General features: G+C 46.2%; 1 protein-coding gene across 1 annotated transcript; it reads left to right on the top strand.

Moving 5' to 3' along the window:
• The first annotated feature begins 49,335 nt into the window (after positions 1 to 49,335).
• LOC126546871 (cytochrome P450 4V2-like) lies at positions 49,336 to 110,810 on the top strand. The gene is made up of 9 exons (XM_055062613.1): positions 49,336 to 49,563; positions 74,349 to 74,434; positions 86,691 to 86,878; positions 95,673 to 95,725; positions 96,481 to 96,633; positions 100,906 to 101,079; positions 102,827 to 102,893; positions 109,881 to 110,054; positions 110,541 to 110,810. The coding sequence occupies exons 1-9, from the start codon at positions 49,336 to 49,338 to the stop codon at positions 110,714 to 110,716; spliced, it is 1,299 nt and encodes a 432-aa protein (XP_054918588.1). The 3' UTR covers positions 110,717 to 110,810.
• The last annotated feature ends 33,369 nt before the right edge of the window (positions 110,811 to 144,179 follow it).

Raw genomic sequence — 144,179 nt, 5'->3', positions numbered from 1 at the left:
AGAATCATCGCTATAAGCATGTACAGTGCGCTGAAAACGTGGTCTGCGTGGTTCCTTTGGATTGCGGCGCGTCATACATAGGCCAAACGGGAAGATGCCTAAATGACAGGTTAACAGAACATAAGTACGATGCAACAAAAGTAATATCAGGGCATCTAGATATTCATTGTAGGGACTGCGGCTGCACACCGTTATTGAAAAAAACTAACATCATGTCCAAATCAATGGATAAGCTAACAAGGGAGATTGTTGAAGCCCTAGAGATAAAAAAGCTGGTCGATTCTTGTGTCAGCAAGTCGTCCGTCATGCTCTCAGAGAAATACGTCAGATTCCCTACAGGAACACTTCTTCACACATAGTAGGCTTGACCATGTGATGCTCTTTCGTGTCTCTTATATTTTCCTGTCTTCTGTTTATTCATGTTCCGCCAGTACTTATTTTGCGTATCCAGTAAAGACGAAGTGTGTCTCTAGTTGACCGATACATTCCCGTCTCCTGTTGATTATCGGTTTTTCCGATGTTTATCTGTGGGACATCGGTCCCCCGCCGGCAGTGGTGGAAGTGGACACTGCCCGGCTTGTTCCAGACCTGGCCTCGCGTTCCGCGGTGCCATCGCAGAAGCGCAGCAGTGACCTGAACGATACCGCCAGTGACAGCACGGAGCTCTACTTGGCCAGCGAAGAAGGCTCCGAAGACGGCTTCGAATCCTTGCGAAGCCGCAAGGCGAAGTGGAGGAGCCTCAGGACACCTTCGCCTTCAAGTACGTCCACAGTACAGAATACATGCCGTCCTCATGCCCCCGCCATACACTTCAAGCCGGTGGTTCCCTCTGAAAATCTGCGGCACCTGAATAAGCAAGCTGTCTCGACTTTCCTTGAAAGATTAGTACCAAATGAGATTAACCGATATAAGAAATAACACTCCAAGAACATAGTCGCCAACCCGCCGTGGTTGCTCAGTGGCTATGGTGTTGGGCTGCTGAGCACGAGGCCGCATGATCGAATCCCGGCCATGGCGGCCGCATTTCGATGGGGGCGAAATGCGAGAACACCCGTGTACTTAGATTTAGGTGCACGTTAAAGATCCCCAGGTGGTCAAAATTTCCGGAGTCCTCCACTACGGCGTGCCTCATAATCAGAAAGTGGTTTTGGCACGTAAAACCCCATAATTTTTTTTTCAATATAGTCGCCCTAGATGTCGTACATTCAACCGATTTTTATGATTTCCGTACAGTAACCCATTTGAAGGGAATCGGAGTGCGCTCCCACATTCCAGTCGACAAGGATACAGCAAAAGGCGTCATCTACGACGTAAATCAGTGGACTCGGCAACGCAACAGCAATGGGCTTCCCTCTAACTCATCGCCTTTTTGCCACGCAGGTAGTCAATCATGCCGTGGCCTGTTTTTCGTCTACCTACGCCTTAACCGGACCCGAGGTACCAAGAATTCACCGTTAATTTCCCTTGGACTTACACCCTCTCCCGTCTGATGCGTCGCCAGCACAACGTTTGCCCGCGCCCTTGCACAGCAGTTCTGTACTGTGTGCTCCAGAGCATCCAGTCTGCGCACCGGACGGGCCTCTTGGACCACAAGCCAACAGATCGCCAAGAGCATCAAGCGAAGATGATAAAAAAAGCGGCGCGCTCGTACTGCTGCTCTTAAGTGGGCTCGGCAACGTAACAGCGATGGGCTTCCCTCTAACTCATCGCCTTTTTGCCGAGCAGGTAACGAATTGCTTTTCTTTATACGCCCCCCGTACTCGCTACCCTGCGCTCTTAGCGTTGCCGAGCCCACGCTGTTGTTTAACCATTGCATATGAATGTGCCGAGGTTGTTCTATCGCTGTTAGTTCTGTCGGGCGATGTGAAATAAACACAGGGCCTAGTCTTGGTTCCGCATCCAGTCAAACAGTTGGTAATGAAACGGTGCAATAATGACCGCGCTCGAAGTACTGAAGTCAGGACAGTCATCGCTACTTAATGAAATAAAACATATCCACGCCAAGTTGTCGCAAAATGAGAAAGCGTTCGAACAAATTCTGAACCGCCTCCTAAAAATTGAGCAGGATTGTTCGTCCGTTCCCGCACTTAAAGAAAAGTTAGATGATGTTGAAGCTGTCGCAAACAAAAACGGAGGTAAGCTTTCTCAATTTTCGTCAAAAATGGATGCCTACGAAGATAATGCCCGCAGTCAAACCTTCTATTTTATGGCATAACCAACAACTCGGAAGAAACTTGGAACAAAGCCGAGGGTTTGGTGATTGAACTGTGCAAAATGAAGCTTAACGTTGATTTGCAGCCAGTTGACATTGAAGGCACACACAAGATTGGCTCTTTTGATGTAAACGAAACAAGACCTATAATTGTCAAGTTCGCGCACTTCAATGTTAAAGAGCACGTTGTGGCAAACTGTGGTAAATTTAAAGATACTAATTTCAGTGTATCACCAGACTATTCACCAAATACTCGGCTCGCCCGCAAAAAACTTGTTGCATTTGCAAAACCTCAAGGCAAACATCATAAGCTTCGTCACAACACGTTAATAATGGATAGCACCACCTATGTATATGATCATTTTACGGACAAAGTAATCCAACGACCATCATAGCTAAAAGATGATCCTGGTGAACAACGAAGAAAATGTCTTCTTTCGATTTTATAAACCAACATTAGAAGCATTTTGCCAAAGCTCGACTCAGTTTCTGACCTTATTTCCATCACAGATAGCAACGTGCTCATTCTAACGGAAACTTGGTTAAACACAACCATTGACAACACCGAAATTCAGAATGCCTTAACCGACTTCGATATCTGCCGTTGCGATCGTGATGTGAGGCGAGGTAGAGGAGTGTTAATAGCCATTAACCGCAACCTTCATTGTTTCAAAATTGATATATCTCCATTGGAAATACCATTTGTGTGCACTAAACATTCTCACCCACCCTTAATATTAGGACCTTGTTACAGTCCTCCTGATGCCGATTCGAGCTTTGTTGCATGCTTCCATGAGGCACTTTATACTCTGGCACATCCTTTTCCTAATACGCCAATCATTCTGTTCGGTGATTTAAACTTTCCAACAATAGTATGGTCTGACATACCACTAACGTTGTCGAAGCAAAACGCAGAAAGTGAATTTCTAGACACGTGTCTTACGTTTGGCTTATCTCAGCTCATCTTCAACCCAACAAGGCATATAAATCAATCGTCCAGCTTGCTCGACCTCTTGTTTACCACGCATCCTGACAACTTTTCTGAGCTAACATTTTTGCCCGGGCTTAGTGATCATGCTGAAATTCACGCTACTTATCAATTTCATATAGCGTATCCCCACAGAATAAGAAAGACCATAACGCTCTATGAAAGAGGTGATTATGTCGCGTTCAATGAAAAGTTAACTCAATTCAGTTACTCCTTTCTTGAAACGTTTACTTGTCGTTCCGTTGAAGATAACTGGTTAATCTTTAAATCCAAAATGCAGCAACTAACGAAAGCCCATATTCCTACCATCACTGTAACTGAACGGCCTCCATCCCCTTGGTTTAATAACGCATTAAAATGCCTGAACAGCAACAATAAAAGGCTCTATCGTATCACCAAGCTATCTAACATGCCACGTACATGGGGAAAAGTACCGCTGCATTGACAAAATGTTTGCAACAAGCTAACAAAACTAAGCGATCATTCTTTTTAACCTCACTTCCTGATATGCTACATAATAACCCTCGTCAATTCTGGGAGGTTGTCAATCTATACCCGAAGAAATCTATAAAAATATTTCACCAAAATGGCGTCCCTATCCCTGATACTGAACTTCCAGCAACACTTAATTCAACATATGCGTTATAAACGGCACAATGACCGGCCGTGGTGGCTTAGCAGCTATAGTGTCGCGCTCCTAAGCACGAGGTCGCATTTCGACGGGGGCGAAATGCAAAAACGCTCGGGTACTTAGATTTCGGTGCACGTTAAAGAACCCCAGGTAGTCAAAATTATTCCGGAGTCCCCTACTACGGCGTGCCTCATAATCAGATCGTGGTTCTGGCACGTAAGACCCTAGAACTTAATTTTAATTTTTAAACGGCGCAAATTGAGAAAGAGAAGCGGATTAGCAGTTGTTTTCTACTAGGGGCGTCATGCACGCCTACCCGTTTGAAGAGGAGAGGAAAAGAGGAAGCTAAGAATCACACCATGACCTTGTGCACAGAATCAAGCAGCAGTAGCTGCGGAGTCACGGCAAAGGGCATACTAGGAGTTGTGAGATGTTTTGCTGTATAGCGACTGGGGAAACGAACATCCAATTTTCAATGAACTACGGCAAACTTCTATTAATGCAGAAGTTGTGACACCAAAACCATAAGTAAACCAAGTAGGGACGAATGGTAGCGTGCGCAAGGATGTCAACGCCCTCTGTCCAAAATTTATCGAACTGGAAAAGTGGCCGGCTTCTGAAACTTCTAGGGAGGGCTCTCGCGTCCTTAGGCTAAATATATACCAATTTGCACCTGTTGTAGCGTTGCCAGGCTTTGTTCTCGAAAATAACCAATGAAATTTAGGGACGAAGTTTAGGGAAATTCAGGTGCACAATTTCAGATGCAAGAAGTTGAAAACACTGCTTTCTATCACGACGGCTAAAGCTTACCCTTCAGTTGATCCGCGCATCTTTGGATAAAAATAACGAGGACACTTGTTTCAATGAAAAGAGTGGTATGTTGAATTTTATCACGCTCGGAAAAACTTTACACGGATGGTGACACATGCCAAGTTGAGGTTGTATACGGTAAAAATGAGCGCTCGGATTTTGCATACAAATGCACAATTAAGGGAATATTTATTGAACGCCTACCCTTTCTCTGCGTTCAGGATTCTTTCAAAAGGAGGCGATAATCGCATGGAAACCACTTTGAAGCCAAGAACCTTCCTGCCATATCAGTAACGACTCGAAGATATCAGAGTTATATTGGTAATTCACGGATAATAATAAATAATTGTGTTTCACTAAGCAAAGGTAGGGCAAGACTATGCGAGGGATAACAGTGTGGAAAGCTCCGGACTAAATTTTAGCAATCAAAGCTCTTTAACTTGTACTGTTGCTGCATATAGGGATGCCTGCGTTCAGTCTAAGTGTGGCAGCTGCAGTCGGGAATCGCACCCATGACCTTGTGCACAGTATCAAATATCCGCAGCTTGTGAATCACTGAGGAGGACCTACTTGAAGTCCTGAGATGTGTTAACGTATAGCCATTGTTGCAACGTGTATTCTATTCACAGTAAAACCTCCGTGCAACACGTCGCCGCTGTCGAGTCGGTTACTTCCTACGTGAGGTTTCCTCAGGTTTGAGGAATGATTGTAGTCGGCGAGTCTCAAACTTTGAAAACAAAGATAAACATATTTATGATGTAATAAAACAAAACTTACAAGTAAAACGTTAGGAAGACGAGTTTAGCCAGTGCTGTCTCGCAGAGCTTTTGGGTTACCAAACTACAGGTAATCATATATTAAATAAATAATACCAAAAAGTAAACTGTATTTATTTGCTGAAATACATGCTTTTATGCTTGAAGTGCAGTTTTTTAGGACAACGTACGTAGCACAGTGATAAAAGATGCGGGTAGGAAATTATGCTTAGGACTTTCATATCTTGAAACATATGTAACACACGGGTGGCGACACTTACAAATAAAAGACGAAAAGTACATATGCCCTTTTTAAAGGCAGGAAGCGGGTGTAATCGGGGCAAAATGTATTTTGCGTCACCTCTGTATCTTGTGCTAAACAGCTTCGCTGGTCATCAATCTTGTGAGAGCGGAATGGCTCATGATTTTTGTTTCTTTATTACTAGTTACTAGGATCACAGAACAGAAATACCTAACAATATATCAAATGCTAAAAACGTTTTCTTGCCTTGAGAAACGTAATTCTAAATAACTCACATTCGAAAGCAATTCTACATGTGGCAACCAGTTTGACACCTGCAGGTATTTGTGACCTTTCTTCTTCAACATATCTGTGAATGCTTTCTTTGAAGTTTTGGCGCGCTGCTCCGGCGTCAACATCTGAATTTCGGACAGCCATACGACACCTCCAAACACTGTGCAGTGCAATGAGCATGATTAAATCATAAGGTTCATTGTCGATAGCCAAAAACTAGATATATATACTATATGTACTATATATATAAGGATCTATATATATAGCGGCACAAGTAACACCACATCACACAGATGTCTGTATAACTTTTTTTTCGAGTCATATCACTTAAATAGCTTAGACAAAAATAAGCGCGCGCGCACGCACGCACAAAGACACACACACACACACACACACACACACGATTAGCATTAGAAAGCAACACAGACTTTAAATGATGCTGTAGTGGGGAGCTCTATAATTAATTTTGACAATGAGGACTCTGTAACGTGCAGCCTACGCTTCAGCATTATTGTATTCCTCCCAAATAAAAGCGCGGCTGCTGGGCAACTTTCCACTTAGTATAAAGACGGCATAGAAGTGATAAGCTAGTCAGTAGAGTGGCAGGACGTGGTATATAGAGGCGCTTGATTCTATTTGAATTGAATTGACAATTGCCTTTATTTTTCACATAGAACAAAACTGGGGAAAGTACCGGAGACTAAACGCTACAAAAGTGTAGCTTGAGTGCGCCTGACATAAATAAATACATGGCAGAGAAACAAAAACGCAGTCAAAAATCAGAGTGACAACGTAATACACACATACAAGATTTCATTCAAACGAATAACAATGGCAAGAGGAAACTTTCATATATACGGCAATAAAATATTCCCCCCCCCCCCCCCCCCAATATCTGAAAACAGTATTACAATATCCAAAATTTGTGAATACAAGTTGTAGTAAAGTAAGTATTCTGGAAGTCCCTGGTGAACAAATTACAGAAAATAGAAGGGCCTATATACTGGCCATTACAAAATATCGCCTAATTTCTTCAAGTGGGAAGAACAATATAAGCGTTTCATAAAGTAGCTCATCAACGCTTATTATTAAAACTTTCTCGCTTGAACTTCCACCCCAATGTCCTAGCATGGATAAAAGAATTTCTTAGTAACCGATCACAGTCCGTCAGTGTTAACAATACTACCTCAGAATTTCTTCCCGTAACATCAGGCGTACCCCAAGGTTCAGTCGTAGGTCTCCTCCTGTTCCTAATATACATTAACGATCTTCCATTGCATGTTTGCTCTCAGATTCGTATGTTTGCTGATGATTGCGTTGTCTATCGAGCTATTACTAATAGTAATGACTGCATTTATCTTCAAAATGACCTGAACAACATTACAGCCTGGTGTGATCAATGGTTAATGGTACTAAACAATAATAAATGTAAATCTATGTCAATTTCCCGCAGCCGTAATCGGCATGACTCTATCTACACAATTAATGACACCCCAATCGACACTGTAAACTCTATTAAGTACCTAGGCATTACGATCACGCATGATTTAAACTGGTGCTCGCATATAACTAACATCATATCATCTGCTAACAAAACCTTGGAATTTCTGAAACGCAATCTCCGCAACGCTCCTCAACAAGTAAAACTACTAGCATATAAAACATTGGTTAGGCCAAAACTCGAATACGCATCACCCATATGGCATCCTCACCAGATTTACCTCAGCAACGCATTAGAATCCATACAGAACCGCGCCGTAAGGTACATTCACTCGACATACTCATATGATATCAGCGTATCACCATTAAAAGTAGAGTCTGGTTTGGACACATTAGCGCACCGTCGCCGTATCGCGAGCTTATCATTATTCCATAAATTCTTCACCAGCTCGCTTCGCCACGCACCTTACACTGTACCACCTTCACGCATATCGCTGCGCACAGGCCACCCACTAAATGTTGCTCGCCCTAGCGCGCGCACTGTCACCTGCTCGTCATCATTTTTTCATCGTACAGCTAAAGACTGGAACGGCCTTCCCCACCACGTCGCTGCCATCACCACCTCATCTGCCTTCGTGGATGAAGTAACGAGTATTCTGTCCTCAAAATAAGATAGTGGGCAACCTCCTGTATTTTTGTACCACCCACCCCTTATGTAATACCCCGCAAGGGGTCTTTAAGGTAATAAAATGAAAATGAAATGAAATATATCGCTTTCATTGGTTTTGTATGTATTTAGGATTTTTCACATCAGAAACTACAAAGTTTCATTATCATAGTTATGGTTCGAGGAACCATCCACTTTTCAGCCCATCTAGTACGAACAACTTTATCCTTTATGTGTCATGACATCAAAAGACTCCAGAAACTCAGTCACGGCAGGTGGTGAAAATAAAATGTAATAGAGGAGGTGATATTCAAAAATAGTGGTAATGCGAATAATATTATACTGAGCAAAACGTTCCCTAGCGTGTACTTACAGGGTGATACTTTCTAAGTTTTATGGAATTTTTAAAAATCATGTGAGTAATTTCCGCCTCTGAATAATCCAGCTCAAGGACTAGAATTACGTTATCTGCAACAGGCTAGTTTTAAAAATTCCACAAATCTTAAAAATGATCACCCTGTATCACTAATACTAGCAATATGTTTCACGGCTTTCTTCTGAAATATCAGTAATCTGTTAAGGTTAGTTTTTGATGTCGTGCCCCAGATCAAATGACGTAATTAGCATGATATTGAAAAACAACGTGATAAATTATTAGTTTTAGCCGCGTAGAGAAATCAAATCGACTTCAAGAAAGTAAACCAACTGACTAATACAACGTTCTTTCAATATGAGCTATATGATTTTTCCATCTCATTGAGAAATAAAAAACAACTCCAAGTGATTTAAAGCTTTCAGTTATGTCTATTCAATTATTGCAAAGCACAAGGTGATCCCTAAAGGTGACTACACAATTTACAGGTCGAAAGAAAACATGTTTTTTTTTATGTTCATGCACAATCCATTTGCTCTTGACCACTAACTCAGTAATTCAATATTGTTGCCTCTGCTTATAAGCGCGTGTGGGTGTAGCCGCTTAAAAATTTGCTCCTATCGTTGGCATCAAGGATGAACTATGCATCTCCAGAAACATTAATTATAAAATTAATGTAAACATTAAAAAGAAAAGGGCCGAGAAGGCTACCTTGGGGAACGCCACATTTCATTGATTGCAGAGCCGATAATTTACCATCAACAGAGACTGATTGGTTATGTTGACTCCATTACGAGGTAAAAATATCAGGGCAAGAGTCACGTAAGCCATTCCTTTCCAACCTATATATTAGAATCTCATGATTCGAAAGATCAAACGCTTTTGTGAAGTCCATAAATATTCCAAGCGTTAATTTTTTCATGTCAATGTTACGTAAAATAATTTCTTCTTGTAGCAGCAAGGCAGAATCAGTCGATTTCCCTATACGAAATTCTAATTGGGATTTGCTTATAAAAGAGTGTTTATCTGAAATCTTACTGCGCTCCTCAGCAAAATTTTGTTGCAGCTGCGCCACCACTGCAGCTTGTTATTCGCTTCGCGATCTTCTTCTTTGCTTTCTTACCTGAGCACCGATGAGGAATGGTGTTTAACGAGACGTGATGAGCTTCGAAATACAGTGCAAGATTGCGCTCTGAATCTACTTAAAGATGGGTGTGAGCTACTTGATTTTTATGATACCACGCGGGCCGTAAAATCTTTTGGGCATGGGTTTTGCTAAAAAGCTAATTGCCGCTTAATTTCGAAGTACAGCCTACAAGTCAGCACTGCGCAGTGTTTATGGTATGTATACTACTACAGGTGGGGGCGAGTTTGGTGTCCAGTGTTATGATCGATCTGTCAAGTGTGAGAAGCATACGAACGGGCTTCTCATGTCAGCATATTTGCCCTCTTCTCCGAATCGACGCCACCTCGTGAAGCAGAAACCGAACTCAAGACGACTTCACGCTTTTTCCCGAGCTGACACCAAGGATGGGCAAAAGGGACAGACAGGCTCCGCTTTTACCCGAGCTGACACAAGAGGATAGAAGAAGAAACCGGAGGTTAAGACAGCGTCACGCTTTTTCCCGAGCTGACACCAAAGATGGACAAAAGGGAAAAACAGTCTCCGGAGGAAGACTTCGATGACGACAGGACCACCAGTGGTTATTTAAGACCATGCTGGCCCACGTGTTAATAAAAAATTAAAATTAAATTATGAGGTTTTACGTGCCAACAGCACTTTCTGATTATGAGGCTCGCCGTAGTGGAGGACTCCGGAAATTTCGACCACCTGGGGTTCTTTAACATGCACCTAAATCTAAATACACGGGTGTTTTCGCACTTCGCCCCCATCGATATGCGGCCGCCGTGGCCGGGATTCGATTTCACGACCTCGTGCTCAGCAGCCTAACACCATAGCCACTGAGCAACCACGGTGGGTAAGGACGCTTAAGCTTCGCCTTCGCCTTCAACGATCCCTGAGTGATTCTCACACTTAGTGGCAACCTAACTCTCGTTCGTCCCAAGCTCGAGTATGCATCTCCCATTTGGTGCCCTCACCAGAAATACCTAATCGAAACGCTAGAACGGATCCAGAACAGAGCAAGCCGCTTCATCATAAACGATTACAGCTACCTGTCTAGTGTAACACAAATAAAACTTAAGCTTTCATTACAATCCTTGAACACTCGCCGAGACATTGCCCTTTTATCACTGTTCTACAAATTCCTTCACTCCACTCGAACACCCGCATGCTTGAAACGACCCTACTCCACGTCACATAGGCTTCATAATCATTTCAGCTATGCCCGCCTTTACGGGTCTACAAAAGCATTCCATTACTCTGCTCTTCCACGTGCTATCAGAATATGGAATTCATTCCCGTACAGCATTGCATGCCAGTCCAACTACGATTCATTCCGTGATGCCTTGACTGAATTCATGGCTAAAGAAATGTGAAGTTTTACGTTTGTCGCACAATGCTTTCTATACTTGCACTATCTTTTGCAGCTTATTGTCGCATTATTACCGTTATGTCGCTATGTTTACCGTTCCGTTAGAATGTCGCGTCCGTAACTTTTCTGTCATTTTTTTTTCATTATTACTGTTTAACACACTGATATTGTTAATTACACGACTTCACTGAAAACAATCTGTGTGATTTACTCCTTGTTATTATATTATGTTTTCTTCTTTTCCCTAGTGTGAATCGTGAACTAAATAATTCTTTTTTCATCTCAGTTGCACTTGCGGTTGTAGGTTGTAAACAGATACGGTTTATAGATGTTTTGTATTCTATGTATTTTCTATGTACTGCCCCCCTTACTCCATGCCTCACTTTGACGCCTGTAAGGTATTTTTAAATAAATAAATAAATAAATAAATAAATAAATAAATAAATAAATAAATAAATAAAGCTAAACGAACTAGACGTGCAGCGAGACCTGTCCATGCAATCGGCAAATAACACCACAATAAATGAAAGACGTTCAGGTGAAGCAGGAGTAAAAATAAGAGATCCCATGCCGTCGTACAAGGTAAACGATGACATGGGATTGTTTCTCGTTACTTTTGAACAAACCTGCGAGAAAAACGGGTTGACGCTAGAGACTTGGGCACGACAGATTCTTACCGTCCATTCTTGCGAAGCAACCGAAATAATTCCAAGGCTAACGAAAGACGACGCAGATGACTATCAGAAAGTCAAAGCTGCGTTGATAAGGAAATATCGGCTCTCAGCGGAGGCATTACGTCATAGTTTTCGTGAGGCAGCTAGAACACCGGGCGAATCTTTTAAAGTTTTCACTTACAAGCTCAAAGGCAATTTAATTGAGTGGCTAAATGGGGAAGAGGCGTTCGGTTGTCACCACAAGGTCGTTAAGTCAATGTGCTTAGATCGGTTTTATGGGTCCTTGAGCGAAGAGATGCGCCTGTGGATTCAAGATAGGTCGGGCGAAACGGGCTTAGAACGTGCTGCAGGGCTAGCAGATGAATTCGCGGCACGTCGCGAATCCAAGGACGCGTGTAAAGCCATTCACTAAATTCAATATAGAGGAAAATAGGCGCCCTTTTCACAAGGAGAAGGCTGGAGGTGAGATAAAAGACGTGATTCCCGATAATTGAGGATTTCAATAACACCGCAGTGGAAGGCGAAAGAAAAACAGAAAAAGCATTTGAGGCTAGAAAATCGGTCGTCTGTTTTCGTTGCCAGGAGTCTGGACACCTTGCGATCGGCTGTCGTAAGCCTAGAATTGTCTTTTTATTTTGTGAAAGATGGCGATGACCACTTAGACCTCTAAGAACCCTACCTTCGCGACTTAGTAGTAAATGGAATGCCGTGTAAAGTACTTAGGCATTCAGCTGCGACAACGGACGTTGTCCACCCTGCGTTTGTGAAACCTTGGGATATCATCAGGGAATATGCGTGGATCCGGCAGGTAGTCGAGAAGTATTTTTTTTTTTTATTGAAATGAATATTAGGAGAGGTTGGCGCCTTTATGGTGGCACCGGCTACTCCTTGTCACTTGGCAAAGGAAACAAATTTGCGTAAAAAGGGAGAATAGCGACACGAAATATGGCACTCAGTAGAACACTGGATGAATAAAAAATGTACAGTCCAACAGTACATGAGTCGCAAAGTTCTGTGCATTAGTTCAGTCCACGCACGCATACATAAAGTCAGATATTTCGAACAGCCAAAACACACAACACATGTAATGCACTGCAAGTACAGAACAGAAGTATACATATTGGGCAAAAGTTGTGATCACCACATAAACCAATTATGAACCACAAACAACGTTTGTGTTACTCATTTAGCGTATTCGGATCATCTGATACCTAATATTTTCCCAAAATGTTGGTCTCCTCTAAAAACTTTTTCAGAGAAAGAAGCGCTCTTTTTTGAAGGCCCGCAGTTGGCCATGGGCCAAGTATCTTTTTTAGAGTGAACGGTCTTCTGTCTAATATCAACAAATTCGCTTGCAGTACCCTTCTTTGTGGATCGTATTTTGTGCACTCGAGGAGAAGATGATGCACATCTTCGTCTGGATGGCCACAAGAACACTGTGGACTAGGGACACGTTTTATCCTGTACAAGAAGTGTTTAGTGAATGCAGTACCAAGACGCAGGCGGTGTACCAATGTTTCAAATTTTCTGTTGTCTCTTAGGTTTTCCGGCATTGATAAGTTTATACATGGGTCTATAAAGTATAACTCAGAGTTTTTAGTTTGCTGATCAAACCAGGTAGTTTCGCTGAGGCGACAAGAAATCTGTCTCAGGAGCAGACGGACTTCACTACGCAATAGAGGAAGATTGGTTGTCTCCGCGTTATTGTGCGCCCGATTCGCGGCTGCGTCCGAGAAGTATAGTGTTTGCTTGCTCATAGCCAGCGTAAAAATTGAAGGGCCGTTTGGGCTATTGCTGACTGAAGCAGCAGTATCGCCAAATCTGTCGAAACATTATCCCTACTTATTTTCAAATCACTCGGAGGTGCTGTTGAACAAGAAGGGTCTGAGTTTTGGCGACCATACGGTCCAAGCTCTCACGCGTTCCAAGGCTCAAGAGATCGCGGCAGAGATAAATCACGGCAATGAAGCCAAAATCATGCCTCATGACAGTGACATTCAGGAAGCACATCACATAGCTAATTAAATCAGTGAAAAAGGCGCTAGCGAGGAGGTATCACGTTCAGTGTGAATACCGCAGCAAGGGCTAGCAGAGGAATTAGATGTTAATTTGGCACTAAGCTCTTCAGACGTACTGAAGGTGCTTCAAGGGAACGCGACGGAAGAAGGGAACGATTACGTTTCGAGAGTAGAAACAAGGACTATCCCGGAAGACGTTCTTTGCGGAGGCGAGACCAGCTTAAACAGTCTGAAAAGGTTCAAGGAGGCGCTGAAAAACTCCCTCGTACCTCCGCACTTGGGCGACTTTCCAGAATCGTCAAAAGGAGAGGAGAATGCTAGGGCGGTCCAGCAGGGATGGAACTCACCGCTCGAGAGCTTCAAAGGTGCATTAGGCGACCGCCTGGCAAGGCAAAAATTGGTTAAACAGCACAAGATGAAGCGAACCAAGTATTCGGCTCAGCAAGGAATAGAGAAAGTCGCCACACCGCAGTTCGTAAGACAAGTGGACAGGCCACCACGCAGAACTTCAAAGGGCTCGTTGTGGCCGGTGAGAAAACGAAGGCGTCACCTAACAACAAATCAGAACGCATTTCCGTGAGTAGGGGTGCGGCTGAAAGGTTCAACCGGCTGGAGGTATCCGTGTGCAAACAGGACCAGTCAAACTGTCACTGCAGTAGAATGCGCCGCGAGAGTGAGGGAAAAAGGAGGCTGGCGATTCCTCCCGCGTTTACTGCCTCATTTTCGGGGACGAAATGCAAGCCACGGGCACACAAAGTGGCAGACGACGACAGAGGGCAGCGTATGCCTGGCGCCCTTTGATGCCTTCGGCGAGGCCCAAAAGCTTTCAGACAACGATCCAATCGAGTGCGCATTAAGCATTAATTGCCAAATTAGCCCCATCCATAACTTTCTCGTTTGTTGTAAAGGTCCGCTTCTGTTCTTTGCTTTCCTTCGAAGGCATTTTGTTTGTCCATTTTGAATTTATGATTAACGCTATTGCTGGGTTTCAATGCATTCTCAGTCTCAAACGCATCTTTCTCGGAAAAATGAAACACAAGAACGTTAGGCCTTAGGCTGGTTGAAATACGCCCTGAAGTCTGGTTTTCTCCTTTGTTAGTTTTCAGGAATCTCAAGCGAGGGCTGTAGGTACAATTCTGATAGAGTTACGTGAAGAACGTGTAAACTTGGCAGTTCATGTGGTTGATTGGGGGCTCTCTGTTTATTGCACCTTGGGCAGCGCGTGGTTTATTTCCACGAAGTGTCAACAGGAGGGCCTTGGAACGATCGGGGGAACGAAGCAACAAGCATGGGGTCTTCCGGTCTCTTCGAGGTACTTGTATACTGCAGCCCCTTCGAGACCTCCTGTGGCAGCGGACGGGCTGTTATGATCGACCTGTCAGGTGTGAGAAGCATTCAAACGGGCTTCCCCACTTCAACACATTTGCCCTCTTCTCTGAATCGACGCCACCTTGTTCTCCACGAACTGACACAAAAGGATAGAAGAAGAAACCGAACGTCAAGACGACGTCCCGCTTTTACCCGAGCTGACACAAAGGGATAGAAGCAGAAACCGAACGTCGAGACGACGTCCCGCTTTTATCCGAGCTTGCATTCCAGATACTATCCCAGATACTAATACAAAAGAATCTTTCTCGAGTTCCAAAGAAATAGTCACTCACCATTGCTCTGAGTACCTCAACTTCACATTAGATCCCCAATTAATTGAACGCGCACTTCGACTGGGCAGACACATTTAAGGTCGAAACCGTCGAATTATTGTTTTAAGTTCAATTCCTTCAAAACTAAAGAAGCGAGTTTATCTAATGGCCGTAAATTAAAGGGTACTCCTTAATGCATTAGCGAAGATTACTCCCGCCAGGTCCAAAATGTGCGGAGGCATCTTATCGCCTTTGCAAAAAACAAATCTATGCCTTATTCACTTCATTACAAAACATTGCACATCAACTCCAACCGATATGTCTTTGACGAGTCATCTCAAGGTGTCCAAGAAATAACATAGCTATCACGCAGTCAAAAACTGCCTCACTGTGCTACACCTGCCGCCAGTTCAATTCCGTCATTTTTAGTTATCTACACTAACATACGAAGCATCCTTGCAAAACGTGATACTATATATCAAATGTTGTCTCATCATCCGAAGGCAACCTGCTCATACTAATCGAAACATGGCTCTCAGATGACGTTCCTGATACTGAAATAGAAGGCCTGCTTAACTTTGAACTAATCCGCAAAGATCGGCAAGGACGCAGAGGAGGAGGCGTCCTTATAGCCAGTAAAAAAGAAATATCGTTTTCCACCATTGACAAGAGCTCGGACTTAGAAATTTTATGGATCCTCTGTCGTGCCAAACCTGAACTACTACTTGTAGGTGTATGCTACCGCCCCCCCCCCCCCCCCCCCCCAGCAGTTCTGCAGATTTTACCAGAAAACTGAATAACATCCTAAGCCAAGTAGGTAAAAGATACCCTAACGCGCACATTCTGCTATTCGGGGTTTGCAATTATGCAAACATTGATTGGTCTAACACTCAAATAACTACCGGTAGCACTGAATCCAAAGACTTCGTTAATGTCTGTCTGAATTATAACCTTTCACAATTGGTAACTGAGCCAACGCGTGTCACACATAATGACAACATTCTAGACCTAGTACTGTCTTCAAACCCTGAATACTATCATCTCTTACTTACTGTAACAAAATAAGTGACCACAAAGTAATTCATGCTACATTCACCTTATTTCCGACCCCGCGCCATACTCATAAGAAAACAATCCGCCTTTACGATAAAGGCAATTACCCGGCAATAAATAATGAATTAGAATAATTCTACGAGAAATTAAAAACGGCCTTTCAACACGAACCTGTTCAAGAAAATTAGTCTCTTTTTCAGGAAAATGTGGCACTCTTAACTAAAAAATACATACCAACATTATCGATTCAAGCTAATCGCCATAAACCATGGTACACAAAAAATCTGAAAACACTCGAGAATAATTGTTTCCCATTGTCGACTGGGCAGGAGGACATTTCCACCCCTCACCCTAAATTGAACAAACCTCAGGCTAGCACACTCAGAATTCTGCAAACCCGTTCGTATCCTTCTCCTCGGTCTCTTAACAGGATAGATCCTGCCCACTCACAGCCGTGCCCCAAATGTGGTCATGACTCATGCTCTTTTGAACACATGCTCTGGCTGTGCCCAGCCCTTAACGCCTCTCCACCCATCACGAAAGAACAATGGCAGGAATCGCTCAAGAGCAGCAATCTCCACATGCAACTCCAGGCTGTCCAGAGGGCCCACGACATTGCGGCGGAACTTCATCTCCCGGTCCCATCGTGGGTGGCGCCACCGACTTGATCTTCGGGAGCCTTCGGTTTTAGCTCCCCAAGATCTCAGTCCCTCAGGACTCAAATAAAGTTCTTGTCATGTCATGTCATGTCACTCGAGAATAAGAAAAAGCGCCTATTTCGACAAGCTAAGCAAAGCCCGAACGACCGCTCGTGGAACAAGTACTACGAAGCAGAACGCATTTATCTATCAGCAATCCGCTCAAGCAAATACACTTTCTTTCATTTCGATCTGGCTAACATGATAAGTGAAAATACAAAGAAATTCTGGCAAATCATTAACCCGCTGCCATCACGCACTATCTCCTTGCCGAATGAGCAGGGTGAAATCTTATCAGACTCGGACATTGCTAACACATTTAATACAGCCTTTTCTTCAGTGTTCACTAAAGAACAAGACACTTCCTTACCTACGTTTATTGCGCCGTCTCTACCTACAATGTCGGCTATCACTTTCTCGATACATGGAATTTCAAATATAATAGATAATATTATACTTTCGTCATCCGCAGGTCTCGACGAAATCACATCCAAATGTTTAAAAAACACTAAGTTCATCTCTGCAGCATGCTTAACATTGTTGTTTTCACAGTCATTGTCTTCTGGAAACCTCGCGAAAGAGTGGAACATGAGGAAGGTCGTTCCAGTCTACAAACCGGGCAATAAAAGTTTGCCTTTGAACTACCGCCCCATTTCCATCACGTCGGTGCCCTGTAATATTATGGAACATGTTATATACATTCGTATAATTAACTTTCTTGATACTGTTACGTTTCGCCTACGACGCGCGGTATAGCCGGCGCGGATGCAACGGACGCCGGGGCTTCGTTCAAAGCGGCGGACATTTTGGCCCGTTCGGAGCTGCCGCAAAGCCTCCCCGCCAAGCGCGTCCAGGCGTGTTTCAGTGCCACGTGTCTTCGTGTGTGCGTGTGTGTGTGTGTGCCCACGCTTGTCAAAGCGCGGCAGCCGGGGAGCGGAGCTCCCCAAGTGTGAAGCGAGGAGGTCTGACCGGCGCCGGCTTGGCGGATGCGTCACTACACTCGTCTCAACGTGTCTCTCAGCCTGTCCGTGCCCCGCCGTCACGTGGTCTCGTCACGAGGCCTTCCTCTTGCCCTCAACTCCGAGAGTATAAGAGCAGCTGCCCCCGGACGCCAAGAGAGGCTCCGATTTCTTCTGTTAAGTTACGTGGTCTCCCGTCTCTCCACTTCGGTCGACCTGACCGGCCGCTCTTTTGCGATGCTAGAATAAAGAAGTTGTTCTGTTAGCAGTCGACTCATGCTTTGCCGGGACCTTCGGATGCTTCCAGTTGTGCCCCAGGCCGCCAGGCCAACGCTACCCTTGGGGCTTGCGACCCATTTGCAATAAGGGGCGTCAGCACTGAGGTTCCAACAACTCGTGCCAGCGGTGCGATTACAACAACTGTCTGCCAGCGGTGAGATCGCGACAACGGAGGCCAGCAGCGAAGATATGCAGTTGACTGTATGCTGAGCAGCACAACGACCATCCGGGAGCAGTGCAACGAGCCCTGTGTGATGACTGGTTGCCTGCAGCGGAACGACTGCGCTGAATTCTTGGCTGCGAGGTTTGGTGAGTGCGGGACTTACTTCTTCTGAGTTTTGCCAGGCTTTTGTTAGTGTCAGAAACAGAGCTGGTAATTGTGGTTGTCGTTGCTGCCGGGTTAGTTTGCGGCAAGACAATAGAAGGCAGTAGAGAAAGCAGCATTCAAAGCAGCCATGGATTTGAAGTCGTTGCGCAAACCGAAATTGCTGGAGCTTGCAAGAGAGTTGGGTCTGGATGTCTCAGACAAACTCAGAAAACCAGAACTGCTAAGGGCTATTCTTGAGTTAGAAGCTGAGGATGACGAGCTGTCGGAATGCCTTGAGACCATTGAGGAGAGGGAGACGGCAAAAAGACAGGAGCGCGAACTTAAAGAGCACAAAGAGAAACAGGAGCGCGAACTTAAAGAACAGAAAGAGAAAGATGAGCGCGAACGAAAAGAACAGAAAGAAAAAGAAGAGCGTGAACGTAAAGAACAGATAGAACGAGAGCAACAAGAGGAAGAAAGAGAGCGCGACCGTCAACACGCTTTGGAAATGAAGCGTCGCGAGTTAGAGATGGAAAGCGCTCGTAATGGAAGTCAGGCACACGGTGCAGGAGAACGAGTATTGTTCAAAATGACTGACCTGATGCGGCTGTTTAAGCTTGGAGAGGACATTGGTTTGTTCCTGGTTAACTTTGAGCGAACGTGCGAGAAGCAGGGGTTCTCTCGGGAAACGTGGCCACAGCGCTTGCTCACTTTGTTACCCGGCGAGGCGGCCGACGTAGTCGCTCGCTTGAATAGAGAGGAGGCAGAGGATTTCAACAAAGTGAAATCGAGTCTGCTAAAAAAGTACAGGCTGTCAGCGGAGGCGTTCCGTCGGAAGTTCCGGGAAAATGAGAAAGGTAAAAGTGAGTCATATACAGAGTTTGCCTACAGGCTTATGTCAAACATGCAGGAGTGGCTCAAAGAAGAGAAAGCGTTGGGTGATCACGAGAAAGTTCTGCAGTGTTTCGGGCTGGAACAGTTTTATAGTCGGTTACCTGAGAACATGCGGTACTGGGTCTTGGATAGGCCAGACGTTAGTACGGTGGCTAGAGCCGCTGAGCTAGCCGAAGAGTTTGTGACGCGTCGGGCTCGTGGAGCTAAGGACGGTCAAAAGGCTGAATTTGGCTCCAAGTTCGAGAGGCCGAAGTTCACGCCTATGAGAGCAAAGGGGGACAGACGTAGTGCGGATGCGAGTGAAAGCAGTCCGACCGAACGTAAGGAGACGGCGGCAGCCGAAGCCGAACGCAGAAAGCGGTTCGAGACGAGGCAAGTGCGCGTGTGTTATACGTGTCAGAAGCCGGGTCACTTTTCGGCACAGTGTCCAGAAACAAAAACAAAAGTCGTGTTTTTGTCATTATGCAGCACTGACGAGAACATGAAGCTTCTCGAGCCTTACCTGCGAGACCTCCTCGTGAACGGGAAAGAGTGCCGAGTGCTTCGCGATTCCGCAGCTACGATGGATGTAGTTCACCCCTCTTACGTAGAACCCGATATGTTCACGGGCGAGTGCGCATGGATCAAGCAAGCCGTGGAATCTCATAGCGTGTGTCTGCCCGTAGCAAAAGTGCTTATTGAAGGACCTTTCGGAGCGCTTGAGACGGAGGCCGCAGTGTCATCTATGCTGCCCCCCCAGTACCCGTACCTATTTTCGAACAGGTCCGATCACCTCCTGCGCGAGAAGGGGCTTTTGTTTGGTGAGGCTAGCGTTCAGGCCTTAACCAGATCAAAGGTTCGGGAGCTCGCTGCAAAGGCGGTAGTTGCGGGGCCGACGTTGTCGAACGATGAGAAAGGGTCAGAGGCGCAGCAAGCTGATATTCAGAGCACGCCCGAACTGAATAAAATTGAACCTGTAGCGTTAAAGGCACCAGATACTGGAGAGGAAATTCCCGATGCGGGAAAGTTAGAAGAGCTATCTGCAGATTTGCTCATCGCGCCTACGTCAGACGGACCTAATAGGTTGCTAAAAGTCAGCCGGGCGGCTTTGATAGCCGAGCAAAAGAAGGATGGCAGCCTAGAAAACATACGCTGCATTGTCAAGGAAGGTATCACCAAGAAAAATGCTCGCTTTGTGGAAAGAGGTGGGGTCCTGTACCGGAAGTATCTAGACCGCAGGGGAATGGAGTTCGATCAGCTGATCGTGCCTCAATGCTATCGTCAGGATCTGTTGCGCTTGTCGCATGGGGGTTCGTGGTCCGGACACCTAGGAGTTAAGAAAACTAAGGACCGTCTCTTGCAAGAGTACTATTGGCCAGGGTGTTTTCGGGACGCAGACCACTTTGTGAAGACATGTGACACCTGTCAGCGGGTGGGCAAACCAGGGGACAAATCGAGGGCGCCGTTGAAGTTGGTACCTATCATTACGGAGCCTTTTAGACGGCTCGTTATTGATACAGTGGGACCTCTGCCGGTAACAGCCACGGGGTACAGACACATTTTGACTGTGATCTGCCCAGCGACAAAGTTCCCTGAAGCAGTGCCGCTTAAAGAACTCAGCTCAGTTGAGATAGTCAATGCACTACTGTCCATATTTGCGCGAGTTGGTTTTCTGCGGAAATCCAATCAGATCAGGGCACAGTGTTTACTAGCGCTTTGACGACAGCCTTTCTCGAAAGGTGCGGGGTAAAGCTGTTACACAGCTCAGTGCACCACCCCCAGTCGAATTCCGTTGAGAAGCTCCACTCCGTCATGAAGCGCGTGTTGAGAGCATTGTGTTTTGAACATCAAACTGACTGGGAGCTGTGTCTGCCTGGGGTGATGTTTGCATTACGGACCGCGCCGCATGCGGCTACGGGGTTTTCGCCAGCTGAGCTGGTGTACGGTCGCTCGCTGCGATCTCCGCTTCGCATGCTTCGAGAATCGTGGGAAGGCAGGGGCGACGACCCCGTCGTGGTGGAGTACGTGCTTCGGCTCCTCGAACGCTTAAGAAGGGCACAGGAGTTGTCAGGTGAAGGAATGGCAAAGGCCCAGCAGAGGGCCAAGGTTTATTATGATCGGACAGCCAGGGCCCGTCGTTTTGAGGTGGGCGATGAGGTCATGATATTGCGCACGTCGCTAAAGAACAAACTCGACGTGCAGTGGGAGGGCCCAGCACGGATTGTTCAAAAACTGTCAGACGTTAACTACGTGGTGAGTCTGCCAGGAAAGCGGAAAGCACAGCAAGTTTACCACTGTAATCTGCTCAAACCCTATAAACAACGGGAAGCAGTGGTGTGCATGATGGTAAACGTTCCCGAAGAGCTTCCGGTCGAGCTTCCGGGACTAGGCTCAGTGATGAACAGGAAAGACACCGATCAAGTCATTAGTGACTTAATCAGCAAAGCATCGCTGTCGCCTGAGCGACAGCGATGCGTCGCTCAGGCGTCGACTACCGCAGGCTTAATTCCATCACTAAGGATCAAATTTATCCGATCCCTAACATCGAGGAGCGCCTTGAGAGAGTGAGTAGCGCTCAGTTTATTTCCACCCTAGATCTTGTCAGGGGTTATTGGCAGGTTCCACTTACAGAAGAGGCTAGTAGGTATGCGGCGTTCATTTCACCAATGGGAACGTTCCGTCCTAAAGTTTTGAGTTTTGGTTTGAAGAACGCGCCATACTGCTTTTCAAGCCTCATGGATAAAGTGTTGCGGGGACAGCAAGAATTCGCTTTACCGTATCTAGACGACGTAGCGATATTCTCCGCATCCTGGCCTGAGCATATGGCCCACTTGCGGGCAGTGCTAACCCGCCTGCGCGATGCGGGCTTGACAGTCAAGGCTCCCAAGTGCCAGTTAGCACAGGCCGAGGTTGTCTACCTCGGTCACGTGATTGGACGGGGTCGTCGCCGCCCCTCTGAAATAAAGGTGGCCGCTGTGCGAGACTTCCCGCAACCGCGCACGAAGACCGATATTCGGTCGTTCTTAGGTGTCGCCGGCTACTATCAGAGGTACATCCCCAGGTACTCTGATATAGCGGCTCTCCTGACGGATGCTCTAAGAAAAACAGAGCCCCAAACAGTCGTATGGGACGAGACAAAGGAAAGAGCTTTTAGCGCCCTAAAGAGCGCCCTTACAAGCCAGCCTGTGCTACGATCGCCAGACTACACAAAAGAGTTCGTTATTCAGTGCGATGCTAGTGAGCGAGGCATGGGCGTTGTACTGTGCCAACGGGAAAATGGAGAAGTGGAACACCCCGTCCTGTATGCTAGTCGTAAGCTGACCAGTCGTGAGCAGGCGTACAGCGCCACCGAGAAAGAGTGTGCGTGTCTCGTGTGGGCCGTTCAGAAATTGTCATGCTACCTAGCCGGCTCGAGGTTTATCATTGAGACGGATCACTGCCCTCTCCAATGGCTGCAGACCATCTCTCCCAAAAATGGCCGCCTCCTGCGCTGGAGCCTCGCTTTGCAACAGTATTCCTTTGAGGTGCGTTACAAAAAGGGGAGTCTCAACGGTAACGCCGATGGCTTAAGTCGAAGCCCCTAACGTAAGAATCAGCCTCAAAGTTATTTGTTACTGATGTTTTTCTTCCTGAGGCAGGATTTTTAACATATTGTTTTTGTGTAGTGTTTCAAAGTGATGACGTGCTTTCTAGTGCAAGTTTCCGATTTGTGGACGCGTTCTGAGTGCTGCTAAACTACTGTAAGGAACTAGGCAGTAGTATAAAAGGGGAAAGAGCCTGGCAGGGCTTAGTGAGAGTTGTGCCGTGCTTGCTGACTGAGCGGTTGAGTTTCAGCGTAGTTCTAACGCTTGCCGGGAACGAGAACAAAAATGTCAACTCTCCCGAAGTCACTTTGCAGTGTCCTGTGTGAACCTGAACGAGAGAACGAGGCCTTCTCTGTGCGCTGCGCTCAAGAAACGCCGAAGGACGACCGACTTCGGTTATGAGCATCATCAAGCGACATCCCTCCGGACAGCGGATGCAGTCCCCTGACCATCGGGATCTCCTTCCCCCGGCGGGGTGGTCTGTTACGTTTCGCCTACAACGCGCGGTATAGCCGGCGCGGATGCAACGGACGCCGGGGCTTCGTTCAAAGCGGCGGACATTTTGGCCCGTTCGGAGCTGCCGCAAAGCCTCCCCGCCAAGCGCGTCCAGGCGTGTTTCAGTGCCACGTGTCTTCGTGTGTGCGTGTGTGTGTGTGGGCCCACGCTTGTCAAAGCGCGGCAGCCGGGGAGAGGAGCTCCCCAAGTGTGAAGCGAGGAGGTCTGACCGGCGCCGGCTTGGCGGATGCGTCACTACACTCGTCTCAACGTGTCTCTCAGCCTGTCCGTGCCCCGCCGTCACGTGGTCTCGTCACGAGGCCTTCCTCTTGCTTTCAACTCCGAGAGTATAAGAGCAGCTGCCCCCGGACGCCAAGAGAGAGGCTCCGATTTCTTCCGTTGAGTTACGTGCTCTCCCGTCTCTCCACTTCGGTCGACCTGACCGGCCGCTCTTTTGCGATGCTAGAATAAACAAGTTGTTCTGTTAGCAGTCGACTCATGCTTTGCCGGGACCTTCGGATGCTTCCAGTTGTGCCCCAGGCCGCCAGGCCAACGCTACCCTTGGGGCTTGCGACCCATTTGCAATAACGGGCGTCAGCACTGAGGTTCCAACAATACCAACAATTTCATTGACCAATCCCAGCACGGATTCCGCAAGGGACTAACTTGCGAAACACAACTGGCTATTTTTCTTCACGATCTACACTCAAATGTCGATATTAACATATAAACTGACGCAATTTTTCTTGACTTCGCAAGAGCATTCGACAATGTAGCTCACCAACAACTGCTCCTAAGACTTTCACGGCTAAACCTACATTCTGCAGTTTTAACATGAATAGAACAATTCCTCACTAATCGCATGCAGTCGGTGTACGTCAATAACAATACTTAGCTCCTACCCGTAACGTCAGGCGTCTTTCAGGGCTCGGTACTATAGGCCCCAACCTATTTTTTATTATACATTAATGATCTACCATTACACGTGTCGTGCGAAATCTGCATGTACGCTGATGACTGTGTCATTTACCGCTCAGTTACTAACGATAATGGTCAAATCGCCCTTCAGGAAGAATTAAGCAATATTCAAAATTGGTGTCAACGTTGGTTAATGGAAGCCCTATTAAATGTAAAGCAATGTCGTTCTCCCGCCGTTCTAACCCCTTGGTATTTCAATAAGAAATCGCTAACGAACAAATTCAGTGTTTAAACAATTATAAGTACCTGGGCGATACCGTCTCAAGTGGTCTGGACTGGTGTGTGCATGTGACTAACGTTACCTCTTCAGCTAACAGATCACTTGGGTTCCTACGACGTCACTTAAAAAACGCACCACAGTATGTGAAACTATTAGCTTATAAGACACTAATACGACCGAAACTAGAATACGCATCAGCCATTTGGAGCCCTCGCCAGACTTTCCTCATTACCACCCTTGAGGCATTTCAGAATCGGGCCATCCGGTTCATTCACTTCGCTTTTTCATACGATGTCAGCGTAACTTCATTAAAAGCAGAATCTGGCATACAAACCCTTTTCCACCGCCGTTTATTTGCGAGCTTATCATTATTTCACAAATTCTACCACAGCATACTCAATCGTGCACCATATATCTTGCCACCATCACGCATATACCATCGCACAGGACAGTCCTTAAAGGGACACTAAAGGTTATTATTAAGTCAAAGTGGACAGTTGAAATACAATCCCAGAAACCTTGAAACGCTTGTTTTGTGCGAAGAAGAGACTTATTTTAAGAGAAAATGCGTTCTGAAGCGTCCGCGTACCTCTAGCGCAGTTCAAATCACCCGCCCTCCGATCGAGGAGTATTGACGTCATGGTTTCATAGTGACGTTGCGCCGTCGGTGAGTAAAACGGCGAGCCCGCAGACGGCGCTACGGCTTTTCTGCACAAAACGCAAACGCGCGGCCAGAAACAGAGCCAAGACAAAACCAACAGCAGCGCGAAAGCGGAACTATGGTGGCTAGCGGAAGCGAAAGTGCACGACGATAAGCTGGTTCTTTATTTTATGACGCCAACTTCGACGCTCGTTGCAATGGATGACCCTGACAACGACACATTAGCTCGCAATGCTGGGCTAGAGTTCAGCGATTTAAGCACTGATGAACGTGACCTGCTGTTGAGGGCTCGCGCTGCCGTCGTCGTTGCGTACTACTACGACGACGGCCTGCTTTGAAAAGCACTTCACGCGACTTCAGTAAGTCGGCGTTGAACTCGTAATCCTCTGGACGAAATTGCAGCGAGCACACTACGTGATTTTTCGGCTCTTTGCCAGAGCACTGTGGCAGAGGTACGGCACTTAACCACTTCGAACGGAGAGGTTCACTCGATGGCACACAGTGGTAAGTAACGTTGGATTCGCCGCTGCAACTGCCCTTGGCCAAGTTTCGCGGACCGTTCGCGCAACCCACGACATCACATGGACGTGGCATTCTCGCTGCTTGTTCCAAATGCAAGTTTCGCGAGCCAGCAGGACCACCGCAGCACGACGCGATAACGAAACAACTGAAACTCCAAAGCGCGCGCGGCGCAAAGTCGAGCGCGCTGAGTCGAGCGAAAACGAAACCTTTCGATCACCCATACTACTTGTCTACTAGAAGTAGACAAGTAGCATTTTCTTCCGTCTTATAATCTAATGAAATTATCTTTTTAATACGAGTAGTTGAGTACTGGTGACAAAAATTATGATGAGGAGAGCCTTCGTCATCGGGCTAGTACCGGAATGTCGCTGGGGGGTCTCAAATCGTGTCGTGCATTTACCTTAATTTCTCAGTTACTAAAGCTCTGTTTGCGATTATATTGAAGCCTTAGACGTTCTAGAGCATTGCTTTATCACTTTAGCTTGACTTTCTGGTAGCCTTTAGTGTCCCTTTAAACGTAGCTCGTCCACACGCGCGCACTATCACTTTTGCATCTTCTTTTTTCCCTCGAACAGCCAAAGACTGGAATGGCCTTGCGCACAACATCGTTGCTATACCCAGCTCGTCTGCCTTCATAGAAGAAATTGTCTTGCATTATGCCTTGTAACATTTTGCTCTTCTTTGTTTCTCATATTCTTTGTAACCCACCCCTTATGTAATACCCCGAAGAGGGGTCTTTAAGGAAATAAAGTGAAAGTGAAAGTGAAAGGATGGGCAAACAGGAAAGACAGGCTCCGGAGGAAGACGGCGACGACGACCGCCAGTGGTTATTTAAGCCCGTGCTGGACCACGTGTTAATAAGAACCGCTCGAGAGCCAGATGACAGTCACATCCGTGTACCAATGAAGTGAATACAATGTTTTCTACTTGTTTTCATCCTGACTATTTCCGGCTTCGTCGTCGCTTCCTGATTCCCGCGGTGAAGACCCACGTCACCCGGTCGAGATTATATCACCAGGCAACGTCTCCCAAATTTCAGGAAATGTGCCATTATCGCAGAACCGCACCCAGTAATATTTGGTGGCTGGGCGTACACGTTTCCTGCGATCGAAGGCAATTGCGAAAAAATTTTACCTTCATTCAAGGGATGCTCACGGACGCTTATCCCTTGGAGATAAAAAAAAGTAAGTTCATTGCGTCTGCTTGTATGAACGTAAAGAATTTCATAATTTCTGAGACTATCAAACACATTCTGTTGGACGACTACGCACAGACAGTGCAGATGATGAAAAGGCGGAGAAAAAAACCCGACCACATCAACTCCGACTTATTTTGGCAAATAAAGATTAATGAATGAATTTCGCAATGCCTCGGGGTGGGGAGTCGCACCGAATAACTGAAGCCACTTAACAGAACATGTTAAAAGGCTATAATTGGTCTATACTTGCAGGTTTAAGCAAGCGCACACTACGAACGTGGATGAAAGATCTGTGTCTGTCTCTCTTCCGTCCTCGTCTACAGCATGTGCTTGTTTAAACTTGCAAAACTAAAGCCACCTGTGCGGCAAGATAGCGCAGTGATCCCTGCCTCAAGTCTGTGTAGGCTATATATGGCCTCTGTCCATGCTGGAGTACGCGCATTGACGCCGACTGTCACGAGAACGACGCGATATATCGCACAATATTGAAATTCTCGGCTTTATATGAGCCGGGCACAGTTGTCCGGGCCCGCAAGCGAGTATTGTGACTCGCCCTGACCGACATTTCTCTTTGTTATCGATGCCGCTGAATTCTTGCAATGAAACTTTATTGACTCCCGTTACAAACCTTTCTGCCCAACTCACTCCTGACCTTTCACTTCACATCCACGTCAAAAATAACTGTTCAGTGACCCCTCGCCGGTCGCAGGAAAGGGAAAGCGTTCTTGCTGTCGAGCTCCACGCGTCCTAAAATTACGATGTACACCTGCACAGTCTCAGATTGCTGCGTTCTTCGTGCAGACAGGATCATGCTTGTGTAATGCATGTAGAAGACAGAGAAGATGAGAAGGGGGAAGCACAAGAGAAGCCGAAGACGAGGATATAGGGGAGGTAGGCAAGCTAACAAACCAAGTGTTTCATCGAACTTTTTTCTGGATCCGGTGAGCGCTTGCGTGAACCTTGTGGCTTGAGCAACGGCTCATAATATAACGCGAAGGCCTGCTTGTTCTAAATGTGATATTATCACCGTATGCCCGTGCTCTTCGCAGTTGGAAAAAGTACAGGGCCGCGTTCTTCCGCGAGCCTTCCTGCCTTTTTCGCCTGCGTTCTTTAAAATTTTCTGTATAGTTACCAATCACGACATAGTCTTGGCGATGTGCACCGTATACAGACAAGACTAATACTCGTTACAAATTGAGCAGAACCTGCTATAAATTTATATATTCATGGCCACGAGTATTTCCGAGCGCAAAATAATATAAAAGCTTAAGCCTCCTTTGTCGACCATCGACAGTTGAAGGCAGGCTTTTTATTTATTACTTATGAAGTCAAAGCACTGCAGCAAGAAATGACGTGAGCGCTCTTAAAAAGGGGTCGTGGGTACAATCAGGACTTGGTGGCAGCCAAAGGTCAGTGGGACGCCTCGCATTGGGCGCTCACGGGAAGACTATAAATGAAGCTGTGCAGGGTGATATGGGCTGGACAAGTTTTGAAGTGGGGGAAGATCACAGTAAAATTGAATATGAAGAATGACTGAGGAACATGGAAAAAAGTCAATGGGCTAGTTGAGTGTTGAGGTATTTGTACAAGAAAAACATTGATTCACAGTGGAGAAAAATAACTGGGAAGCTTACCAGCAAGTATGCGGCCTGTATGGTGAGCAACACCGCAACAAAGAACGTCAAGTGGAAAGTCACAGAGGCTGAAATAATCTCATGGGTGGCGGCAATGGAAAAAAAAACCTGCCATGAGCAACTACTTAAGAGGAAAAAACGCGATCAGGAAAGAAATAATTTATCATAACTCAAAGGGAAGCTCTTTACTTTTCGAAACGAGATCAGGCTGCCTTAGAACACGCACCTATAAAGCGAGATATAAGACGGAAGAAGAAGCATGTGCTTGCTGCGGTAAAGCTAGGAAAACGATGGAGCATGTTTTATTAGAATGTGAAGATATCTGCCCAGCGGTCGACTTAAGCACCACTGGCCTGCTTGAAGCCCCTGGGTTCACCGATAGCAAGGGGAAAGTAAACATGTCCGCAATAAAGATTAGTGAGAGGCGATTGGATGTTTGGTGGAAGAAAAGGAAAAACAAAGTTCACAATAGGGGTCAGAAAATTTGGCTATGGAAATTAATCGTGGGTATTTTGTCTTTTTCTTTTTTTCTTTTTTAACCTCGGTAGGACATTAGGCAGTATAATAGCAGGAGCTTAGTGGCGCAAACCCCCGCCCCTTTCCAAAGGGGACGCTCATAGCATCCTTTCATGCCTGGGAGAGATCTTGCGACTGATGAACTTGAAATGCCGAGCTGACACCTGCGAGAACATGAAATCATTTTAGTCTAACATTTCGTCATTCTCTATGCCCCCTGACGGCAATTTCTTGGGCAGCAACATGGCTTGTACTGCATAGCCCGATATGAGCTGGAGTCAATTATGAACGCTTATTTTTCTTGTATACATAGCCTGCAATAAAATAGCAAGAAAATGTGCCTCCCACGTCGTTAGCACATGAACGACGAAAGCAGCGCCTGCAGCAGTTTCGGACATTTCTTTTGTTTATTCGCCCTAATAGGCTAGTGTTCTTTGTTCCATTAAAAAAAAAAAAACGTAAATACGTTCAGCTTAACTCAATAAAACAACTGCATATGCTTTTCAAGCCTGAATATCGCTTTTCGCGATCCACAAAACAATGCACAGTTCTCGGTAACGCCTTTTAGGCAGAATACTGCAGCCACGCAGTGGCTAGAAAGGTGCGCCAAAGAGAAACGCAACTCTTTATTTTTAATGAGAAACTGTCAAACGCAGTCCAGAAAAGCTACAGAAGGGCCGGTTCGTGGACACCAACATGATCTTTTTATGTGAAGGGCTTCTTTTGCGGGTTAGCAACACTTTTTCGTATCGGGTACCTATGTCTGCAACTTGTTTTTAGCCTTCTCCTCGGGCCGATCCCGAGGATAGTCCAGCCTAAATATAAGTGCCATTGAGGCCGCTGAGTACGTGCTACTGGGTACCTGTCGCTAGGGTTACGGTGTATGTGCCGCTGAGTGAATAAATATCTAGGACCAAGGTTCCATCGCCAGTTAGCGCGTTATATCGTTTTCCAGGCCTTGCTGTGCCAGTTTAAAATAATAATTGCTACTTAAATTGCGATCAGTATGCTCGATTCTGTTCCTATAAACCACGGTCTTTTCATTTCCATTAACATCTCATAGCACGTTCCGCGCGGTTGTTGTTCCCTTTAAAGGGCTTGGTTAGTTGCCTTTCTCACGTTTCACAGAGCAGTAGAACAGCCATGCAGTGACCGCGACCTCGGCTTCACACAGCACACGTCGAGGAGCACAGCACAACATATTACGATCTCAAAAAGATTGAAGGGGCGCTTTCAACCGCTGTGGCAACGTTAGCAGAAGCACCGCGACGTGACCAACAGTGTTCGTCACAAGGTGCGAAAAGCGTAAAGTCATACTTTCGACTCCCATCAAAGGTCGATGGCTCAACTTGGAGTTCGAGTGCCTTAAATTAGCTATATTTTAATTAACTATGGCTTAATTAACTTCACCTTGATTAAACCATAAGTCGTGTGTTCGACTCCCACCAAAGGCAGTGGGTTCGAGTGCCTTAATTAACTCCATGTTAATTAACTGTACCTTAGTACGTAATTATTAACACTAAATGCCGTGGGTTCTAGTTCCTTAATTAGTTATATCTTAATTAACTGCCTTAATTACCTTAACCTTAACACCAACGATCGTGGATTCGACTCACACCAAAGGTCGAGGGGTCGATTACTTTTTGGCCCATTGGTGGTCACGCCGACAACTACGCCAGATTCTCCGACTCATGAGCCATATAATGCTTTTGCATTGAAAGACGTGTTCCAGCGTCGGCATCCCTTCGCCTACTGCCAGACTACGAAAAGTGACGCGCGTGACGTCACGCGGCGAGTGAGCAGGCCTTCAGTTATATCTGGGAGGGGTTGACATAAAGGGCCTGCTGACCTCACTTGGAGAATAAACCCTGCAGTACGTCACGTACGCTCTCGAGGTGGTGGATAATAAATGTTTGGTTTAAATAGAGAAACTACATTACACGTACTGTGGTGTTATTTTGGATACTGTAGCTTCTAGTGTACCGGCAATGAAATCTAGTCTTATTCTCACTTCCCTCGCCATATGCAGAGAGAAAGAAAGCAGCCAAGCTTACGTATTTTTCAGAAAGGTATCTATCGCATGCGCACAGCCCGCTGGGTTCATCCTAGTACTTCCATATCTGCTTCTCTAGATCACCGTTAGAAAGTTCTCGCCCTTTGTATTCTATAACACTATTACAGACTGTTCTATTCACTCGATATGGGTGATCGCTGGTACCAGCTGACGACGTTAGTAGCCGGAATAATTAATCTTGACAAATTCCATTAAACAGCGATTTCCTTTCATATTGCTGCGGCACCAATAAGAAGACGACGATTCGACGTGTAGAGGTGGAATCGGTCTCGACACCTATCTTGTTTATGTATAATTGTCTGTTTTAAAGATATTATAAACAGATCTCTATATGTGACTTCCGCAACGTAACAAATTGGTGGAGGCACGGGGTACCCACGAGAGAAACAAACAAGCTCCCCTGTGGGCGTCACCTCGAATTGAACAACATGACGGACGAAACAGGATCCGAAATGGCACGGTCTACATCGGCTCCTGCAACCCCGATGGTTGTCGTGGCTCAGCCGCGGGATTCAGGATCGTTCTGCGGCACCGACCACCTCTACTTGGAAGACTGGATCGCCACGTACGACCGTGTAAGTGCCCGCAACAAATGAGATCCGACGATTACGTTGGCTAACTTGGTGTTCTACCTACGAGGCACGGCGAAAGTGTGGTAGGATAACCACAAGGAAGAGTTTAGCGACTGGGACACGTGCAAGCAGAAGCTAAGGGACTTGTTTGGGCGTCCAACCAGGCGGAAGAGCGCCTCAAAGAGAGAACTAGTGACCCGCGTCCAAACGTCCACGAAATCATACGTCTCTTACATCCAGGACGTGCCATAAGGTCGACAGTAATATGGCTGAGTCAGACAAGGTTTGGCATGTATTGAAGGGTATCGTTGACGATCTTTTAACCTTCTCGTGTGGAAAAATTTGTGAAACAGTACAGGACATCATAAAGAGTGTCGACGCTTTGAGCAGGCCAAGAGCCGCCACATTGCAATGCCGTTCGCACGTCTGCCGAACACAGCTGCGACAACCTATTGTGACGACAGGCTACGAATGCAACGACCATCACCATCACACGACCTGATGTGAATAGTGCAGCGAGAACTTGAAGGCATGGCTCCCGCAGTCCTTTTTCCCGCCCCAGTGAGCCGAACAACTTCCCTAAAGTGCCATTTATCCAGGCAACAGTCTGGTGAAGTACTCGCTAATCTCTGAGTTCATTCTGTATGCGCCGTTGCCGCTTCATAGCTGTCTAATGCTTCTTGTCCATCCACTGGTGAGCGGTATCATACACGCTACCGAAACCCAGCCGCGTAGCGAACTGCAAACGATGGGCCAATCTGTTTTGCCTGCCAGCGTATCGGTCACGTTGCTCGCCATTGTAATAACCGTACTGTCTCCTCCTCTCGACGACTGCCATTCGCCAGATCGCCCTGAACGGAGCCCGCGTCGATATCAGCTTCCATTTAAACCGCAACAGCCAAACAACCACGCTCTTGCCGCTTAGAACAGTCCCTTGTTGTCATTTCAACGTCACCAGTCCCGTTCGCCACCAGCTCGTCGACCATCATCCCTATCACCGCAGGCTAATCGTGCAGCGTCCCCGATGCATTCTCGACGCCCGTCTCCGGAAAACTAAGCGATGCAGCTTCCGGACGGGACGCTCCGTTGATGGCTCGACTGCAAAACGCTCTGATCACTTTGCCGACAAAAAAAAAGAAAAAAAAAAACTTGATGGACATTGTAGTCGATGGCGTCAGTGTCCCAGCACTCAGTGACACTGGCATGCACATATCCGTGATGAGTGCCCAATTGCGCCGACGCCTGAACAAAGTTCTCACACTCCTTGCATCATGCATCTTCCGCGTCACCGACGGAGGAATGCCTGCCGTGCTTGGTATATGCACTGCTTTCATTTGTTTCGCAGTGCGCCTAACCACTATTTTGTTTGACGTTTAGGAACAGTGTCCTAAGAACGTTATACTCGGCTTAAAATTTTTATCGTGCCATTCAGCCCTCTTTGGCTGCGCGTCTAGTGTCATTCAGCTTGAAGTGCCCCGCAGCTGCTATAGTCCACCAGTCACACAGCCACGGTTATGCTTTCCAGAGGACACCCGCCTGTCGCCATAAGCCACTATGTACCTCACTGTAACGTCATTTCCATCTGTTCCTGACGGCGTCTATGTGCTATGTCCCACCACTGACATACTGCTTGAAAAGAATTCGGCCGTTCTCCATACCATGCTCACTGTTACAGGCGATCAGACTTCGTTGCATCTCTTCAATCTGAACTACTCGACTCAAATTGTTCCCAGAGGCATGTCTTTGGGCGACGTCTTGCCTGTCAATGAATGCGAGATATCGGCTTTTGACGCCGAAATTCCGTCGCCCTCCACAGGAACCTCCGATTCACCTCCTCTACTCACAGACGAACTTAGCAAGATGATTGCACCTGACTTTCTTCCTACACAAGCTGCTGACCTCCGCCGTCTCTTGGAAACTGACCGCGACATTTTTGGCCTTGAAGGCCGCTCTCTAGCCCAGACATCAGGGGTCACTCGTCGTATTTACACCGGAGATGTCAATTCCATACTCTGCCGGCCGTACCGTGTTTTACATGTTGTACAACAAATGATCCAACGAGAAGTGGATAAGATGTTGAATAAAGGAGTTATCGAGCCATCTTGCAGTCCGTGGGCGTCCCCTGCTGTCATTATCAAGAAAGGCGGCAGTTGGTGCTAGTGTGGCGATTACTGACACCTGAACAATATCATGCGCAAGGATGTCTACCCCTTACCGCGCATTGATGAGGCCTTGGGCTGCTTACACGGAGCCGAGTATTTTTCATTCATGGCCCTCCGATCAGACTGTTGGCAAATCTCGGTAGATGACATGGACTTTGAGAAAACTACCTTTGTAGCACCTGACGTCCTCCACCAATTCAACGTTATGCCCTTCAGTCTTTATAATGCCTCGACAACTTTAGAGAGATTGATGGACTCCTTACTTCGCGGCTGTAAATGGTCTACATGTCTGTGTTAGCTAGACGATGTGTCAGTCTTTTCATCAACTTTCGCGAGTCATCTAAAGCGTCTGTCGGCCATTCTTGCTGCTTCACAACGCGCCGGCGTGCAATTTAACTCATCCAAGTGCCACTTTGGAAGTCGTCAAATTACCGTTCTTGGCCATCTCGTCAGTGACGATGGCGTTCAACCCGACCCTGACAAGATTCGCGCTGTCTAGAACTTTCCTGTTCCGTCTTCCGCCGTAGGCGTAAGAAGCTTTGTTGGACTGCGCTCGTATTTCCGTCGTTTCATCAATAATTTCGCCGACACCGCTTGACCGCTCACCGACTTACTTAAGAAGTACGTTGCTTTCACATGGGGCCTTGCTCGAATCAAAGCCTTCGCCCTCGTACGCTTGCTAACGGCTCCCCCATTAATGTGTAATTATGTTCCATCTGCCTCCATTCAACTTCACCCTGAACTTCACACTGAATATTATGTAGTACCTATCCTTGTACTTGGGCATACTTACCTCGTGCGTTCATTTTTTTTAAAACGAATAATCTTTGCCTCTGTCGCCCGTTTTCATGGGTAGCCGTCGGCAGCGGACGGCGGTCGGTTGTTGGTAGTAGCTGATAAGTGGTAGGTCAGTGATGGTCACTGCTGAGTCCACACAAGTTTATGCGAGTGTGTGTGCACGCGCGCGCGTGTGTGTGCGTGTTTCTGCTACCAAACTTGGCTCTCGAATTAGCGATTTCTTTTCAACTGATGTCTTCAACTAGCGAATTCAGATTCACACCTTAGAGTAGCCTACACCGTCACGGCCTTGCGCTGTAGTTCGAAACGCACCTAAATTAACCTCGCGCTGTACAAATATCGGAAAAGAGCGCACTGGCATATTTTGGTTGTGGCCCCGACTTTTTTTTTACCATTCCTGCACAAAATATAGGGGCCCAAGTTTCACCTGCGACTGTCTTCGATTACTCTCGCGTACAGGCACGTCGTAGAGAGACTAAAATTTCAGTGTCGAAAAAAAAGAAGGAAATAAATAAAACTGGGAAATCAGTCCAACAACTTCGTTCGAGTAATTGCCCGCATGAAGGTCCATGGAATAATGTCCACGTGGCACAAAAGAAATGCTATCGCAGCCCATCTTTCAAGTAATTTTCGCGGTAAGGTCGAAAGTGCAAGGGGCCGGAAGAATGGGGGCGGTGCCGTCCACCTATTGTTAGAGAGTGCTCTCGAAAAGGTGTGCCTACCACGACGTGAGTCGCGGAAGGAAGATTACTCTCCTTTGATCAGAGAAGATTGGGAAACGAACGTATGCTATACAAACATACACGTTACTCTCTCTTGGATGAGTGTAGAGCGCACACACACACACACACACACACACACACACACACACACACACACACACACACACACACACACACACACACACACACACACACACACACACACACACACACACACACACACACACACACAAACACACACGCACACGCACGCGCGCACGCACACACACACACACACACGCAGGCACGCACGCACAGACACACACACGCACGCACGTGCGCACGCACACGCGCACACGCACACACGCAGACACACGCGCGCGCGCGCACGCACGCACGCATGAACACGAACCAAGATTGTTAAACAAAAGCACAACCTCTGCATTATTATTCTCGTACGGGGAACAAATGTCTAGTTGCAAATGAAAGCCCCTGCCCACCGTTCTCTCACCCCCACCCTTTTTTTCTATTTTTCTCTTATGTGGCCTCAAGTTCTTCAGTGATGCATGGTGAGAGCTTTTCTCAGGATATCACTCCAGCGGACCTAGCTTTTGTCTTCGACCGAGCTAATAGCCGATTCCACAAGGAAACACCGCAATTGCATCAGTAATATCATTGCAAAAGTCCATATAAAAGCACTAATTCAATCTCACGAAACATCCCACGTATATACAGTCGTTATTGGGCCAGGCATGAGCGCGACTGTATATAGCCGACGACCCGTAACTTTGTGCCACATAAATCAGAACGCTAATCCAGTCTTCAGTGACAGTGTTTGTTGCCAATTATATAGGCTACAGCGCCCTCAAATATCGACCTACACCAGAGCACGCTCTGGGCGCTGTACACTTTCTTCTTCTCTTTGGCACGCCACTAACCTTCCTCTGCTCGGCGTGTGTGCCGAACAAGGACACAGTGTCACTAGAGCCGGTTGCGGGGCTTAATAAAGATGTTGAAAATCAAAGCACGCTCCTCGGCCGGGAAGTTGGTCACGACAATCGGGGGTGGAAGCGGTCAGTGTACAGATAAAACACACAGGATAAACAGTAAACAAACCATTAATAACAAAGAAAGCATAGTGATGGACGATAACTATCATCGAAACCATCACGCTACGCCAAACGAGTTTCGGTCAGTTGAGAAGAATTGTCGGTTGCGAGGTCACAGGAGACTTTTGCCGCGATATTGCGTCGCGCAAAGAGATCTCCAGTCATAGTTGCCGGAAATTTCAACTGCCGTAGTACTGACCACTTGGATTCCTTCAGTCATACAAGCGTATTCACGAATAGTTCGTGACTAGCGTGCTTCAACATATACGTCCAATTAAGCATACCCATGGATTTGGGACATCAGGTTTAGTTCATCCGTTACGTCACCGCGTGTCTTCTGTGAGGTCACTGCATTGTATACAGGGTGCTCGTTTTCTTTAGCAGCACCACATTTTCAAAAATTGCCTGTGGCAGATAGCACAATTATAATCCTTGATCTAAATTACGCGACCAAGTGTCCATTGCCTTTACGAGAAATCAAAATGCTTAATTGAATAATTAACATAATTATTTGAATTAACTTTCTGCTTGATTACTTGACGGCTCAGATTTCAATCTACGAATTATTGCCATTGAGTTCGCAAGGCGTATCTACTGGAAACAAATTCTCTGGACGGCACCATTTTGGAGATATTAATTTTCAATGTTTCCGATGAAATTCGTTGGTGCTCTAGTTAGTTTTGTGCTTCAATGCCTGAAACAGCGTTTTCTTTTAAAAAGAAACCGCAACGCATATTCATTTCGTGGATACTGTCTCGCAGTCGATAGATCTCGTAAGCACACCGGCCACAAATCGTAAATTACAATATGTGGCGCGAAATAAATAATTAGAACGCTAATTATTGCATTTTTGTTAATTAGTTGTATATGTGTTTCATTTTCTCGTTATAGTAATCTGCCCGTCTTCGACTAATTCAACTCAAGAACAAGAATTATGCTTGCTGTCACAGGGGATTTAAAAAGAACAAACAGGAAAACTTAAAAATGATCACCCCGTATATTCAGTGGCCGCCTGGCTAAATATGAGCAGAATCCGTTCGAAACTGCATCAAGGACTACTGTGGTCCCAAGAGGGGCTGCTGCGACGACACGATTCTCTGTCGCCACAAAAGAGGCGAACTCGTCGCCATGGCAGAACCCCAGGCCATAAAAGAGGGGCCCACACCCGTATTCAATAGAACTAGATTTCGCATGAGAGCAGGCCTTCAGTGCATACGATAGAAATTGTTGTTAGGGCAAGAAAAATCAAGAACCAACGAAGGAGTTGTAGCAGGACTATATGGTAAAAATACGTGGGAAATACTTTTGCTCATGGAAAAATACAAACATTTAAATATTTTGTTGTCCTTCTAAAATGGGTACACCTGCGTTATGGGCAAAGCCATAGTTACTCTGGGAAATTCCGTATCTGAAAAAAAAGAGAAAGAAGCGGCAGCCCGCACCAGAGTGGATTCACTGACTTCTTACCGCGCAAAACACAGCTCAGTCATGTTTGTTAGCGGCAAAATGCATTGCTAAAGCAAAAGAAAGAATGGACCGATGACGGGAGTGAACTGAATTAAATGAATAGAAGCACAGTCGCGCATTCATTTCAACGCCATCGTTTGACAATTTCTCAGGATCTGCCGAAAGCGAGGAAGCAAACTAAAGTTGAAATACATTTTGGCTCCGACAACAAGCTATTGTAGAAGCTTCTGTGACAAATGAAGTTAGCAGAAGTGCGCAGTGATTGGACTAACAAAACATTTTGCTATCCGAAGGAAAGCGTTCGAATGTATTGGTTTCGGCGAAGTGTCTGCCATAATTAGGCGCCTTGCTTAGCAGGCCGGTGAGCAAAGAGACGATCTTTGTGATTTAAATTAACTGGCTCAGACACCATCTGTGCCTGTACAGAGTGCGCACTGACCTCAGTTACTGCATGGAAAGAAGTGCGCACGGACTTGAGAATTGTAAATCGCTGCATGGTTAACAGCTGAATGGTACGGAGCAGCTGAAGCTTTGACTCCTGGCTGGTTTTTTTTTCTGGTTTATTTTTTTGTACGCGATGTTGTTCTTGTTACAGGCCACTTCTGGAAATCCCAGGAGGTAACTGTGTCTCTGAGTTCGCGCGTACCTCACTGCAACACAAATGACAAACATTTGACTCGTGCTTTTCTTGCGCGCGGTATGCCGTGCAAGAAGCATGCAAAACATTGCTCCACTGGCTGCCGCAAGACAACGCAACAAACGAAATACTCAAAGCTGGTCCTGTTATCTACAAATAAGAACGCATCACTTTATATATTGTAAGCACTATTAACGTACTTCGTCGTTTTCATTTGTACATAGCCATCATCATCTTCACTGTTCTTCGACTTCTTCGCGCGTGAGCTGGGGGCGTTGCCTTTGGTGGAATAAACAGCGCTGGACAACTTGATCGGTCTCGGTATTATAAAGTGGTGGAGGTACGTCAAGATCCCGACGTCCTCTCGCGTTCCCGTCCTCCCTGGAGCTCCGTTCCGGTCGCCGCCTGCACCCAGCTACCCCTACAACAATGGACACTTCCGACCCCGGCCCTTCCGGCGCCTCAAACCCTACCACACAGACGACCCCACCTGCGGCGCCCTCTTGGACTGTGACGAGCCCTCAGCGCGATCCCCCTGTCTTTGCGGGACTCCGCGGTGATGACGTAGACGATTGGATCGACCACTACGACCGCGTGAGTTCTTGTAACAAGTGGAACGACACCCAGAAATTGAGGCACGTCGCCTTCTACTTGACCGGTGTTGCAAAGACGTGGTATTTCAACCACGAATCCGACATCGCGGATTGGTCCACGTTTACCTCGAAGCTGCGGCAAATCTTCGCTTCCTCGTCTGGCCGTGTAGAAGTCGCCAAACAGAAGCTGGGAACGCGCCGCCAACTTCCCCAAGAGTCTTACACCTCATACATAGAGGATGTCTTGGCTCTGTGCCGCCGTGCGAATCCTAGCATGACGGAAGCCGAACGCGTTCGCCACATCTTAAAAGGCATTGGGCCTGTCGCGTTCAACGCCTTAATCGTGCAAAATCCGGCTTCTGTCCAAGACATCACTTCAACGTGTCAACGCCTCGACGAGCTGCAGTCTATTCGTCTTCCACATGACAGCAGCGATCCTCAGGTTGCTCATTCTCCAGATCTACGTGCTCTTATCCGCACCATCATCCGCGAGGAGCTTCAACTACAAGACCTAAAGCGTCCCCCTGCTGCCTGCGCACCAACCCCCACCTTCGACTTGCGCGAGGTCGTAAAGCAGGAGTTGACAGCGATGACTACACCCACGACGCATCTTGCTCCGGTAGCGCGCTCCACCCCTACCTACGCGGATGTTGTTTCGCTACCCACCCCTACCGTGACTTCCGTGCCTACTGGCGTTTCCTATGACCATTTGGCTTCGATGGGAACCAGAGCACTTGCTGCGCCATCGTACCCTCAGTGGCGTCCACCTCGTCCGGTTTGTTTTTACTGTGGCATACGCGGCCATATATCTCGCTTCTGCCGCCGGCGCCAGCAGGATGAAAGGCGAGGCTATGCTGAGCACGAAAGAGACCGCACTCGCCGATCAGACGACTACTATCCCGGACCGCACTCATTCCCTCAACAGCGTTCTCCGTCTCCACCAGCTGCTCCCAATCTGCCTCATAGTTCCCGTTCGGCCAGACGTCGTTCTCCATCCCCTTACCGGCGCTCTACATCACCACTTCGTCCCACTTCCCATTTTGTTGACCAGCACTCGGAAAACTAACTGTTGCAGTTTTTGGAGGGGAAACTGCTTCTTATCGGTCTTCAAAAATTCCTCCTGTTCGCCCGGCCAACATGCTTTCTGTGACTGTCGAAGGTGTTCCCGCATCAGCTCTCATCGATACCGGTGCCGCCGTTTCTGTTCTTCGGAGTGATCTGTGTTCCCGGCTCCGTAAAGTAAAAACGCCTTATCTTGGACCTATTTTGCGTGGCGCTAATAATGCATTCATTCACCCTGACGGACAGTGTACTGCTCGTGTTCTCATCGACGGCATACGCCACCACATCGAGTTTATCATCCTTCCAACGTGTATCCATGAACTTATACTTGGTTGGGACTTCCTACATTCTGCTTCAGCCGTCATTTCATGTAGAGAAGAAGTTGTCCACATCACAGATACAGAGCTTGAACCTGTTGCGGACTCTTCACTTTCATGCGTGAACTTGGTCCTCGCTTCAGACTACGTCCTGCGTCCTGGTCACGAAGACGTTGTAGCCGTAACGTCCAGTCAGATCGCCGACGGAGACGCCCTAGTCGCCCCTTCTTCCCGCTGTACTTCTCGCGGAATTCTCATTGCCACCTGTCTCGTCCGGTTTTCACGCAGCCGCGCCCTTCTGTCTGCTTGCAACACGACCCCAGATCCTGTGATGCTGCCCAAAGGGATGACTGTGGCAACCCTCGCCGACACTCAACCAATCTCTCTAGTCACGCTTTGCCCTTCTTCATCGCCAGCACCAACCTCAGGTTTGGATGATTCTTTCCCTCCTCCAGCCGTTCTTGGTTCTGACCTAACAGCCGCGCAGTCCGAAGCCCTAATGGTGGTCTTGGCAAAACACAAAGCCTGTTTCGATAGCTGTTCCTCTGTGTTGAGCCAAACTCCTGCGGCTACACACCGTATCGAAACCGAAGGTTCCGCTATAATACGACGACGCCCCTATCGTGTATCGCCGTCCGAACGAAAGGTCATTGAACAACAGGTCGCTGACATGCTTGCGCGGAAGATAATACGACCTTCATCTAGCCCATGGGCGTCTCCCGTGGTCCTGGTAAAGAAGAAAGATGGCTCAGTTCGCTTTTGCGTGGATTATCGAGCGCTCAATAAGATCACACGCAAGGACGTATATCCAATACCTCGAATTGACGACGCTTTGGACACACTACAAGGGGCGGAGTATTTCTCCAGCATTGATCTTCGATCAGGATATTGGCAAATTCCGATGAACGAGACTGACAAAGAAAAGACCGCATTCGCTACACCGGATGGCCTTTATGAATTTAACGTGATGCCTTTTGGCCTTTGCAATGCTCCTGCCACATTTGAGCGCATGATAGACAACGTACTTCGTGGTCTAAAATGGAAGACATGCCTCTGTTATCTGGACGATATTGTCATCTTTTCGTCTGACTTCAGCCAACATCTTCAACGATTAGACGAAGTTCTCAAGTGCCTTGCGAATGCTGGTCTCCAGATCAATACAAAAAAATGCAAATTTGCAACCAAAACAATAAAAGTATTGGGTCACGTCGTCTCAAAAGATGGCATCCAGCCTGACCCCGACAAGATTAGTGCCGTTCTTCAGTTTCCTCGCCCCCAGCAACAGAAAGATCTACGTAGTTTCCTCGGCTTGGCGTCATATTTTCGTAGGTTTATACGCAACTTCGCAGCAATAGCAGCTCCTCTACACAAGCTACTGGTTACCGGTGCCTCTTTCACGTGGACTAGCGACTGCGAGTCGGCTTTTCAAGCTCTTAAGCGGCATCTTACTTCCGGACCAGTGCTTCGCCACTTCGATAATCGTGCCCCCACCATACTCCATACTGACGCAAGCGCACAAGGTATTGGCGCAGTACTTCTGCAACGTAATACAGCATCTAAAGAGCAAGTCATAGCATATGCCAGCCGAACACTTTCTCCAGCTGAGCGGAACTACACCATTACAGAGCAAGAGTGCCTGGCTATCGTTTGGTCGATTCAGAAATTTCGCCCATACCTTTACGGCCGCCACTTCACCATCGTCACCGACCATCATGCTCTGTGTTGGCTGTCATCAATGAAAAACATGTCAGGACGCTTAGGACGATGGATACTCCGCTTGCAGGAATATGACTTCACTATAACGTACAAGTCTGGAAAACACCATCATGATGCAGACGCATTGTCTCGCTGCCCACTCTCACTCTCTCCAGGTAACGCGCCGTCGTCTTCCCAACCACGTCGTTCCGATGCTACGCCTGCCTCTCACCAACTCTCGATAACATCCCTGGACCAAGTTACGCTTTCATCACGCTCTGATTTCGTCTCGCTTCAGCGGGCCGACTCCTACTGTCGAGCTCTCATGGATCGCCTTAGTGGGTTCGCCGAACCGCCCAACAGCCGCTTGCGACGCCAACTTCGACAATTCCGCCTTCAAGGTGGCGTGCTACACCGCTACATTTACCACCCAACAGGTCACCGGTGGGTCCCAGTTCTACCTCGCTGCCTTCGTTTGCGGGTATTAGAGGCACTTCACGACGATGTATCGGCTGGCCACTTAGGCTTCCACAAGACTTACGACCGCATAAAGACCCGCTGCTTCTGGCCTGGCCTATCCACAACGGTGGCCAAATACATTGCCTCTTGTGCGTCATGTCAGCACCGCAAACGCTCGACATCCCCTCCTGCCGGTTTACTACAACCGCTCCCTTGCCCGGACGCACCTTTTGAATTTGTTGGCATTGATTTATATGGTCCCTTGCCGTTGACACCCTCCGGTCACCGTTGGATTGTCACTTCGGTCGACCATTTAACAAGATATGCCGAGACTGCCCCTCTGCGATCCGGCACCGCTTCTGAGGTCGCCGACTTTTTCTTGCGCGCCATCGTCTTGCGCCATGGGGCTCCTCGCGTTCTTCTCAGTGACCGTGGCAAGGCGTTCATTTCACAAGTCCTCGAGGAAGTTCTTCGAGCCACTAATACCGTCCACAAATCTACGTCCACTTATCATCCGCAAACCAATGGCCTTACTGAGCGCTTCCACCGTACGCTGTCTGACATGATTTCCATGTACATCCGTCCTGACCACACTGACTGGGATAAAATTCTTCCTTTTGTGACATTCGCATATAACACTGCTATTCAACGAACTACCGGCTACAGCCCTTTCTTCCTTGTGTATGGACGATCTCCTTCCACCATATTCGACAGAGAACTATTTTTCGCACCTTCTTCGCCTAACGCGTCGCTTCCGGAAGATTTCGCTGCCCGAGTTGCACATTGCCGTCAAATCGCCCGGCAAAGCACAGAAGCTACCCAAGCTGAGCGCAAGCGTTACTGCGACAACAAACGCCGTGACCTACGTTTTCACCCTGGAGACCAAGTCCTGCTTTGGACTCCAGTCCGCACCCCAGGCCTCTGTGAGAAGTTCCTTCCACGCTACATTGGCCCATACACCGTTGTGCAGCAAACATCTGCAGTGAACTATCTCGTTCGCCCAGTACACTCCGTCACTGACCGGCGCCGCCGGAATGCTGAAATTGTTCACGTCTCGCGGATGAAGCCCTTCACTCCCCGTTTAGATAATCTCTAATCTGCGGCCAGGCTGGCCGCTTCCATGACGGGGGGAAGTTAGTGTAAGCACTATTAACGTACTTCGTCGTTTTCATTTGTACATAGCCATCATCATCTTCACTGTTCTTCGACTTCTTCGCGCGTGAGCTGGGGGCGTTGCCTTTGGTGGAATAAACAGCGCTGGACAACTTGATCGGTCTCGGTATTATAATATACAGATATGCAACCATGAGGGCTACATGTTTTGGTGCACGTGGAGGTGCGTGAACGTACTCCACGCGCGGAGCACGTTTAGGCAGCATACTGCACATAGAGCGTACCTAAGAGTTAATGACAAAAAAAGAATTTGGCGAGTGAGTAGAATTTCATTAAAGCGGTGCTGATCAACAGGGTGCGTTGGCAATAACCGCTGCCTCCGAAGGTCATCCGCATTCGCGAAATCTCCAATTAAGGAACAGCAAACATTTCAAGGACGCTTAAAAAATAATTAAATTATGGGATTTTACGTGCCAAAACAACTTTGTGATTATGAGGCACGCCGTAGTGGAGGAATCCGGGAATTTCGACCACCTGGGGTTCTTTAACGTGCACTTTAATCGAAGTACACGGGTGTTTTCGCATTTAGCCCCCATCGATATGCGGCCGCCGTGGCCGGGATTCGATCCCGCGACCTCGTGCTCAGCAGCCCAACACCATAGCGACTGAGCAACCACGGTGGGTAAGGAAGCTTAAGCTTCGCCTTCGCCTTCAAAGATCCCTGAGTGACTCTCACACTTAGTGGCAACTGTAGCTTATGTAACCGTAATATTTACCGGGAAACGCTGGCGGCGAACGCTAAGCAGGAACGCGAGCTTTCTGGTAGAAACGCGGCCTCTTGCGTCGGCCGACCCCAGAGGTAGTGTACAGAAAAGTCTATAGCCGCGGCAAAAAAATTACATCATTAAAAAATTAAATTATGTGGTTTCACGTGCCAAAACCACGATTTGATTATGAGACACACCGTAGTGGGGGACTCCGAAAATTTGGGCCACTTGGGATTATTTAACGTGCACCTTAATCTAAGTGCACGGGTGTTTGCGCATTTCGCCCTCATCGAAATGCGGCTGCCGTGGTCGGGATTCGTTTCCGCGACCACGACTTTGGTGTTGGGCTGAGCAGCCCAACACCAAAGTCACTAAGCAACCACGGCGGGTGTTACATCATTTTCAGGTTTGTACTATTGTTTCGCACTTTTAATATTTAAGCCTGAGAAGACAACATAAAAGGCATGCGTTGTCGGTGTTTTGTTTCATTAAATTTCTTTATGGGCTGCCATTCTCGAAATTCCGAGGAATAACGTTGTCAAGAATGTAAGTCAGGGTATGAGCAACGTTAGTGATAGAATGGTGTGGCAATATAACCAGAATATACCGCATGTCATATAGCAGGGCGTGCCATATGCATATACTTAAATATATACGGAAATTTTCGCTCACGCACAACTCTGCCGGCGCCGGCACCGACACCGGATTTCCTACGACGCACGTCCTTTCACGCTATTACATTTAAAAAAGGAAACGAGACGGACACGCAGCAACAGTACAGGGCGATGCGAAGAACACGATATACCAAGAGCAAGTGGGAGAGAGAGAGAGAGAGAGCTAGATAGATAGATAGATAGATAGATAGAAAGAGAGAGAGAGAGATAGATAGAGCTAGATAGATAGATAGAGAGAGAGAGAGAGAGAGAGAGAGAGAGAGAGAGAGAGAGATGCAAAGGTGAGAAAGGCAGGGAGGTTAAAGCCTCCAGTTTGCCAAAAGCAAGAAGCAGTGTTTTAGCTGGCGGGAGCAAACGCCTTGGTTTCAAACAGCAAGAATGGAACAGAAATGAGCTCTGCCATGACGTAATGCTCTGGCACGCTGCTGCTACTCCGCGAATGTTTGCAGAGGCCACGCACGTGTCCTGGCAATGGCAATCGCTGAGCACGGGCTCAATAAAAGAAGAAAAAATCCGGTTAGCTCGCACGCATGTAAGAATAGCGAAAACGACCTTCATTGCATTTTTTTCGTAAACCAGATTCATTGCCCTGCAGTCGCGGCATAGCTAAAAAAACTTCATTACGTTTTTATCTACCTAAGCAGCCGACCAACCAAACTAAAGCATTAAAGGTCTATTGGTTAGCAAAAAAAGTCGTAAGGATATAAGTTGTTTGCGCTGGTTATTGCAGGTTGACGCATCGGCATTCAGGAAGGAGAAATTTTGTTAGAAAGTCGCAATTCTTAATGCCGCCAAATAACACCGACAAATTCCCAACTTTGCCACTTTGAAAGCATCGCCACGTTTACCCGTGGGCGTTAAAACTGTTTGCTGAAGAGTCACATAATATTTTCGGGTATTATACTGATTAATTAAATGTGCCAAAATTGTTACAATATGCGAGCACAAGTAAAAGGAACGGACAGGACAGGGCTTACAACTGAAGTTTATTGCGAACACACACACACACACACACACACACACACACACACACACACACACACACACACACACACACACACACACACACACACACACACACACACACACACACACACACACACACACACACACACACACACACACACACACACACACACACACACACACACACACACACACACACACACATACACACACGTTTAGAGCAAGTTCCCTCTTGTCCATGCAATCATTGATACAACGGCCTGTCTGGCCAACATAGGAGTCCCCTTGAGAGACGTATTTGATACACGACCGAAGATGCACCCTTTTTGTGAAAAAGAAAAGTGGTGTGCTTTTTCCCACAGCCAATACCAGCATCTTTCTTCTCTCCTGTGATGTTTGTGCACAACCGAACCAGTTTGCTCGGCGCCGGAAACACTAGCGTGACGCATTCTTAACTGCCACGCTCTTAAGATTGTGAGACTGGCCATGCAGATGCGGCATCACTGTGACCTTTTTCATTTTGAAGATTCCTTGTCATCCGCGGGGTTTCCACGGCTTTCTTTTTCGTCATCTTTCTAAACACGGATTCAGCCACAGCCATCAAGAGTGAGGTTGGGTATCCTGCCGACATTAACCTCGCCTTCTAGGCTTGAAAACTCTTATGCAAAGAGAGTACAGCTCTTGTCGAGAGTATTCGTGAAATATAAGGAAGCTATGCCTCCTTTTATTACATTGGAGTGGGACTGTTCGTACGGGAGCAGCGATTTTTTCAATCTAGGGCAATAACGCCAACACACATGGCTCTCACTTTGAAATTTAATTTCCAAATCAATAAATCTGATGAAGTTTTCATTGCAGAGTTAAACGTGAACCCGAGGACCCGGGAAGACTTCTCGAAACACGTTAAAATCCTTCTCGCCATCGATTCAAGGCTATCATCGGAATTTAACCTTAAAAGCAATAAACAATCATCCACATACCTAAAAATTTGCACAGTACGTTTGTCCTGCAGCCTGTGAATTACATTACTGTCAAACTTGGATAAAAAAATGTGACACAGTGCAGGAGGAACCTTAGATGCTCAGAACCTTAGAAGTGGAAAGAGAAATAAGCGAAGCGTTCCACATCATATAATTGGGTGCGCATATATGTGTGAGTGAACCTTCGGTCCATATCAATGACAAAGAAATTCAATTTTTAGATATATCAAGTTAATCCAAGTGTTGGTGCCTTTGTCCGGAAGGTGTGTGACTAGGCTTTTTGCGTGTCTGTGGGTGTTTTTGCTGATCTTTGACTATGAACCTGCTTATTGTTCTTGGTTTTCTACACATGCGTGGCGGAGATCTGTGGAATGTATTCGCGGTTAACTTCAGTTGTAAGTCCAGCGTTGTCTTGTCCGTTCCTTTTACTTATGCTCGCGTCCGTACTTGCTGGAACCCCTATACGTTCACGATGTGCCAACTGGCCCAGGAAACCACTCTACTAAAGTTACAATATGCGTGGACGCGCTGCTTTTGAATTTTATTTCTGCAATCTTAAAAATATTATAAATTTCTTAGTGAAAGCTAGTAAATGTAGACTGGAACTCTATATACCGCAGTTCAAGTGCAATTCATCAGTAAGCTTTAAAAAAAAACAAAAATACATAGAGGGGAATTATTTAAAAACGGCACATGCTTCAGAACAAGCGTGGGATCCTTGCGGTTTGACGAGACCTTACTAATTTCTAGTAGGAGTACGTGATCATGCATAAGTCATTTCCCTCGAACGCTGAAGCATTTTGTTGGGCAACCAACAAAACAAAAAGCGAATATATGTTAACAATTAAAGTGACTGGAGGCGAGAATACTCACTAGCCCCGCAACGGCCTCCCTTCCTAAATTTTTGCCCAAAGTGGCGAGCACTTCATAATCCAGAAGTGAATTTAGCTAACATCAAACCAACAAACGAAACCAGGTCCTGGAAGATCCACGCAAAATATATGGCGTCCACGTTAGTGAAAGAAGTGAATTATTTGAGGCTCTCTGTTCATTTTCTATCGCTGTTAATTGTATGCTCTTTGAAAAAAAAAGTAATTGTGAGAAAGAGAGCACTGCCAATCAGATTGAATCTCTCAAAAAGTTCCAGATGAAAAAAAAAAAGATGTGATACGAAGTTAATCTGCCGTCGAAAAGCTTTATATGAACTGAAAGGAAGCAGAAGAAAAGGGTACATGTTCTCAGTGGGAATCGAATTCGCATAGGTTTCCAAGCTGACAACATGAACCGAAGCTACGGGCTCTGCGTATTGAGCGAAGTGCCGGGCCAGTAGAGCTTGCACAGTGGTCGTTCTCCCCTATGTTTCTTTCTGAGTGACTTATGGGCTCTTATAGCCGTACGCGCGTCTCGGCGTATGCTCTCAGCAACAGTTGTCACACATTTCTGAAACAAGCATTGACATATGCTCGTCACCGGGCCACGTCCCTCCATGACAGGTAGGGGAAACGATATCTTGCGAATGTTCTGTCATCCATTAAAAAAAACATTAGTTCTCATCAAACTACAATTAGCAGTTGCATGTGCTCGCAAATGCCTTCCTTTTATCTCGTAAAACATACCGAGCATTCTCAGGCGGCACATAAATTGCCGAATAAACCGAAAGTGGCGGAATAGCGAATATCCGCATCGCCGCGCCTCCTGAGGCAGTTGGAGGCGGTCGCGTACCCATTCGTTCGCCGCAGGATCGCTACGCCGTGTCGGCATTCTGCAGCACGTCACAGTAAGCTCTCTCCACGAACCACAACTCCCTTGCCTTCGCCGGGGCTTGCTCACAATCACCGTACCCTCATACTCCACGGCACCCGTACAGTATCAGCTAATTGACATTCCATCCCGGCGCCGGTTTTGGGGCAAAGAGTACAAAAACGTCGGTACCCTACCACGCGCGCGTCAAACATGATTTCGGCACTGACAGCTATGGGGATGCTGGAGAAGGCGCCGAGTCTCTCCGTGTGGGCCCTAGGTACCATCGCCTGGGTGCTCGCCGCGGCGTTCCTCGTTCTCGTTGCGCGGGGCCTCGCCAATTGGCTGCGCTTGTGGTGGCGCCTGCGCGATGTGCCGAAGGCCAAGCCGCAGAAGTCGTCCCTGCTGCTTCTCGACTTCTACAAACAAATGTCGTCCATGGGACCTAACGTAGACGTGAAAGTCAGTGAGTACGCTTCTTCAATTCTCCCGGCCTGATCTGTGCGGTCACGAAACTATAGGTGTCTGTTGTCTGATAAAACTTGTCTGTTGTGTTGGCTGCCAACCAAATTCACTCTGCTGGCGAATGAATAAGAGGGATATCTCATTAAAACTGCAGTATCGCCCTTCCTAAGCTATGCCCATCATTAGATTCTCTAGTGGTCGTCATTGATTCTTTCTGTACCTGAATTACTGCTTCTGGTGAGTGGCAGGCTTTGCGAGTGCTTAAATTATTAGTATTTCGCTACTTATATCGGACTAATTTACTTTCCTGGGTATAACGGCATACTTTAAAACGCAACGGCAGGTGAATTAGCGCAGGCGTCCCCAGATAGCGCGGCTATCAAAATTCTCAATTCATCAGCTTTGATCATATTAAAGCGGCGGGAGCTTTGAGGTAAACGATGCTGCGAGAATTTTATATAGCAGCTACTACAAAGTACCCCTATTGTGCCCCCGGTAAACTAAACTTTGTGAAACAAGAAGGCTTTAAGTGGCTACCAGTAGGCTACGCTGTCGCATACCACATTAAAATCTTTATTTATATAGCGCAGGTCTGCACGTTCACCAGTTTGTTCTATTCGTAGGGAAAATGAGACTGTATATAGTGTTTCTTTCCATTTCTTCTAGACAATTCATCATCTTACGAAAAATAACATTACAAATACCGGTGCGTCTTCTAAGATTATATATAAGAGTTACTAATTTGCTGTCATTGGGTGCCTCGACTCTTGGGCACAGAGAGAGGAAGATTGGCCCGCTATTCTTGTAGGGTCAATGCAGTTTAAACTCTAAATCTTTATCTTACAGTTTTCTTTTATTTCTATCAAATCCAATGCAATTTGTTTCATCTTATTCCTCTTATTTTCATAAGTATTGATCTTCAATTTCTTTCTTTTTAATCTTACGTACATTTTCTCAATTTTCGTTTGACTTGCTTTCATTTCTTACGCATTCTTTATGGAACTACCTGGTTCAACTACCCGGTTCAGAGTGACGTCATAGCTTTTGGCAGCGTCTCCTCGGCTGTAATTAATTGTCCATGTATAAAAAAAAGACCACCACCATTATAAAAAAAGACCACCACCATTATCATTATTATCATCCTATTTTACTTTACCCCTGTCTTGCGCCAGCTGATTCCAACTTGCACCTGCAAATTTCCTAATTTCATCACCCCACCTAGTTTTCAGCCATCTTCGACTGGGCTTTCCTTCCCTTGGCATCCATTCTGTAACTCTAACGGTCCACTGGTTATCTACGCTACGCTTTAAATAGCCTGCCCAGTGCAATTTTTTCCCTTAATGTCAACTAGAATATCGGCTACCCCTGTTCGCTCTCTGATCCACGTTGCTCTCTTTCTGTCTCCTGACGTTATGCCAAACGTTTTTCCTTCCATTGCTGTTTGCGTGGTCCTCAGCTTCTTCACGAGCTTCTTTGTTAACCTGCGAGTTCCTGCCCCATATGCCCCCGGTAGAATGCAATGATTGTACACTTCTCTTTTAAACGACAGTGTTAATCCCCCAGTCACAATTTGATAATGCCTGCCATATGCACTCCAGCTCATTTTTATTCTTCTGTATATTTCATTATCATGATCAGGGTCCCCTGTGATTAATTGACCCAGGTAAACGTACTCCTTCACAGACTGTAGAGGCTGACTGGCGATCCTGAATACTGCTTCCCTTGCCAGGCTATTGGTCATTATCTTTGTTCACTGCATATTAATCTGGAACCCCACTTTTACACTCTCTCTCTTAAGGTCCTCAATCATTTGTTGTAATTCGTCCCCAGTCTTGCTGAATAGGACAATGTCATCTGCAAACCGAAGGTTGCCGAGATATTTACCGTTGATCCTCACTCCTAAGCCTTCCCAGTTTAATTGCTTGAATACTTCTTCCAAGCATGTAGCGAATAGCATTGGAGGGAGTGTCTCCTTGCCTGACCCCTTTTTGATAGGCAACTTTCTACTTTTCTTGTGGAGAACCAAGGTAGCTGTGGAATCTTGTTAGATATTTCCCAATATATTCACGTATGCCTTGATTACGTAATGCCTCTATGACCGCTGGTATCTCTGCTGAATAAAATGCCTTTTCCTAATCTATGAAAGCCATATAGAGGGCTTGATTGTACTCCACACATTTCTCGATTACCCGATTGAGGACATGGATGCGATCCATTGTAGAATATTTCTTATCCAGGCCAGTCTGTTCTCTTCTTTGATTGAAGCCAAGTGTTGCCCTGATTCTATTCAAATTATTTTGGTGAATATTTCATACAATACTGAAACCAACCTAATGGGCCTCTAATTATTCACTTTATTTAACGTCTTTCTTCTTAAGAATTAGTATAATGTTGGCTTTCTTCCAGCTCTCTGGTATACTTGAAATCGTGAGGTATTGCTTATAAAGGGCCGCAAGCTATTCAAGCATGATATCGCCTCCATCTTTGATTAAATCGACTGTTAGCATATCTTCTCCTGGCGCTGTTCCCTGGGTCATCTCTTGCAAGACCCCTCTAACTTCATCGCTAGTTATTGAAGGAACCTCGGTATCCTTTTGATCACTACGTCGTAGGGGTGTGCGAATATTCGAAACTTTCGAATAACGAATCGAATAGTCACTATTCGTAAATGCTAATATTTTTCGAATATGTCAAAACGTAAAGTACACCTAATTAAAGATAGAATTGAAGCAAAATTACGGTGAAATTTCACCCCTGGGGGCATAGTATAGACACAAAAAATGAGAACTTGCGTAGTGAAGCCGGCTACGCCGCTCAGGTAGCCATACTTTAAAGGCTTATACAGCGATCATCCGCAATCTCTGAAGTGTCCTGTGCATGTGAACTACTTGTTTGCTCCCAGTGCTTGATTTGAGCGTTTAAGAAACAACGCTTCTTAACCTACTATGTAATTACAAAAACTTCCCAACTTTAAGAATACTAGGATGTGAACATCGTTATATATTAATTGTGATAACGGCTGTTGGTTATTCGAAAGCTATTCGATATTTGATTCGATTCGATTCGCTTCCGGCACTATTCAATTCGCAATTGATTCAGTGTCAAAATCACTATTCTCACAGCCCTACTACGTGGAATGACGGTTCCGTGGCTGCTCAGGGTACTTAGTACCCTGAGCATAGGTAAGTATAGAAGCCTTAAGTTGCGTTTACTATATTGTTACGAAGAGGAAGCCCGATGCACAAATGTAGTTGCAACTATTTACATGGGGAAAAGGTAGTGGTAATGGCGCAGGCTGGTACAAAGGCGACAGCTCCAGGAGACAGTCTACCGCTGCTTCCTCTTCGTCTCCCTCTTGCAGGCACGGTCCTGTCCAAATGCACCATAATATAACCTCCGGGGGCTGGAGCGCCGGCCGTCCCGGCGTTTCTTAGAATGATAGCCAACTAGATGAACAATATGAAGCGGGACACGTGGACTACGTCAGTTCGTAGCTGGTATGACGATGGCGTGTCTTCAACAGGGGTGATTTCGTAGTTTATGTCACTTTATCTTCGCAATACCCGGTAGGACCCGGCATAGCGTGACAGTTCTTCGGACAGGCCGACATGGCGACTTGTAGTCCACAGCAGAACGAGATTTCCGGGAGAGAAGTGAAGGTTCCGGTGGCGACTGTCGTAGCGAGTCTTTTGTGACGCCTCAGCCGCTGTAAGTCGATCGCAGGCAATCGGCGAGCCATACGTGCCCGACCAACGGCGTCTGAGTGTATTACGTGGTTTGTCGCGACACCGAAGGTAGCAGGGTGTCAAAAGGCAGAGTGACATGGCGACCAAACAAGGTGTAGAAAGGCGAGAAACCCATTGGTATCATGACTTGACAAATTGTACGCATGTGTCACGTACGGCAAAGTGCTGTCCCAATCGCGATGGTTCTTCTGAAACGTACATAAACAACATCTATGTACGGGCGCGATTCAGTCGTTCAGCCAGTCCGTTCGTTTGTGGGTCATATGCGGTTGCGAGCTTGTGTTCGGTGGCGCAGGAACGAAATATGTCTTCGACAACTTGGGACAGAAAGTAGCTGCCATGCACGATCTGTCAGCAGCTGCCTTGACGCGCCATGGTGGAGAATCACGTCCTGAAGTAAAAAGCCTGCTGCATCTGTAGCAAAGCTGGTGGGCGGGGCACGTGTAATGGCATAGCGCGCCGTATAGTCTGTGGCAACGACTATTCATTTGTTTCAGTTTATGGATGTGGGGAGGGTGCCAAGAAGGTCGATGCCGACACTGAAGAAAGGCTCTGTTGGAACATCGATTGGATGAGGTTGGCCAGCAGGTTGCGCACATGGCCTCTTTCGACGCTGGCGAGGGTCGCAAGCCGCAACGTAACGTCGCACAGAGTGGTAAAAGCCTGGCCAGAAGAAGTGACGTCGAATTCTGTCGTAAGTGCGGGAGGTGCCGAGGCGTCCGGCGGTGGGTGCTTCGGGGAGTTCAGCAAGAATAGTAAAAAGGAAGTTACGAGGTACAACTAGCACTAACTCTGCTGGTCCACCAGAGCTGATGTTGCGTGGATAAAGAATGTCGTCATGGAGCACGAACCTTCTGATTCGGCGATCTAATTGGTCATATGTCAAGCGCTCGATGATCGGCAGTACAGAGTCGTCTTTTCGCTACTCAGTAACGATGTCGCGAAAGTCAGAAATGGCCAAGAAGGGAAGTGCTGGCATCCTGTTAATCTTTGTCAGGAGGATCGACGAAATTGACGAGAGAAGCAGTCAGCGTCCAGATGTAAGCGGCCGGATTTGTACATCACAAAGAAAGCATACTCCTGGAGTCTGAGTGTCCAGCGACAAGGCGGCCATTCGGGTCTTTTAGTGACGATAGCCAACACAGGCCATGGTGGTCCGTGATCACAGAAAATGGGCGACCGAACAAGTAAGCACGAAATTTAACCACTGCCCACATCATAGCGAGGCACTCGCGCTCAGTGATAGAAAAATTGCGCTCTGAAGGGGACAAGAGGCGAATGACGTAGGAAATGACGCGCTCGACTCCATTTGCTGTTGGGCGAGGGCAGCACCCATGCCATGGCCACTCGCGTCTGTGCGAACTTGAGTTGGGGCAGATGGATCAAAGCGGCCTAATATTGGAGGCGTTGTTAACAAGCGGATGAGGGTGTCGAGGCATCGGCTTGTTCGCAGCCCCAAAAGAACGCCGTGCCCTTCTTGACAACGTCAGTCATTTGCCGGGCGATATCCGCAAAATGTTTGACCATGATTTCTCTTTTATTTGTCTTTCCGAAACGTGCCTTTCTAGCGATGATAGTAACATGTATGGGTTTCATTCTTACAGTCCTGAATACCGTCACCGTTTAAACAGTAGGCATGGTGGGGCTGCCATGTTTGTTTCTCCGCGCATCAGTTACACTCGCCGAAATGATTTAAACTTTCACGTCGATTGCTGCGAAACGGTATGGGTGGAAATTAACGAGCCCATCGAGGCATGTTTTAACGAGCCCATCGAGGCAAGGTTTGTTCTCGGTTGTGTTTATAGGTCACCAGGTTCTAACGTTTCGGATTTCATCCATGATCTTGATAACGTACTTAACAAACTGTTATCGGAAAATAAGAGTGTAATGATTGTCGGAGATGTAAACATCAACTTGCTGGATGTTAATTCTAGCTTGTATACAGCCTACACTGACTGCTTCAGTGGCTACGGCCTTGAATCGCTCATTATCTCGCAAACAAGATGCGTTGGTGAGGGTTCTCATTCACTAATTGATCATGTTTTAACAAACCTAGACGTACCCATTTTGGCGGGCGTTTTTAACACTGACCTCACTGATCACTTTCCGATTTTTGCAATCTTCGAAACACGTTTGGCCAACATTGTCACCTCTTACTTCACTACAGTACTGCACACAGATAAATTAATTTCTACCATTAGCTCCACTGACTGGTCAGATCTCAATTTTATTGAAGACCCTATAGAAGCTGTTAATTTCTTCTGCAATTTATTCACTAAAGCTGTCAATACTTGCTCTCGAACTGTGCGATGTAAAAATCGATTTAAACGCTCCAATAATCCTTGGAAGTCAGATGGTCTGCTGAAGAGTTTGCGAAAAAAAGATAATTTGTATAAGAAGACTAAAAGACAACCATTTAACTGTTCTCTGAGAAATCGGTACAAAACATACTGCAACGTTCTTAACAGGACTCTCAGGAAAGCCACAATGCTTTACTATGAAACAGCGTTCTTGCAGAATAAAAACAACCCTAAGAAGCAATGGCAGTTGCTGAATGACTTTTTCAACAATGAGCCGCCTAAGTTCATCTCTAAAATTGTACGCGACAATCTTACTTTTTGTCAGCCTGCTCAGATAGCAAATGCTTTTTCTTATCATTTCGCATTACCTGAGAGAAACAAACAACTTTTCTGCCTAAAATACAACGCCTGAGCCATTCATTTTTCCTTCATCCTGTCACACCGCATGAAGTGCTTTCTATGACGCGTAATCTTCGTAACACAAGTCCAGGGCTAGATGGTATTGCAGTGCGCCACCTAAAGCTAGTCGTTGATGCCATATGCGAACCCCTGAGCGTAGTAATTAACCTGGTCTTTGAATCTGGTGAATTTCCGCCATTGCTAAAGCGTGCAAAGGTTATTGCAGTTTTTTAAAAAAAGGTAATAAACAATTAATTTCAAATTACCGTCCAATTTCGATTCTTTCTTCCCTAAGTAAAATAACTGAAAAAATTTTTTGATCAGATTAAGCAAGTATTTGGAAAAATTTCATATAATTAAATCCTGCCAGTTCAGTTTTTGGTCTGGAAGCTCCACCAACTTAGCTCTACTTTGCTTAACTGATTTTATTAAGAATAGTCTTGACAATAATGAATTCGTTGCTTCAGTTTTCTTAGACCTTACTAAGGCATTTGATACTATTAATCATATGATTTCATTTCGCAAACTTGAAGCATATGGAATAACTGGCCCTGCCCTAGCCTTCTTAAAAAGCTATTTGTCTGATAGGGAATTGATTGTTTATGCGTGTGAAACGTTTTCCTGTTCTAAAAAACTTAACTAAGGGGTACCACAGGGCTCAATACTGGGACCTTTGCTTTTTTCTGTTTACATTAATAATATGCCAGATGTCACTGACTTAAGTCATTACGTTCTATATGGTGATGATACAACTATATCTATAGCTGATAAGTGTATCTCTTCTTTAGTAATCAAACTAAATAAGACTCTTGACCACCTAATGAATTGGTGCAATGACAACGATCTAGTCATGAATCCATCTAAAACGAAATTTTTAGTATTCCATTCGCACCAAAAGTCACTAAATATGCCTCCTTCATTAACCTTAGGCAATCATTATATTCCCATTAGTGACTTCGTTTCATTTCTAGAGGTTATCCTAGACAGCCATCTGAAGTTTCACCTGCACGTCAATCATGTCAAGCTGAAGTGCGCTTTTGGTATCCGTGCGCTTATCAAGGCATGACACTATTTTTCTCCTTCTGCTTTGCTTTCACTCTACTTTGTGTTCATTCATTCACACATTAACTACGGATTAATCGTCTGGGGTAATACGTATCTATGTTATTTGTCTTCAGTCCAGCATATACAAAATCGAGCAATCCGTATCATCACCCACAGTTCACCGCGCTCTAATGCTATCGGTCTGCTTGAGCAGTACAAAATTTTATGTATAAAAAGATTACTCAACTATAATTTAGCAATAATGTTTTATAAATTGCTTGATTCTCAGCTGACCTTTCAATATACTCAAAGCAGCTCCCTTAGAAATACAAACCCTACTAGGTTCGCTTCTAATTATAACTTTTTGTTACCATCAGTTCGCACTAACTATGGCAAAAAAACATCTACATTCGCTACCATTACACTTTGGAATCGTTTTTCTGCTTCGCTTAAAACACTACCTACATTTCAGCGTTTCTAAGCTTCGCTAAAAGATTTTCTGCTAACCTCTGATAATTTTTCCTAATAAATATTCGTATTTTCATAGTCACCTAACTAATTAGCATCACCCGTTCTTTTTTTTTTTTTTTTGCAGTGTTCACATTGCGCCACATTTTTTTTCTCTTTGTTCGTTCTTTTTTTTCCTCTTTGCCTTTAACAATTGTATAATTTTTGTCACTTCCGTTGTTATTTCTGTTACACTACGTCGATTAGAGCATAGTTTGTTGGGTTTTTCTTCTGTTTTCTTTCGTTATCACTTGCTTTACTAGCAACTAATATATTATTATGCTATCCACTATTATGCTGCCAACAATTTTACAATTCTGTTGTAGTTACTAACCGAGGGTCCCGTTTTCAGGATCATTACCTTGGGGCCCTCGTCTGTATATTACATTTATGTACCTATGTTTTGTATATGAATAAACTTCAACTTCATCTTCAACTTCAAACCGACGAAAATAAAACCATAAGCCCACGAAGCTGCGCACATTTTTTGCTGAGCGGGGTACAGGAAAGTTCTTGACTGCGTGAATCTTATCACGATCAGGATGTATACTGGCAGCACTGACAAGGTGGCCAAGAACTTCGCGCTCTTTTCACTTCTGTTTCCGTGGTATTGCGTGGCAAAAGACGCACTGGCTGTTTCATTTCCGAGCGTTTAGTACGCATGTTGTTACGGTTCACTATGTGCGGCTATGAATAGAACGGATGCCAAGCGCCTGAGACGACGTGCCTGATCATCACGCTCCTCAATATGAAAAGACTTGTCCGTTGGGGGTGTGCGACGGGATTATGCACCAGTGCAAATTACACTCTTTTTTGTCCTACGTTCTCGCCTTCTACGCCAGGGAGTGGCATCGCTTCGAATTCCTCTGTACGTGTTCGGTAGTTGGTTGACCAGTGTGGTGAGGCGACGTCACTTACGCTCCCCACCATTAAACCAGTGAGTGGTATTTCCCCATGTTCCTCTGTGTGGATCGCCAGCGAGTGGTTTTTCTCCATATTCCTCTGTGTTTTCCGTGTCTCTGTCATTTGTTTATTCCGTATTTTCTTTCCTATTTCTTCGCTTCTTATCTTCTTCTCCTCTTCTCTTTTCATTCCCTCCTCCCGAAAGAGTAGGCAGGCGTTGTGCCCCTCTCGGTCGCAGTGGTCAGCTTGCTCCCTCCCTGTATCTTTTGTGTGTTTGTATGTTCCCATACCTAATAATTCTAATATTAATAATGCACGGGCTGACCAGTGTGCTGTCAAGGTCCTCTCCCAGGGAGCAAGACAGAGTGAAGTTGCCGGGATGGGGTAATGTATAAGAAGGTAAGCGAGACGCTACGTACAGATACTCTCTGTCCATGCGTGCAGGAGCACGCACGCTGAACGTTCGCTCACCCGTAATGATGGATTAAACTTCCGATATTTGCTTTCACGTTGCTTTTACATCATATCGTCTTTCGGGCCGGACCCTCTCCGAAGCTCAATCTGGTTCGAACTCCAAGCAGACGCTGTTTAAGGTCGCCGAAACACTGTCTTCGTGACGTCTTTATGTCTGTGGTCCCGTGAGGGCACGTGATACTCTTTAACACCTGGTCTGACGTGCTCTTCGTGGGTATCATTGCAGAGCGCTTTGAAGCCAGTTCGTATAGTATCCATGTCCATCATCATCATCATCAGCCGGGCTACGTCCACTGCAGGGCAAAAGCCTCTACAATACTTCTCCAACTACCCCGATCATGTGCTAATTGTGGCCATTTTGTCCCTGCAAACTTCTCAATCTCATCCGCCCACCTAACTTTCTGCCACCCCCTGCCGCGCTTCCCTTCTCTTGGAATACAGTCCGTAACCCTTAATGACCATCGGCTATCTTCCCTCCTCATTACATGCCGTGCCCATGCCCATTTTTTTTTCTTGATTTCAACTAAGATGTCATTAACTCGCCTTTGTTCCCTCACCCAATCTGCTCTTTTCTTATCTCTTAACGTTAAATCCATCATTCTTCTTTCCATAGCTCGTTGTGTCGTCCTCAATTTAAGTAGAACCCTTTTCGTAAGCCTACAGGTTTCTGCCCCGTAGGTGAGTACTGGTAAGACGCAGGTGTTATACACTTTTTTCTTGAGGGATAATGGCAACCTGCTGTTCATGGTCTGAGAATACCTACCAAACGCACCCCAGCCCATTCTTATTCTTCTGATTGTTTCAGTCTCACGATCCGCAGTCACTATCTGCCCTAAGTAGATGTATTCCCTTACCACTTCCACTGCCTCGCTACCTATCGTAAACTGCTGTTCTCTTCTGAGACTGTTAAACATTACTTTAGTTTTCTGCAGATCAATTTTGAGACCCACCTTTCTGCTTTGCCTGTCCAGGTCAGTGAGCATGCATTGCAATTCGTCCCCTGAGTTACTAAGCAAGGCAATATCATCAGCGAATCGCAAGTTACTAAGGTATTCTCCATTAACTCTTATCGCCAATTCTTCCCAATACAGATATCTGAATACCTCATGCAAACAGGCTGTATATAGCATTGGAAAGATCGTATCTCTCTGCCTGACGCCCTTCTTTCCATCCATCTCCAAGGAGGTTAAAATAAATGAAAAATATGATTGGGAAGCACCCATGGGCACGCGAAAGTTATGTTCGGTCACGTGATACCCTTCGCCAGCTGGTCTGAGGTTCGCTACGTGGGTACCACCAGCATAGCTTTTGATTTTCCCGTTCGTTTGATATCCATGTCGGCATGGTTGTAAATTAACCATGGGCTTGCGAAAGTTACGTGATGCTACGTGACTAGTTTTCACGTGGTCTGAAATACGCGACGTGCGTACCGTCGCGCAGCTTCTTCGAAGCCCGTTGGTTTGATATGCATGTCAGTATAGTTGGAAATGACCCATGAGCCTGGCGATAGATACGTAAGGTCACGTGACACCCTTTCCCACGTTGTTTGACGTTCACTGCGTGTGTACCATCGCGTAGGTTTTGATTTTCCTGTTCTTTTGATATCCACGTGGGCACGGTTGGTAATTACCGACGGTCTGGCTAAATTTGCGTGATGTAACGTGACTCTTTCCCACGTGGTCTGAAGTACGCGAAGTGCGTACCATCACCGACCTTGTTCGAAGCCCGATCTTCTGATATCCATGTCAGTATGGTGGGAGTCATGCACGGGCTAGCGAAAGATACGTGAAGTGACGTGACACCCTTTCCCGCGTGGTTTGACGTTCACTGCGTGTACACGATCGCATAGCTTTTGATTTTCCCGCTCGTTTGATGTCGATGTCGGCATGGTTGGTAATTACCCAATGTCTGGCTAAAGTTACGTGATGTCACGTGACTATTCTCCACGTGGACTGAAGTATGCGAAGTGCGTACGATCGCAGACCTTTTTTCGAAGCGCGATCGTTTGATATCCATGCCAATATGGTTGGGAATCGTGCATGAGCTAGCGAAAGATACGTGAGATCAGGTGACACCGTTTCCCACGTGATTGACGTTAACTACGTGTACACCATCGCATAGCTTTTGATTTTCCCGTTCTTTTGATATCCATGTCGGCATGGTTGGTAATTACCCAATGTCTGGGTAAAGTTACGTGATGTCACGTGACTCTTTTCCACCTGGTCTGAAGTACGCGAAGTGCGTACCATCACAGACCTTGTTCGAAGCCCGATCGTTTGATACCCATGCCAGTATGGTTGGGGATCATGCATGGGCTAGCGAAAGGAACGTGTGGTCATGTGACACACTTTCAGACGTTATTTGACGTTAACTACGTGTACACCATCGTATAGCTTTGATTTCCCCGCTCGTTTGATATCCATGTCGGCATGGGTGGCAATTACCCAATGTCTGGCTAAAGTTAAGTGATGTCACGTGATTTTTTTTCACGCGGTATTACGTACGCGAAGTGCGTGCCATCGCAGACCTTGTTCGAAGCCCGATCGTTTTATATCCACGTCAGTATGATTTGGAATCACGCATGGGCCAGCGAAATATACGTGAGGTCACGGGACAGGGTCTCCCACGTGATTTGACGTTCGCTACCTGTCTACCATCGCATAGCTCTTGCGATTCCCGTTCCTTTGACACCGATTTCACTGCATTCGTGAATCACGCGTGGGCTTCCGAAAGTTACGCAATATCACCTGACATCCTTCACCACGTGGTCTAGCGCTCCCTTCGCGGGTACTATCACAGAGCTCCTTCGTAGCCGAATCGTTTGATATCCATGCCAATATGGATGAGAATGAGGAATATGCTGGCGAATGTTAGGTGAGATCCCGTAACACCGTCTTCAACATAATCTCATATACGTTACGGGGTTATAATCACAGAGAGTGTTCGAAGCTCATTCATTTGATATCCATGTCAACGGGCCTTGTAGAAAAATAAATGATGAGAGGTCACGTGGCGCTCTTTTCAGCCTGGTTTTATCAGTTTACGAATCAACCGGTTTGTTGCTGGATGCCCCTTTCTTTCAATGCATGTCAGCAAAGCCATCAAATAGCTACATTTTGCATGACCTGTTCACGGCAGTAATATAATGTCAGTAGCACTGCAATATTTCGATGATATATCGCGGGGGAAACGCATTAGTCCCATGACAATGCTCTTCAAGAAACCTCTTCAGTTATGTTTGGTCGGCGCAGAATTATAACATTTCGTCATTGTTTTGAACTACTATAACACCTCGCAAATGCATCTTTAATTTGGATTAAATTCACTGGCGTAAGGAACAAAATATGCAGCGCGTAGAATAAATTATTTGGTGCTGGGAATAAATTGACTGGCGCTTCGACTAAAATAGCTGACGCTTGGAATCATTTCAGGGGGAAAACCTGTAGTACTATTTTAGAGAGCACAGCAATTCGGATTGATAAATTTAAAGAACTAAAGGTAAGGAGGTTAACGAGACAGGATATCTGGCTCTCACGAGCGGTTGCAAAAATAACTACAAATCTAATATAAGAGAAAAGGAGTGGCAATTTGGGCACGAGTAGAGATGAACAAATACCAGGGTATCCGAATATACGGTTACTAAAATACCCGAATAACCAAACGAATAACCGATCACTCAGGTTATTTGGTTTTCAAATTCGAATAACCGGGGATCGAATAACTGGATAACCGGTTTTTCCGCAAGACCGGTTTGATTTTGCTGCACTAGTGTCCGCAACTTGTGTGGCCCGGCCGGGTATCAGTGTAAGGCGAAAATGAGCCCTCCAGGCTGCTAACGGCGGCGTCGACGAGAATGAATATTATGTTCTTGCTTTCGGCCCTTTCAGCTAGTTGTCCTAATAATTGTAATGGTTGTAAGGGCAATGTGAGCATTTTCTCGCGTTGTAGACCAATCGATGACTACCAGTCGCCAGTCGATCAGTTTGTTCCCCTTGTCCCGCCGCTTGAGCTCGAGTGCGGCCATCGTTGAGAATGGCGCCGGTCCACGCCAAAGGCTACGTTGCTCCGGCAGTTAAATACACGGCTGAGTACGTGCTTACAACACGTGTCCCACAAGCCAGCGCTTCATCTCCGTGTGCTGTGGTGGGGAACGCCTTTTAAACAAGCGCATCTAGCTTGCGGAGTTCAATGGGCTCACCATGCAGCGCTGGAACTCTTGCATAGCAAGGCACGCGCTGCAAGTGTCGCTGCAGTTACGTGAACTTAGCAAATTGAAAAAGTCTCCAATTCCGCGCCTCACAAGGCGTTACTGCTACGTCTCCTGTTCGCAAAAGGAATGCGTGTGGCACAAGACAAAATGCTTTACCCATACGAGGTCCACGTACCGAAAGCGTTATAGGATCGTTATATATACGCATGTTTCATAGTGTGCTGGCAGAACTAAATGCGACACAGAGTTTAAGTTTGCAGGAAATGAGTTCCCTGTTATTGGTACTATGTGGGAAAAGTTTGAAAATATGTGGTTCAATGACGGGCATTCGAAAAGTATTAATACAAGTGCTGCAACACTATACTACAAGAAAAAAAAAAAGCGGATTCGCTGAAATATTGAGCTGCCTTTGTCCCAAGGTCGTACAAGTCTGGTATTTTCTTTTTAGGAAGGGGATCTAAAATGCGTTTCTTTTGTATTTTCTTACAAAAGTGCATTCTCAACCCGGAAATGTTTGTTTGTGTTTCAAAACAGAGGCATTCAGGTACCTAAAACATTTCTTCAAGTCCGTAGAAGATCAAGACGTTACAGTTGCTTTCTTCGGGCCGTTCCCAGTTCTTCTTGGAGCGACGCCACAAGTGGCAGAGGTAATTGCTTGCTTTAATCAGTTCTTCGTACTGGTCATGTGTAACCTCTACTAATCAAGTGCGACGAGACTGACACAAAAGGCATGATGTGTTTCGTCACCAAGTGGAGAATGTCAATATTTGTGTCCACAAGGAACTCGTGCTCACCGAATTGAGGGGAGCGCGACCACAGCTGAATGTCAGTTCATTGCGAAAAAAAAAAAGAAAGAAGAGCTGTGCTTTACATCTGCTGAAATGGCATCCTCGTGCTGGTTTGTTTGCAAAAAATCTAATGACGCTCTCCTGAACTACTTAAAAAGCGTTCGTGCGAGGGCTTGCGCTCGGCTGGGTGGGCCTATCGAGAATACTATGAGCTCTCGCCAAAGTATCAAAAGCATCAAGCGCCAAAGCCTTTCTGACCGATCTTGTTTAGGTCACATTTTAGGTGCTTGTAGTTCAATCAAGGCTGTAAGAAGCAAATCACCCCCTCCCCCTCCCCTGCCTTGTTCGTCTCATATCTAGGAAAGGCGCAGCTTTAGCGCTCAAAACGTCACAATATGTTATTCCTACCTGATTCTTAAAGAGAGCATCTTTAAAGGGACACTAAATGCAAATACTAAGTCGACGTGGACTTTAAATACAATTCCAGAAACCACGCAACGCTTGTTTTGTGCCAAGAAAATACTTAGTTTACGAGGAAATTGCATCTGAAGGCTCCGAATACCTTTATCGCAATTCAAATCTCCCGCCACCCAACCGAAGGAGTGGTGACGTTGCATACACCATCACCACCCTTTGCTGCTATCGGTGAATAAAACTGTGCCCGACAGACGGCGGTACCGAGCCAAGACAGAGCGGCGGATTCGCCGCTGCAGTTGCTTTTCGGTGAAGTGGCGTAGACCGTTCGGGCATCCCGCGACATCGCATGGAAGTTGAATTCTCTGCTACTTGCAATTTGTGCTAGTTTGACGAGCCAGCAAAACCAGCGCAGCACGACGCGATAACTATTGAAACGAGAAAGCGTGGGCGGCGCGTAGTCGAGTGAAAACGAACCCTTTCGACCGTCCGCGTCGTAGTCAGGGTTATTTCAATTAGTTCTTTTTTCATAAAAGTGAAATAGAACTGAACAGACAGCGTTTATTTCGTCTTACAATACAAGGATGACAGTATTTAACTGAGGAGTGCTTTCGTCAACGGGCAAGTGCTTGAATGTACCGGGGGATTCTCTAATCATGTCCTGCATTTACCTCAATTTCTTGGTTATTAAGGCTCTGTTCGCGATAATATTGACGCCTTAAAGATTTTAGAGGAATAACATATCACTTAATATTGGCTTTCAGTGTCCCTTTGCGCTACGGTCCTGTCGGATTCCTTAAACAATCCTGCCCGCCACCTAAGCTCTTATGAGCTAACGTAGAGTATCAGCAACACGTACAAGTTCCACGTATATTTGGCTACACTTCGAGGAATGGAAGTTTCGAGACGATACCTAGTGACGGTTGTCATCTGTAGGTCGCAGCTATACCTACCAACTCTCGCAAACATTTCGTATAATTTAAGAATTCGGGCTCCATCTATACGATTTTAAGAATGTTGCGTCATGTTATACGTTCTTCTGTTTTACATCTTCTCCTTCAATACTCATTCTGATCCCGTTCTTTTCACTTCTTTCTGTTTGCGAAAAGAGGAAAGGCTGGGAGGTTAATTGGACGCTGTACATTTCGCCACCATATATAGGCATGGGAAAAAAAAATTATTGAAAGGGAGCGGAAGATAAATATTTCGACTTTGGATTAATCGCATGCTTTATAGACGAGGCTCAGTATGACTGCATTCTGTTGACTTCACGTAGTGCGGCAGTGTTCGTGTATGCAAGGTATACTACATGGTTACAAGTAACAAGGAAATTAATAAAATATCGTAATTAAAATAGAAATCGAGCGTTTACAAATCAAAGCAGGAGAGTACTACTAAATATCCTCTCAGAATCAACAGAGAGAGCTGTGCTAATAAAATATCGATTTGATGCACACAAGCAAGATCAAAGTTACTGAATGTCCACTCGATCGATAGACATCACTAATTCTGTCTTAAAAGATGATACATCAGTAAGGGTAACTATTTGTTCCGGCAAATGATTCCATACTTTTTGTTACAACACCAAATGGTAAGCTCTGATATTTCAATGTCGTTGCAAAAATTGGGTCTGCTTTCAGACTATGGTCGCTGCGTGACGAGGTGTGATGCGCCGGAAGAACATTCCTAGTTGCAATAACTGTATTGCTCTAATGCAGCGACTGAAAGAATCGCAAAAGAGATATCCTGCGTCGAGCGCAAAGATTAGAGCAGGGGCGCTATAACGTAAAACTGTTCCCAACTTTTCTATTCCAATTCTACAATCAGCCCACCGCGATTGGTCAAAAACTTTTTTGCACCACCCCACTTCACCTGTCTGTCACGCAACGTCACGAAAACCGCGATAGCTCCCCATCTGATATGACGTGTACACACGGATTATGCATAATTTGACCGATCAAAACAAAAATAGTTATTTCTGATTTTGACACCTTCTTGCCATTAGCCCTCGGCTATTGGTCAAAAGCTTTCGGGCTGCACCCACTTCACCTGCCTCTCACGCGACCTCACAAAACCGCAAAAATTTACCGCGTCAAAGTGACGCGTACGCGTTAAAGATGCATCAATATGCCGAACAATACTGAATTTTCTTCTGAATATCCGCAGGCTGCCCCGTTCCGAAAGGAATAAAAGATGGCTGCCGCCGATCGCTCAGGCGCTGGGTACTCGCACCTGCTGGACAACATGAGTTTCTTTGCGTTTAATAAAACTTCTTGCGTGGCCGTGTAGAGTTTTCGAGCACTTTCGGCACGTTTACGACCTCATTCTGCCAACTCTTCTTTGCTGAGGATCCGTTTTAGCGTCATTCTTAAGCTTCTGTTGCATGCCGCCGCGATTGTCGACGAGCCACTGTAAGCTAAGTAAGAGAAAGCGGACCAATCGCAGACGCCGGCACCACCTTCTTCATACGGTTATCGATATACAGTGCAGTGGCTCGGCCCCATCGAATCCCTCTCCACTTGAGCGTGCTCCTCGCCTCTTGTGAGCCAACTAGATAAGACAAGCCGCTCAGTGCAGGCAATGTTATTCCTTTTTCAAGCAAACAAAAGTGAGCTCCTATGAACGAGAGGAGCATTTGATTGGTTTGTTCAGAGAACCCTGCAGGTGACCGCCCGATGCTTGCGTCGGCAGTTATGCAAATTTCACGTCAGGAGATTGGAATAAAAACATATTTGAATAAAATTACGTTATACGGCCCTAGATTACGTCTTCGCTTCAACACCGATACGCTTGTACACGATGAATATTTAGATAAATTGAGCCTGGCTAGTTTGGTCTCCACAGATTCAAGCCGGCTTGAAAGGTCAACGCGATTCGAATGCCGTATTACCGAAGTGTATTCTAATGCTGGCCTAATGAGTGTTGTGCAGGAATGCAACTTCGTTTCAGAATCGGCCTCCGAGAAACAGCGCTTTATACGCCTTTTTTACTAAAAGACCATGCGGTGGTGACTGGCGTCGCAGTGACTTGAATCTCTACACATCCTTGCGCATTAGCAATAACAGGTGTTGATCTGCGTGTCACGCGCTGTCCGCCTGAGCGTGTTTGTAAAGTTTTATAGCAGACTTAGCGCAGGGATTAATTATTGCTTGCAGAATATTTTACGTATACGCATAAATACAAGTTCTTTTTATTAAACACCCGATTAATCAAATATGTACTGCCCCTAGAAAAGTGGTTATGGTTCCTCATTGTCTCAGCTAAAAAGAAAGATATCGCAACACAACATAAACTGCTATACGTTCAACGATTACTCAGAGCGCAAAATGTCGCTGGGAAAAAATTAAGCACACGTGTATATGTGATAAACACTGCAAATACTCAAAGCAGACAATGCTCCAACAAGGGAAACAAGATAAAAAAGATAGACACAATAAAATTTATGTTACTCCTTCCTAATAAAAAGAAAATATGCCGTTCCCACATACTGTGGAAATTGATTTAGGCGATGCTTTAATTGGTGCATGCGAAATTGCCGTTTCCACTTCTCACAGCGTGGGTTAGCAAAGTAGGTGCAACCTTGTTACCCTCGCCGCCATTCCCTCGCTTTCTCTCTCGCATTTAATGCTACACTCATCTCCTCTTTCTATACTTCGAATGTAATTTTTAAGCCCACTTTGCTTCTATTCTGGCAAGAGTATTCTTCCTGTAATCAAAATAACACTAAATATTTATGTTGTTACTTGAATGAAATACTATTTTGCTAACAAGCTGCATGTTCTTACCATGATAAAAATGCAGACTTACGTTGTTCTCCAAACTGTACATTGGCACGGAAAAAGCATCGTCCCTGCAAGAGGCGAATATTGTAGGCTTCCACAGTGATAATGCCAATGCGAAAAATATGGCAGCCTGCTGTAGCAAGTCATTGAAGGGAATGCATTATATATTTAAAAAAAATTGGAGGATCCCACGTCTATGTGGTAATCGGTGGTAAGCGAAGCTTTCTTTCATGTTTAGAGAAATGTCTTGAATTCACTTTTGCTTCTTGTGTTTAGTGTTTTGTTTAATATGATGGTTTTCTGAAAGTGTACGACCATGCGAACAAAATCTGTATGCCTCTGCTGCTGTCTTTGCCAGTATGGGGGCGAAGGATTCTTTGAAACCATCCTTGAATGGCTTTTCCCTTCGCCTCCCATCATATATATATATAAATATATATATATATATATATATATATATATATATATATATATGATAAACTAATAAAGAATCAATCAATCCTATATGTAGCGCAACTCTTTTCGCTCAATGCACGCTGTGGTCCCATTCCATGCCGTGTTCCCAAACAATGCCGCATACCCACTACGCTGGATTGGCCGAGAAGCAGGTGGTTTCGGGCATGTTTAGAATACAAACAAAACTAAATGTGTTTATCAGAACGTTAGTTAATGAAATGTAATTTAGAAATGAGAAAAATGTAAAGAATTTTAGATAAAATCATCATCATCAGCCTGGTTACGCCCACTGCAGGCCAAAAGCCTCTCCCATACTTCTCCAACTACCCCGGTCATGTACTAATTGTGGCCATGTTGTCCCTGCAAACTTCTTAATGTCATCCGCCCACCTAACTTTCTACCGTCCCCTGCTACGCTTCCCTTCCCTTGGAATCCAGTACGTAACCCTTAATGACCATCGGTTATCTTCCCTCCTCATTACATATCCTGCCCATGATCATTTCTTTTTCTTGATTTCAACTAAGATGTCATTAACCCGCGTTTGTTCCCTCACCCAATCTGCTTTTTTCTTATCCCTTAACGTTACACCCATCATTCTTCTTTCCATAGCTCGTTGCGTCGTCCTTAATTTAAGCAGAACCCTTTTCGTAATCCTCCAGCTTTCTGCCCCATACGTGAGTACTGGTAAGACACAGCTGTTATACACTTTTCTCTTGAGAGATAGTGGCAACCTGCTGTTCATGATCTGAGAATGCCTGCCAAACGCACCCCAGCCCATTCTTATCCTTCTGGTTATTTCAGTCTCATGATCCGGATCCGTGGTCACTACCTGCCCTAAGTAGATGTATTCCCTTACCACTTCCAGTGCCTCGCTACCTATCGTAAACTGCTGTTCTCTTGCGAGACTGTTAAACATTACTTTAGTTTTCTGCAGATTAATTTTCAGACCCACCCTTCTGCTTTGCCTCTCTAGGTCAGTGAGCATGCATTGCAATTTGTCTCCTGAGTTACTAAGCAAGGCAATATCATCAGCGAATCGCAAGTTGCTAAGGTATTCTCCATCAACTTTTATCCCCAATTCTTCCCACTCCAGGTCTCTGAATACCTCCTGTAAACACGCTGTGAATAGCATTGGAGAGATCGTATCTCCCTGTATGACGCCTTTCTTTATTGAGATTTTGTTGCTTTCTTTATGGAGGACTACGGTGGTTGTGGAGCCGCCATAGATATCTTTCAGTATTTTTGCATATGGCTCATCTACACCCTGATTCCGTAATATCTCTATGACTGCTGAGGTTTCGACTGAATCAAAAGCGTTTTCGTAATCAATGAAAGCTATATATAAGGGTTGGTTATATTCCGCAGATTTCTCTATCCCCTGATTGATAGTGTGAATATGGTCTATTGTTGAGTAGCCTTTACGGAATCCTGCCTGGTCCTTTGGTTGAGAGAAGTCTAAGGTGTTCCTGATTCTATTTGCGATTACCTTAGTAAATACTTTGTAGGCAACGGACAATAAGCTGATTGGTCTATAATTTTTCAAGTCTTTGGCGTCCCCTTTCTTATGGAATAGGATTATGTTAGCGTTCTTCCAAGGTTCCGGTATGCTCGAGGTCATAAGGCATTGTGTATATAGGATGACCATGCCTTTCTAGAACAATGTTCCCACCTTGCTTCAACAAATGTGCTGTTACCTGATCCTCCCCAGCGGCCTTCCCCCTTTGCATATCTCCCAAGGCGTTCTTTACTTCTTCAAGCATTACTTGTGGGATTTCAAATTCCTCTAGACTATTCTCTCTCACATTATCGTCGTGGGTGCTACTGGTACTGTATAAATCTCTATAGAACTCCTCAGCAACTTGAACTACCTCATCCATATTAGTAACGATATTGCCGGCTTTGTCTCTTAACGCGTACATCTGATTCTTGCCTATTCCTAGTTTCTTCTTTACTGCTTTTAGGCTTATTCCGTTCCTGAGAGCATTTTCAATTCTATCCATATTATACTTCCTTATGTCAGCTGTCTTACGCTTATTGATTAAGTTGGGAAGTTCTGCCAGTTCTATTCTAGCTGTAGGGTTAGAGGCTTTCATACATTCGCGTTTCTTGATCATATCTTTCGTCTCTTGCGATAGCTTACTGGTATCCTGTCTAACGGAGTTACCACCGACTTATATTGCACACTCCTTAATGATGCCCATAAGATTGTCGTTCATATGTTCAACACTAAGGTCCTCTTCCTGAGTTAAAGCCGAATACCTGTTCTGCAGCTTGATCTGGAATTCCTCTATTTTCTCTCTTACCGCTAACTCATTGATCGACTTCTTATGTACCAGTTGCTTCCGTTCCCTCCTCAGGTCTAGGCTAATTCGAGTTCTTACCACCCTATGGTCACTGCAGCGCACCTGGCCGAGCACGTCCACATCTTGTATGATGCCAAGGTTAGCGCAGAGTATGAAGTCGATTTCATTTCTAGTCTCGCCATTTGGGCTCCTCCACGTCCACTTTCGGCTATCCCGCTTGCGGAAGAAAGTATTCATTATCCGCATATTATTCTGTTCTGCAAAGTCTACTAATAACTCTCCCCTGCTATTCCTAGAACCTATGCCATATTCCCCCACTGATTTGTCTCCAGCCTGCTTCTTGCCTACCTTGGCATTGAAGTCGCCCATCAGTATAGTGTATTTTGTTTTCACTCTACCCATCGCCGATTCCACGTCTTCATAGAAGCTTTCGACTTCCTGGTCATCATGACTGGATGTAGGGGCGTAGACATGTACAACCTTCAATTTGTACCTCTTATTAAGTTTCACCACAAGACCTGCCACCCTCTCGTTAATGCTATAGAATTCCTGTATGTTACTAGCTATATCCTTATTAATCAGGAATCCGACTCCTAGTTCTCGTCTCTCCTCTAAGCCTCGGTAGCACAGTACGTGCCCGCTTTTAGCACTGCATATGCTTCTTTTGTCCTCCTAACCTCACTGAGCCCTATTATATCCGATTTACTACCCTCTAATTCCTCCAATAACACTGCTAGATTCGCCTCAATAGATAACGTTCTAACGTTAAACGTTGCCAGGTTCAGATTCCAATGGCGGCCTGTCCGGAGCCATGGATTCTTAGCACCCTATGCTGCGTCACAGATCTGACCGCCGCCGTGGTCAGTTGCTTCGCGGCTGCTGGGGACTGAGGACCGGGGTTTGATTGTTGTATTCATATAGGAGGTTGTGGCCAAGTACTGCACCAGAGTGGCCAATCCTGCTCTGGTGAGAGAGTGTGTCACCGGTTCTGGTCACCGGAATCAGGCCGCACTCCAGGCCTGTTTATGCAAGTTTCTCAACACACGTTTTTTTTTTTTTCGGTGGAAAATTGCGCGGCACCGGGATTCGAACCACGCTCCTCTTGCATGCGAGGCGGATACGCTACCGCCACCGCAGGAGTTGTACGCCTTATTTAACCTACAATGGTGCCTTGGTGCGTTCTTTGATCAGTCAAGGTGGACCAGTCAAGGTCGATCTATATATAATCTGAGCTCGGTTAAACCGCACAGATGGCACTCAACGGGAGAAACCTGGTATTTATGACCTGCACATGTGTGGGCATACATAATAAAGGAGTTTTTTTTTTTGAAGAGGGTCCCCGTATAGTGATAAACTAAAGGAAAAGAAATATTAAAAAGGGGGGAAGAAAAAAAAGAAGAAAAACAAAAAAAAAGGATGAGAACAGGGGATTTGAACTCGTGACCCTTGGAGGTTGCCCGGAGAGATAGCTCCGTCGGTTGGTCTGTCAGGCCCGAGGTTACATTGAAGCGCCATAGCTCCTGTCCAGAGCCTCATACTTACGTGGAAAGAGACTGATGATGTCTGCGATGGTCGATGGTCGAGTCCGAGTGGTTGGAAGGCATACTTTCTTGGAAAAAATGGCCGCCCGTCGATGAGAGGGAACTCGAGCGGCTCTAGACTCTAGGAAAAGGTTAAGCAGGTGCGAACGCGGCACGCTTAGCTTGGGAAGCCAGCCGGAGTAACTATCTCAAGGACTGCTGCTCACGAGAGCGAAATACCTTTATGTAATTACAATAACCCTAATAAGACTACTTTCGAAAAGTGAACGGCCCAGAGGGCTGTACTACGAGTGCTATGACTGATAATTATATATATATATATATATATATATATATCGTAGATAAGATAATTTAACATAAAGAAGTGCAATAATAGAAATAACTGGTACTTTTAGAAATTCTAATGAAACTATAAACTGCGAGAAAAGCCTCCCTGTGGTTAGATCCCAGTGAAATCGCCCCAAAAGAAAGAATTGTTGGCGAGGTTAGCGATAGCCAAAGTTTCCAACTAAAATTGCTAAAAGTTCTTTTTTTGTCTTAAAATGGCTGGCACGGGAGAAAAAAAATGCTCAATAGATTCAGGTGCATTGCAAACGGAAGATAGAGAGGAGACATTGCGAGCGGAGTAAAAATTTAGAGGCGGTATATGACATCAAATTGCTTTGAAGGACAACAATCATTATTGCATGGGAAAGAAAGATCGTGGAATTCTAAAGATGATGTTAGAACTGATTTTGCGGAATTTTGCGATATAGAGAAACTTCTGTACCTAGCCGCGGTGACATAGGCTGATGTCGGCAAAACAGATATGACAGGGCCATTGAGGGATCTTCGTGTGACTGAATCAGCCACTTCATTCAACTGCAACCCACGATGTCCCGGTACTAAACGCAAATATAGTTGCCGTATGTACGGAGGCACCATCGAACGAAATGTTCGCACAATTCTTGAATATGAAGGTGCAGTAAGTGTGGTGCATACAGAAAGCGAGTCGGCCAGAATAATAGCTAATGGGTAATTTTGGGGAAGCTTTTGTAATGCTAATACAATCGCTAATAATTATACCAGAAATATGGGTGTGAAATCAGGAAGGTGTACAGAGTAACACTATTGAAAAGATTCCGAGAAGAACCCCACTCCTGCTTTCTCGTTGCATATAGAAGCGTCAGTAGTTATTATGTTGTCAGTCGTTAGCTGTTGCAGATGGTCTTGTAATGTATTACTAGCCTGCTAGCCAATAGTTTAGCGTGATACGGTATTTTGTACTGGAGCATAATTTTGAGGTCTGGTAAGGCATCAATCGAATGGCAAACTTGACGTATGGACACATTCAATTGCTGTAAGTGTGCTTGCACAAATTTTGTCTGACGGCTGTGTAATCTCGACCACGATATGTAAAAAAACTCAGAAGGTTCAGTGCTAAATACATATTGCCTACGTTTCCTTGAAAAATAATAAATTTTTAAAAATGGCTGAACCGAAAGCATGCGCAATCTGCAATATATAGGGTGGGTATATGACCTTCCTGATATAAAACAGTGTTGACAGCGAATCTAGGTAGCCCGAGGCATAAGCGTACAGCTTCTCTTTCTAAAAGTCGTATTATGTTCACGTAACTTTTTTCTTCAGACTGCTGCTTCTGTTGCCGACTTCTTCACTTTTTTCTGATTGTCTATTCAGGCACCTACTCATTGGCACATACGCATTCTGGGAGATTGACCAAAAATGTGTTGAGGCAACAACAATAACAACAATGTTCACATACCCAGTTGCACATACCCGGTGCCCCAGGTTGTAAGATCGGCAAGAAATCAGCAACCAGCAGTCAACAGAAAGCAGCCAGCACAATCAAAGCGCGGAGAAAAGGCAAAGAAAGCTTCGCTTAAAAGAACTGTGCTTTTCGTCATATACGCAGGCCATCTTGGGCGACATAAAGAACACGACCAGGGCCTTCTTTTACGATATGCTGAAGCCATGGATGGGTGAAGGCATCGTCACATTGTAAGCAATTTTTGACTCAAAATGTGCATGCGCTTTTTCTTCTCCACAGGGAGCTTCCTGTTACTGCGTCAAAGCGCTCGGCATTTCTTGTGCAGTATTTGCGAAACAAAATAATATCGGCTTCACACTCCCGGCTGTATCAGAACACTAGAGGCAGTGGCGATATTAGCCAGTCTTAATAAGCATCTAATAACTTATTGCCACGTGGAGCTGAAATACTTTAGTTACGAAAAGTGCTAAGCGAATAAATAAGTTCATCTATAAGAAAGTCTTTAAAGGCAGTGAAAAATGTCTCTCTTTTATAAAGGTACGGTCAAGGTACAAGTTGCTACTCTTAATGAAAGAGCGCCGACATGGCATGCTTAACCCGCACGCGGCGACTCCCAGTGCCGGTCATATTGAGAAAAATAAATGATCACGTGTTCCACAGCAGCACACTGGTGATCGCAGCCACTGCACGCGCAGGATGCAGTTTTCTTCATACGCTTAAAAACATCAGTTGCGTAGGCCGCATCTAGGATTATGCAATGAAATGTGTCGGCCGTGCGGTCAATCTTTCTTGTTCTAAATGCGAGGCGCAGAAACCGGTGAACTACACTTTCCGCCTGCTTTTTTGCGCATTATTTTTCTTTTTTAGTTCGTACATATTTTGAATAGTCGCCTGAGACGGTGCTGTTCCGCCTTTCAGGTGGATTTTTGGAAGATGCATTCGTCTGCAAGGGAAAAAGAAAAATCCCGGTAGATAATTAAGGAGCTTCACTTAATACCATTTTAATTCTTTACTTTAGTGCAGAGATATCAATTGTGAAATTGAAGGCGAGCAATTGCGAAGTCATCTCTGCTAAACTAGAATCGTAAAACTAGCAGCATATTCGAAATGTGTGTCCTGAAACTGTTCTACGAAGTACACTGGCGTTGCACTTAACATTTTCCCTAAAGTGTTTCACTAATAGTTAAGGACGATCTTAACTGGAACGCCAATACATCTGACGCTAATACATCTCTAAGCAGAATTTTGGGACATATGTTTCAGTTCCGCTATTCCAGCATGTGTCCTAAAGAAAGTAACTAAAATTAGCCAATACTAATTATTAGCTAGAGGATATTCAGATTTGTCGGTCAAGTAATGTCCACCTGTTCAGGTAGGCGCGTGAAAAAGTCGAATGAAGCCCATAGCGCAGTTCGACTTTTGAATCTCTTCAAACTCAGCAACAGCAATAAAATAAATATAAAACCTTTGTATATCAGTTGTGTTTCCCTATGCTGATCAAGCCATATATGGCCAAGCGCAGTCATTTTGGCAAACTGGACGGAAGATGTTTAGTATGTGATACGGTGAATTCAGTTGGTTCAAGAGAGAGAAAGGAGATAGGAGAGCGACAGGATTGCGAGAGGAGTAAACCGGAAGGGACTTACTCCGTTTGGTGCTCCGAAAGCGGCTGGTCGTAGAGACGTGCCCGTACAGCCGCATGGCGACCGCCTCTGTGTGCTGTAGCGAGGGCAACGGTAGGGAACGCCTTTACTAAATGTTTAATGTGCAAAGATTATGAGCAGCAGCGGCTTTTCTGTCTGCCTTCTCACTTCATGAGTACGTAAATGTGATAGAAATTCACTGAATATTCCCACTTGATAGTGCGCCAAAGAAACAATAAACAGTATCTGTTTTTCTACATTCTGCGATTTGCATTTACTGTTTCGTCAACAACTTCACGGTTCGTGGGCATTTTGATTATGGCGGCGCTGGGGTGATTATGACATCTGGGATGCGTTCGCGTTCATTCTTTCATATAATTCGGTTCGCGTGCCATGATTGGTGTTGTTCTGCAACCACTTGTCGTGTCTAATGTTTTGTGGTGTCTTACATTTACTTCTCGTCGCTATTACACAATATTTCAGCCTGTAGGTTTGTGCATGCGTGAAATACTCGAACCATTTACGCAGTGCGCATTGGTAGGATCGTGTTAATGCTTATTCTCTCTTAGCTTTACTGTTCTTTTTCGATTGGCATTGCGCTTCTTTGTTCTCATTTGCTCTTTGTACAATAATATTTCCCCACTAAACGTACGTGTATTACTCACCATGGTACTATTATCGGTTATTCGGTAGCCTACTTTTCCACCCATCTTTCAATACAGAAACAACAAACCCTGCTGTAGATGTGCCCGTTGCGTACTGAGGCACTTCGTTCTTGCCCTTACTTTGTGCGCCACAAAAAGTGACCTTGAATATTTGTCCTGAACTTTTATGTAAACCCACGGGAACAGAGAAATCGTCTTGCTCGGCCTCTGATAATGCAGTCTTGGCGAGAATTGTCGTATATAAAAACAAGAAATCGTAATGAAGCAATTGTAAGGGACGAGATATTGGAGACCATCAAATGTTTGATAAAATTCGCTGAAAAGAAAACATATATATTGAGAAAACTGAAACATAAAGATTACAACTGCGTAACTTAACAATAAAAAAATGGACAAAAATTCTATACACTGTGCTTATTGGTATATCTAAAGCGGATAAAGTTTATTATCGCACACAGCTTGAAATGCACAGCCTAATTGTAAAGCAAGATTTCGGCAATAATGCTTGTAAACAATGTGGCGGTTTCACTTAAAATGTAAGCCAACGCATCACATATGTTCCCATCAGACGTTCAAACAAATATCATTTGCAGAGTTGTGATATATATATTTTTTGGTTGAGAGTTACGAACTTGTGTTGCTTTAATGTTTTTCTTTAAATTAACAAATTTCTGACCATATTTATGAAAAATTGAGGTCATAGATCAAAATCCTGCTTCCTGAATTCGGCAGAAATTTTCCATAGTAGAAAATAAGTTCTGCGCAAGTCCGCAAGGTGGAGGACACTCCACAAAAAAGAAATGACATCCACACGACTGCAGCATGAAGCAACAAAGCATAAAGTACACGCGTTTGTCACAAAGAAAGCTTCGCAGTTGAAGAAAAAATGTGTCCTAGTCCAGGGATCGGACTCGGGATTAACGCGTCTTTCTGGGTCTGCCGCTCTACTATCGGAGCTAACCAGGAGGCTATCAGATCACCGAGCGAAGCCGAAGTAAGCGACAACTCCGAGCAAAGGGACACAGAATGTGGCGAACAAGTTCTGCTGAAACCCGCAAGGTTGAGGAACGTTCGCAAGAGAAAAAATGATTTCAGAATTTCTTATTCTCTCTCATATGCAACAACGGTCATTCAAATCTGTTTAGCGGTTGTCATGTGAGAGTATTTGTGCGTTTCAGATGCATTTTAATAGAAAAATTACAGCTGGCCTCTAGCTAAAGCTTCTTCCTAAAGGAGCCCATGGTGGTCTAAATTGCTACAGAGCCATACGCTATGCGGTTTGCGTCTAGTCTATAGTTGTGGCTTTGCGAGGCAATGTATCATGGATCATTAATAATAATAATAAAAAAAAAACTGCGGACGCGTGTGTTGCGCACACGTGGAACTTCCAAAGCGCAGACTTACGGCAGTATTCTGCTTGCAAACAGCTGCTGAGCTCGGCAGGAACGCATCCTCCCCCACCTCCCCGCCCCCACTTCCACCTCCGGGCCCCGTAAAGGGTGATCTCTGTGTAGCATCTAATAATTACTGCGGGGACAATTCCACATATTGTGTTGAAATATCAAATTATGCATCAAAATGAGGTTAAAAATGTGGTCAATCTCCATGAAGCTTACGGTTTCAAAGACAGTAATGACCGGGTAAACATTAGCGCAGTAAGCATGAGCAAGAGCTGTTTGGAAGATTGGTGGCGCACAGGTATACAGAAGAACCAGAGTGATATCGAATAAAGAATCGGTATATAGTCTCTGACTGATGTAACCATAGATTTATTACGCATCAAGGAGTTAAAATCAAAGCATATATGTAACGATAGCGAATTGGTTTATGAACTTAAATAACTGGACTGATGGTGGCACATACTACCGCTGTTTCGAAGGGGAATATAATAATAATAATAATAATAATAATAATAATAATAATAATAATAATAATAATAATAATAATAATAATAATAATAATAATAATAATAATAGCTATTTTATTGGCACCTTGAGTTTGTACATCGAAATGTCGGGTCTATCAAAGCCAGAGAGACGCTTGCGCGAAATAACCCCGCCACATCGACAACGGAAAAAGTTGTAAGAGACATTGAACAGGATTCAAGTCTCTCGTCGGTACCTAGTAAACAAAATAAAAAAAGGAAACTACGCAATAATATTCACAGAGAAATGAGTTAACAGTCGACATACAAATAGATAGCATTACTCGAGTCAAAGATTATTCAACATATTCCGTAGGGTGCGCTTCGAGGTCACAGTGAGTGAGCCCGTAGCTGAGCGGCGAGGTTGGACTTCTTGAGCGCCTCCTCCCACTCTTTTTCCGTGGGGAGATGATCGTGGTTTCGTAACGAGGGACACCACCAGAGCATGTGTTCTAAAGTGCAGAAGGGACCTCCGCAATCCGGCACAATCGGGCTCGAACGAGTCCGCGTACCTGCTGACCCTGGCTAGGCTGGGATAAGACCCGGTCTGCAGCACGCGAAGGGCGGAAGACTGAGGCCTGGAGAGCTTGGCGTGGGGCGGGGGATGACCCTCCTGCCGAGCTTATAGTGCTTCGTAATCCCGTTGAACGTATGGAGAGGGTCCTTGTGGAGCCCCGCGTCCGCGCCCGCGAGCGGCGTTTCTCGGCGCGGTGAGTGAGTTCGCGCGCACGGGCGTAGGCCAGCTCGTTGGCGTTGGGAACGACGGGGGAGAGCCGAGGCGCCATGTGGGCCGGGAACCAAGTGATATTGAACAGCCAAGCGACTGAACGCAGTTTTGAACAAATAAGTGATAAGTGATGTTGCCAAGGTAAGTTACCATCGAAAGATATTCAAGGTATTTAACACAACCCACGTATAGAATTGGCGTACATTCACAAGAAACACAGTATGTCTTACATAAGTAGAGAGACATGTTAATTACAGTAGTCCTGAGTGAAGAGCGAAAACAAAGAAGTCGTGTTTTTTGGGCATTGACAACAATTCTATTGTTAGTGAACCAAAGCATCGCATTGTAAACGTCACTGAAACATTTAAGCGGACATTTTGTAAGAAAGATTTTTTGCCAGTAACACAGCGTGGTCCGCATAATGGAACACGGCACATTTAGAAATTTGCCAAAAGAAAGTCATTAACGAAGATGTTCAACAACAATGGCGATAAAATTGACCCCTCAGGAACACCAGCATTCAGCAATTACTTAGAACAGAAAACGCCCTTATCACCAATAGCGACCACTTGAAATCGGTTGCTGAAGTAATGTTTGAGAACACTAAAACTTCTGACTTTTCAGAAAAGATCGCGGTTAGCTTTGGTAAAGTTATCATTAAAGTGGATATTTGGAAGTGATACACCTTCATGTAGTTGCTTCAGCTTTTCCTGCGCTTCACACCATTTTTCCTTTTAAATTACAGATGTAAAGCGCCCCAGTGCCACAGATGTACCACCGATTTTGACTTTCAAGCGATGTACGGCCGCAATGTCGTCAGATAAAAACCCAGACAGTTCCAATTTTGTTGCCATTTGCATGATTGTTTGTGTTAAGCTTGCATTACTTTTCTCTGGCAAACCATGAACGTCAAGATTCTTTCGTCTGCTGGACTGCTCCATTTCATTTTGGTTTTCTTCGAGGATAATAATAATAATAATAACAATAATTTATTACCAAATCTGCGAGTATAAGTACAGAAATCGGGTTCGCCTAAGCCATCACAGAGGCTTGTCACGCGAAACCCGGCAGTCAATAACAAGACTCAGCCAGAAACTGGCTTTTCTTTCTTGTGCAAGAAATAAAAACAAAAAGACATTGAAAACTAAGGTAGTGAGTGATAAAGTACAAGGCAAAAGAAAGAGAATCACGAAAAAACAACAACAAAGAAAACAGAAAAGCGAAGAAACGACCACAGAGCGCAGACATGTTTCAACAATGACAGGAAAAATAAAAATATGACGCCTATAATCATTCTGTGTACAATGCCCTTGAAGTTTTGCGAATGTCGCGTACAGACTTACAGGAAGAAATTTCAGAAGGAAGGGCATTGAATATATCTGGAACATAAAAAGCTCGAGTATATCTGCCAAATCTGGTACGTGTGCGAGGAACTGAAAAAGCAGGTGCACGCCGTAAAGGACGGCAAGGCACAGTGTGGATTTTAAAGGTATCCGTCCAGAAGTGTTTCAGTACCACTGTTTGAACAAACAGTGAGCGCATGTTCGGCATTTTCAGCATCTGAAAAAGGTTCATCCCTTGTGGTCTGTATACGTCATGAGTAACACTTTTTAACATACACTTTAGCAACCTATTTACACGGTGATGCCAGGTACTAGAACAATGTACAAATGTTGTAATACCATATCTGAGCACACTGTAGGCTAACGAGTTGACCAATAGTTTCCTAACAGACAAGGGTAAAAACACTTTGATGCGGTACAGTAAACAGACAATTTTACGAGGTTTGGCACATATGTAAGATAAGTGAGTAGAAAAAAGAAGACTAGAATCAAACCATATGCCTAAATACTTCACAGAGTCCGAAAATTTTATTGGAGGGCAGGAACAATTATTACATCGAGAGCTGTGCAGATAAAGTGAGGAAGAAAGTGAAACACGCATGAGTGGGCTATGGAAGCAAACCAACTCTGATTTAGAATGATTGATGTCAATTACATTTGCACCAAGATAATTCATTAATTTCCCGACGTCATTTTGAAGGATTGAGAATGCGTCTGGAAAATTCACATGTGTGGCTAAAATTATTAAATAACTTGCATATTAAAATAACTTGCAGACAGATAGCACGTTGCACATGTCCTTAACGTATATATTAAAAAGCAAGGGAGACAGTATGGAACCTTGTGGCACACCGGCCTTCAGAAAAACACGGGAACTGCAAATGTCTGAAATGGAAACAATCTGGGAGCGATCTGTAAGGAAATTGCGTAGCAATCGGAAGAAATGTCCTCGAAAACCTAAATTGTAGCGTTTCTCTAGCATAATCGAATGGCATACCGTGTCAAAGGCTTTTGCCACATCTGAAAAAAGTGCGCAACATACAAGATTTTTTTCAAGTGAAGAAAATAAATGGTCACTCAATTCTTCTAATAAAGCCTGAGTGCCCCTTTTTTCAATAAAACCGTATTGACAGTCGGGGAACCCCCCCCCCCCCCCCCCCCCGCTTTGTTAATAAAGCTGTTCATTACTAAGAAGACATGTTTTTCTAGAACTTTTGCTATACTAGGCAGGACAGAAATGGGGCGATAATTATGCACACACTTAGCATCACCACCTTTTAGAAGTGGTCGAACTACGGCCGTTTTTAACCGCGTAGGAATACTTCCGCTTGTAATTATCCCATTTAGGATTTCTAGCAAGACATCTTTCAGAACGCCGAAGTTCCTGTATAGATCAAACATGCGAATTTTATCGATACCTGGTGATTGATGTCTGCCAAAGCTGCCCAATAACGAGCAAAGCTCTTCTTCCGTCATAGTGGGTAGGAAAGCGGATTCAATTACAGGAGTAGCAGTGCAACCAGTGTAGCACGATTGCTTAGACACCCCAGAAAACTGAGAGAAAAATTGGTTAAATTTGTCAAAGACTGCTGATAAATCTGAATCAAAATGATTCTGAATATCTTTAGCCGAATTTGAAGGTAGTCCTCTCACCTCGTTTATCAGAGACCACATTTTCTTAGGATTTCTACGAGATTCATAAAAGCGGTTTCTGTTGTACGAACGCTTGGCTGCACCAATAAGGGCGTTTACTTTATTTCGAGAAGTTTTAAATTGTGTACGCAGAATGCAATTACTAGGCGAATGTCTGCACCGTTGCCAAAGCAGGTCTTTATCTTTGATAGCGGATAATATCGTGCTGTTCAACCAGGGCTGGTTCGGACGGCGTTGGCGAACGTAAATAGTCCTTTCACTGGATTTATATATAATGTCCATCGAACGTGAAAATTCGTTATATAGCTCGAGCCTGTCGGTATTTTCAAGCAGGCCTGGCCAGTCGAACAAGGCGACCAGTTTATCAAAAGTAGCCGTATCGGTAACAGCGTGGCAAGTGTTGGGGCTAGAACATGATAACGACCGAGAAGAAAAGCGTAACTGACAAGCTATGAAGTAATGGTCGGAAACTTTCTGTTGTAACACTGCACCATGAACTGAAGCAGACTCCGTGCGGATGTTGAAGTGATCAATACAAGACTTTACTAAATTATTAAGAAGCAATTCTTCCCTAGTTGGAATATCAATAATACTTTCAAGGCCATGTTTTGCAATGATATCTAAGTAATCGCATACCGAGGTTGCAATGGGATTAAGAATATCTATATTGAAATAACCTACTAGGCATATGTTAGGAACTAACGTCGTTCTTTGTAAATGTGCCTCCAGCTCATTGAGAAACAAGGACAGGTTACTTGAGGGTGGTCTATATATTGCCAAGAGTGAAATATGACTAAGTTGGTTTGAAATGTTCAGTGCCAAAGATTCCGCACTAGAAAAATTAGCCGCTACCTGTTCCACACTCCAAGTATCCTGTACGAAAATTGCTATCCCTCCGCCTCTTTGAGTGTCTCGAGTGAACCAAAAGGAAACGAATCCTGGAAGAGTGAAAAGGTTAGTCTCGGCCCAGCATATATTTATTTCAGTAAGAACAAAAACGTCCACTTTATGTAAAATGCTATCAACGTAAGTACAAAATGTGTCCCAATGCTTTCGCAAACTGCGGATATTAACGTGAACTGTGGTAACTGTTGATGGAAAGGAAAACTGACGAACAAGTGCTTGAAAGTCAACCAAACTCTCGCACAGAGCCATGAGGTTGTTTTGAAAAAGATCGCTGTAGTGAATGGTAGACCGCTTTGAACCAATTACGTTAGGCGCAACAGATCATTCACGTCGGTCATACGGATTAAAGAGGCACCCTCCTCCTTCTCAGCAAACACGTTTCCGTCCTTTGTCCAAACATACTTATATTTCTTTTCCTTTCCCTTTTTCCTGGCAAGCCAGAACAGTTCCCGGTTTGCTGGTGTAAGGTTGTCATTAAAGTAAAGTTTGTGGTCAGTATCACTTTTGCATAAGTTCTGCAGTTTGTGGCGACAAGCCATCCAAGTTTCCTTTACAGATACCGAAGCAAATTTAATCAGAACGACTTGACTTTTATATTTCTTTTTGCTAATAATAATAATAATAATAATAATAATAATAATAATAATAATAATAATAATAATAATAATAATAATAATAATAATATAGACAAGAACGGCACCGAGAGCGGCGCTGCTGCGCCGGCGTTGAGAGCGCCGCATGCGAAGCAAAATTCTATTAGCGGGTGGTACCCCTCTCCCATCTCTCGTTTGCGCCGCCTTGATTGCCTCCTGCAATGCGCGTGTTTGGGCACGTTTCGCGCCGCGCGCGGTGTGTGCCTACGTGTGGGCGCGTAAAGGGCGGTGTACAGTCCGTTTCACATTTAGGGGAAAACTCGGAGCGCATTGCATCGCGATGCGGCGAGCGCTTGAGTCAGGCGGCGGCAGCAGCTCGCGCAGGTGCTCAAGGGGCGGGATCTTCAACGGCGTCGTCTGCAACGGCGGCGCGCGCTGGCCGCATTGTCGCTAAACGTTCTACTATCAGTTGCAAGGCGCCGATCTCATCGTTACGGCGTGAAATGAGCCGGTATTCTTTAATATGCGTTGTGCGACGCCAACTGATATGCCTCGAAGGTAAGTTCATCGCTGCAGGGCAGTCATAGACGACGTACTGCAGTGATTCCATACATTCTTGACGGCCCGTTTCTGGAAGGCGACTATATATTCTAAAGCGAGAGGTCGCCGATCCACACTGCTCGTGTGGTGCAACAACTGCTAGAAGAGCGCACAGTCACTCTCTTGGAGTGGCCGCTTCAATCCCCGGGCGCCAACATCATTTAATATGTCTGGGGCTCGTTGAAAGTATCGCTGGCGCACCATCCCCTCTATCAGTCGCCCGAGGATAGGCTTCGATCCACCATCGTCAGCGACTGAGACGTGCTGCGAATGAACACATCCCTGGTCAAGTCATTCTGCACTTCACTGCCTTCCAGGATGAGCGCTGTCATCGCTGCCGCTGGGGACATGACGAGATACTAACTGAAGTTCCGTGCGTGACGTGTCCAATTCCCCGCCGGCGGGCAGAGTCTGTCTGGTGTAGCGAATGATTGTCGAGAAAAATCATTTCCAGCTCTTTGTCTGAACCTAAAACATTCGTTTAATCGTATCCGTTTGTTTCATCGTGTTCGACTCCCATAATTATCATTGTTGAGTGCTTTGTTTTCCTTTCGAGTCAAACAAAGACTGAACACGTTGCGCGCACATCTTAGTGCGTCTTGTCGCTGCTTATTACGGTAGCACACACAGTGAAGAAATATACGTGCACTGCCCCTGACAGTAGCACGCTTCCCGACAATGCGGCCAGCGCGCGCCGCCGTAGCAGACGACGCAGATCACGACTCCGCCCCTCGAGCGTCTGCGCCTGCTCGAGCTGCTGCCACCGCACGACTCCATTGCTTGCCGCATCGTGATGCAATACGTTCCGAGTTTTCCCTTAAGTGTGAAACAGACTGTACACGCTTCTATTTGCCTTTAAGACGATCGGTACGCTTGACGATTATTTTTATGGCTGCAATGCGGCGAAAGGGCAGCGTCTGCTTAACCATGTAAGTGACGCTGAGCAGGTGATTGGAAACGACATCGTATGTACCGCCGGAAAAATCGTCAGCACATACGATCGATGCGGCACATACATACGGCACATACGAGCTAAAGTCATTTTTGCAGTTTCTCACAATATGTTTGCTACAAATCCGTATTGTCTCTGATGGCGACAACGGTCTTCCATCGACACTGTGCGGAAATAAACAAAATATATTGATGACTTAAATGATATTGCGCGACAAAAAACGACACGGACGTGAGAGACGACACACCAAGCGCATGTCGTCGACACACCAAGCGCTTGGTGTGTCGTCTCTCACGTCCGTGTCGTTTTTTGTCGCGCAATATCATTTAAGTAATGGATTACCAACTTGCCCGGAATGCTGCTCTCAAAAATATATCGCTGCATAGCACAAGTACGACATGCGAACACAACTTTAACTAGTGCGTCCCCTACAATATGGAATAGAAGCAGCAGTGTAGACAGCTTGGCCATTTTTTAACAGTGCTCAAGAGACGGACGTTGAAAGTATTAGTAATCATTCCTGCTTCAGCAATGCCGGCGCGACCAAGACGCGGGCGTGTATCGTCCAGCAACTCGATCGATCGGTGCAGTGGTGAAGCAGGAATGAACTCTGGTCATCCTCAATGCATCGTGCACATATTCAATTTCTCGGCACGCGTGAACTTCGGCCACTGCTAGCGCATACAACAGAAGTGGTTTCCATTCTTGGGCAGCGCACACATAAACGAAACACGAGAAAGAAGACAGGACAAGCGCTCGTCGAGCAACTTAGTTTTTATATGAATAAAAGGATTATGTACCGAGTAATTATTGCATTCATGTGCGTTACATATAAAAACCGTCATACACTCAGGAGTGATCAATGAACGAGCTCGCTTCGTCCAGTTGTTTACTTCGCTCGGCGCACCGCAGTAATCCATGTGTGTCGTCTGCTTATTTCGTACCATTTTCTTGTGAATCGGCAGAATTTTACTGGTGGCATCAACCCTTTCGTGTTTACATTGCTGTCGTCACAGTTAACAACACAATAATAATTTCCGGTCATCCGAAGAGGCGCCGTCGCAAACAAGAGACGTTTCGCGCGCAGCGCGAACTGAACGCGGGCGCGACCGCTATGGGAAGCGGCGGCGGAAACCTACACCCGTTGGAGATGAAATCGTTCCGCCAGGGGAGAAACGAGCGCTGGCGTCTAGGATGAAACTTGGCGTGCGGTCGTCCATAAGTGCGAGCCTTATGAAAGTATTCTTGCGAGGGCTCGTGCTGCCCCGGTGGGCAAGGCCGCCGCCACCGTTGTGTAGGCAAACCCCTTGGAAAACGCATCGTCTTGGCAAACCTCTTAGAAAACGATACCTCTCCTAGCCGTAGTAGTTATAACGGTTATGGATTCGACAGTTACTCTGTGTACGTGAATGACCAGTGGAAAGGCACTAGTTTTTGTTATTTCTGTTACTTACGACATCCTCTTCCCCGCGTCCTCCAGGAATGACAAGCCATGGAAAGCCCGTCGGAAGGCTATGACACCGTCCTTTCACTTCCGTATTCTTGACGATTACACGCCCATCATGGACAAGAGAGCGGGGAGGCTGGTGCAAAAGCTCGCCACTATGAGTGGGGAGTACTTCGACGTCTTCCCCGTCCTTCGTGCAGCCGTCTGCGGAGTACTCTTCGGTAAGTCGCGTGTGAGAGTGCCCGAGGAACAAAAATCTAGCATCGCTGGACTTGCGTTGGCTCTCAGCAAGAGAAAAATAAGTTTCAGAATAAACAAACGTTATTAACGATTCTGGGGCCACATCCTAAAAGTTTTTCGTTCTTAAGTGCTATTTGCCGTTGGCCGACCGCCTTGGCTAATAACACGTCCAGCATCAAGGTTGGCTGTAATTTTTCTCCCACGAGCAATTTTAGTGTAAAAGATGTTTGTGAATAAGGGCCCTAGTCTCGTATTCTCAAAAAAGTTCTTACGCTAGTTAAAGTTCGATTGTCAGAACAAAGACCATCCAATACTGACAGGAAACATATTATTAGGGACGGGCCCCGCAGAACAATCAGAAAAAGTTCTTATGTATGAAGTCTTGTGTGAAATTGGCTTTTGCATGGCAAACATATCGGAAACTGCATCATAACGCGGTCACTACAATTTCAGGCGTTGCACAATCAAGGCATGAATGCACACCAACGATCATAAATGTACTAGGAAAGCACGGCAACGACAGTCCGCAATTTGGAGAAAAGGACAATCGACAAGGACTTTCTGCGGGACGGCACGATTCTCCCGTTATCTAATGCATCTCTGTCAAAAAAATATTCGAAAAGACGGTCAGAAAGACTTGGGAATATGGGGAACAAGAAATACATAAACAAACGGGGATTCGGAGATGTGTTATTCGGTACAATGCGAGATGACTTGCAACTGTCGTTTTCTCTCACTCTCTCTCTCTCTTTGGTGGCAACCGTTTCTTGAAGGCTAGCAGGCAGAAGCCACTGCGATAAATATGCAAGCAGGAGTGATGCACAATTAGCTAAGGTGGGGTACATCCGCAAAGCTTAATTTCTTTAAACCGTAGAATCTCGGGCGGGGCTATGGCGACATAACTCTAAAAACGAGTCCGCTGACTCGTCTTTTGGCTGAAAGTGTAGACATGGCAGTTCAAGAACATGGACGAAACAATTCTCGAGTTATCCTCTGAACGCTGCCAGCACGGCGGCTTCTGTGTGAAGTTTGTTCATTACAAGCCACATGCCCTGCGCTTGCTCAGATAATTACGCTTAGATGTCGCAGCTTCGTCCAAACGCATTGAACAAAGTTGCCTAACATTGCACTGCCACAAGATCGCAATTGAACAAACGCTTCAATCTTGCTGACACGACACATATTATTACGCGCAGCCTCTTACATGCTTCACAATGTGATCAATGACTTAATGATACTTATCCTTCACGATTTCAGGCCAAAGACCGCGGATTACTAATGCCGCCTTGCCATATTGTTTACGGCGCAGCAGCCACGGAGCGCAGTACAACTGTTCGCACCCTAAGAAAATTCTTGCGCGGTTAAAAAATTAAATTATGGGGTTTTACGTGCCAAAACAACTTTCTGATTATGAGGCACGCCGTAGTGGAGGACTCCGGAAATTTGGACCACCTGCGGTTTCTTTAACGTGCACCTAAATCTAAGTACACGGGTGTTTTCGCATTTCGCCCCCATCGAAATGCGGCCGCCGTGGCGGAGATTCGATCGCGCGACCTCGCGCTCAGCAGCCCAACACCATAGCCACTGAGCAACCATGGCGGGTTTCTTGCGCGGTATTCACAAATACATAGAAACGTTTTTTTTTAATTGAAAGGAAGAAAATGTGAATATAGGATGGCAGCCGGAACTACGTGAAGTCCTTTTGCGCACGACTCATGCCTGATTTGTATTAAGGTCGACGTAGCCAATTGTCGTAATTGTGCCGGGACGATCGAAACGACCCAATCAACCTAGCGGGCTCCTCAAAATCGACCGCTGATCGAAACCATGGCGTCTGCGGCAACGGCTGCGTATCTGTTTTGTTTTATTTTGTAAGATGTGACATACAGGCCTGTGGACTTGGACGTATTGTTACGCTGACATATTACATAATTTCCTAGACATATTCCATAAGCTTTTGCGAAGCGGAAAATAAGTTTTGCGTTGTTCCACAGAGCTGCGTGAAAATCTGTCTCGCTCGGGTGTCATGCAGTATTGGCGGCGAGTATACTTACGGAGTCGCCATCTGCCGGAAGCACGTCGCTTGCGTAGTATGACGGATAACCAGGCGCGTTCCTCATAGGTTTGGCTGTCAGTGCTCAATAAAAACACCATCCGACAGCGTTCCTAGACATTTCGCGAAGCAACAGAATTTTTTTACTGACAAAATAATAATCTCGGGCAAACAGAAAGCACAGAATGGTTTACAGACGCTGTCTCTTTAACGAATACATGCACTGAACGCCCACTGTGCGCGGTCATCGCGACGGAATTCTCCAAACCGGTTTCTTGCGTGAAAGGTAAGCAGTCGCTGAGAGCAAACTACGTAAAATTAGTTCTTTTAGTGGGCTGTCTGTATAACCAAATTGAGCATAACAGAATGAAGCTATGCAGCGATCTCACTATTTCGCAGTGTCGGACTGCGCGTCTGCATGCATATCCGCGCACAATGCTTCGCTTGCGCTACGAGCGCGTTCTCGCCCCGTGCCGTGAGCTTTAGGCCGCAGCAGACGAGCATTTGACAGTACACAAGCAGCCACTGTTGTGTGGTCGCTATCAGAGCTGTTGAAAAATAATTTCTGCGCTATAACTAGGGACTTTGACGCCTATGGAAAATTGTGACGTGCCGTCGCGACGATTAAATCTTTCTTTTTCTTCTAAATTTTTGGACGTTTCGACATCATTATTTCTCGAATTGCATCGCACTGTATGTTTATCGGTCTTCTCAGCGAGCAATTTCCCGCTGCTTCTTTTTCTTAATACAGTACATTCATTGTTTGGTGCTAACACAAACATGAAAATATGCCATGCCTTTTCTTAATGTGCTCCTTACTGTTCCCTTTCCATTCCAGTGAACTTGCCAGTACCTAGCATCAACAAGTTCATAGATCAAAGCTTCATGACATTAACCGGGCAGTGCTCGCGGGCAAGCGTCTCTGTTCTCTATCTATTTCTTTTTTTTTTGATTACGGGGTTTTACGTTCCAAAACCACTTTCTGATTATGAGGCATGCCGTAGTGGAGGACTCCGGAAATTTCAACCACCTGTGGTTCTTTAACGTGCGCCTAAATCTAAGCACACGGGTGTTTTCGCATTGCGCCCCCATCGAAATTCGGCCGCCGTGGCCGGGATTCGATCCCGCGACCTTGTGATCAGCAGCCCAACACCATAGCCACTGAGCAACCATGGCGGGTTCAAGCGTCTCTCTGCGCACTTTTTGCTACTCACTGAACATAACAGCCCCGACGCCGCAGCAGAAACGTTCCTCGTGGAAGTGCTTGCTGCACATCCGAGTTGTAGCCGATGGCTGCTTGCCGGTTCTAAGTTTCGCGATCGGAGCGTCACGCAGATTCTTGTCCTGCGGGTAGGTGCGAAGGCTGACACCGGGCTCCGTTGCGTACATCCAGCACTGCGGCCCGACCAGTAGCCTACCATTTCGGACGCCTTCAAAGGCAGCTACTACGCATGATAGCGCTTTCAAGTGTCGTCAAGTAGACACTTGACGCGGGAAAACCTCCCGCAATTGGGGCTTTAAACTTTCGTTTTCAGCTTGCTTCGGCGCTTGCGAAGCAGCCGACGCGGCCGCTTCGTCCACGTGATCCCTCATACCATGTCACGCCGACGGCGGTGCCAGCGTTTCCATTGGTGGAGCTCGCCCCCAATTCTGGCGCAGGTGCTACCGTGAGAAGCCGGTACGCTGTCTAAATGAGCACTTTAACGAAGAATGTTTATGCAGTTATTTTTAACTGAGCACACAAATCATGTGCGCCCTCCAAAGTGTAAAGAGCGAGAGGCAGCTCTCGAAAGTAGCAGTAACAACCCTTACAGCGTCCCTGGCCGCCGTTGTGAGTTTCTGCATTTCTTAACTGACGTAGATATCGTAAAGCAAGATCAATGTACAATACATGATCAATGATCAATGTACAATACAATCTTCTAGCACTTCACGGAGTACTTCTCGATAGTAGCAACACTGTTGCTCTTCTAGAGACACGCCAGCTCACGTGGTGGCGTGAAAACGCACCTTGACTATCAACGTACAAATGTAAGCACCAGCCTAGACAGACATTTTTACTGCTGACATGATCAAAATGTTCGCGTACAACCACGTTCGGCGTGGCGCAGTGAGTGGTGAAGTTCTAAAACTGGTACAGCGCAACATACAAAGCAAGAAACAAGCTGAGCCGGCCAGATAAAGGAACAGAGCGCTGACTTCCAACTCTTTATCCTTTATCTTGTTCGTTTATCTGGCCGGCTCGGCTTGTTTCTTCCTTTGTATGTTGTGCTGTACCAGTATTAGAATGCAATACCAACTCGCCCAATCCTCAACCCGAGTAGTAAAGTACTGGATTCAGAAGCGTTAGGTCGTAAGTTCAAGTCCCACGTGAGAACTTTTTCTACACTAACAAATTTGCATAGTCCTAAAGAGCTTTTTTGTGATCTTTTTAATTAGATATTGATCGAGAACCAAAGGACGTCAGAGAATTGACGTCACACATCAGAACTTCAGACTACAGGGCGCCCCAAAATGCGACAGACTGAAATTTGCTGTTGTGTTTTTCAACTGGGCGTGCTGCCGGTCTTTAATTACGCATGTAAAATTAATATCACGAGCATTTGAAAAAAATGACACAGTTTCGCCCGAAAGGCCAAGCAGCGATATCGATAGCTAATTTAGTAGATAGCTATAGGAAGTTAGGATAGTAGTTTTATCTGCCATATAAACTTGTAAACATTCGCTTACTAACTAAACCAACAAGCATACATTGTCATGCGCGCACAAGCAAACATGAACACATCTCACTCGATGACCGCGGAAGCTCGCTGTCAACACGCCGGAGTCAGGAAGCGCAGCAGCAGCAGCGAGATTTGACCTTCGTGCTGCCTTTCACTTCAATGCGAACTAAGCGTTGAAAACACAGCGCACACGAAGCTATCAGCATTCGGCGCATCGGCGCACCGTCCCCATCACGAGGACGTGGTCTTTTGGGGTGAAGGCAACCGGTCAATAAACCCACACTTGCTACCTGAAACTGTCCCCATCGCAGATCACTTTCAAGATAGGGCCCGCGCCATGCGCAGCAGCCGTCAGAGAAGATCGCCTCCCTCCCTTCCGCACAGTGCTCCCTCGGGCACGCGAGATTAATCCGCTGTCCTCGGCTGACCGTCGCATATACAGCATACGGCAACGCGGTGACAATATTATCGCCGTTAGACTTTATACGGAACATCACGCCGATGAAGACAATAAAGAAAGTGCCACCTATCAGCGAAGGCAGGCTTACTGTGGACATACAACACAGCTAGGGGCAGGAAACAGGTCAAATTACTGACCAGCTTTGGAGATCGTCATAAAATAATACTGAATTTCCAGCAACTACGGCACCACGCACTATCTTCGCGAGCGCTAGAAGCCTGCTACAGTCTATCGAAACACTGGACAAACAAAACTTGCCGGACATTAAGCACCAGCCGAAACTGCAACAATCTTCCCAGCCCAACGAGCATTGAAATTGCGCTCCGCAGCCAGTGCATGACCTCAATGAATCATGTGTTAAAACTACGCTGCACACTTTTAGCTGGTCTATCAGAGCGCGTCGGTAACAAGGAAGCAGCTGTTATTCTTAAGCGACACTCGTGGCCTCCCAGCCAATCGTCTGCGACAGCGCTTTCCATCACTATACCCGGACCAACTCGAGTGGCGCAGATTGGTGTCGTATCTTTATTTCTTCGGGTTTGTCGAGCTATGAAATGATAATTTCTCTTCCTTTTTGCATTATTAACCTCGCTTTCATATGTTAACGTATTCCATTGCCGAGTTATTTACTTGTGAACAACCTGTTCCAGTGCGCTAGAATTGCTTCTTAAGCATAAATGTTGCCTTACCATCTCTGTGTTCAAGAAATTTCAAATAATCTATGCAACAATTTTACTGCGTATTCTAGTTTTGTTATGCTAACTGTTCAGTGCTGTGATTTGGGGGCGGCTGCCACCTGGTCAAGCTACTCGCTGTAGCAGCTTCTCGCGGCTGTTCCTTTCTTTCACAGAAAAAAATAAATAAAGCATTGAATTAAATATTTTCTAAGAGTGGCTACCCCCTATCGCAGTAAATGCTGCTCACATCGGATGCTGCGACGGCCTTTTAAATGTTTCTGAATCAACCTGCGCTATACTTTTAGCGCAAATACAGAAGTTCACACTGCTATGATGGGCCCCCATGTATGCGCACGCCAGACGTGCTCCTATAGGGCGAGGTCGAAACGCCGTGAACTCTGCTGACCGAGGGCTCCCACGTCACCTAATATTTTCACGACCGGAACTATTCCTGCACACCATTCCGTAGGGCCATCTACTTTCATGAGGATACCGATAAAGTAGGCAAGGCATTTATCAATACCTGCCTATAGCCCGCTTTCCCGTTCACGTCGATGGCGGAAATAAATGTATCTCCAGTTTCGCGTCCTAGGAGAACGCCTGGTATGCGCTATAGAGCGGCCCATCACGACTTGTACCTCTGCTACCATTACTAACACGTCTCTTGTCGACTACAGCACTTGTTTTTACAGCGGCGTGCACTGTAAGCTTGATGATCTTACGAACATTTTTTGCTTAATTTATTGTAAAATTTTTCTTCCGCCAAATTCCCGACCTTAGGCTGCTTGCGCTGAGGGCCCTTAGATGGCATACCTTTAAGCAACTGTGTGTGGGTTCGCAAAGCGCGATGTTCAGCCACAGCACTTTTATTAAAGGGCCCCTCACCAGGCCCCATAGCAAATTTTGATTATACGCTGGAAGTTGTTACTTGTCCTCTAAGGAGTGTTCTGCCGCAAAAATTTTCAAGTCGGCTCATTAATAGCCGAGATAGAAATATTTCAGAGCCACGAACCCGTGATTTCAACAGGCGGGCTCCACTGCATAGCGAGACTCCCTCTCCACTCGCCTCCTCTAGCCTTCGCAAGCGAATTTCGTTCCCTGCGTTGTCCCATGCCGGACCTCTAGGATCGCGTGACACATACGTCCCGGGCTCCGCCTTCACTTATGTTTTATCTTCGCTTTTTTTTTTCGGCGCTTCGCACTTCCGCCGACGGAGTCGCGCGAGAGCTGTTGTCTCGTTCGCGAAGCGCACGATTTTGCGCGTTGTCCACAAGGAAACATGACTAGCGGTATAATTTAGTGCTGCACGAATACTGAGGCAGAACAAGTGGATCGCAGAGCGTGATCACGCGCTGAAACACGGTAGAAAATGGCATAGTTTCGGTACCTAGGCACGTAACCGCACGACCGTGGGAACAAGCAGACGAAGCGGAAGTAGTACATCTCTCTTGCTTCGGTGCGGAGTGAAACAAAAAACATGCAGACATTCCGTTTATGTTTTATTATTTCTCTAAACTTCAATTCGTCAATTCAAGCAACATATCGCACAGATAACAGCTGTATTGAATAATTCTCGAAGTCACGTGTCACCACGAGCGACGTCGCACTGCGGACACAAGTACGTAGGCGCAGGGATGCAAGTACGTCATCCTCTGGCTTGGAGCGCGGCGGCCGCGAGGAGAAGGAAAAGCGGCGTTCGGTTTGAAAGTTCAGATCTTTCCGCGGCACGTAGCGATGTAAGACTTTGCAGACACGATTGTTATCGTGCAGTGTATGCTTTGCGCTTGTCAGCTCAAAATGACCAGACCTGGTGAGGCGCCCTTTAAGTGCCATTTTTCTAGTGTTGTCAGACAGCCAGGGCCAAGTGAAGGCGCCAAATGTTCATTTAGGTTGCCGCCCTCAATAAAAAAAGCCTGTATTTACAGAATGCTCTTACGCCAGAAATGTGTTAAGAGCAAATTACAGCCAATCCTGACAATAGCCATGTCAATGCGATTACATTCTTAGCCTACATCAACCACCTTGTGTCAGTCTAATTATCTTTACGCCGCTTTGTCAAAATAATAGGACGTTCCTATAATATTCGTCGAAATGGCATTCGCACATGCCTACTGCGCCTGAATTGACGTCACATGAGCTTGAGTGGCATGGTGCCAGGTGGGGCTGCTATGCTTCTCGGCACGCACTCGCAGGGGTCCTTTACTTTTGCTCATGACTGTAAGTTCGTCGCTTTTCTTGTCACCAGTCACCAGCAAAACAAAGAAAATTTGGGAACGCATGGATTATCAAATACTGCCATATTCATTAGGACACACTGCGCCTGCGTGGACATTGCCTAATTAGTGCATTTATTCAAATAAAACAAAGAATGAGGATTTCCCGCAGGAGACGCATTGTTGCGGGAAATCGATAGTGTTAACGGAGAGCCATGAAGGGGACTCCATTCTTTAACGTTGGAATTTGAGTATATCAGTGAAGTTTAGCTTTTCAATCAGTCACGAAAGTCGCATTGAAGCATCTAGAGTTCATTGCACAATAAGAACAAGAGTAAAACGGCTACGTAAAATTGCGTGTAGCATTCGCGAAGTTTTTCCTAACGGGGACGAACAATTTTATTTCGTTCTTTTTTTCTTTTTCACAGAAACAGCGATGGGCGTCGACTATGACGAAGATGACAGTAAGATAGCAGGATATCTGAAAATTCATGACGCGTAAGTTCATTAGTTCGGCTTTATGAATTGGAAAAGAGGATCTTGACTGAAACATCGGGATACTTTTGCTTCTGCAGATTATGCGAAAGCATTATAAAACGTTTGACGAACTTCCATCACTGGTTTGACTGCATTTATGCATTCACCAAAGACCGCAAAGAGATGTTGAAGCATGTGGAAGAGGCGAGAGACTTTGTCAGTGACGTAAGTATTCTATTAACCCTGTTCGACTCCTGTAGCTCTAAGGAGCAGCTTTTCTGGCAATTTTCTATTTACTTTAATAAAACGAATAATCAGGGATCCACGGCTAATAAACGGAAATGTGCCTTTTGTTTATGTCTTACTTTGCGCCCACGAGTGCGGAGGGTTGGAAGTTATAATGGAACCAGATAAATCTTTCTTTTTTGCCTGCTTTTATCGCGGCCACACAAAAATAATAACAAAATGCTAATTTGTTATTTTGTTTTATTGCCATTGGGCTGCTAGTTCTTCATCTGCGATTTTCGTAATATCCAAAGATAAAGCTCCCAATATCTGTGTTAGAAGATGCCCTCGGAGTTTCACGAAATTTTTCAGCGACTAGTAAAATGTAGACGCTGTGGTACGATAAAAATAGCGTATAAGGTGACTGATTTACCGATAAGCTGATGCCACTTTACGTAGGACAGTAGAGAGCACTATCTGACTTAACCTAAACAGCATGCAGACCGCACTTGTTCGTCGCCTTATCGTGCATACCTGTAGATACAAGTACTGCGAATTGGAGCATCGCAAGCAAAGAACACGATAAACGTCGGCAGATGGGTAGTGCTTTACAAAACGGGCTGGCAGCTTCAGAGGAATACCATAACGATATTTACTTCACACATTTCTATACTTGTCCTGGCAGACTTGATTGACGAGAAAAAATCAGCCAATATTTTACATTTCATGTCGGGTGGCTTTGAACTCACTTGCAGGTTTTCCGGAAGAGAATCACCGAGTACCGAAAGGGCTTCAGAGATCCTGTCTCGAAAAACTCTCTCCTGGAACTTCTTGTCCGAATGTGCGTCGACGAAGGCACACTCAGTGAAACTGAGGTTCGAGACGAAATTCTCGGTGCACTAGAAGGGGTAAGCCATGAAACTGACAGCTTGAATACTTTAGGATATTGTCAGTTACATTTGAAATCAATTTTTGACTGGTTTCCCGTTTTACCGCTTGCCTAATGCATACGAGTTACACTAGGGACACTAGTCTATGGCTGACCTGGTGACCGCGAGAAAGTGACAGGGCGACGGCGTAGCTGTTGGCGGCTGCTCAAAGCAAGCAGCTGCGAACAGCGGCGGCTATGCGTTTCGGCAGCACATCATCGAGATCAGCCGCCACCGAGGAGGAGCGAAGAGAGCAAGGCTCGCGCTGTGCGCGGGAGATGGCGCCAGGAGCGCGCGCAGCTAGAGCAGTACGCTGGCCCCGGCTACGGAGCTGGTTACGGCGAGGCGCGACGGCGAGGCTCTACGGCGACGCGAAACGTAGGAACGGGCGCCAAAGAGCTGCGGTCTAAAACGCTGCTGTAGCGCGCGAAACTCCCCGTGGGCCTTCCTTCACCTCGTTTTCACGTTTGTGCCACAACTTTGAAACGCGGAAATATTAACTGGGAAGAATGTAGCGAGTTGGAAACTGTTGAATTTGTTCTGTTCAAATGCTATGCAGAATTTGATATTCGAGATTAAGCAATTGTGCGAGTAAGGAAAAATATAGGCAATTATTTTTTGAATTCAGTTTATCAATGATAATAGGAAAATTAACCAGTGTGCGCAAGATGACTGCTAGCAAAACACCGCGGGTCCCATTGTCGTATCGCGCACCTATTTTCTTTTTTTTTTAACAGCTTGGGCCGCATTAGCTGGGTCACATAGTCGATTAAAAAAAAGAACTTTCTGGATTTGTCGCACTGTCACCACAAAGCCGAAGAGACGAGAGGTGCATACGTGGATAACACAGCTCGCGGTGTACCCGCGCTACAGGTCAAACTGTGCTCTGATCAAGAGGCATCGGAAAAGATTTCGCGACCATGTTCAATAAGTGCGCTGCTCAGGAGTGCAGTAAGCGCGTTGAAGAATTATCGAATCGCGAATCAAAGGCTATGCTACTACACTTACTATACGCTTGCTTGTATGTGTTGACTGTAAGACTAGTTTGTCATTAATGTACCTTGCAGTATCTGTCTGCCCTAGTACGTGCCTTTCTATACGCTGCCTATGGTCATCCGAATGAGATGCGAACAATCCAGATGCCTGGATAGATAAGCACATAATCTGTGTGAATCCTGCGAATGTGGATGTCCCTTAAATTATCATCACCATTTGGGAACTGTGCCGCCATGTCGTTTTTAATGCGTTAGCATTCTTGGGGTGCTTCACGAACTTTCCAGAGGCTGGGTTTCAGATATCCTACCATTTTCCCGCCTGCTTGGGTGACTGGGTAGTCCATGGTCGAATGGGTAGCTCATCGAGCTACTGTGCTTAGGGAGTAGGGTTTGAAACCAACCGTCCAAGGGACCAGCTTGGGTCACTGAGTATGTGGCAATGTGTACATATGTGCCGCTCTTCAGCGAATATCTTTCACGCCGACATCCGCCACTGTAAATGCGAGGGTGGGCAGGTGCCATTGCTCAAGAAAACTGTTTGACGCGGACTTAGAGCGCTCGGTATGTGCCACTCGGTCTGAGCTTGCCTTCAGTGAACCTCTTTAGTGCCAACTTGGGTCACTGGGTATGCTCCAGTAGCTGTGTGCCGCTCTCCAATGAACGTCTTTGACGCGAACTAGGTAGGTGCCGCTGGGAATGTGCCGTTCTACAATTATGAAAAAAAAAAGATCCCTGAACTTTATTCGATGCTGAGCGGAATCGAGCCCACGTCTTAAGGGTTCCTCAAGGAGAGCAACCTGATGCTTTGGCAGGCTGCGACACAAATTTACTGCCTGTGTGCCGCTTTTTAACGAACGTCTTTCACTCCAACGCTCTAGCGAGCTGCACCATGAATGCACTGGGCGCTCTTCAATGAACCGCTCGCCAACTTGGGTCACTAAGTATACGCCACTGGGTGTGCGGCACGCGAGGAAACAATTCTCAGCGTTCTCATGAAGCGGCACGCTTCTCATATCGAAGGCAACGCCGTACCTTCTCTGTAGCGCCACTAAATGCCACCGTATGCCTGGAAAGGAGCGCGAGAGAGGAGCCCAGTTGTGGCATGATGCGTTTCTAAGCGTTCGCACGCACCAGCGCGCCGTGAATTTCGGAGTGAACGCGCAGGCTTCGCGGTGGCGGCGCTAGATGGCGCCGAGTGTTCTTAGAAAAGCGCGAAAGAGGAGTCCTGCTGCAGTACACGCCTCATACCTAAGTCGTTTCGATGGTGGCAATACGTTGTGTCGCTATAATTGACTTAATGCTGAACGCATTATCATCGACAGTTATTATGAGATGAGTTCTTCCGAAGTATGTTGTCTGCGTTGATATCAGTGTTTCAACGGCTCAGCGTATCAACGTCTGTTTACTTGTCCATTGAAGCTAAATAATAGATGCCCGTGGTACTCTGCTAACATATCTTCTTAGAAATCTTAAACGGCCCGTTGTTCCAGGGCTACTCCTTCACTAGTGCATTTACATACCTGCATAAGCTTCAGTTACGTGCTCCTATTTCTATGCATTTAAATGCGTTTCACTCCAGATAGCTGCAAAACGCCAAAAAGTGCTGAATAACTTTTGCTGGAATCCCATTTCCTTGCGATATTGCATTTAGTACTTTTTGAACATATCAAACGCTGCTAAAAAGTAATATGTACAACCCCTACGCAAACACATCTCTGCACTTGTAATATGGTGATGCTGAAGCACGTTGCTGCCATGGAGCAGGTGTTTGCGGCTGTATGTCACCAAGACATATGCATAGCAAAGAAAAAAAATTAAATTATGGGATTTTACGTGCCAAAACAACTTTCTGATTATGAGGCACGCCGTAGTGGAGGACTCCAGAAATTTCGACGGGGTTCTTTAACGTGCACCGGTGTTTTCGTATTTCGCCCCCATCCGAAATGCGGCCGCCGTGTACATTTATTCTCTTCATATTGACACGTGTATTTCTTTATCTTTATTGGGCGACCACGTTTCACCGCCTAACAAATGTTATCGCACAGCGCAGGACGCGCCTGCATGTATCGGAAGTTTCTGGAATGTTATCGATGGTTCCATCAGCTGTCTGGGACCGAACCTTGTGTAATCTGATTACATGTATGCGCGACGCGAATAATGTAGAACTTTATGGATAACACGCGGGTCCCAGCGATTACTCTGGAACATTCGACGACTGATGTGCAAAAGCCGACGTGCTTGACCCGCTGATCAGATTTCGACGACCGCCGATGGTGCTCGCCGCTGTTGCTCTCCTTTGAGTGTAAGTTGCTTTTGTGGGCACAAGTTCGCCCAATAAAGTGCTAGTTTCACCAGTCACCGTTTTGCTTTCTTCACCGTCACAACCCCATGACAATATGTAGGGCGTCAAAGCTAACTTTAGCCAGAGTTTGAAAATATGCGAATGCCACGTATCTGGACAGAGCCAAGGTAATGTTTTTTGCCGTCCAACAGGAGCCACTGCTGCCCAACGCCATAGCCACTGAGCAACCATGGCGGGTTTAGCAAGTATTTGTTAACCTGTTTGAAGCTTTGCAAGTTAAGAAGCTTGAATTGCAAAATAGACGATGGTTATCCCAGCCAATCCCCTTTAGTGGGATCATGCTGGTGTACGATTGTCATAACGAAACAGCGCTGCCAGCCCTAGAAATTTGTCGCCAAGATGTGCACTGTCTTCTGCAGACTTCCGTTGGTGTCTTGTAGGTCAGGCTCTATAAAAGAGCATTAACAACGCTGTCGCAGCTTCCTGTGCTGCTGTTTGGGAACAATTGGTCACTTTTAAGGAAATTTGCAAACAAATGAATGCATAAATTAATGAATAACTGATTAAATGAACAAATAAATAAATGAAAAAAAGTGACAACAGTGCTCTCAGAGACAAACCGCTCTTCTTTCTTTTTCTTTTTTTTTTAAGTTCTCCAAGCCTTGTTTGAATTAGTTCACGATTTCAAGACTTTTTAGGGCGCTACCCACAAGGTCATACATCTACAATGTAAAACCATATTTCGCGACACTTATCCAACGATTAGCGAGATGACTCCTCATATTTCAGGTTTCTTTTGCACACCGAACGGAATCATTAGATTCTTACAGAAATTCATAGGCGTCAGTGAAGCAGTGGAGTGAAATTATTCTGCTAGCACTTGAATACCACACTCAGACACAGGGGCTGAACTAAAAATTTAATCCATGAAATGCCTGTATTTTTCCCATCTAGGGCTTCGACTTCACGGCGACAGGCCTCGTTTTTGCTCTCTACCTAATCGGCCACCATCCAGAAATTCAAGATAAGCTCCGGGACGAGATCGACGCAGCCTTTGGAGACGACTGGGAGAAGCCGCTCGACCACGAAGCTGTAAAAGGCCTCACTTATATGGACTGTGTTCTGAAGGTATGTCACCCAAATACGCAAGATGACTTACATACCTTGCGTATTGTCGTTGGTGGAGCACCTCAAGGCGTTTAGCCTGAGTTGCGAGAATGGAATATTGTAAACGAAATTGTTAACGTTACACGTATGAGAAATAGCAGCGTTAGAGAAGCTATCACGCACTATTATACCACCATTTACTGCATTTTTTGGGGAGGCAAGCTGCTCTAGTAGTGCACCATATCTGATGGCCAGTCAACCAGATATTAAGAATGAAACATTTCTCAGGAGCCGTTCAGTTAGTAAGATGACCTCACGCAGAATACGCACAGCGTTTTAATGCAAATTAGCATGAAGCCAATGCGTGCGCTGACATTTGGCGATTACGACAGCCTGGGAGGGATGCGCAATGAAACTGTTTGCCTAAAGTTAGGCTCTTTGGCTTACAACGCATTTAAGAGAACGATTGCTCTCATTTACTCTCGAAATGATAGCACTAAATTGCTTTCATATCGATCGGGAGAGAATTATTAGTTTAAAATATCAAAATTAATTTAGCCATTGCGAATTTTACTGCACAAATACCATATACATTAAGGGAGGTACATACGCTTGTCTGCCATGATTTAATAATTTCCTGTAATTTACTTAACGAAATCTCATAATTGTGAACGTAAAACATCTAGAAAGAGCTCTTCATTTAAAGGCGAAGAGGTTTCGTTAGGTAAATTATATATATATATATATATATATATATATATATATATATATATATATATATATATATATATATATATATATATATACAATACAATAGTCTTGTCACTATAATTTTGGTTACATTCTTGATTACAGTTTTCGTTGAGAAGATTATGGAACTTCTATACAGTGCTTCTAGAGAATCACTCTAGTGCTGCGAAAGAGCTGTGAAAGCTGCCAGGTCTGCTTATCGCTATCATGAAATCAGCGACTATCAATTTTTAAGCGGCAGTATACCCGGATAAGTGCACCTTTTACTCATACGAAGCGCGCAATAAGACCTGCCACGCGCTTTTCTTTTCTTCGCATATCTCGCGCAATTTCTTTAGGATGCAGAAAAAAATGATTATGTAACAAGTAGGAAGTCATAAGCTGCTCAAATTCAATGTTCCTTAGAACGCTTCTACAATTTTGTCATTGGAAATTGTGGCCTAGAGTTAATGTTTGCGAATTTGCTTGATTGTTCTTGAATAAATATGCAGTTAGGCGAAACAAGAGATAGTTCAACTTGCTCCATAGTTTAGCCAAAAACGTGCATTTGATTGTGTCCACCTATAGTGTGTCGGCGTATTTTTGAACCGTGGCTTAAGTTAGCTGGGACGCCGTGTACATTCGGACCTCTAGTTGGAACTAAAGAAGCCGCATTTATTTTCTGTCAAATGCTAATTATTCGGGATTTTTTAAATAATATACCGCACTAGTTTACGTATAGGCACTCCAAGTGACTGTGCCGCCTTCAACACGAAACTTTTTCGCAGTTGGAGAAATTTGTTAAAACGTTTTTTTTTTCATCATAACGCAAGCACAGCGCAAAAGATGGGGACAAGATAGACACACATGATGCTTACTTCCAACGTGCCGTGTGTGTTTTCCTGTCTTTATGTCTTTTGCTCTGTGCTTGTGTTACGATGAATCACAAACACGCCCAAGCCTCTACCCTTTGTCAGCTTTATTTTTTTTTTAGTTTCAGTAACGTTGTTATTGCAGCTTGCTTGTCTTTACCCTGCAGGAAGCTTTGCGGCTTTATCCCCCGGCACAACTTGTAGGCCGCCTGGTCACAAGAGACACAAAAATTGGTGCGTAATTTCCTAGGTCACCTTCGCCACTTCTCACTTCTCTCCTGCTACATACGCAGTCGATGTGTAGACGAATCAAGTTACTTTGTTGCATTGCTCAACCTGAAAAAAAAATATTTCTGTCCTGATTAGCCGAAAATCAAACCCATGCGCTGATCCGCAGAATGCCATAGCCACTTTGTCACCGCGGCGGATGGTGTAAAATGCGGAAAAAGATGTGACGGAACAAGGGCAAGGCAAGAGTGTTTAAGTCATCGAGGCTACAACACAGACAATGGCATTAGTCAAAAAAAAATAATTAGACTGAGCTAATTTACCTCTACAGCAGCTGGCTCGTACCGTCTTGTGGCTTGTTAATTTGCTCCTGGAACAGTGGTGCCATCTTCTCAAACAACAACTTCGTGTTTAGGACGCCGACAACGTCGCCTTCGTCGTCGACAAGTATTGCTGACTGTCCGCTCCGAAACGCGTGCACAGGCAGCCACCCTCTCAGAGTCGGCTCGGCGCACAACATTCCGCACAAATCGCGAAATCTTGCACGATAGCTCAGCACTTGGTCTCCGCGAGACGTGCCTGTTACATGTGCCCCGCGCAGCGTATTTTAGGTACCCGCTCTAGTTTACTGAAGCGGCGTCAGTTAGCCGAAACTGATGTTTGCGCCAAGTCGCTGCGTAGAAGCAGCGCGTAGTGAAAACGGACACATACCCGTTTAGTTGTTAGCCCTCACCACCGTCGAATACACTATGGGCGTCGATAGGTTTGTATTTGTGAGTGATGGGTAAAAGTGTCGCCGCTTCGGAGATGGAATTTTTTTCACTGAGTTTATGTAGAAGACGCATGACAAAAAATTTCTCGAAAAAGAGTGGTTTAAGCGTGTAACAGGCATTTTCGGGCAAACAGAGAACGCATAGCCTGCTGTAGTCTACAAGTTACACGTCACTCAACAGCGATAAATTACATGTTTAATACCCTCTTGCGTTACTGGAATAATTAACGGTTCTAATTCTGATGATCATTGGAGTTCATTGGCGCAAGGGCCAGATGTGGCCAAATAGCGCCATTCTAATTCTGCAACCTTCCACATTTAGCACTGCCGGGACCAATCTATAGCATTTAAGGTTTATTTAGAATGAATGAAAGAAACAAAATTGCAGTGGCGACTGCTTCCCTTTACTAAACACTTCACATCCAAAGTGGATACACGCATGAGTTCCGTGCTGACATCGGCAGTTACTAAACACCTCTTAGACCACGACTAGAATGCCGTCATGTACATTAGAAAATGTTTTATTCGTAGATTGTGATGCATCCAACACCAGAAATTGGAGACGTAAACAAGCAGTGCATCAAGCAGCGGCGAGCTGGAAGCACACTGAAACGCCGTTGTTATCAAATATTTAGTTGAATATGAACCAGTAACGCCGCCTTGCCTCCACGTGGGGGTCATTGCCTCCTGCTCGTTCTTGGAAGTGAGGTTGCTGCCCGACTGGGGCGCCACCACAGCCACTCGGCAAACCTGCTTTGCTGTGGAATAAAGCGGGTGTTTGGGTACGCGCTAGTTCGTATTCCATTACAAACATCACCATCACATAGACAGAGGGACTGAAAGAGCGACGAAGACAAGCGCTGACTTCCAATTGATTTTTTATTTTGAATAAGAAGCATATATACAAAACACCAAGAAAAACGCACCCCCTCGAAGCTCGAAGCCAGCATGAGTACGCATTCAAAATTCAAACAAACCATGACCGCCTCCTTAAGATGAACGAGCGCGCATGTGCGATCATGTGCATTGAGCGCGCATGTTCAAGTGCGCGTGTGCTTGTCTTCGTCGTTCTCTCAGTCCCTCTGTCTGTGTACGCGCAGTAAGGGATGTTTACTTTGGAATAAAGCTAGTGGACTCTCCGTTCTCAACCTGTCAAAACGTGTATTACTTGCCTCCGCTAAACCAAGCTCCAAACAAATGATGACCCAAGACATTTAAGTTTAATTTTTTTCGAACACTGACATGAACGACGCTGCTCCTACTTCTGCTGACAGAGAAGACGCCACGATTGCGTCTCCTGTCATCACCGCAGAGCTTTAGCTCCCCAGCTTTTGGCACAAGAATCCTCGAGTTTGGTTTATGCAAGTAGATCGAGGCCCGTTTTCAACTCCGGCGCATCACTTCACAGACAGCAAGGTACCTGCACGTCGTCGCCACGCTATCCTCCGACATCGAAGATGCCATATATAGACGACTTGCTAGCGGGTACGCCTTCGTCCCCAGCATACGATGACTTGCAACGCACTGTCCTGCAGCGCCTCGAGCCATCGCAACAGAGTGGGCATAAACAGCTCCTCTCCGAGGAACTCGGCGACCTACGACCGCCACAACTCCTGCACCGGTTGCGTCAGTTGCTGGGTAGCCACTTCACAAACGAGAGCCAGCTTCCAATTTTGCGCCACCTGTTCTTGCGGCGCCTTCCACAGTTCGCACGCATGGTGCTGGTGGGTTCCGACCAGACGAGTCTCAATCGATCGGCTAGTTGCACTTGCTGACGAGCAGTCGCATATGCGACTGCTCGTCTGCGGCACAGCTATACCTATCACCGCTGCGAATCTCAGAGCCAGGACACCGACTCTAGCGCCTGAAGGGAAACTCGACCGCCTTACCAGTGCACTGGACAAGCTGACGACGGGTGGCAACACTGGCGACCGACTTCGGCGCAACCATTCGCCTTCGCAGTCTCGCAGCGCACCTAGATACTCGCCGCAGCAGTTGTGCTGTTATCACCGTCGTTTTCGCGAACAAGCAAATCGCTGCACCCAGCCCTGTTCGTGGACCGGAAACGCACCGGCCAGTAACGGCGGCATACGACATCGGCCCTCGCTCAAGCCGCCTATTCTTCGTAGTCAACCGCATCACCAGCACCCGCCTCCTCGTCGACACCGGAGCCGAGCTGTCTATCGTTCCCGCCACGGTCGCAGATCGCCAACGCGGTAAGTCCACACCCACGCTCTACGCAGTCAACACTGCCATCGCGTCGTATGGGCTCCACTGAATAACGCTAGACATCGGACGCCGGTGCTTGCACAGATGGTTGTTTGCGATCGTCGACGTCAGCTTTGTCATACTGGGAGCAGACTTCCGCCGCCATTTCAACCTAGATGTGAGTGTTTGCAATCGGCGCCTAAATGATAACGTCACATCCCGCGATGCATCTGTGAATGCAGGCAGTACATCCCTGCCTGCAGTCCAACCTCACCTCATCTGGCATCCGTACGTTTCGGCCAATCTCAAGGTACGACAAGATACTTGCTGAGTAACCTCAACTCACGAAGCCCCGAAACGATGCGCTGCCCGTGAAACACAAGGTGACGTATCATATCACACCCACAGACCCACCTGTCGCCACGCGACCACGGAAGCTCGCTCGACGGAGGTTGGAAGTCGCCCGCCATGAGTTCGGACGCATGAACGTGTGGATGCATGAACGTTGGAACGGGATGTTGGCCATCTATTGCGTTATCAAGCTTTTCCGCTCCTCGTTATTCGTCCTTCCTCGAGAAATTCGTCTTAACCTCTCCATCTGGTTCCAAAGAAGGACAGTGCGACTTGCGGCCTTGTGGTGATTACCGAGCTTCGAATGCCCTCTCTACTCCGGATCAATATCACCTTCCCTACATACATGACTTCGGCGCCCGTCTCGCAGCAACCAAAATATACAGCAAGATCGATTTGATGAGCGCGCACCACCAAATTCCTGCCGAACCTTCTAAAGGCAGCAATCACTACTCCATTTGGCCTATTTGCTTTTGTCGTTGTGCCTTACCGTTTGAAGAATGCGGTGCAAACTTTTCAAAGGTTCACGGACGAGGTTACGCGCGGACTCCCGTTCATTTTTGTCTACCTTGACGGCATTCTCGTTGCAAATCACACAGACGAAGAGCACAAAGAGCGCCTTGGCCTTCTGTTTGAGCGACTGGATGAACACGGCCTGGTCGTAAAGCCCAGAAATACTTTTTCGGTGTTGAAGCCCTGGGTTTTCTCGGTCATCGCATTTCACTCCAAGGCATCAAGCCACTGGAATCACGGGAGTTCAATCCAGGAGTTCCCCTCTCCAACCTCCTTCCGAATGTTGCGCGAGTTTCCGGGGCTCATAAATTTTCACATCCGCTTCATATCATCCTGTCCGCAAGTATTTCAGCCGCTTACCGACCTGCTGCATCGCGACTAAAAAATATCGCCTACATTCTACTGGTCTTCGGAGCACGAACACTCCTTCGAGGAAGCCAAAACGTGGCTGGCGACTGCAGTTTTGCTAATTTATCCGTTGCCCGACGCTCCAACTCGCCTTATGGTAGACGCGTCGACCACAGCAGTGGGTGCAGTACGCTGGAGGCCGCTGGGTTTCTTCTCAAAGCGCTTCAAACCCACAGAAGCTCACTACAGCACCTTCGGGAGGGAGATGTCTGCCATATATTTAGCTGTCAAGCATTTCCGTTACTCAAGTATTATTGCGCAACAAAAAAAGGTACAGACGTAAGAGAAGAAGACACACCAAGCGCTTGGTGTGTCTTCTTTTCTTAAATCCGTGTTTTTTTTCCCCCATTAATACTTGAATAACGGATTACCAACTTGGGGCCCGGAATGCTGCTGTCATTTCTGTTTTTTTCTTGAAAGCTATTGCTTTTACATTCTGACCGCCCACAAGCCGTTAACCTTCGTTTTCAAGAACAACAGTTCCTCGTATTCAGAACGTGAGCTTCGGCAACTTTCCTTTATCCCCAAATTTCTACGGATATCCGCCATATCTCTGGGACCGAAAATCAAGCAGCTGACACACTGTCGCGGATCGGCGCTGTGCCTGCTGGCTCTGTGTATTTCGAAGCTCTAGCATCCGCCCAGCAAAACGGCCCCGAGCTGAGCCAATTGCCGGAAAAAGGCTCGTCGCTGCAGCTTGCGGAGGTGCCGCTTCCCTACACGACAATACTGGTCACTTGCGACACATCGCAGGCAGCTCCTCGCCCGTTGGTGCCTCGTCAGTTTCGGCGGCCAAGATTCGATTCACTGCAGGGGCTAAGCCATCTCTGCATCAGAGCGAAACAGAGGCGTATTACCGACCGCTTCGTCTGGCCAAGGATCAATAAAGATGTTTGAAGCTGGGCAAGAAGCTGCCAAGGTGGCTTGAGGCCACGCCTATACAATACATCACGGCCGAAACAGTAGAAGCATTTGTTGCTTTGTGAGTCTCGCGGTACGGTTGTTCTTTGGGAATAACTGCTGACCGAGGCCGACAATTCCAAAGTTCGCTTTTTTCTGCCCTGGCGAGACTGCTCGGCACGTGCCTTCATAACACCACGGCTTACTATCCACAGAGCAATGGCATAATAGAGCGTCTCCACCGAGAACTGAAGGCGTCATTGACCTCTACGTTCGACAGGCAGCACTGTGTGGAAAGGCTACCCCTTGCACTACTAGGGCTGCGAACAACAATCAAAGATGACCTCAGAGTCAGTGCAGCTGAGATGCTCTATGGATCAGCAATGTGCGTCCCAGGCCAGTCTTTCGGCACCCAACAAGGCACTCCACCAGCGGCCGTGCAGCACTTGGAGAGACTACATTAATGGCGCGACCGGCTTCGACTTACCCTCCCACGTATCGCCCGCGGGCAGCTTGTGTTTAGTTACCCGAAAGTGTACACAACCACGCACGTCTTTCTGCGGCGCGACTCTATCAAGCCATCATTGACTCCTTCCTATGAAGGCCCCTTTCCTGTGGTTTCTCGTTCAGATAAAACCTTGAAAATTGACGTACGTGGCAAAAAAGAGAGTGTGTGCGACCGCGTGAAACCAGCCAATCTTGGACATTAACGCTTCATTCCTTCCGCCATGCACACTAAGCCTCCGGAATTCCAAGGGCGGGGCGGGGGGGGGGGGGGGGGGGGGAGCCCTTGTAGCGACCTTTCGTCACTATAGGCTGTCCCCCCTTCTGGGAAATCCACTTACCTCACCTGGCCTCCATGTAGGGGTCATTGCCCCCCGCTCTTGGAAGTGAGGTGGCTGCCCGACTGGGGGGCCACCACAGTCACTTGGGAAACCTGCTTTTACTGTGGAATAAAGCCAGTCGACTCTCCGTTCTCAACTTGGCAAAACGTCTTTACTTGACTCCGCTAAACCGAACTCCCAACAAATATATACTAAGCGTACAACTGGAATGCGTTTCAGAAAATGTCTTCTACACACCTTTAGCAGCACATAACGCAAGTGGAGGGACTGTACTTCGCGGCTGAATTCGTCGGCGAAATTTTAACAACGTGAGTCTGGAAATCTCGAAATATTATGTAGGAGACAGTGATTTGCGGATGAAGTAATGCATGAATTCGAATGTGCCAGTGGCTACACATATATATAGTTTAAAGGTTTTTCTTTCATTTCACTCAGATATGTAACGCGCCAGCAATAGGGACAGAACATTTGGCCCAATCATATCTTTCAAATCATTGTCGCAACATCTATCACAAATTCAGTTGTATATCTGTCCATGACAAAGGAGGCCCACCCCTGCATTGTCCGAGTGGCATAGCGCTCGGAGGACTCATTTTGCGATAAAACGAACCCGAGTTCACTTTTCGACTCAAACAGCGACGCGCTAATTTTTTTGGCTATGAAATTCAACACCTAATCCGCCACCGTGATATGAGCTTCGGTTTGTGACATCGTGGGAACTTCAAACATATCAGCCACAGCTAAATTATTGTGTATGTCTCGTTGCACCGCACGACGTCGGAGTGGCGAAACTGAACGGTCCGTATGGTAATGTGCATCCACTAGTACCAAATGGGCACATATGTTTTATCTGAGTAAGCACTCGGAGAGTGTGAAGTTTAATCAAGTTTGCCGTGACAAATTCATTAATGACAAGCTATTTCTTTTGAGCAGTTGGCTTGTTTAAGTTTGACTCTGAGGATCTGATTTTCATATTTCTCCTTTTATTTCTTGCAGGAAACCACGTAATACCCCGCGGCACGCTGGCCATCATAGCTTTGTATTTCCTTCACAGACATCCCAGGTATATTAAGGACCCAGACTGTTTCATACCCGAGAGGTTCATGGGTGCAAAAAGCATGTCTACCTACGCATATGTGCCCTTCTCAGCGGGACCGCGCAACTGCCTCGGTAAGCGATAGGTTTGCTCACAGCCTGCGCTCACGCTCGCTAAAACTGCGACTTTAGGGCAGCATTGCAGCTCTGTGATTAAAAAAAAGCTTCTGTGCTGGATGGTTTCTAATAAACTTGGGCAAATACTAGCCCTCGGTGTTCGAGAACGGCACAGGCCGGTCTATCCAACGTGCGGAGAGGGTTATATTTTGAAAAGATGACCCTAATACTATATACTTCTCATATAATATGTATACATGACACCCATATAATGATAAGTTGTCGAATGTTCTGCTTAAGTTGACTTTCATGTGGCCGGTGAAGGCGAATATTTGCTGACATTGAGACCTTTGCAGACTTTCGCGTAGACTTGTCATTTCCTACTGGTAATTACCTGACTGATACAACAAAGTGAAAAAAAAAAACTGCAGTTCAATATTACAGTATTGGCCACAGTGTTGTTTTATTCCTAATTTTCTCTCCCCCCTTTTTTTCCCATTACAGGGCAAAAATTTGCGCTGAGGGAGCAAAAGATTATTCTTACACACATTCTACGCCGCTTCAACGTCAGCTCCAAAGTTCCTATGGACAAGCTTGAGTTGGCCATAAGCATAGTTCTGAATCCTGTTCAAGGGATTGAATTAAAGTTTACACCAAGGACGCTGCTTTCATCAAGTTGAACGCAGCAGAAGAAAGGGACAGTTGGACATACTTGTCATGTGGTATGGTACAGTCATCATGGTCCTCTTAAATATAATAAATTCTTCATTTGTGGATTTACGGAGTACAAACATGGGCCTCCCCCAGCCAACGGACGGCAGCATGGGACAAGTCAGAGCATACACCCATGTCGGTTCACATCACGAAAATAACTCGACTAAGTAAGAAGAAAAGAAATCAATCATACAAAACAAAGATAACAGACTTTACATCTTTGCGACTGCCGAAAGAGAAGACACTAATTGGGAGGTCATTCAGAACACTTGGAACTTAGCAAGCACGACCACGTTCCCCATATCTGCACTCTGGGCAAAATGAAATGATCTCTTGGACGCAATGTTCGAGCAGGGATATACGGTAGGCAAAATTAATTATTCCACAGGTACGTAAGAATAATACTTTCTTTAAATACCAACCTGAACGAAGGCATACATGAGCAAAAAAAAAAAAAAATACAACAGACTATAGGATTGTTGGGAATTGGAACACCACACATTATGGCATGAATTATATATTTTAGTAAGCAATCAACCTTATTGCGCAAAAACACTGAACAAAAGTAAAAACAACAAATTCCATAGTGCAGCACACTGCAGAAACATAAATAAACATTTAGATTAAACGTTTTTTCATTGATAAGATTTTGAATGCTCTCGAAAAAAAAACATGATTCTCAAGGTCAGCATAATTTATCACCGTGGTTAGCAGAACGCAGAAACATTATTCTTTATTCTTTATTCAACATACCCCCAAAGGCCCTCATTACGAGGGTATTACATGGGGGGGGGGGCAATCACAAGCACTGGTCTTAGTTAGTACGTACTAAAAACAAGAGAGTGTAACAGAAGCAATAATACAGTGAAACATAGGTAATATACAAGATAATTAGGTCACAATTATTACAGAGAAAACATTAGTACATATTAGGAGAACATAAGGCAACTGCAATGAAAAACACCAACAAACATCGAAAACACTGTAAAAGTCCCAAAAAAGAATAATAATGCGATTAGTCGACAAGTCGTGAGCGAATTAAATGTTGAAACTTAGTCAAGTCTGGTTCCGTGGCAATGACTGATGGTAAGGCGTTCCATTCAGTTATTGTGCGTGGTAAGAACGAATATGCATAATGGGATGACTGGCAGTTAATGCGTTTGACTTTGTATGGATGGTCACGGCGTGGAAAAATAACTGTTGGTGACTGAAAGAAATCATCGTGAAGTGATTGATGGTGATAACGCTTATGGAAAAGTGTTAGGCGAGAAATTTTACGGCGAAGTGCTAAGTTGTCCAAGTCAGCTTTATTCTTTAACGAGGTGACGCTGGTGTAACGTGAATAATCTGAAAATATAAATCGCGCAGCACGGTTCTGCAAGGCTTCGATGTTACTGATGATATAAGTTTGTTCGGGATCCCAGATGGCAGACGCGTATTCTAGTTTAGGACGGATTAATGTTGTGTATGCTAGTTTTTTAACATGCATTGGGGCTTCTTTTAAGTTATGTTTAATAAGTCCGAGAGTACAATTTGAAGAGGCAAGGGTAAGATTAATATGATTATTCCATGATAAGTTTGACTGAAGATTGATGCCAAGGTACTTGAAAGTAGTTGCGAGTTCCACAGGGTTGTTATCAAGGGAGTAGGTGGTTAGAATTCGTGGCCTATTGGTGAAAGACATGAGTTTAGTTTTGGAAATATTTAATGGCATTAACCAATCAGAACACCATGCACTTATTGCGTCCAGGTCAGTTTGTAGTAGGTGGCTATCAGTGTTACTTGTTACACATCGGTTAACTACACAATCGTCTGCAAATAGTCTGATTTTAGATGACACGCAACTGGGTCAAACATTAATATAATTTAGAAAGAGTAAAGGACCAAGTACGCTGCCTTGTGGAACTCCAGACGTAACATCAGCATAACATGAGTTGGAATTGTTAACTGATGTAAACTGAATTCTAGATGAGAGAAAATCGGTGATCCATGCAATTATAGTAGGGTGAATGTTAAGCTGTGAAAGTTTAAGTAACAACCTATGGTGTGGAACACGGTCAAATGCCTTAGAAAAATCTAAAAATATTGCGTCAACTTGGAACCCGGCGTCTATTAGTGCGTGTATGTCATTAATAAATCCGGCAAGTTGTGTGTCGCATGAGTAGCCCTTGCGAAAACCGTGCTGATGCTTTTAAAAATAATGTTATGGTTCTTCAAGGAAGTTGATGACTTGACTGTGTATGATATGTTCGAGTAATTTACAAATAGTGCTTGTTAAGGAGATGGGACGATAATTAAGGGGAGAAGCACGATCACCTGATTTGAAAATGGGTATTATTTTAGCAATGCGCCAGTCATTAGGAATACCCCCAGTTGATAGTGACTGGGAAAATAGAGCTGTTAACATAGGACAAATACTATGTGATGTATTCTTTAAAATTTTATTGTTGAAACCTAGATGGTCGGCACTAGATGACATTTTAAGATTGGTTAGTAGAGATAAAACACCAGCCTCACTGATGTCTACCTCATGCATTGTGATTCCCACTAATGTCTTTAAAGTTGGCAATGAGTTAACGTCTTCATGAGTGAAAATTGTTACAAACGTATCATTAAGAAGTTGAGCGCAATCTGAATCGGGGATGGGAACACCAAAAGAATCAGTAAGAATGATGTCAGTGGGAATAGCAGGGTTCACTACACGCCAAAAGTGACGAGTATTATTTTTTAGCATGGATGGTAAATCATTAGAAAAAACGTTATTGCGAGTGGATTTTAGCAATGCCTTATAAGCCTTTTCACACTCTTTCTGTTTATCATGGGCACTCGCTAGACCAGTCAGCTTAGCCTGCCTGTAAAGTCTTTTCTTTTTGTTATTAAGCCGCCGAAGCTTGTTTGTAAACCATGGAGAACTGCTTTTGCAGGAAATGGATAACACAGGAATGTAGGTGTCAATGAGTGAACTGAGGGTGGCCTTAAAGAGGACCCAGTTCTGTTCAATGGAACGTGAATGAAAATCATGCAGAAATTGACCTGAAAATGTTGTTAATTCATTGTTAATTGCGTCGAAATAGGGCTTTACCGTAACACCTCATTTTCTTTTTGGTAATTATTCTTTTGCTCAAGCAAAAGTTAATGCATCCAGTTATGACATCATGGTCAGCGATGCCTGCTTCATGAGTTATGTCGGATAATATATCAGGATTATTAGTTAAAACTAAGTCTAGTATATTGGCAGAAGTTTCAGTGGATCGTGTTGGTTGACTAATAAGTTGGGTTAATGAAAAGTCAAGGCAAGTGCTGAGAAAGGTATGTGCAGCCGCATCCGTGGCCGATACGGAGAGCGTCGACCAATCTATATTTGGAGAATTGAAATCGCCAAATATGATAATTGCCGACCTCGGAAAATGCGCGCACACCTCGCTCAGCACTCGATGATACTCTTCGGAAAACGCGCCAGACATGTCGGGTGGACGGTAAAAAACGCCAATTATCACACCAAATGCAGCACCCTTCAAGGAAATCCAAATATATTCCAAAAAAGAATCGATAATGATGGGTGCGGCGATGAATTCTTCCTTTATCGCGATGAGCACACCGCCCCCTCTACGCTGTTGCCTATCACATCGAAAAAACTTGAAAGTGGGTTCACTCGTAAAGATGTTGTTATCGTGTATGGTGTTGTTAAGCCAGGTCTCGGTAAGTAGCACTAAAGAAGCCTGGAATGAATCGATGAGCGATGAGAGTGCAATACCATTAGCGATAACACTTCTAGCGTTGGTGCATAAAAAGAGAAATTTGTTATCAGTGCTACAGTGCAATTTTACGGGTGAGCCCGTAGATGAAACTGAGCTTAATGAAACAAAGGAGGAGGAACATCATCGATCATCAGATGCCACAATTTTATATGCGTTTAGTAGTGTGGTTTGCTGGGCCAGTTGGTGCATGGTGAACGTATAAGAGGTTCCAACAAGTACGGACGTGAGCACAAGTAAAAAGAAACGGATAGGACAACGCTGGACTTACAACAGAAGTTTATAGGGAATACATTCCACAAATCTCCGCCACGCATGCGTATACACACAAGAACAATACCAAGGTGTATAGTCAAATATCAACAGAAGATATACACGTACACAAAAGAGAAGTCACACCCCTTCCCGACAAGGGCAACAACACTTGAATTAACAAGAAAAATTAAAAAATTGAAGTTCTTTATTATTGGTATGGCTCGAAGGTTCCCTCATACATGTATGTGCGCGCATCTTTTTGATGTGAAAGGCTTCGCTCATTGCCCTTTCTAGTTTACTGCGCTCTCTCCCCACAATTGATACACTATCAAAAACTGGTCGGTACTCGTGCTTTTTGCAATCCAATGGCAAGTTCTCTCCTGTACCTGTAGGTAGCAAATAGCGATTCTCACGCATGCGGTCATTAAAGGGAAGCTGAAATGTTTTCCAGAAAAAATGAGTGAAGAGCAGTACGCCGTGGTTTTCAACCCTCTGAATTCGAATATCGCATCGAAATTGAGTGAAAGAAAGCGCAAACATATTTTATTTCGACGAGAAGTGCAGCAGCAGACACGCCCAGCTCGCGCGCCTCGTTACCGCCTGTGATTGGTCGGGCGCCTCGTGACGTCAACAATGGTGTTCGTCCGGATCGACTGCTGCCGCTACACACGAAGCACGGAGCGAAGTAGTTTGGTGGTGTTTTGCTGAGACGGTCATGGAAATTTTCGAGAGCTTGCGTTTCCCTGAGGAGTTCGGCGTTAAGTCCAAACTCTACGAGAGCGATTTTGCGCGCGACGCTGACGGGCGACGGCTTCGAGCGACAAAACGGGCCGTCGCTTGAACAAATCGCTCGGTGTTGTCGCTCGATCGTTCGTTTCTAGACATCTAGAACTCGTCGCCCGGAAATGCTATGAGCGACTAGCCAATTGTGCGAAGCCGAAACTGGATGTACATAACTCAAATACTGCTGTTTGTCGCACGGAACGAGCAAACTATTGAATTTTACAAGTGCAAGAATAAGAACTTAGTGCAAGACCTTCAGAAATATTTTATGCTCCTTCTTCAGTAAAATACATCAACTTGAATTGCTAAAGCATGCGTCACGCTAGTTTCGGCGCGTATATTGCTGCCCTCATTCCGGGAAGTCGTCGCTCAAAGCCGTCGCTCGCGTGGAGTTCGGCTTGCAGACGACGAGTGAACGCGACAGCCATCGCCTCGCTTGTAGCGCTGTCGCTGTCGCGTGCAAGATCACTTGTAAGGGGTTTATACTTGTACATACTACACGTACGTACATACTTCTACATACTACATGTACGAGCCGATTGCGAAGAGCCGGCTTCTCCAAGAAGCGAAAAATGCTGGTGCAAGCACTGCTTTCCACGCGAACGAAGGCGAAGTGTTAGCATCTCCTTGTGTTGGAAATGTTCTTTGGCGAGTATGTTTTTTGCTAAGCTGCATTCAGCGTTCCAGTGAGTACGTTTCCGGGCAAACAACTGTAGTGTTATGTTCCTGCATGCCTCCTCGTAGAACGTAAGCGGTGATGCGATCTTCAGCATTTGTGCGCTGCCCCAAAGCTGTCGGCAATCTACACAGATGGTTTAAACGCGGGAAAAGTTTACCGGCTGTTGTAGCACGTGTAGTATAGAGCCTTCATCAGCGCGCCATCCGCACGCTACTCGTAACCGGCGAATTCCGTCGGCTACGTGAGATGGTCGGTTTCTTATGTGTGCGAGAGAAGGGGGAGTGCAGCGTCTTGGCGTGAGCAGGCTTTCCAACACATGCTAACTTTACGCTTGCACTGCGTTATGGTAGCTGCATGCAGGCTGTTTCACAAAAGACGTGCGAATAGAAAATTCGCGGCGCTTGGCGATGAAACCTGCGTCAAGGGTGGGCGATAAACATGCACCTTCCGTTCAGCGTGCTAACTATTTTTTTTAGGAGAACCCAAAGCACGCGTTATTGATAAACTTCGGTAGTAATCGTCACGGAAGTGGTTAGAGCACAACACTTGTTCTTGAGCACTTGAAGTTGTTTCGCTTCACAGCAGCCTTCCACTTAGCTGAAAGCTTCTTGTCTTGCAGGAACCAATGGGACATCGGAACATCGTCGCGGCCGCTGGTGTTCGTGCAAGCGTAGGCTGCACAGAACGCCGGCATGATCGGCCTACTAGTTCAATTGATGCTGCGCATGTCAACTACCACTCCTATACACGCACAAATAAAGGAATGTAGGGTCGAGCGAAGCAGATTAGGACGGCACGCACGCAGAAATAAGCCCGGTCAGGCACGGTCGCGGAGGCTGCGAAGGAGCGGAACACCAGTGTTGACGTCACTACGCCGCCGTTTCCGGTCTCCGCTCGCATCGTCTGCGTCAGCAGCAGCGCGCGGCGCTCGACGGGGGGCGGAGCTACAGCGCAATTTTAACGGACGATTGCGTCGCTCCTGAGTAAAAAATCCCCCCCAAAATTTTACCTTCATGGTTTATAAGGTTCCCGCATACGTATGTGAGCGTCTTATTGAATTTGACAGACTCTTCAGCTTCCCTTTAATTAATGCAACGACCTGTCTGGCCAATATAGGACAGTCCGCATGAGAGAGGTATGTGATATACGACCGAAGATGCACACTTTTTGTGAAAAAAAGTGGTGTGCTTTTTTCCACAGCCACAAGTCGCATCTTTCTTCTCTCCTGGGATGCTTTTGCAGAACCCAACCAGTTTGCTCGGCGCCGAAAACACTAGTGTGACGCCATTCCTAGTGGCCATCCTCTTAAGATTATGAGACAAGCCATGCAAATACGGCATCACTATGACCTTTTTTTTTTTGAAGATTCATTGTCGTCCGCGGTTTCCAGGGGTTTCTTTTTTGTCAACTTTCTAAATACGGATTCAGCCACAGCCATCAAAAGTGAGGCCAGGTACCCTGACGACATTAACCTCGCCTTCTGGGCTTCAAAACTCTCCTGCAATTAGTGGATGCAACACTTGTTAAAAGCATTCGTCAAGGGCAAGGAAACTATGCCAAGTTTTCTTAATTTGGAGCGGGACGATTCGTACTGGGAGGAGCGATTTTTTCGATCTAGGGCAATAATGCCAACACACATGACTCTCACTTCTAAATTTAATTTCGAAATCAAGAAATCTGATCTAGTTTTCTTTGCAAAGTTGGAACGTGAACCTGAGGTCCCGGGAGGACTCCTCGAAACACGTTAAAATCCTTCTCGCATTTCATTCAAGGCTGTCATCGGAACTTAGCCTTAAAAGCACTAAAAAATTATCCACATACCTAAAAATTCGCACAATACGTTTGTCATGCAGCCTGTGCTACCTACAGGTACAGGAGGGAACTTGCCATTGCATTGCAAAAAGCACGATTGCCGACCAGTTTTTGATAGTGTATCGATTGTGGGGAGAGATCGCAGTAAACTAGGAAGGGAAATGAGCGAAGCATTCCACATCAAAAAGATGGGCGCGCATACATGTGTGAGTGAACCATCGGTCCATATCAATGATCAAGAACTTCAAATTTAAAATGTTTCTTGTTAGTTCAAGTGTTGTTCCCCTTATTTGTCGGGAAGGGGTGTGACTTGGCTTTTGTGTACGTGTATATATTTTGTTAATATTTGACTATACACCTTGGTATTGTTCTTGGGTGTATACGCATGCGTGGCGGAGATTTGTGGAATGTATTCCCTATAAACTTCTGTTGTAAGTCCAGCGTTGTCCTGTCCGTTTCTTTTTGCTTGTGCTCGCGTCCGTACTTGTTGGAACCCCTTATATGTTTATATGCGTTATGCATGCAACACTGCTACCTCTATAATTAACACGTTCCCTAATAGACAAGAGAACAGCTGCAGAAATGTGGAGACCTTTTCCTGAGGAATCTTGCCTCTCTTTCTCCTGAAAAAATTACAATTGCGTAAATACTGAGACGACTGGATTTGCTTCCTCAGCCGCCGAAGCTTTCGTGCACATGAAATCACAGAGGCCGATACAGAATATGCAGGCCAAGCGTCAATTTATTGTTTTAGTGGTTTGTCCGTATCACAGGGGTGCACGTAACATCAAGAACGCCGTTTCGCAGTGCGTGTTCTGCCAGTGCCATGGTCATCGGAGACGGGAAGAGTACGTGCCACATGGACACGTTCTGCGTGTGCTCTGGCCAGTCACGAACAACAACTTCAGTGTAACACGTAGATGAATACCTTATACTTAAACGAATTCCCAGTATGAATGTGTCATTATGCATTGGTCTGTGGCCGCCACAGCGGCATCTACCACACGATGCGAATTCCACGGACTGCCCCAAACAGAAAAGGGAGATGAAAACGTTGAACTGATTGAGCAAGACCACTATGTCAGACAATCCACGCAGAACAATGGGGGTTGTTAAAGGGCCCCTGAAACGGTTCGGACAAATTTTGTAGACGCGTAGGGTACAGCTTAAGTAGAACATTCGCACCACAATTTAAGTGAAGCGTTACGTATTAATGGAGCTACAAGCGATTACAAGTTACCCTCCTCCCTAGCCATGCTTTTCCTCCTCAACTCGTTCGCCGAGCCATCGGGGCTAAGCTCCACCTTCACTGGTTCTGCGTCACGATGCGACGTCCCATCGTCCACTTCCGGTTGTTTTGGAGCCCGCCCCCGCCCGCGCGAAACCTCTCCGCCAGCCGCTTGGCCGTCGACCCCAAGCGAGAGCTATCGAAGCAGCGTGTGTTGCGAGCATTCTGTCGCAGCGCGAAAAGTGTCTGGTATTCCGTTAACCTCACACCAGCGGAACGTTTCGACGGAATGGTGGAAGCATAAACTGAAGCTGATGAAGGAACTTTAGCGTAGACGTACGTGAGCTGCCTGATCGGTCTCCACGGTCCAGCCACCCGTTGGCGCAGAGCTTACCCACCCAAAGAAAGAGCTAATATTGCTCTAACCAAGTGTAAAATATTTTAAACATTTATTAAAACAACGTGTTAACGATTACACTCCTGCGAAAAATTTACATCAGCAGCAAAGAAGAATACATTTTGTTACTGCTGCTGTGTCTGGTTGAGCTCTATGCCACCAGGCGGCTGCACCGTGCAGACCATTCACATTTGCGCTTCTGTTCATCCCATGAAACGACACGCAAGGGGACACGGCCAGGCCCTGTCCCCTTATTTGCGCTTGCGTTTACCATAATACCGGACTCGCGAAACGCTATTGCGTTAGCAATCTTCCGGTGTAAAGTGACGGCTGCAATCGCGCAAATCCTGGCGCCGATCGGAAAGTGGCAGTCCGATGCGCTGCAGCCAGTCCGCTCGTCTACTGGCTTGCAGAGGGACAAGATCTCGCAGCTTGACATATTGCCAGTCGCTACCTTTGCGGTCCACAACGCAACAAAGTCGAATCATAGCGCTCGCGAAAAGACGGACCGACACTGACGGCGGAGCTCTCATCAGACTGAGCACGTTGTAACACAAGCAGACGACACTTGCTGTATGCCGGAAGTGCTTAAGTGTACTGAAAAATTGTTCTTGTGCATTCCCTTCATGTTACTTTCTTCTTACAAAAACAAGTTATCCAACATTCAAACTGTTATGAACATCATTTGTTTACCATAAAGTTGGAAAAATTATCGATCACGCGCCCTGGTCAGCCAATCGGATAAGCTCGCCCCGCTGACGTCATATGGCTAGGGGCGGCTTAAAATTCCGCCGCGCAGTGTGCTGCGATCGGCAGCGATGTGCATTTTTAAAGCCTTATAATAAATTACACGCTTTACGCGGAGCACTTAGATGTGTCAATTAATGATCAGAATTACCTACTCTAACGACTCAGCACGTTCGTAGAAAATCGTCAAAATCGTTTCAGGGTCCCTTTAACTGTCAAATGACGGGTGCTGAGCAGAGTGCAAAACACTTTATAAACGCTATATCATCACGAGGCATCTTCACAAGACGCAATGCACGGTTTCTGCGTGCGGTCGTCGCAATGAGGTCAGTCAAGCCAGGTTTTCTTTTAACGCGACAGTGTTAAAAAAACACACCGGAGGGAGGCTGCCACCCCAAAAGAGGGGCAGGCGCGGTCGACCAAAGGGAATAGTGCGGCCGTGGCTGAAGTAGAGGCGCCACATGCCGCGAAGACGTAATGGCCGTGTCACGGTAACGCCTCCCTAACAGGGGAAGGCTAACCGTTCTGCAGGCATTCACAACAAAGTTTCTTCACTCACTCACTCGACAGCGTTAAGGGGCTCGTGTCGTCGGCATTGGCCGTGAGCGAGAAAACCTGGGAGGCAATTCATAAATAAAAACAACTTGCAAGATGGGCTGGGTGGGAATCGAACCAGGGTCTCCGGAGTGCGAGTGGGAGACGCTACCGCTCAGCCATGAGTTCGACGGTTCAAAGTTTGACAAAAGCGCCTCTAGTGAATGCGGTGTTGTCTAAGAAACGTGCCGTAGAAAGTTATACTACGGTGTATTTCGGTAATTATGAGCATGTAAATTACAGAAGTCGCAGTTAAACGAGTAGCGAAGTACGTTTCCGCTACATTTCTTCTGCGCTTGGCGCACACGCAGAGCCATCTTGCGGCAAACACAGAAGACCCCCCTCCTCGCAATGTACGGCGCTGCCCCGACAGGTGGCGCGCCACTCGCCCGCGTCTCCCCTTCGTCTCGTTTGAGCGCATTGGGGCCGTGCGGGGACCGGTGCGAGGATGCCCCAATACCCTCGCGTTTAATAAGTTTTCTCGCTCTCTCCCCTTCCAACTTCCAGCGTGCGTCACTCGAACCCTCGTGTTTAGGCGACGCGGCTCCTCTTTCCGCTCACAGCGCGATTCCTAGGTGCAGCGTCCGATGCGGGACGCCTCTGACGTGATCGCTGCGCCGTAGCGCTTCTGGTGGGAAAGCGTCCCCTGCGATGTGTGCCGTGCTGCTGGCGCGGAGTCATGCGTCATGGGTTGCGATAACGCTATCACGTTCCACTCTTGAAGGCGAAGCTTAAGCGTGCTCCAATTTTTTTTTTGCGTAATCAAATACATATATATTAGCGTTGCACGCTGTCTGCGAAACTTGAGTCAATACCGTTTTATCCACTGATGGCACAGATTTCAACGAACGGTTGCACGTGTATGTTAACGCTGCAGATTTCCATTTCGCTGTGAGTGGTACCGCGTGTGTGTTCCTTTGCTTTATTTAGCTGGAACGAGCTTTTGGAACGAGTTGGAACGCAATGCAGTCTATTCAGGCGAATTACACGAAGAGACGGAAATTACCTGCACTACAAATTGAAATGGCCACTAGATAACTTTAGAAAGAAATGCACTAATAAACTTTTTTTTATTATAGACTTGTTCAAATAGCGAAATTGAAACCAAGACGTAGTGAAGTAATTCGAAACTGCGCAACTGGCATTACGTTCAATAACACCGGTCCCGAAAATGTACTAACATTTACATTGGCGTTGGAATTATTATCGTTCCGTGCTCTTAGACACAGACTGTTATGTGACGGTTTGCTGGGACGCTAATATATTTCTTGCCACATTTTGAAGAAGCAGTTGTCCAAATTGTAGCGAGTTTTATGATTTCTCCTAAGCAAGCATGATTCACGAGCTGCTCCACTTCCTATTTTCATCATGTACCATAAAATGAACAATTAAAAAGTTAATTAGTGAATATATTCAATTATGGATACGTGGACACAGCGAGCTGCAGTGCGAGCAACATGCTCATCGTCAGATAATCCATCTGAACAGGCCTAATGGCGCTTTGAAAACGATCTTTTTTTATTAAGAAAAAAAAAACCCTGCAACCTACGGAGGATAGGAAAAAAAAACCTGCAAACCTGCACTCTTCCATAAAACCAGGCAGTAGAGAGGACAGGCGATTTCCGTATCTAGCAGAAATGAACATACCAGAGGATCATTGTACAAAAGTAAGTAAATCAAAGTGAAAAAGGCGTTGGCGACGCTTCTTGCACTTACATATGACACTACACAATATTTTGCGGGAGCCGCTAGATTATTAAAAAGATCAAATTCATGAAAAGAAATTAATGAAGCAGATCGTACAAAACTGTTTTTTGAGAATACGCACAATTCCGAATCGCTTAGGCTAAATTTATTGAGTGTACGTGGTACAGTGTAGGACAACATCTGGAAGCCATAATTTGTACGCGGCCTGGTAACAAACCAGTGTTCACGATCTCTTGCGGAGCGAGATGACATATTGAGGTTTAATTTTGCGGTAGATCGTAGGCTATTCGCGTCAAATACGAATTTCAATCTTTAAAGAATGTAATAATATATACTCAAAGAGTGAGGCCAGTTTAACTGCACTGTATTTTCTGAACAAAGATGTAGGTATGGACATCATGAGATAAGTTAGCGACGGACCGTAACAGACTTTTTTTTCTAAGACACTGAGATAACTTGCGGATCCTTTTCGTACCATTGCCGCAGATTAAATAGCAATAACCTAAGTGTGAGTCGAAGAGTGCATTGTATAGATAGGGCTACATTCAATGGCCAGGCGGCGCAGCGATCGACTCAGCCGTCAGCGTCACCGTGTCAGTTCCGCGAAACACCGAGGCGGCCACTGCTACGGAGGCATGCTTTTGCTGTGCTCGTTTGAAACGTGTCGGTCGTTATAAATTGCGGTTTTAAGGATATGAGAAAACATCGAGGCCCATTTTGGACCACCGACGCTTGATAAAGGACGTCACATTTACAACGACAACCATGTATATCACGTCAAGGAGGTAAACAGCACTGACATCGCAGCGAGGTGCTTAAAGTAAATTATGGGGTCTTAGGTGCCAGAACCACGATCTGATTACGAGGCATGCCGTGGATGGGGACTCCGGAATAATTTGGACCATCTGGGGTTCTTCAATGTGGACCTAAATCTAAGTACAGGGGTGATTTCGCCCCTATCGAAATTCGGCCGCCGTGGCCGGGATTTGATCCCGCGACCTCGTGCTTAGCAGCCCATCACCATGGCCACTAAGCAACCACCGCCGCCCGAGAGGTCTTTCTCACAGCAAAGCAAGCACGCTTACAACGTCGAACTCAAAGTAAGTTAACAAAGCATTATTTTCTGCCACCTAAGTGAGCAAATACTGTCGTGGACGTTTTGCAACTGTCATTTGTAGCTTCCTTACTTGGAGCATGCCTTGCACCTCACAATTGTAGAGGTTTTGGCTAAAGTGCAGGTAAGTTCTTTTTTCTCCGTTAAGAAAGTGCCTAGAGCATATTCTAGTATTGTCGTTCGGGCTCGAACGTGAGAGGGAATTACCGCTGAAGCAAAATAAAGAGCAATCAGCTGAGACTAAACAACGTGAAGACTGAACAAATATGCGCTAGCGTGCACGAAAGAAATGTTAATTTTCGAATGCTCGACGTCTGCTGTGGTGTACTCCAACCTTAGTTCTGTTGTTCTAAGCGCGAGAAAACAACGGCACGAATGAGCCCGGTTCCAGCAGTCACGTCTTGATCTTGACGCAGGAAGAAGCACAGTGCGTACAAAGCTCCAGCATGGAGCGCTTACGAAGCTAGATTTGACACGTAACAACCATTGCCCGTTTGGTTTGTAGCAAGAGAGAGAAAAAAAAAAAACTTTATTGCTCAGTTAAGCGGAGTTATGGCAGGTCTGGGTGGGGCCCTCAGTCCAGGGCTCCACTGGCTCTTGCGGCTCGCTGAGCTTGGTACAGGAGGGCCAACTGGCTCCCCTGATCCTCGCTTGCGAGTAGTGCCTCCCACTGCCGTACGAAGTCTGTGACGCTTAGTAGCAAGACGAGCTAAACAACTATCTAAACTAATTTATAACAGCGGGAATCAGTTCACGCGTTCTTATGCAGTTAACGCTTTATTGTTTGTTTTTACGGATGCCGCTGGCGGTTCTTTTTTTTTCTCGTGTTTTTGCATTTACGTCTTAGTTCGTTTAACATAAATTATCAAGACCGACAGAAACCACGACGATCCACTTCAGCCGCCGGGTTGCTTCCCCCGGTTTTGAAGGGAAGCGGTACAATTTGATGCCGACATCCCCTTCGTGGTTGTGACAATCCTCAACGCAGCAGTATCTGCGCTTGTTCTTTTTGTTCACTCTTCTCATTGAGGAGCTGCCACGAGGCCGCGTTGAATCCATTGGAAAATTGGAAAAGCAGGCTTTCAGGCGGACCTGAGCGCACCACAGAAAAAGGTGAAATGGCGGTGAGGGCCTACTGACGGGTGCTCACCGCTGCTAGGTGGCGCGACATGTACAAGCAAACTCCATTGCAGGGTGCCCACTCACTCCGGTCCTACCAGTCATGCTGCTACTCGATGCGTAAGCCGCTTTAGCATCATAGCATACGGTGGAGCGATCGGCAAACCGTCGCGATGTTCTGTTATCACGTGATCACCTCATGTGTCGCGACGTCACGATACATACAGCTGCTCGCAAACGAAATTTGAACTGATTCCAGAAAAGCTATTAGGGTAAAATATTTACTATTTAGAGCTCTCTCAGGCTTGCCAGGATTTTCTTTGGGGGTTCGAGTTAGAGGACTTCAAAGAAGGAAAAAAATATGCAGATCCCACGCACTGTGGGAATCGATGTTAGCGATGCTTTCCGTGCTGGATGCTTTGATTGACGATAATTAGCGGTGACATTGACGGCTAAAGCTTAATTTCTTTAACGTTTAGGCTAACACGAGAGTGGTGAGTTGATGTTAAACGTTACCTTGCGTGCACCACTGCTGTTTGTCTGCGTACTAGGCAGAACACACAGGGAGAAATGTTTGCTTGAGGCGTTGTTGTACGCCATATTTTATAACCTCTAGCTGAGAGGGTACAACGTTGTCATTTCCTCATGTGGCAGATCGCATTGTGGCAGAAGTATTAAACTTGAATTGGATTATGGGGCTGTACGTGCCAAAACCACACTCGGATTATGCGGCACGCCGTAGTGGCGGACTCCGGATGAATTTTGACACCGTGATGTTCTTTAACGTGTCCCAAATCTAAGTGCGCGTGCATTTTCTATTCCACGACCTCTAGCAATGCCATAGCCGCAAAGCTAACGCCGCGGATACAGAACTGTTGATTTGATGGTCGACCGTTTCCGTATAGTGTCTTCTGGACCCTGCGGTGCGCTTTAATTAATGCGGCTCTGCTTCTGCACGCCCTGTATAAGTTGCCCGCTTGACATATTGGCATGGCGTTTATTTTTCAGAAATAGCAGCAACGTACTGTACCGTACCTTGAACTTAAGCTTATCCTGTTTCCGCGCAACCGCTGTCGTATAGTAGTGGGGTTTCCTTGCCTTCTCACGTCACCACCCTCCCCCGGCTCTTGTATGGGAACTGCCTCTTCTCCTCCCTCTCCTTTTCCTCGCACGTTAGTAGAAAGGGAAGCGCTGCAGTTTCTGCAATGCTTCTGAGGGGAGTCACAGATAATTATAGCTGTCAAGCAGCAAATGTGGCGGCTGGGAGCTTCAGCGGGCATTGTGCACATTCGACGCGGTGGGGTGAAAACGAGTTTCTCCTGTCGGCTTTCCTCTCTTACACGCTCTGACCCAACCCCCGACGCGGTGTCCGCGACAGCAGCAGCCCACAGCAGCAGCAGCAGTGGGAAAGTCCAAGGAAGAGGCAAAGAAAGCTTCACTTTAAAAATGAAACGTCGAAACTGTCATGTCAGTACTCCTTCACGGTGGCGTTGGGAGTCGACCAAACGACGACCTTTATGGCGCGTGCACGTGGTACACGTTGTTTGGGCCTGATGCACGCTTGCTGTGATTGATGCACCTTTGTGGGGAAATATGCTAAGCGCTTCCGTTCACCCAGAAGAATGAAACTTTCTCACCCGAGAATACTTAGGCTGGGTACTTAGGCCGAGAATACTTAGGCTGGAGGGGACCAGCCACGGATCTTTGCCAAGCCCATCTACAGCACAAGTACCAAAGTTGCACAGCGTCATTGCCTCACCGACGGAGGGTGCCATTCTGAACATGGTACTTTCGCAATCCATTCCCCAGCCCAAACATCGATAACGGAACTAACGTCATAACAATGTGGCAGTGGAATTGCGCAGGGTTCGTCAGCAAACGGGCAACCCTGCGACAATACCTAAAAAGCGTAAAGGACAAACCACAAGTTATCGCCTTGCAAGAGACGATCACATCATCACCCATCAAGCTCCTCGGTTTCCTGACAGTGGCTTCCACTGAAGGAGGAAGAGGGTCGCTACTCTGGTCAGTAAAAAGTTCACGTGCCTTCAGCGAGACCTTGGTCCCGCGGACAATGGGGTCGAGTACGTCATGGCCGAACTCCTTGTCGACCCCCCTCAGCAGCGCTTAAGAAGAAACAGTATCTTCATACTCAATGTTTACTGCAGACCCAGCGTTCACAGAGCCAGGCCTGGTGGTATTCTCAAGAAGGCCGTGCATTTGGCCGGCTGTCAGCCTCTAGTCGTCATGGGGGATTTTAATGCCCAGCATCAGGCGTGGGGCTATTGTACCAATACGAAGAAGGGTAGAGATATATGGGACGCGGCAATGGAGGAAGTTCTTACGCTGATAACCGATAAAGACTTTCCAACCAGGAGAGGGAACTCGGTGTGCCGAGATACGAATCCGGATCTTACCTTTGTCAAGAACCTGGAAAACGTCAAGTGGAACAATACAGCCATGGACCTCGGTAGCGATCATTGCATCATCGAAGCGGTGATCAAGGCTGCCCGTAACAAAACGAGGACCTTTAGGTTCATTGACTGGGACTTGTTCCGAGCCAACCGCTCCGAGCGCGTCCTTAACAAGGATATGGACCTAGACTCTTGGTGCGACGAGATAAAGAAGGATGCGGCTAGAGCCACCAAGGAGGTGACAACCGATCTGGAGGTGGACAGGATGGACAGTAGGCTCGCGCATCTATTGGAAGCCTAGCAGGCACTGCTCGCGAGATGGAAGACTCAGTGCCATAACAGAAGACTACGTAAGAAAATCTCCGATATAAAGAAGATTATAGAGGCTCATTGCAAGGTGCTATGCAAGCAGCAATGGGACGAGCTGTGCGACTCGGTGGAGGGCCAGTTCAAGAACGGTAAAAGCTGGGGCCTCCTCAGGCACCTACTGCATGATGGCAACACCAAGTCCAATCAGAAGAGAGCTTTGGCAAAAGCTGTCCATTTGGCCACCGACTCGACTCCAGATGAGGCGGTCACGGAGCAGCTCATAGACAAGTACTGGCGGCCACGGACGGTCCGGTGCCCCCCCCCCCCCCCCCATTTTACCGAGTATGAAGGGTGTGACGTACCATCTATGGACGAGGATTTTACCGTGGCTGAGGTCAAGCGGGTTCTCGCATCCCTCAACGGCAGATCTGCCCCTGGGCCCGACGGGATCACCAACAAAATGCTCAAGCATCTCGACGACGACTCAATCGAGTTTCTTATACACAAGATGAATGAAATCTGGTGCGGCGGCCACATTCCCAAGAGCTGGAAATCAGCCTACACAGTACTCATGCCCAAGCCAGGTAAGGTGCCGAGCATCGACAATCTAAGGCCCATCTCCCTGACGTCGCGTGTTGGGAAGATGGCAAAGCACGCCATGCTTAACCGCCTCACTGACCATCTCGAGTCTAACGAATGCTATACAAACAAGTTGATTGGCTTTCGGTCGGGGCTTTCGACTCAGGACGCCATGAGACTGATCAAGCACCAGATCATTGACTCTACCTCCGCCGACACTAAGGTAATTCTCGGCTTGGATCTGGAAAAGGCTTTTGACAACATATCGCACGCCCTTATTCTCAAGAGCCTGACAGAGTTTAACGTCGGCAAACGGGCGTACAATTTCGTGCGCTCCTTCCTTTCCTCGAGGTCCACTAGACTCAAGATTGACGAGTTTTTGACCCACGAAATTCAGCTTGGGCCAAAGGGAACACCTCAGGGGGCGGTGATCTCCCCGACGCTGTTCAACATCTCCTTGATCAACCTGTCGAGGGCCTTGAACAAAACCCCGAACATTAACCACACGATCTACGCGGATGACATCACCATCTGGTGCTCCAGCGGATCTGAGGGTCAGATTGAGGGTGCTTTGCAAGAGGCCATCGATGTGACGGAGCAGTATCTTATCCCCACCGGGCTAAGGTGCTCGCCCGCTAAATCCGAGCTCTTCTCACCTGTCCTGGAAGCCAGCAACAGAGAACCACATTACGTTATTCACCGGTAAGGGCTCCCCAGTACCGCGGGTAGACACTATCAGGGTCCTAGGAATGTTTATCGAGTCGAACGGGGCCAATGGAGCCTCCATCAAACGCATTTCTTCCAAGACCGAAAGCGCCCTCGGCCTGATCCGAAGGATCGCCAACAGGTACCGCGGAATCAGGGAAGACAATCTGGTCCGTATTATCCACGCCTTCGTGCTATGCCACCTCGCTTATTCAGGGGCTATGCACAACTGGCTCGTATCGGAGCGCAACAAGATCAGTGCCCTAATCAGAATGGTCTTCAAGCTTGCCCTCGGCCTTCCCATCCGAACGCACACAAAAGACCTCCTCAGTTTGGGAATTCATAACACGTTCGAAGAAATCGTTGAAGCCCAAGGATTTTCCCAGCTTGTCAGACTCTCCGGTACCCCAGCCGGCCGAGCCATACTTGGCAAGCTGGGACGTAAGCAGTGTGTTCAATGGGGCTGGTTGGTTCATCTTTAGAATAAAAAAACCGTAACTGATGACTGTGGGACGTAACCCCACGGTCGTCAGTCTCGACGCTGTGAAGCTGCCCAACGACGTAAGATCCAAGATTTACATACACCGGATGCCACGCAATATGCATCCCACCTACAACGAAGAACGAAGACGAGCCAGGGGTAAAGCTCTGCTCGCCAGTGCCCGCTTGAACAAGGACCGAACATGCTTCGTAGACGCTGCTTCGTACGTTCAAGAGGCCTTCTCCTCAGTGGTCATCGACTGTGATTCTAAAATCCTTAGCTGCGCTATCATCCGCACTTCTAATTCCAGCGCTGCAGAGCAGGTTGCTATTGCTCTTGCATTAACGGACAGTGTGCATGACACGATTTATTCAGATTCCAAGGCCGCTGTTAGGGCCTTTAAGATAGGAATGGTGGCTCCCCAGGCCCTACGTATCATCCAAAGTGCTAAAGACATGAAACATCACTCTTTGGCCTGGTTCCCTGTGCACCTTGGAACCATTGAGGGTGCCTCTATCAACCCCAACGAGGAGGCGCACTCGGCTGCACGAGGTTTGACTGACCGTGCGCTGGGTAACGCGTCCTCTCCTCGGCAACCCGAGCCTCTCTGCTCGTACAACGAAATTTGCAAACATAATTATCTGTCAAGAAGGCTCCTGCCTTTGCCGCACTCCTCGCTGTGCAGGGCCCAGGCAGTCACTCTCAGACTTCTGCAAACAAGCACTTACCCGAGCCCCGCTGCGCTGCACACAATGTACCCTGAACGGTTTACAAGCCCGGACCGCCCTCTTTGTGGTGAATATGCGGACTTCGAACATGTCCTGTGGGGCGGCGCCTCTGCCAGTCCCCCTTTCACCCAAGAGGAAATGATGAAGCTAATTAGGGCCCTGGATCAGACCTCTCAAATCCTGGCTGTCCAGAGGGCTCGCGAGAGGGCTGTCAGGTTTCACCTGATGGTCCCCGAGTGGGCCTAGCCAGGTGACGTTGAATTTGCTTACGTCTACAGTGGACCAAATAAAGTTGTTTCACTCACTCACTCACTCACTCACTCACTCACTCACTCACTCACTCACTCACTCACTCACTCACTCACTCACTCACTCACTCACTCACTCACTCACTCACTCACCCGAGAGTTGATGAAACCTACGTATACTGTTACGTTCGACCTGCGGAGGCTGGCGATCTTCGGGGAAGTGACAGTCCCCAACCGAACGGCGCCACCATGACTACTATGGCGACTCGCTTTCTAAGGACGACAATATGACAGTCCCTAACCGAACGGCGCCACCATGTCTACTGCGGCGACTCGCTTTGAAAGGACCATAATACGACAGTACACAGCCCGTCCGCGCCACCATTTCTAGGGGCGGTCGGCGGAGCAAGTAATGTTAGTATGTTCGCCCTCATCGTCACGGTCTGTTAGGAGCAGGGGAGCTCCTGGAAGATGTTTTGCGGTGCCGTCTCACGGGTCTCACGGGTCAATGGACAGACGCGGCGGCCACTGTCTGCGGACTCAGCTCTGGGATAAAAAGGCGCCTGCTCGGGGCAGGACCTGTGTCTGCGAGAATCTTCTCGCCTCGGTGTGGTCAGTGAAACCTGTGCGGATGTGAGTGTGTAAATCCTCCCCTTTGGACGCTCCCAGCGGTCGAACGTTGAACGGCCGTTTTAAGGAGGACAGAGTGTATTTAAGCAGCCGTCGTCAGCTGTTCAGTGTGCATTCGTCTTTCAGTCATGTTAGACTGATGAACTGTAATGTTCTCATGTAGATACTGTAAATAAATCCAATATTCCTTGTTCTCGTTGAGAACAAGCCTTTCCCTTCAACAACGTCCTCAGCGTGGATGAGTTGGACGACGGCATGGGTCAGCTACCATCTATTTCATGCCCGACCCCAAACGTTACAATACCCAGCCGGGTGTTGTGCACCACTCAGTTTTCCGAGAACATTGGGGACTTCGTCGCAGCCCGTCACTTCTAGCGGTAAGGCCCGGGCCGTTCTACGTGCAACGTCCCCTCTTCCCCCCCCCCCCAAAAAAAAAAGACTGCCGACAATGTAAGTTACCTGTGTACGGAACTAGGGATATTTCGTGGTGGGGGCCGCGAAGGATATGTAATAAGCGGCCCGGCAAGACCTCACGCTTTGTTCTGACATTCAGAATGCAAATAAGTTAAGTTCTTGCCAAGCTGCGTCTCGTCACTGCCGGTCTCCCGACACCTATGGCCAGTCGTTCTCCGTCACCTAACATTATTGTGAAGGCGGGGGTCCGTGTGGCCAACGAAGGTTCCATTGGTGATGTCGTGCCAGGAGAAAAAAGGGTTCCGAGCGACGTGAAGAGAACGAAAAAAGGGATTATAATAAAAAAGTACATGGTTAAGTTTTAGAACACGGCCACAAATATCGGAGCACACTATGCACGTCTTTGCATGTCCGAGCGTCTCTCCATGTCCCAGCGTCTTTCTCCACACTCCGTCCGGATCCGCTTTTTATGCCCTTTTCTTCCTTCATTCCCTTGTTGAGGGAATTCACTGGCCCCAATCATAAACACGGAATTGTTCACTACTTCTATCGCTCCTCACTGGTCTTCTATGTGCTGCTCGTGGTGCTCCAACGTGGCGCACCTGTCCCCAACGTGGCGCAATAGGAGGCAACCACCTGTCGTCGACGTTTTTCCCTGGGAGTACTCGAAGATTACCCTGTTATCGATCAGTGGCCTCTTCGTGATGGTCTTCCACCGTGGTGCTCGGGCCTCCACCATGGCACACTGCGAGGCAACCGCGTTGCAAACCGTGAACCCGCCGTTGGTTTCCCCGGGAATCCCTGTGAATGACCCTGCCAACGATTAGTGGCTTCTTCGTGACGGTCAGGAGGGCGTCATTGCAGTCTTGAAGCGAAGTGAAAGATGAGGCGCGAACACCAACCGTGACAACTGCATGTCGCTGGTGGCGCATCCCCAGCTCTGAAGGACCGGCAGGCACAACAGCATGCCGTAACGTTGGACGCCCAGCGCAGGGCTTGAGGACTCCATCGTCACAACAGTATAGACACGCGCGCTTGAAACCGGAGTATGGTTTCACTGTCTCGTTCCGCGAATATTTAAAAAGTCAAACCATCTAAGCGCCTTGCTTTGAGTTCTCCCTAATTCGTCCACAAGATCCTTCACGCCGGAGTTTCAAAACGTATGAGCTTGTATTAAAATAGGTTGCACAAGTTGTTTTTTCAGTTTCTTTACGTCGTTAACAAACGCCCCTCTGTAAAACGGACACTTTTTTGGGCACAAAAAAACCTAACTATTAAATAAAAAAATGTGTCCCATTTCAGTGTTTGGAAATATATATCCCTATAGGTAGCTTGCAATGTTCGGCCGTCTTACATGTGAATCGTTGATATTGTAATGACAGAGAAACACTTTTTTTTTCTAGGTATAGTAAAGCACCCCGTCTATGTTTCCGACGTGTCACAAAGTTGTAAAATATTATTGAACTAGGAGTTTAACTAAATTCAGTCTTCAGAAACATGGTTCCTAATGAACAAGTCTTAACTTTCTGCTGGTTTATAGCGCAGGGATAAATTTCGCTGACGCGTAGCAAAGAAAACAGCAGAGAGAAAGTAAACAGCAGTGAGCGCGGCATTGCGTCCAGGAGGCAGCTGATAAAACTTGCAAGGAATCTTAGTTAAGGATTATTTGCTCTAACGAACTGTCTACGATTTGACAGATAAACCACATTGCAGGAAATTATTTTAGAGCTAACAACTATTGGTTTAGGTTTCGCAATCAATTCGCGCTATAAAACGCCGTAAACGCATGCGCCTAAATTAAAAGCGGCAGTCGAGGATTTTGACAAAGAAATCAACAAATGTAAATTGTTTTGCCAAGCATTCAACTAAAGCGTTACTAGTGATATGCGGAATCAGTTGGCCGCAATGACTAGTTAAACATGTGGGCCCGCTCTAACCCACGAGCTGCAACTGTTGCCGCCTTCATGATCTAGGATAACGTTTACGCATAGCCATGCAGTCATCAAGTGCGGTAGTCATCGCAAGTAACTGGTTTGGTGAAGGCAGACGGCATGCAACAACGCAAGACGCTTGCTCCTTGCGCCGTTCATGGATGTGTTAGAAATACTTTCTGGATTGGATGTTTGCGAAGCTCTATAGTGTGTTGGGTTTCTCTTTAGCGTTAGCCCTTAGGCGGATCCAGATCATACATCTTCCTCTGCTGTTTCCCAGTAACTGTATTGGATTTCATTCAGCAAAATCGTTGCTCACACATTTCTATATTATAGTGCTTCAGTTTTATTGCATAGGTTTACTACTCCTGGCACAAGGCAAAAGGTACCAGAGTTCGCTATAGGCTTCATCCAGCGAACAGGCGGCGCCACTGTGCAGCAGCGGTGCCGCGCTGCTCAGCGCCGCCTGTGGCGGGCAGTGCGACACTGGGAAGTGTCGCCGTTTTTTGTGTACATGAAGGTGCAAGCGTGGTCCTCGGTGATGTCGCAAATACTTTCTTGCGGATTTAGGCATATTAAACGAATAGGAGATTACTTTTGTATCACTGCGTTAACCAGTGGAGACAAACTCTACGCTACTTCACATGTTCTTTCCGCGAAGGAAGTTTACGGCCTGGACGTTCACGCCAAGTGCCATTATCAGCAGGGAAAACAACTGTACGAAGTCATTCTGCACGTGAGTAAAGCCTACTGTGACACTAACATTGAAATCACTAAACTGGCACCCTGAAAACGTTGTGCTTCAAGTAGGCTGACCGAATTTTAATCGACGCCTCACTGTTGGCGATGCATGCCTCATTTCGCTCCGGCGCGTTGTACTCCGCGGCCTATCATTTGGTGGCCATGTAGCCTTGTTACTTCAGATCGTCATACAGCTCAATCTGGACGGGGTACAGCTGGATGGTCACTTTGGATCGCGATTTTGCTCGATCTTCGCTCAGTCGACCGCGATACGCGCATCGAGTTCGAGCTTCACGATCGCGATCGTAGGCTGTCGTCAGCACCGTCACGCCAAGTGCGCTAATTCGATTCGAATTGTTGGACCATGTAGGAGTTGCTTGTGCGAAATTGAGAAATGTGATCTGGCCGGGCGCCGTCTTCATTGAAAGTGACTGTGTGACAGCGCAGTACTCTAACGTTTTGTGTGCTTCATCGTCGTCTGGTACGGTGCCAAACGAAATCTTTTGCGGTTTTGAAGCAGTTGTAAGTGGTCTGTCATGGCTCAATGCTGCACACAGGACCGCGACCTACTTGCCGACGTAATCAGCGCAACTACGAGTCGCTTCGCGCGGCAAGTGAGACAAACGAGCTCTTATTTATCAGGTCTTTTTATTCGTCAGATTATTCTCGTCAGCTTACTGCACTTTGTAAACATCCGGAAAAAGCGTCAGATTGTTGCCAGGATGGCTTGCGATTGTGCTTCTTTTTTACATTGAAGAAATTATTAGAGCATATCCTGGTTGATTAGTTTGGGACCCTTTCGGAGTCATTTGCAGTTGTTATGACATTTGTGATAACCACGCGATCTGAAGTGACACGACGCGAATGGATGTTTGTCATCATGTACAATCATCAAGGTACATTATAGCCTTTTCACAAGGTCTGATTTCGCTTGCGAATTCCTTTGCTTGCATACACGTTTTGCTTTTGAAATGTGACTCCCAAATGTAAATTCGCAAGAAAATCGCACCAGTGAAATGGCGCCTCTGACACCAGCGGTCGAAATGAGTATCATGTATGAATTAGCGCTCGCCAGCATAACATAAGCTTCCTTGGCATAAAATATTGCCTATCGCACACACCAGTGTAATCCTGATCCTACCAAATGCTAAGGCTACAGTAAACCGTCGTCAAATCAGCACAGTCGCGTCAAATGTCTTATAAATGCTGAGCAGCTGACCCTGCCATGACCACTGGAGTCGCGCAACAAGCTCCGGAACGCGCACGTGCTGCAGGACTTACAAAACAAACCCATCTCACCAGTGGAGTAGCTAGGTCGTCTGGCACCCGGGGCCCATAGGTCTTTTGTCACCCCCCCCCCCCCCACCCCCCGGGTGTAGTCAAGGAAGGCGAGGATATCGACAATTTCCGGGTTTCAGCACCGGTACGTACAGCCGCCTTGGATACCGCGCACGTCCCCCAGGTCCCCCTTTCCTTCGCTTTCTTTCCCAGAGATCGCGAAAACAGCAGGTATTGGCGGCGAGGAGTTACGGAGTCGCCATCTATCGGAAGCGCCTCGCTGGCGTAGTATGAGGGATCACGCGGCACGCTCCTCATAGGTTTTGCTGTCAGCGCTCACTGAAAACACCACGCGAGAGCTCTCCCGGACATTTCTGTAAGTACTTTCGATACGAGAGAAGTTTTTTAATGTCTAAATAATAATATTGGGCAAACTGAAAGCACAGAATCGTTTACAGACGCTATCTCTTTACCGAATACGTACAGTGAACGCCACTGCGCATGCTCGCCGCGATGGAGTCTCCCGAACCGGCTTCTTGCGTGAAACGTAGGCAAACGCTGAGAGCAAACTATGTGAAACATGTTCTTACAGTGTTTGTATAACTAAATGGAGCGTAATAGAATGAACCCTCAATGCAGCGATCGCACAGATACGGAGCGACCGACTGCGCGTCTGCATGCTTGTCCGCGCACTGCTTCGCTCTCACCGCTTGCGCGTTTTCGCACCGTGCCATGAGCTTTAGGCCGCAGAATGAGCATTTGACAGTATACAAGCAACCATTGTTGCGTGGGCGCTATCAGAGCTGTTCGAAAATAATTTCATTGTAGAGACTTCGACGCCTACGGGGACTGTGATGTGCCGTTGCGACGATTCAATCTTCTTTTTTTTTTCTAAATTCTTGGACGTTTCAATATTATTTCTCGAGTTGCGTCGCCCTATATGTTTATTAGTGTTCTCAGCGTGCGATTTCCCGCTGCTTCTTTTTTTGTAATCCAGTGCATTAATTCATAACGCAAACTTGACCATACGCCATGGTTTTTTTAATGTGCTTCTTACCGCTCCCTTTCCACTCCAGTGAACTTGCCAGTATCTATAGCATCGACAAGTTCATCGACCAAACCGTCATGACATCAGTCGGGCAGCGGACTCGGGCGAGCGTCTCAGTGCGCGTTTTTCGAACATCGCAGACCGGGCGCCGTAGCAGAAATCTTCCTCGCGTCTGTGCTTGCTGCATACCCGAGTGGTAGCCGATGAATGTTTGCCGGTTTTATGTTTCGCGAGCAAAGCTTCACGCAGCTTCTTGTCCTGCGGCTACGAATGAATAAGGCTGACACCGGGCTCCGTTGCGTACGTCCGGCACTGCGGCACCGAGCAGTAGCCTACCATGTTGCGCGCCTTCAAAGTCAGCCACTACCTATTGTAGTGCTTTCAAGCGTTGTAAAGGAGACACTCGAAGCGGGAAAATCTCGCCACTAAATGAGGACCGCAGCGTACGAGGGAACTTAAACTCTCGTTTTCAGCTGTGTCCACATCATCCCTAATAGTACGTCACGCCGACGGTAGCACTAGCTTTTCCAGTGGTGGAGCTCGAGGCCAATACACGCTGTTTTTTCTGCACCAAATAACACAGGGTGCTGCACTGATAACTTGTGATAAGCGCATGTGCACATCTTATGTCAGACTATAAGGCTTGGCAACAAATACAAATACGGCATAGTGGCAAATACGGCTCACGTCACAAGTAAAAAAAAATTTTTATAAAGTTTTAATTACCAACTTTAGCGGCATTGCATTTGCAAAATTGAAGGCCGACAATCATATCTTGCCCAACAACAACTTCACAAAAATCGTCGTAGGTACTATGGCCCGCAGTATTTTGGCTGTGGGCAGCCCTGAACGAAAACGAAAATTTATCTGTGTCTCAAGGACGCTGTTTTCCTCACCATATTAGAAAAACGAAATACGCCACCTGCCTCCCTGCTGCGCGGGCGCCAATGTTATGACAATTACGAGTTCTTTTCATTGTGATCAATGAAGACCTGTGTTTTTTATTTGCTGCTATACGGACAAACGTGATTATCCGAGCTGCAGTACCACCAAAAGATTGGGAACATAATAGAGCAGGCTTCGCGTCGATTCTTGGCGTCATCATAAAAAAAAAAAAAAAAAAAGACCGCGTTGAAGCCCGTGCCAGCGAAACCTGTTGGTCTGCACTTGCAATGGAAAGGGTTGAGGGATCAACCTCACTGGTCCACTATTTCATATTTCTTTCGCTACTGCCATACTGAGCGCCGCCCGCAGTACCAAAGTACTGTAGGTTGTAGCACCCAAAACGATTTTGTTTGAGAAGTTTTTGTTCAGGTAATCATATGACTTCGAGTCCTCACTTCTGGAATTGAAGTGCTTCCTCTATAAGTACAAATTAAGGGATTATTAAGGATATAGTTATTACTTATCTGCCACATTTTTCACGCTACCGAGTTCCTAGTAATCACAAAGACACATAACTTCATAGAATATCGGAAAATATCCTTACAAAATTCACGCTTCTTTTTGTAAAATTCTGTGCAGCTGACACAGACACTGTACTTGTGACATGAAGTCACACAACAACAACAGTTTTCTGAAACTTTCGAGGGTAAAAAGGAAAGCGTGAAACATAACGGCAGGTTTCGCAGCGGCTTCTCGGAGCGAGCGGGAGAGGGGAAGTAAACGCGAGCTGAACATCGCGGCGCCCGCGCCTATATACAGCCTGTCGAATCATGTGCCGCCAAACTCTTCGGCCGCACCGAGTCTGAAGACGATCCAGAGAATACCATTCGCGACTTCTGATGGCCGCACTTATGCAACGTCGCTCTCAACGAACGCTTCGCCGTAAACGAGAGCCCCGGGCGCGCTCATTCAACGCCCTTTTGCTGCTGTCTTTGTTCGTCTTCGCTGCGCGTTCTGAACGGAAGAGGGACCCAAGAGCCTCAACTACAGTGTACTAGAATAGGGGAATAGGAATTCTAGTACACTGTACCTCAGCGCCTTACAACACCTGACTGTGTGTTTAGCGACTCCTGCTCCCAGCATGAACGCACGGCACGAGCGCACACCACATGAAACATTCCGCTAAGGCGAATAGTTTAGCGACCATTTTGCGAATGAAATTTTTTTCGCCCGCACATTCGTGCAATTATTTCGTGGGGTGTGCATAGAGCTGCAGCCGACAATTCTGCGGCGCAACGCATCGGGTACATAAGCTCGGGCTTCTGGATACCGGAGCATTCTTTGCCATTTGCGCCCAGTCAAGCCGGCGGAAAAAGGGGTGTCTTCAGGCGTATGACACCCCCCCCCCCCCCCCCCCCCCACTGGCCCCTCGCACCCGGGGCCCACGGCCCCCCGGCCCCCCCTGTTGCTACGCCACTGCATCTCCCAAATAGGATGGCAGAAGCTGACTTACTTTACTCTCCTCACAGCTGCGATCCAAAATTTCGCCGTTCTAGTTCGTAAGGCCTGCTAGCAAACCTGTACCAATTTATCCCGGGCTGGCCTTCGTGGCTGTGAGTCTCTTACGCAGCAGTATCGCCGGTTCCACTTCATTTTCGCACCTCCGTAATTTCGACGCTTGCTCATGAAGCGCATGCTATTGCACTGTCCCAAGACATAGCCGAAAAAAAAAGGTGGATGGGGGGGGGGGGGGCTAATGAACACAGCAAAACAGCCCCAACAGTGGCCGACACGAAGTGCAGTGCGCGTGAAGGAATACGCGTCGAGCCGGCTGCACCGCAGAGACACCTTCTCAGTGCTGTCGCTTTGCTGCGGCAGATGGCGCCAGAGTAGCCACAAACTCGACTGTACGGAGCCTATAAGGAAGCTTCTCCTTGAAGACTCAGGGAGGAATGGTGTCATAAGGTTCTTGTATTGCACTTGAGATACCTACCTTAAGATAATATAGCACATCGCCTTCCACTTGTGTATTTTAGTGCGCGCTTTCTGTCTTCAATTTTCCTTCTATACTGATATAAATAAGTTATCGTCCTTAAACTAAATTTTGTTGTATTTAATCTCCTTCCACTGAAAATGTGAATGTGATTGGCGCAACCTCTGGAAACGATCAGTAACGAAATTAGTGAGCACAACAATATCGTAACATATATCTACAACATAAATAATTCATATCACTGACCCCACCAATTACGGCGAGTGCCTGCTAAATATGACAACTCCGGAAAAGGTGTATTACCGCTGAAATTGCAAAGGAAAATTAAATGAACCAGTTTCTGCCCGATGCAACCACACAGAAGGATGGCAGCGCCCTCTGACCAAAATTAACAGAGCTCGGAAAGTGGCCGCTTATGCAGCTGTTCTAGAGGTGGCGCTGCTGCCTTACATTCTGTAGTGTTCCTGCGGGAGCATATACAGGAACACTAGCATTCTCTAATGCCTGGCCAGAGACGGGGCGGCCAGTTCTCAACTTTGGCTAGTCGTAGCTTCGTTAACTTCGTTAAAGGTTAACAAAAACCGCTGAAATTGATCCACGTAGATTTGTACAAAAGTTACGCGCACAACTTATTCAATAACTAGTTGAAATTATGCTTTCTATAACATTGGCTGAAGTTTTTCCTTGAATTGATCCGCACACTTTTGGAAAAAAGAAAACACAAGAACATTTGGTGCGGTAAAAAAGGTTACGTCAAATTTTAGTACACTGACACAACTGTTCACAAGTGGTCACACGTGTCAAGGTGAGGTTGTGGATTAAAAAAAATCGAGCGTTCGGATGTACAGATACACGAACAGGGACTCTATAGCGTAAAGCTATTGCACTCTGACTTCACTCCAATTTCGTGACATCAATATTACGTAACCGCCGACGCAAGCACGGGCCGTAACTCGCAAGGTTGCTTCAACATTCAAATCAAACGGTCTGCACGTTTGTAGGAGTTGAACTTTGTTTGGCTTCAAAGCGAATAGAGCTGCCTATTTTGACAGGCTTCTCTTATCTAATTGGCTGACCAGAGGCGAGGTACGCGCAGAAATGTAGAAGGCTTCGGTGGGGCCGAGTGAGCGCAATGAAAGTAGATAAGGGGATGAGGATAGTGCTTCCCCGTGTTTAGGTTGCGGTGGCTGGTCGAAAATCGCGGCGACGTGCAACAGGAGGTTAAAAATGTCCCCAAAATGGATCCTCCACACGGAAGTGTTGGCAGAGCGATGTCGCATACGTGCCGGAAGCGCTCCGTAGCGTTATACTACCATGGAATTTGTTACGTATACGCAAAGAAATAAATTCTCGCAGGCAGCTCCGAGTATACAGCGCCGGAGCGATCAGGAGACAGCCACCATCTCTTCCTAATTATGCATAATCAGTGTGCACACGTCATTTTGACATAGGGAGTTTTCACGGTTTTCGTGACGACTGTTGACAGACAGGCGAAATGGGCGTGACCATAAAAAAACTTTGACAAAGGAAATTTAGTAGAAAAGGATTGGAATAGCTTTACGTGATAGCGCCCCAGAATGATTGAAATGTTTCATAATGGTAACAGCGCGAAAAAAGAAAGAAAAACGACAGACAGGGTGAAAAAACACAGGGCGAGCGCCTCCTATGTTTCTTTCACAACTTTCGCCGTTTTTGTCGCGCTGTTACCATTATGAATGCTTGCCAACTTGCCCACCTTTCTACTTTAATAATGAAGAAATCTTTTGTGAACGTAAAACACTCCGTCATTTTCATCATCCTTAGAACAACAGGCGATAATCATAAGGGAACTTGAGGTGCCAGCGAAAAGCCTAAATTCTTACCAGATCGCGGAGGAAATGGTGGTATCAAAGCTACTGTGGTGCTACACAAGTAATGAATAACTGCGTTTTCTATAAACAAAGGCACAATTTGCTATACGAGGGGTGGCTGTACACAAGGACACAAAACGAGTCTCCTTGTTTTATTCGCGCAATTCAACCTCAGTTCTAAAAACACCTAATGGGGCTATTGCCATGGCGTTATCTTTCACATGGTTTTCCCCCCTTGGTCTGAAGAAAGTTTGTATGCATGCTACAGCGGAACTATCCAAATTTTCTACACCTAACGAAACCATAGAATGTCGAATGATATTCGGCCTTCAACCGGAATTTTTTGCTTTTATATACAGACCACACTCGGGTAGCAAGCAGAGTTACTTGAGTCGATAAAAAGTATCTTGCATTATTTAAGTAGTTCTGGATTACCTTTCGTGGTAATGCTTACGTCAACATAGATACGGGGCGCTATAACGTAAACGTATTCCAAACTTTCCTATTACAATTCTGCAATTAGATCTCCACGATTGGTAAAACAATTTTCGAACCATTTCCCATGCGCCTGCCTGTCACGCGACGCCCCGAAAAGCGCATAAGCACGGCATCGTATGTGATATGTGAACAATGATCATGCATGATTAGACCAAACGAAGGAATAATAACTCCTAGGCTCTATAACGTAAAACTATTCCAATCTGCTGACGTAAAATTTACGTAACCAGTGACGCAAGCATCGGGCAGTAACCCGCAGCGTTGTTTGAAAAACCGAATCCAATGAGGTCCTCGTTTATAGGAGGACACTTATTTTACTTTCAAAGCGTATAGCATTGTCTACATGGAGTAGTTTTTCTTATCTAATCGGCTGACATGAGGTGAGGAGCACGCTCAAATGGAGAGGGTTTCGATGGGGCCGAGCCAGCACAGTGAAAGCAGATAGCAGATGAGAAGGCTGGGGCCGGCGTCTGCGATTGGTCCGATACCCCTTGCTTAGCTTGCGGTGTTTGATCGAAAATCGCGGCGCCGTGCAATGGAATGTTAACAATGCCGCTAAAACGCATCCTCAGCAAGGAAGAGGAGGAAAGAAGAAATGCCGAAGAAAGAAGAAGCGGCGCTATAACGTAAAACTATTCCAAACTTTTCTATTCCAATTTTGTAATCAGCCCTCCGCGATTGGTCAAAAACTTTTTTTGGACCAGCCCAACTTCACCTGTCTGTCACGCGGCGTCACGAAAACCGCGATAGCTCCCCATGTGATATGACGTGTACACACTGATTATGCATGATTTGACCGAAAGAAGAAAAATAGTTATTTCTGATTCGACGCCTTTGTGCCATTAGCCCCCGGCTATTGGTCAAACGTTTTCGGGCTGCACCCACTTCACCTGCCTGTCACGCGACGTCACAAAAGTGCATAAACTCACCGCGTCAAAGTGGCGTGTACGCATTAAAGATGCATTAATATGCGGAACAAAACTGAATTTTCTTCTGAATAGCCGCAGGCTGCCCCGTTCCGAAAGGAATAAAAGATGGCTGCCGCCGATCGCTCAGGCGCTGGGTACTCGCACCTGCTAGAGAACATGAGTTTCTTTGCGTATAATAAAACTTCTTGCGTGGCCGTGTAGCGTTTTCGAGCCCTTTCGGCACGTTTACGACCTCATTCTGCCAACTCTTCTTTGCTGAGGATCCGTCTTAGCGTCATTCTTAAGCTTCAGTTGCATGCCGCCGCGATTTTCGACTGGCCACCGAAAGCTAAGTAAGGGAAAGCGGACCAATCGCAGACGCCGGCACCACCTTCTTCATCCGGTTATCGACTTTCAGTGCAGTGGCTCGGCCCTATCGAATCCCTTTGCACTTGAACGTGCTCCTCGCCTTTTCTCAGCCAATTAGATAAGACAAGCCGCTCAATGTAGGCAATGTTATTAGTTTTTCAAGCAAACAAAAGGGACCTCCTATGAACGAGGAGAGCGTTTGATTGGTCTGTTCAGACAACCCTGCAGGTGACCGCCTGGTGCTTGCTTCGGCGGTTGCGCAAATTTGACGTCAGGAGATTGGAATAAAAACATATTGGAATAGTTTTACGTTATAGGGCCCAACTTGCCGAAATGCCTCGATAACGTTTTACTGCCACGCATAAATGTTTATTATGAGCAAACAAACCATGTTCGCCAGCAGGTGCGAGTAGCGAGTGCCTGGGCGATCGGCAGGCAGCCACCTTCTATTCCTTTCGGAATGGGGCACTGGCCTGCTATTATAAAAAAAGAAACTCAGTTTTGTTCGGCATATTAATGCGCCTTTGACGCGTACACTTCACCTTGACGCGGTGAGCTTTCGCGGTTTTATGACGTCGCATGACAGACAGGCGAAGTGAGCGCGTGCCAAAAACGCTTGACCAATAGCAGAGGGCTAATGGGGGGAAATGCGTCGAATCATAAGTAATCATATTTCGTTCGTTTGGTATAATCACGCAAAATCAGTGTGCACATATCATATCAAATGGGGCGTTTTCGCCGTTTTCGTGACGTCGCGTGACAGACAGGCGAAGTGGGGGTGATACGAAATTTTTTGGACCAAATCGTGGAGGGGTGATTGCAGAATTGGAATAGAAAAGTTTGGAAAAGCTTTACGTTATAGCGCCCCTGATTCGACACCTCTTTCGCCATTAAGGATAAAGGCGTTGTTTGGAACAATTGCTATTGTTCAAACATTTTCGGGCTGCGCGCACTTCGCCTGTCCGTCACGCGACGTCACAGAACCGCGAAAACTCACCACGTCAAAGTAACGTGTACGCGTTAAAGGTGCATTATTACATATGTCGAAAAAAGCTGAATTTTTTTCTGAATAGCCGGAGACTGCCCTGTTCCGAAAGGAATAGAAGATGGCTGTCCGCTGATCGCTGTGGCATTAACTCGGAGCTGCCGGGGAGCATGGATTTATTTGCGTATAATAAAAAAAATTATTTGCGTGTCTTTATAACGTTATCGAGACCTTTCGGCACGTAT

The sequence above is a fragment of the Dermacentor andersoni genome, chromosome 1 (genome assembly GCF_023375885.2).
Source record: "Dermacentor andersoni chromosome 1, qqDerAnde1_hic_scaffold, whole genome shotgun sequence".
NCBI lineage: Eukaryota > Metazoa > Arthropoda > Arachnida > Ixodida > Ixodidae > Dermacentor > Dermacentor andersoni.
The sequence above is the reverse complement of the archived record's forward strand: the minus strand, read 5'-3'. Positions and strand labels throughout refer to the sequence as shown.

Excerpts from the sequence above, each read along its gene's own strand:
- LOC126546871 (XM_055062613.1), top strand. The coding sequence starts at position 49,336 with ATGGGGATGCTGGAGAAGGCGCCGAGTCTCTCCGTGTGGGCCCTAGGT. Across the intron at positions 49,564-74,348 it reads GACCTAACGTAGACGTGAAA|GCCATCTTGGGCGACATAAA; the intron begins GTCAGTGAGTAC and ends TCATATACGCAG. Across the intron at positions 110,055-110,540 it reads GGGACCGCGCAACTGCCTCG|GGCAAAAATTTGCGCTGAGG; the intron begins GTAAGCGATAGG and ends TTCCCATTACAG.